At 38.2% G+C, this 139,379-nt stretch overlaps 1 protein-coding gene across 1 annotated transcript; it reads left to right on the plus strand.

The window, feature by feature from the left end:
• The first annotated feature begins 17,835 nt into the window (after window positions 1–17,835).
• Window positions 17,836–97,506, plus strand: PKP1 (plakophilin 1). The gene is made up of 14 exons (XM_031937120.1): window positions 17,836–18,397; window positions 36,704–36,807; window positions 66,350–66,744; window positions 69,137–69,281; window positions 72,336–72,543; window positions 74,634–74,811; window positions 79,028–79,142; window positions 80,505–80,660; window positions 81,640–81,816; window positions 85,978–86,131; window positions 86,812–86,998; window positions 89,607–89,688; window positions 91,534–91,640; window positions 93,605–97,506. Exons 1-13 carry the CDS (start codon window positions 18,190–18,192, stop codon window positions 91,606–91,608), a joined length of 2,184 nt encoding a protein of 727 aa, XP_031792980.1. The 5' UTR covers window positions 17,836–18,189; the 3' UTR covers window positions 91,609–91,640; window positions 93,605–97,506.
• The last annotated feature ends 41,873 nt before the right edge of the window (window positions 97,507–139,379 follow it).

Below are 139,379 nucleotides of genomic sequence, written 5' to 3' on the forward strand. Positions count from 1 at the left end.
AGAATAATAGCTAACTTTGATATAGTACTTTAAGGTTAGCGAAGTGCATTATACATAATATCTCATCTTATCTTCATAACAAACCTGAGAGATACAATTATTATAAGTAATGGGATGCATAAGACTCCAACAAAGATCAGGTCCTTTGTAGCCAGATGGGTCATAGGGAGGGGCATTAACAGGAGAGGGTTTTTGTTGAATTTAAGTGGAATTTACATAGGCCTTTGTTGCCAATAGCCCTTTTTGAATGAATTTCAAATTTCTTCCATTGACAAAATTATAACTATAGAATACAATATAATAATTATATTGTATATAATACAAAATAATAATATACAATAACAACATATAACTATACAATATTTATTGTATCCAGTCAAAAGGCCAAGTTATAGATAATTCCCTTCTGGGAGGGAAGGGGACTCAGGGATGGAATGTTCTCCCAATGTGAGAAGGCCAAATGGTAGAGTATGTTCCAAGATTGAAGAAGCTTCAGAGTCAGAATGAGTTTGCAGGCTGAGAAGGCTGCTATGGGCCAGTAGAGAAAGGTCCAAAGTTAGGAGTTAGAGAATTTAAAAATATCATTCTGAGAAGAGTTTCAGCAGAGTGCCAAAGGTGTCCATAGCACAAAAAAGTTAAGAATCTCTGATTATTATTCTATTATTAAATGCCTCTTATTCTTAGTCTATTATTCATTTTGCCAATGAAGAAACTGAGACTGAAAGGAATAAAATGACTCTCCCTTGATCACACAAGTGATAGAGCTGGCATCTGAAATAGTTTCTCCTATAAAAGCATCTACTTCTTTACTAATTCCTTTTTGGGAACTTAGCCTGCCAGTCAATGGAATAATACCATGCTAACTTCTTTAGGAAATTAGCCCATTTACTAATCTTCCCAATGTCTAGTTCCTTAGAAATTTAGCCTGCCTTATGGCATCTTCCTCCTTGTGGCATCTTCCCCTTTGTTAATTTTAAGTCATGCTAAAGAAGTCAGATTTCTTCTTTCCTCTTGTTAATTGCTAAACTTTTAGAACTTAGCCCACTGCTAATGGGAGGAACCATCATGAAAATAACTAAGTACTTAATAAAATATATACAGAGGAGATGGAAGATAATCTAAGAAGGGAAAACCCTAGTAACTAGGGATACTGGGAAAGGCTATTGTACAAGATAGTATTTGGGGAAACAAAACTAGCAAAGGAGCAAGGAATAAAAACCTGTGTCCCTCAGCCACAAGTTATAGATAATGAGCAAAAGGAACTACAGCAGTCTGATCTTGATGGAAAGAGGCAACTTTGACATTAAGGATAGCATTCGAATAAGTATACCTTATTTAAAAAAACTGGATAGGTAGAAGGGGAAGGGAAAAGTGATAGGGATAGAATTGTACTGTGTCTTAATAAGATGTTTCCCATGTGAAGAAATCTAAGACCTAGACTAGAAGTAACATTGTGGAGAGTAGTTGTGTGAATATCAGGTAGAATCAGAACTAATTTTGTTAAGTGATGAAAGGCTACTGTATTCTTCCCTCTTACATTTCAATATCCTTGGCCAGCTCTGGCTGAGTGCCATCTCATATAGAATACTAGATAGGACTTATAAAATTATATTTAGAGTATCAATAGTCAAAATTAATGCTTATAAACAGTCTTAAAACTACATGACGCTTATTACCCTTTATCCACTTTTTTTTTTTTTTTTTTTTTTTGCCACTGCTAGCATTACTGTGGAGAGAAGCCCAGGGAAATGAGGCTATGTATATGTGTGCATATATATGTGCATGTATGTAGGTATATATATGTGTGTGTGTATATATATATTATATATATTATATACATGCATAGTGTATATATTTAGATATGCATACACATATATATGTATGTATATGTGCATATTTGTTTCATGAATGGCCATAGCCAAAGAATTCATCACCAAGTGTTAGTAGTCATAAATTTTTTGTACTTAGCTTTATTGGCCTTTAGAAATCAAATATTGTATTTTCTAGTAACAAACTCAAAGCCTTTTTAGAATGGTCAAAACTACCAAATATTTTTGACACAGTCAAGTCAAGGAATATTTATTAAATATATATTATGTACTAGGCACTACTAAACTCTGGATATACAAAAAATGCAGAAAGACTATCTTTTCCCTCAAGAACCTTACTTTCCAAAGAGACAAGACAACACATGTATGGGGATAGGAAAATATGAGTTGGAATAAGGTAGAAAAAAACCAGGGGAGGATAAAAATATATTTGACTTGGATATTTCCTTCAAAATGCAGGTTCTGGGAAAAACTAGTCAATCAGACAAAAAAGCCCAAGAGAAAGAGAATACTCCCAGTGTGAGAAGGATGAACTTCTAGGATGAAGCATCCTGATAAAAAAAAGGCTGGAGAGTCAAGAGTGGAGACTTCAGAAACCCAGATTGATCTCTACACCATGGTGAGAAATTTGTGATTTAGCTATTCTAATCAAAATAATGATCCAAGACAATTCTGAAAGACTCATGATGAAAAATGGTATCCATATCCAGAAAGATAATAGATGAATTCTGAGTACAGATTGACATATGATATTTTTACTTTCATTATTTTTCTTGCTTCCCCCTCCTCACCCAAAATAGCTAACATGAAAACCTGGGAGTGAAAAGAAGATTACTAGTCTGATTAATGATTTACACTGTATTATGTAGTATGCAATTTGAGATTTCTGTATCAAGTATTGAAGTGCTTTTGTTCTTCAAATAATTGACTGAACATGTGTTATAACAGACACTTGAAAGGAAAGAATCATTACTGAAAAGAAATAAGAACAATCTTTGGTCTCAAAGAAAGAATCTGCCTTTACTCTATCATCTTGTTTCTGCTGCCAGGGGAGAAACTTTAGAAGAAACATCCTACTCCCTCCAACTGATTTCTAAAGTGGGTGAGATAGTGTTGGAATCAGGGTTTAGGTGTTAATTAAAAAGCTTTCTGGTATCTTCATTGAAATAGAGATTATGAACAGGAAATCTGTGTTCAAAGCACATTCTCTTCCTCCTCAAGGTATCTTGTATTTATTTATCTGCTTACATGTTGAATCCTCACAGTAGACTATAAGCTTCTTGAAGGCAGGAAATAACTTTAAGTAAATCACTACAAGGATTGGAAGATTTTCCAGGGTCTCAATTTCCTCACCTGTAAAATGGAGAGTTTGGACCAAATGGTCTTTGAAGTTCCTTCCAGCTGACTGACTTTTTTGATTTTTGTTTTTGTATCTCCATTTAGTAACAGTAACTTACATATATTCGGTGCTTAATAAAAATTGTTTGTTGAATTGAATAGAAGAGCTACTCATTCTTAGGAAGGGAATATTGTTCAATGATGGCTGTGTGGAGAATGTGGAGATAGTACATGAAATCTGAGGTACAGAGAACAGCAGTTTGACCAGAATGTGGAATATATGAGGAAAGATAATATAACAATAAGTCTGAAAGACAGGCTGGAGCTGGGTAATGGTAAAATACAAATGGAGAGATTTGTATTTTATTCAAGAGCCATGAGGAAGTCACGGGAGCTTTTGGAACAGAGAAATTATCTGGTTAGATTTGTGTTTGGGAATATCACTTTGTTAGCTGCCTGAAGGATGGCTAGGAGTGGGAAGAGCTTTGAAATAGGGAGGCCAATTATGAGTATCCTTCAATAGTCCGGGGGGGGGGGGGAAGTGATGTGGAACTGAACTAGGGTGGAAGTTTTATGATTGGAGAGAAAGTAATAGATATTAGTTAAACTGTTAAAGTAGCATTTGGACGTGAGTGGTAAAGGAGTGGTAAGAATGCAGGATGATTCCAAGATTGCAAAACTTAGTACCTGCAAGGATGATGTTGCCTTCAACAGAAATTTTTAAAAAGATGAATTTGAGAAGAAATAAGATATGTTCAAGTTTGGACATGATGAATTTGAGATACCTATGAAATGACCAATTAGAGATGTCCAATAAGCAATTGATTTAGGATTGAAGTTTGAGAGAGAAATTAGAATCAAAATATGATAAGGCCAAAGGTTTCTAAATTACTCTGAAGTCATAGGCCACTCTCATTGATGTTTTCTTTCAGGAGAGTCAGAAGGCATTACCTGATGAATACCTATCATCAGAAAATACGGAAATTGATTGCATCTTAGGACATAAGAAATAACAATATGGATGTTTGCTGACAAGAATTTAGTGAGCTTATGGGCAAGCATCATATGTTGACAGGTTCTAAAGATCAGAGTGAAACCAGTATATTTGGATCCTATCATCTCATGACCAATATATCAAGAGAGGAAGTAATGATGATATTTTAGAAGATGAAGTTACAAAGAGTAGCTGGATCTGACTAAGTACACAAATAGCACATCTATATTGAAAGGGTAAAGGAAAAATATGTAGAGCACAAGTGTTGCATTAGTATATCCTCAAGACATTAAAAAAATAAGAGGAAGGTCTCCAATGACTTAGGTAAATCCTTTATGTAACATTTACATAAAAACAAAGGCAAATATTAGAGAGGATAAGAAATTGTGGATGGAATTTGACCTGTTCCAGGAGAGGAAATACCCATCTGCAAGAGATCACAGATTCATTAAAGTTTATTTCTTTGCATGGTCTTAGGAAATAAAATAAATATATAGACAAGCTCCAATGGATAGATTGTCAAACCATGGCAACTGATAGTTCTCAAAAAAATTGCAAACTATTAACAATCATATGAAGTTTTTTTTCAAAGTACAAATAATAAATGTAAACTAAAACCACTCCAAGGTTTCATCTTAGGCTTAGCAAATTTTCAAAGATGATTTTTAAAAATCCAGAAATAGTCAATGTTGGAATAGTTGCAGAAAAATAGACATACTCCCTTGGTGAAGCTGTAAATTGGTTCAACCATTCTGAAAAACAATTTGGAATTATATTCAGAAAATGTCTAAAATGTCCATGATCCAGAGATCCTTCTACTTGGCATATAACTCAAGTAAATCAAAGAAAGAAGGATCCCATAGACACTAAAATATTTATAGAAGTACTTTTGATGTGAACTGATTCTTTTCCCCTATCTGGAAGAAGAAACCCATCTGACTATTATCAGATATAATCAATTCCTAGACTATCCTGTTTGCATAAGTGATTATGAGAATGGAACTCTTTATCAACCTGCATTGTCTATTCTCCAACCTCTTTGATTATTGATTAGCATATCTTTAAACAGATCTGGGACCTGTTCTGCCAGGTGCATTCCATCTGGCTTCTTGATTCCTCTCTCTGAGCTCTTGCCTTTACTTCTCCCATTTCCCTGAGAAATCTCCAAGCATCTATTTTCCCTACAAAGGAAATGTTCATGATGAAGATCTTTGCTAAGATCTTTCCAGAACTAACCCACTATCTATCTCCTTTTTCATAGTGCCTTTCCTTTAATAGTGCTTTTTTTTCTTACTATAGCCAACTCTGGTTAGTCTGCTAAACTTCTCTATGGACCTGCCAGTCAAAGACTTACTCTCACTTCATGGAGTATTTCTTCTCTCCTGGTAAATTGTGAGTTCTCCTGGGGAACATATCTTTTTTTTTGCTAACTATGTCCTCTCCCAAGTCTATTTCATATTCATCACTCATGATACCTTTTTTTGCTTCTTATTTTGCCTGTATCCTCTTCTCCTAAATAAACCTACATTTTGTCAAAGAGAATGACCATTGTGAATTTGTCACGTTTATTTCAAACCGGAAATTGCTGCCCTGACCTCATCAGTAGTAAATATTTGGAAACAAAGCAGATGTCTATTGTTTAATAAATTGTGGTACATAAATGTAATGGAATCTTACAATTTTATAAGAAATGATGAATATGGAAAATACAGGCAGGCACGAGAAGACTTATATGATCTGATATAAGGTGAAGTAAACAGAACCCAGGAAAATAATGCACACAATGACTACAACAATATAGACAGAAAAACTGTGGGGAAAAATGGAAAGAAATCAAATGCTAAGTAATCATAATAACCAACCTAGTTTTCAGAGAAGCTATTTTAAAATATATATCTCTATATCCATATCTATGATGTATAATCTATATATCTATATATACCTGTGTATATCTCTCTATATAGTTATATATCATAGATATATGTAAATATGTATATTTCTTTCCTTTCTTTGCAGAGATGGGAGGTTAGGAATGCAAAACTCTGCATATAATGACAGATTTACTTGTTTGATATATTGCTTCTTTTTCTCTGCCTACTTTCTTTTCTCATTTTTACTTCTTTGTTGTAAGGCATGGCTTTTGATATGGGGGAGAGGAAGAGCAAATTGAGAAATTAAGGTGATATAAAAATATGAATAAAACTTAAAAAAAAAAGATTTCTGTTCAATGGTCACTTCCTTCAGGATTCTTGTGTAGACTATATTTTTAACTCACTTCTACCCTTCCCCCTATAAACTCCAATCATTCTATTTACTTTATCATCCTTAGATCCTAAACGGAAAAGTCTGCAGAGATTCTTATCCTAGGTATGTCCATTTAGCATCTGCTTTTTATTTCTTTTTTTTTTTTTACTTTTAACATTTTTATTAAAACTTTTTATTTTCAAAATACATGCATAGACAATTTTTCAATATTGATCCCTGCAAAACCTTGTATTCCAAATTTCCTCCCCATTCTCCCTACCATCTCCCCTAGATGGCAAGCAATCCAATATATGTTAACCATGTAAAAATATATGTTAAATCCAATATATGGTTACATTTTTATACAATTTTCTTGCTGCACAAGAAAAATCAGATCAAAAGGAAAAAAAATGAGAAAGAAAACAAAATGTAAGCAAACAACAAAAAAGTGAAAATGCTATGTTGTGATTCATCCTCAGTTCCCACAGTTCTCTCTCTGGTTTTAGATGGCTCTCTTCATCACAAGTTCATTGGAATTGGACGGAATTATCTCATTGTTCAAAAGAGCCACTTTCATCAGAATTAATCATCATATAATCTTGTGTTCCCATGTACAAGGATCTCCTGGTTCAGCTTATTTCACTTAGCATCAGTTCATGTAAATCTCTCCAGGCCTCTCTGAAATCATCCTGCTGATCATTTCTTATAGAACAATAATATTCCATAGCATTCATATACCATAACTTATTCAACCATTCTCTAACTGATGGGCATCCACTCAGTTTCCAGTTTCTCGCTACTACAAAAAGGGCTGCCACAAACATTTTGGCACATAAAGGTCCCTTTCTCTTTAAGATGTCTGGGATATAAGCCCAGTAGAGACACTGCTGGATCAAAGGGTAAGCACAGTTTGATAGCCCTTTGGGCATAGTTACAAACTGTTCTCCAGAATGACCCAAGAAGTTCAGTACTACACTAACAATGCATGTGTCCCAATTTTCCCACAGCCCCTCCAACATTCATCATTATCCTTTCCTATTATTTTAGCCCATCTGAGATGTGTGTAGTGGTACCTCAGAATTGTCTTAATTTGCATTTCTCTGATCAATAGTGATTTAGAGCACCTTTTCATATGACTGGAAATGATTTCAATTTCTTCATCTGAAAATTGTTCATATCCTTTGACCCTTAATCAATTGGAGAATGGCTTGAATTCTTATAAATTTGAGTCAATTCTCTATATATTTTAGAAATGAGGTCTTTATCAGAACCTTTGAATGTAGAAATGTTTTTCCAGTTTATTGCTTCCCTTCTAATCTTGTCTAGCCTCTGCTTTTTCACAGACAGACCCCAGTAGGCAGTAACTTAGGAGGGAAAAAGGAGGGAAGATGGACAAAGAGGTGGTTAATTGATGTTGAAAGGCCCAGAGGCTTATATCTGCTTTGGAATGTGATTCTTTCCCCTACCCTTCCCCCAACCCTTTTCCAAGCCTAACCTCACTCACCCTTGGACACTTCTTTTATGATTTATTTTCCTCTTCTAGGCTTCCTTGGCTGCTTCCACTGTGTAGGAGTTGGGATAGGCATAAGGAAGGGATGAACCAGAACACCTGATTGAAGAAATGTTTGCTATCTCACCCTGTTCTCCAACTAAAATCCTCAACTTCGAAGGAAGCATTCTATCTGCCTCCAGAGGAAGAACTGATGGTTTAAATATAGACTGAAGCAGAGACTTACACGAACTGATGCTGAGTGAAATGAGCAGGACCAGGAGATCATTATATACTTCAACAACAATACTATATGATGACCAGTTCTGAAGGACCTGGCCATCCTCAGCCATGAGATCAACCAAATCATTTCCAATGGAGCAGTAGTGAACTGAACCAGCTACGCCCAGAGAAAGAACTCTGGGAGATGACTAAAAACCATTACATTGAATTCCCAATCCCTATATTTATGCCCACCTGCATTTTTGATTTCCTTCACAAGCTAATTGTACAATATTTCAAAGTCTGATTCTTTTTGTACAGCAAAATAATGTTTTGGTCATGTATACTTATTGTGTATCTAATTTATATTTTAATGTATTTAACATCTACTGGTCATCCTGCCATCTGGGGGAGGGGATGGGGGGGTAAGAGGTGAAAAATTGGAACAAGAGGTTTGGCAATTGTTAATGCTGTAAAGTTACCCATGCATATAACCTGTAAATAAAAGGCTATTAAATAAAAAAAATAAAATAAAAAAATATAGACTGAAGCATGCAATTTTTCACAATTTTTTTCTTTCGAGTTTTTGTACACAAAATTACTAATATGGAAATATTTACCATTCTTGCACATATATAGCCTATATCTGATTGCTTACCACTTCAGGGAAGGGAAAGGGGAATGAGTGACTGAGGTTGGGATAGAATTTGGACTCTAAGGTTTTTTTTTTTTAAAAAAACCAAACATTTAAAAATTATTTTAACATGCAATTGAGAGAAAAAATTAAATACACAATATGAGTATATATATATACACACATATATATGAAAATAATATGTTCTGTTTCATTCATTGTATTTCTTGTTGCCTTAGTGACTGGCACATAGTAAGAACTTAATAAATACTTGTTGATTTAAGGATTGATTCCTTCAAAGATGCTATTATTGTCCCAATCAGCATAGCTTGAAATAGTGGAGTTAAAGTTGTCTCCTTTTTCTTCCTCACATCTCAAATCCAATTCGTGTTTAAATCCTGACAATTCTACCTCCATAGTAGCATTCACAACTAGCTCTTTCTTTCCATCCAACTAGACTATCCCCTTAGCTTCAGGCCTTTCATCTTCTTTTCTTTGCTATTATAAATAACTGTCTTATTGACTTGTCTGCCTTCACTGTCTATTCCTTCTTCAATCTGTCCTCCATACACACGAGGCCATCTTCCTGAGACATTGAATTGACTATGTTACTCACCTATTTTAAAACCTTCAAAGATTCCTTATTGTCTCTGGAAAAAATATAAATTTCTTACCTTGCCATTCAAAGCTCTCTAAAAATTATTCTCCCATCTTTATTTTATATTGCTCCCTTTTTTGAATTCTTCATTCTAGCTAAACTGAATAATTAGTTGATATTATATTTCCTGCAAACCTTGATATTCCCTGAACTTACCATTCCATTGTCCTCTGCATATTTACATCAAGTTGTTAATGCAACCTTGCTTCATTATCTTGTCATATCTTTATTTCTTCCAGGTTTTGCTCATGAATTCCCTTGATGATGATGGGTAAAATCATGAATATGTTAGATATAAAGGTTTCAAATCTTGATTCTCCAACTCCCACTATCTTGAACAGATCTTTCAACCTTCTAAGTCTGAAAAAGGAGATAATTGGACTAGACAATCTCTGAGTTCCCTTACAGGAGATGTCCAAGACTATAGAGCTGGCAGATTTAATTTCTCATGTGGGGAAGAGAAATCTGGCCAGTTTAATTGTAATATGGAGTACATGGAGGCACATAATATACAGTATCACAATATGAGAAGGAATGGGTGAGTCGTAGACAATATCTACAATGAAATTACTGATGCATGAATATAACAGGTAGCATGACTGCAAGAGTGCCAGTTGACAGCTTGATGAGAGAAATAATAGCAGAGAAACATACTCCTAAACAACAGTGATATATGTTTATAATGATTAACCTGACTCATCAAGAAAAGCTTTTAATGCTTAGTAAATAATGTCTATTGAATAAAGACAACAAATTGTAGTAGAGAAAATGCTGTACTAAGAACAAAGAGACCTAGGTTTGCCCTTTTTTTTCTTGAGTAGGTCTTCTAAATTCTTGATTTTCTCACCTGATAAATGAGGAGGATCTCTATCTAGCTCCAAGGCCTATGATCAATCCCATGGACCTCTATGAGCCTCTATTTTCTCATCTGTAAAAAAGGAATATTAACATTTGTCATACTTTCCTTATATGGTACTTATAAAGCCAAATGAAATATACTTGTGAAAGTAATTTATTTAAATTCCATTGATTACTATTAAGAAATGTTTTTCAAATTGAATCACTTTGTAAGTTCTAAAGTGCTATACAATTAGAAAGAACAATTTTTAGCAAAATTACTTAAATTAAAAAAAAAAAAAACTGTTTTGATGCCTTAAGGGACAAGCTAAATCTGTCAAGAAAATTGACTACTAATGCAGAATAGCTAATTTCTAGAGGATGTAAAATGTAAAAGATGTTAGCTTGTGTCAATCAACTAACCCACAAGCGTTTACTGAGTGAGTACCTATTATATGCCAGGTACTGTACCAGATATAGGGAAAGAAAGACAGAAGCAAAAATCTTTCTCCTCTAAGAACTTACATTCTTTTGGGTGAGATAACATATACACATATATAAGCATGCAAAAGAAATATATACTCCTGTAAACGCTGAGGATCCTTATACCATTTTCTACTCATGGATGAACTGGGTTCTCAGAGCTACTTGCTATATTTCCCTCTCAGAGTTCTAGAGGTACTCAGGAAGTACCTTTTTAGCAGTGATTCTCTAATGCCATTGTTTCAAGCCCCAACCAGTGTGCTTCTAGCTTCTGATTAATCAAGAATCCTTTAGTTAGCTTAACCTTAAGAAACTTTTAGAAAAGGGTTGGTTCCTTCCACTCCCTCCAGCTCATGCAGCAATAATAGTTGCTATATAACACTCTTCTCTTCTTTTTCCCTCAAAGTTTATACCTCCTTCTTAAACATTCATAGTCCAGGAGAAAATGGGATTAAACTCAACTGAGATGGACTTGTCTCTTTTCAACAATGTGGTGATTCAAGGCAATTCCAATAGACTTGAGAAGAGAAAGAACTATGAATATTAAATATGAATGTTTTTCTTTTTTTTTTCTCCTTTGGGCCTGATTTTTCTTGCACAAGATGTAAAATATGGAAATATGTTTAAAAGAAATGTACATATTTAACCTATATCAGATTAAATGTTGTTTTGGCGGGGTAAGGGAAAGAGAGAGAAAAATATGAAGTACAAAGTCTTACAAAAGTGAATGTTGAAAACTATCTTTACATATATTTGGGAAAAGACTATTGAAAATTTAAAAAAAAAAGAATTCTACATTTCCAAAAAACAAATAATAGAAAAGAAAAAAGGTATTAATAAAATTACTTAAATGTTATCAAAAAAAGAGAGAAAGAAAATGACCTTATGCTTAGAGAACATATGAAACAAGGGGTAACTAATAGGTCCTGATTGCTTAGAAGCCCTTTTTTTTCTATTTGTGGAGTGTTCGAGACATTACCTTAGGCATACTATAATACTTTGTTTGGTTCCTTAGAAATTCATGAGTCAAGTCTGTCCTCAACTCTTAATGAAGCAGACTTTGCTGCCAACTAGTTCAGGGAAGCCATATAAGACACTGATGACATGATGGGAAAGTCCAATATCCTTTGGACTCTTCAAAGCTGTCAAAGTCTTTTTCTGATAAAAGAAGGATAGGGCAGAGAACTGTCAAGGTTAAGGCCAAGGCCAAGTATTTCTTTCCCTTCAGAACATTCCTTTTCAGGGACATGCTAGAAAACCACACGCTCCAATTTCTAGAATACAAATATAAAATATATTATTAATTAATATATCAAATAATGTTTAAAAATACTATTGTTCTATTAATATATTATTAATTAATATATAATATAAATATATTTCTATTTATGTGTTTTACATTTTAACATATAGTATATTATTTGTGTGTATGTATGTATGTATATATATATATATGTATATGTAAAACTGATATCATACTACTTACCTTTGCAATGAAGTGTGGGAGGGAGCAGGAAAGGGGGAGAAAATTTAAAATTCAAAATTATGACAAAATTAAATGTCAAAAATAAATTAAGAAAAATAATTTTAAAACCATAAAACTTCCCATTCTGATTAACTTGATACATTTATATGGGACCTAAATGGTATAATAAAGTCCTATAATCAATTAGAACAAACTTCTTCTCTTTTAACTTTATTAAATAGGTTTCAAAGATTTTTTTAAAAACTTAGTCTAAGATCTTTTGGTTGATTAACTGAGGTATGTTCTTAGTTGGTTAACATATCAGACTAAAATGGTAGGGTAGTTTCAATCTGACCCTTACAAATACAAGGTAATCTGGAAGGAGTGGGGAGACATTAATAATTGGAGTATCAAAAATGCCTCATATAGGAGTTGGTGTTTGAGTTGAACTTTGAAGGAATTTATTCAACTTAGGACTTTAAAGTGCACTAAAACTTTGGGGACATGGTCTACACATGAAAATATTTATAGAAGCTCTTTTCATGGCAACCTAAAATTGGAAACCGAGGTGTCTTCCCATTGGGGAATGACCAAACAAACTGTACAATATGGATGTAATGATGTATTATTGCTTCACAAGAATTTATGGAAAGGACAATTTTAAAGGAAACTGAGAAGACTCATATGAACTGAGGAAGGACAAGTGAGCAGAACCGGGAGGACAGTTTGTAGAATGATAACAGTGTCAGAGAGAAAAAACAACTTTGAAAGCTTTTAGAATTCTTATCAATGCAATGTTAAACCAAAAGTCAGAAAGAAAATAGAGATGGCGTCCCGTCAAAGAAATGATAAACATAAAATGCAGGAAAAGACATATGGTTTCAAACATGACTAACCTGGGAATTTGAATTGATGGTCTAAACAGCTATACCTTCAGACCTTATTTTTCAGCTTGTTTTTTGAGTAGTAGGAAGGAGAATTAATAAAAATGCATGTTCATTGAAAAAATAAAAGTAAACTTTAAGAAAAAAAAAGAAAAAAATGCAAGGTAATTTTTTTTGGGTGGAAGGTTGATATGGTAAGTGTTGGAAGGGATAAGTCAAAAATTAGCCTCAGACATTTACTAGTCATGTGACCCTAGGTAAGTCCCTTAACCTCAACTTCATACAAAAAAGAAACAAAAAAGGACATGTTTATCCCATGTCTTTAAAACATTTAGCAATTATATTTAGTAATCCATGGGTGCCAAAAAATAGAACAAAACAAAACCCAACTATATTAAAAACCTTTTCTTGGAAGGCTTTACACTTTTCATAGAAACTAAAATAACCTGTTATACAATTAGTCACAAATATAGTTTTGGGTTTAGTTTTTTGTTTTTTGCCCATATACAAAAGGTATTGTTTAAAACGTGTCTTCTTATGGCAAGTAGGTTCTGCCACTAATGTGTTTGGCTGAGTTCACAAATCTGTTGTAACCTGTTACTTCCCTGTCACTTCTCTGACTCTTCTTTCCTCCTAAACCTTGTTTCCTAATAGTAATTAAAGTTTTCTGCCATTGCCAGAACTACTGCACTGGAACCACCATTGCCACCTGAGCTTCACGGTTTGGCAAAATATTTATTCTTACCATAAAGACCACAGCTCCTGATGCTGAACCTTCCTCCTTTGGTGAACCAAATTAGGAAGACTCAGTTCTGTGGTTCCAAAGTCTTTATAGCTTCTGTCATCTACAAAATCGCTTGCACTATGAAAATTGCCTCTGTCTCCTCCAATGTTTTAGTTGACATTTCTTTGCTAGCCACTGTTTAGTATTTCTGTAGCCTCTGCTTCCTCCCTAGGAATGAGGAGCACCTCCTCCAGAGCTACCATCATTGTCAAATCTTTTGACAAAACCATCATGACCACTGAACTTTGTACCAAGGTTGGAGTTATTTCTATGGAAGCCACTATTGTGGCTGCCACCAAAGTTTCCAGGATCACTTTGACCTCTTTGACTAGATGAAATGTTAACCATTACCTGCTCAGGAAAATCTTTATTTCAGTTGTAGCCATTTGCAGTAGAGTGTCTTTGAATGAGAGACATGGTCACTGAAAGTCACAAAAGCAAAATCCCTCTTTCTTGCCACTGATTTGGTTGGTTGTGATTTCCATCACTTCAATCTTTCCATATTGTTCAAAATCATTTTTCAAATGGCATTCCTCATAATGCTACCCACAAAGATCTTTTCCCAGTTAAATGAGCACCTGATCTTTGAGAATTCTTTCTGCTAGTAGTGCTCTTTGTTTGGTTCAACAACTTTGCTATCCATATTGTGAAGTTTTCTACATGTGTCTAGCAAGAGATAATAGAACCAAAGCCCCCAGAATCTTGATGTTTGGATTCTTCATTTTTATACAATCGATGAGTGTGTCCCATTGTGCAAAATGGTTCCTTAGATTCCATCTATCACTTTTATAAAGCTCAAAATTCCAATGAAGTATTTTCATGTTTATTTGGGTTTCTTGGGGAACTCTGCCTTCACCAAGGTTAAAGTGATGATAGTTGTTCCTTAATGGTTTATGCTGTGTCTTCTTTGAACTTGCAAGCACTAACCATCAACTAGAAGCTGTACTAATTTCTAGTATCTCACTATGTCCTCTTTGTGCCCAATTAGCGGGGAAATCTCTATGAACTTGTAATGGAATCTTAGAAATAGAAAATAATCTCTGATCTATTAATCATCCTTGTCTTGTGTCTTACAGCAGAGCTTCTTAAACCATTTCTACTTGAGATCCCTTTTCAGCTGAGAAATTTTTACATAACCCCAGGTATATAAGTATATAAAATAAGTATGCCAATCAAACATCTACTGATAACAACTCATAGTTTTACAACCTCCACATGACCCATAATTTTAAATGTTTTGTTTTAGAAAAAAATTTCAGCCCATTCAAAGTGCCATCACATGCTATATGTGCTTTGGGCTAAAAGAACTCATTCTGTTTAGACCTAAAGAAGAGGTTTCCTGTCCACTCTGCTATTCTTACTACACTTATATTCATCTCTTGCTTACCAATTTTCATTGCTGATGTTAAAAAATGATTTGGTCTTAGAAGGGCCAGATGTGCCCTCCATCATGACATCCCTGCTCTCTGTCCCTCTCTTGCTAACTAGAGGGACAGTATACAGGGCAAGATAGAGTAGACTTAAGCAGCAGCTAGTCTCTTCAAATACAAATCTATGGGCCCCACTGAGGGGATGCTATCATAGAAGAGAAGGTGAATGTATACAGTTATTTCTACATATAGTATGAATCTTATTAAATGCTATTTGTCCTGTGGAACAGTCCTAAAAATGAGGTGATTTCAGTACAATGATATTAATAACTGTATTATGCTAGACTTTGGATGTAATTCAAACCTGCCTACACCAGATTTTCAGATGTTCCCCTGTCCATGCAAGCATTTTTCACTCCAAATTCCATACAATCATGTATATACCATTTCTAATAGTTTATGTTCAAATGTAGAAACAGATAGTCTTGTGGAATGGATAGTAGCCTGGAATTGGTTTTAAACTGCTTCTGATACTAGGTAAGTTTTCTTTTCTCCTGCTTTCTTTCATGTTGACTTCACATATGGCCAGATCCTTTAAAAAAGAATATCTTCAAGTAAACTTATCATCTCCTCAAGCCATCATCTTTTACCTCTTCTCTTCTTTATCTGGGAACTTCCTGTCTTTCCTTGGTAGAATGTGAGCTCTTCCAGGACAGGGGTCTATCTTGCTGATATTTATATCTTCAGTTCCCAGAATTCTGCCTGGCACATAATAGCTACCGATGTCGGTTGGTCTAATGACTTTTCTGAGAGCCTCAAGCAACTCTCCAAGACTATAAATAGGTTGCAATCTGCATACCCCATAAAGTATCTCTCATCAGCCTGGAAGCTTCCTTTTACAGTTGCAATTTATTGAAGATTAGTAAAGAGAGATTCAACCTAGACCTTCTCAGTCCTAACCCAGGTACTTTATTTTATGCCTCTCTAATGCACTGATCATGTAATACTAATAATAATTACCTTTTTGTCTTATCCTTTCACTGCATTGTAAACCCCATAGATCCAGAATCTTGTTCTCATTAATTCAGTAAACATTTATTAAGACCCTCCCCACCCCCACCCCCAAAAAGCAATTCCTGCCCTCAGGGACCTTACATTTTACTTTGAGAGAAAGATAGAAAATTAAATATGGGATGTATGATAAAGAAAATTTTTAAGGGAAGGAAGCAATGGGGTGTGTGATTAATAGGTTTTCTGTAAAAAGTGATCATTGATCAGAGCTTCAAAGTTAGGGATTCTTTGAGGCAGAGTAAAAGGAAACTCATTCTAGGAAGAGGGCTAGCCTGTGCAAAGACAAGAAATGAAGTGCTGCTACATAGTATTTTAACTCTTTTTGTTGTTGTTTCCTTGAATTTTGTTTTCTTTCTCATTTTTTCCCTTTTTGATCTGATTTTTCTTGTGCAGGATAATATTTGTGGAAATACATATATAGAAGAATTGCGCATATTTAACATATATTGGGTTACTTGTCTAGGGGAGAGCATGGAGAGAAGAGAGGGAAAAAATTTGGAACACAAGGTTTTGCAAGGGTGAATGTTGAAAATTATCCATGCATATGTTTTGAAAATAAAAAGCTTTAAAAAAATAAAACAAAACAAAAATTCCATAATAAGTGTGGAAAAATAGGTGAGAGTCAGATTTAAAAAGTCAAGCAGAAGAATTGTATTTATCCTAATTTTGAGTCTCTGTTCCAACCTATCCCAGGGTTGGTAAATATTGAATAAATGTTTACTTCCTTAAATTTAATTATGCTCCTCTCCTTCCTATCAGATAGACTGATTGATAGCTAGCTCTCAAAGAATAGGGATTGATTCTTCTTCCTCAAATTGAGCGTTCTGAAAGCAGGCTTTTTATAGTCAGTCAACTAGCATTTATTAATTATTTGCTATGGGTCAAAGAGTTGCAATCTCTTCCTAGCTCTACTGTTGAGAATCATTCTCTTTCTCGGGACTCAGCGCAACAGCCACTTGCCTTGTAAACCTTGCCTTTATCATCCCTGAGGAAAGTAACTTGGAACTCTTAGTCCTCATACGCACTACCTAGTACTTTTCCTATCATTCCGCGTAGACGATAACTTCCTGTGTCTTTTTCATTTTTCAGTTTCCAGATCTATTAGTGTCTTGTCCAAAGAAAGCACTTAAATGGTGGCTGAATGAATGTGTCCCACAACACATGGGGTTAGGAGCCCCTCAATCTATTTTCCCCAGGGGAATGGACTTTATTTTATCCATTTGTGATTCTCAGACCATCTTGGAGAGAGAAGCTGGATTTTGCTCAGTGATCACTCAGTTTGGGGGGTTATTGCCTGTAAATCCTTAGATAGCAAAGCCAGGGGAGAGGAAACAGAAGGCTTGCGATTGTCTTGAGCACATATTTAAGCGCATATTTTCCTGGTGAGCCGGCGGGGGCATGGCCCCGGGGGCGGTTCCCCTTGATCCCTTTTACCTTTTCGGGTGAACACGCATAGTCCCCCAGTCATTTTCTCCACCTTCTTTGCCGGAGTTAAATTCCCCGCAAGTTGGGAGAAGGAAGAAGGCGTGGAAGAGAAAGAGTTAAAACTAAATCATAAGCAGGACAGCTAGCCCTGCCCCCGGGAGGGTTCCCCAAGCCGGCGCTGCCCTGCAGCACCTGTGCATAGAGAGCCGAGAGAGACTGTGGAGGAGAGTGGGTGGTGCAGGCAGACGGCGGTATATCCAGTCTGACAGAGGGCGGGTCTCCTCAGAGGCAGGCGAGTGAGGAGGCAGCTAGCAGCAGCTGCCCGAAGCAGGTACGTCGTCGGGATCCTCTATGGGCATAGGGAGCCGCTGACAGCGAGACCAAGCACCAGCCACTTCACCTCCAGCCCAGAATCTTCTTGCCGGTCTCTCCCCACGCCCAGACCCCGCGCCTTCAGCCACCATGACCCTGAACCACTCTCCGCTCAAGACCGCCCTGGCCTATGAGTGCTTCCAGGACCAGGACAACTCCACGCTGGCTTTGCCGTCGGATCAGAAGATGAAGACCGGCACGTCGGGAAACCAGCGGGTGCAGGAGCAGGTGATGATGACTGTCAAGCGGCAGAAGCCCAAGTCTTCTCAGTCGTCCACCTTGACCCATTCCAACCGAGGTAAGGAGCCAGCACCTCTGCCCTGGAGGCTAAAGGTGAACCCTTCCGGCCCCAGCCCTCGAGCTGCAGGTGTGCAGCTGGACGGCAGCGGGGCTTCGTCGTAGCGTGGGTGCGCCTGACCACGCTGGGACTCGATGGAGTCCCTCCCTTCGGCTTGGGAAGTGACCGGCTGGGATCCGAAAAGGAGGCATAGACCGGGGGCTTTTTTTTGGGGGGGGGGCAGGGGAAGTGGAGGTCAGGGGCTCCAGTTTTGAGTTGGGGTTTGGACAGGGTAGTCCGGAAGAAGTCGGTCAGGGCTGCACGGAAGCCGGCAGTTATGGGTCGATATCCCTTAGAGATGAGTCTCCTAACAAAGAGCAGGACTAGGGAGTCATATTCGAGTTCGAATCTTGATTCTGAGCCCGGTGAGCTTGTGCTAAATGAGAGCGTTGAACTAAGTGGTCTGAAGGACTAAGCAAAGATCCTTCTCCCTTTGAATTCTGGAAAATACAGCCGCTGTGTCTGGAGCTCGACTTTGTGTGAAAGCGGAGAAAAGCAGCGTCGCTTCCGGGGGGCTTGGTGACTTAGAGAAGTAGTCTTTCCAAATGTTAGTAATTGAGGGGCACTCTATAATGCAATCCCAAGGGAAGTTCTTCCCCATCTCCCGCCCTTAGATTGGAGCACTGAAAGAGACCTTTTTAATTCCGCTTTTTACCGGCTTGCTTCTCGGGTTTGGGGACAAATAGGGAGCCTCCGGTACACTCTGTTTTTCGCCTCCCATTTGTCTTTGAAAAGGGGAAAGAAAAAACAGTTTTATGCAGCTCCTTGACGGCATTTTCCTCACAAACAGCCCTGTAAGGTAGATGGTGGAAATATTATTTTCATTTTACAGATGAGGAAACTGAGGCTTTGAGACTAAGGATCTTGTCATCCATCACACTAGGTTTTAAGACAGAATCCCCCTTGCTGTCTTAACAAGTTCCTCGAAGATTTGGGTTTGTCTTTAGCCGAACAGTGTTAGCCATTGGGCTTCGTTAAAGACTGTAAGGTTGGGGTTTAGAAGGTTAGTAATGGTTGTTGAGTTATGTCCGAGGTGGAACTGTAATCATAGAAGCACTTTTTTAGTGGGGAGGCCAGGAAGGGAAGTTGTGGGCTTTGAATATGTTTCTTGGAGCCTCTGCTTTCCTGAAGAAGGGAAGGCTAGTGAGGGAGATCAGATCGATGATTTTTCTTCCTCTTACTAACCCCTCTGTTCCCTTCCTTTTGTTGGGTTCTCCGGTGACTCGCACTCAGCACTACTATCCAGCCTTTAAGCTTTAAAGAAGCTCTACTGAGCAGAGCTTGGGAGGGGCAGGAACTTCAGATCTAGCACTACTCTGGAAGCCATTGAGACAACTCATTTTCCTAGGCTAGCTAAGGAGCCCTTTATCTAGATGGGGTGTAACCACTATAGTGTCTCCATGATTAAGGGAGAGGTAAAGGAAGGGACTAGATTGTCAATTTTCAGGAGTTTGACTGGATTTTCTATTGATTTTTGACATTAAATACACAGAAATAGCAATATCTTGTATTTAAAATGCAAGTAAATTAATACCAAAAAAAAAAAAAAAAAAAAAAAACAACACTAAAATTGTATTGTTGAATTTAAATCCAGTGAAGGTTTAATTAGGGTGTTTGATAGAACGGTCTAGAAATTCACATCAGTCAACCAACAATGGAATCCAAGGATCAATCAATATACCATGGGTTAAACTTCTATCCAACCTGTGCTGAAATAAAAGGCAGTCCTTGGTCTAAGAGAGATTATGCTTTCATGCTTCTTCTCAGGTTCCTTTAAAGGGAAAGTCCAAGCATTCAGGGTGAGAAGGGAAGAAAGAAAAGAAAAATAGGAAAAGAACTTACAGATATCTGTTCTTTAGGATTTCCCCTTCTAGTTTCAAACCTCTCCCTCAGTGAAGCTTGCCCCTAAAATAGTGCTAAACCATTTGAAACCAGAATGGGACCCTCCGGAGGTTACAGCCTCAGTGATTATTCTACCTCTTTATAATTCTGCCAGAAATTTCAAAGGCTGGTGTTACCTTCTTAATCTCAAACTGAAACTTTCCTCTATAGCATGGAGATTTTGCAACATTCACTTATCTTACTTTTACCTTATTCTCTCCTCAGTTCAGGTTTTGGTTTTTTTTTTTTTTTTGTTTGTCTGTTTGATTTGATTTTTTTCCCCACAGCCTATTCTTATTGGATGTGGTGCTTCTCTTCCCTTTTCCTTTTTAAAAAGCAGTCAAGGCTATATAAACCCCACTTCTTGGAAAGTTTTGCTCACTCTGCCAAACCCTTGTGCTTGTAGAGGGCTTTCTTATAGGGGACTTTCCCCACACCAACTTGGCTTACTCCACTGAGACCTATCTTACCCCAATCCTCCCACCACTCCAAATAGATTCCAGTTATAGATGTTGGTTGTTATATGCCTGAAACTACTTGTTGCTTGCTTCTGTGCAGGCTGTACTGCTGGTGCTTATATTTAAAGGTGAATACATGTTAATGTATATTTTGCCACTTCCATCAGGCTGGAAGATTCCTAAACAGAGAGGTTAGGTCTCTTCCTTTCTCTGGTTCTACCAGCTGCCTCACGGGAGGAGGCTCTGGTGAGTTCAATGCATAATGTTTACAGACTACTAGTACTGATTTCCTCTCTTGAAAGTCTTCTTCCCAAGATCTGTGGCTTTCTACTCCTGAGAAAAATTTCCCAAATGAAAGACCAGTTTCCCCAGTGGTATCTGGGTTGGAAAAGGTGGTTGGGTTAATTGGATCCGGTGTTTCCGGTTTATCTGGCTCCTCTCAACTGATTTTTTGAACTACTCTTGTCAAAATGCAACTCCAAAGGGTCCCAACCTTGTAAGTATCAGAGATCTAGAGTTGAAAGAAACTCAAGAATTCCTCTAGTCCAACCATCTCATTTTTTAAATTAGACTGAGACCAGAGAAATTTAATGACTTACCCAAACTTACACTGGTAGCAAGTAGCAGTTAGAATTTGATCTCAGGTCTCATGACACCAAGTGAAATGCTTTTCCCATGGAATCAACTCTCTTGGTTCCATATTCTATTTTATTTATTTATTTATTTATTTTGGCTGAGGTAGTTGGGATTAAGTGACTTGCCCAGGATCACGTAGCTAGGAAATATTACCTCTGAGGCTAGATTTGAATGCAGGTCCTCCTGACTTCAGGGCTGATCTCATATGCTATTCTTTAGAATACCTTGTTCCTCTGGATTTTCCTAGGGCCTTGTATCCAATATCTGTCTTTGGAACTATCCTTTTGTTCCTAGAAAGGAAGGGAGGAAGCATGCCTTGGTTCTACTCCCTTGACTCTTCAGAGAGAATAAAAGGATTCCATTTCTTCTTTAGAGAGACATTAGCCACCTCCAAGAAGTATCTGAGTCATTTGCTTCCAGGAATTAGATGAATCTGGGTAGTATTTGGAGAGAACATAGTTGGTATGCAGAGAATGTATTTCAAGCTTTACTCATTTTACTCATGTCATTAGTCATTAGTTGTTTTATTTTTCCCCATTGGATAGGGTGAACTAATTAGTTGATATAATTCTTTTGTAGACCCCAAAACAGCAGCGTTTTTTTTTCTTTTTGAAAGGCAATAGGGTGCTTCCATCTGCCAGGGAAACTGGGCACTCCCAGGCTGCCAAGCCAGTGAACCTTTCTCCCTGTACACCAGGAAAAAAGGCAAATAGTGAAAGGCCCTGTAAAAATAGTCCATTGGCTGCCTTGATATGTTTTTATCAAAGAGTTCTCTAACTTCTTATTGCCTGACTCTTTAAACTCTATACCAGGGTATCTTTATGTTATTGAAGTTAAATTTGGGAGGCTAGAGAAAGAGCAGGGAAAAGAGGGCTCTGTGAAAGGGTCTCAGCACTAAATGTTTCTCTTAGGTACTGGCTAGTGCCAGGCACCTTAATTCTCCCTCCCTCTCTGTCCTTTGGCCCTGACCCTGTTTCACTCTCATTGATGCAGACAAGGGGTTTATAATTCAGGTCTGTTTAGGCTGAGACTGCCTCCCTGAAGGCTTAGAGGACTGAGTCAAACTCACTTCAAAGAACTTGCTTGCTTTTTCCCTCTAGGAGCTCAGGATCCTGAGTGGGGAGTGGCTATGGGGAGCTAATCATTTGGGTGAATGAACCATAAATGGCAGCTGAAATTATATTAGCCAATAAGAACACTCACCAATGGTCAATGGTGAATGGATTCTGTAACCAGGAGATCCAGGAGGATCCCCTTACTTCTATTCCTCTAATCTACATTTCACTTCCTTTCCTTGGCTCTGTGTGTATATCTATCTGCCTATCCATCTATAAATTGATATAGCGATATATCTATGATCTATCTTATGTATCTAAATTTCTCTGTCTGTCTGTATGTCTTGCTCATCAGTCTATTTGGACTAGAACTCCTGACGATGCAATTCTCTACAGTACAGATTAGTAGGGACTCTACATTTACGTATTAGGAAATTTCCCAGTAAGAGGTAAGTGATTTTCTCAGGATCACACACTCAGTGTATGTCAAAAAGTATTGGACATTGTTTTCTTTGGAGGTTTAATTCAAATACCTTTATATTTCTCTTTACTGTACCAATACCATCCCCTGCCAATTTTCAAACATAGTAGAATTTGTAAGGTTTTAGAATTTAGAACTAGAAACCATCTAATCTAACTTTCTTCATTTTTTAGATGAGGAAACAGAGCCACAGAGGTTAGATGATTTATTCAAAATCCCACAGCTAAAGTTGGGATCCAAATTTTGGTAGCTTGACCTCAAGTCTGATGCTCTTTATCAGTAGACTATCCTATAGTCCAACCTAAATCACATTTGCTACAAATGAAGATATCCCACAGGGACTGCTAGGAAGCTTAATTGGATGAACTTTCATTTTGTATTTCATTATCCTGGCTTTATTAAATGAGTTGGTTAAAGTAAACCTTTTGGGCTGATAGACTGGGCCTTTCTTAGTCCTTCCTTTTTAGAAACATTATTTCTCAAGGAATAAACTGCTTCATTTCATTGACTTGACTCCAGAGTTTGAATCTCCAAACATGAGTGTTTCAATTTACTTCTTTCTATGGATTAGGGTTGGACTTTCTACTTCTTTGGATGCTTTTTACCTAATCAGTGTGCCTGCTTACAAATACCTGTGTCATGTCTCAGTCTATACTCTCCTGAGTGTAGACTCATCAGCACCTTGGGTATTTTCAAAAGTTGCCTTTTTTTTTTTTTTTTTTTTTGAAACTCAAATGCAATCCATCTGATAGTAAATTTAAAACCAACTCTTTGCTTCTCTCCTTTGGGGAAGGTATTTTAGAGAGACCATATCTGATATGAGAAATAGCAAAAGGGATAGTCCTTGGGTCTCTTCCTCTAGAATTTTTATTTTAGTAATCGAACTTGTTGATATTACTTCAAATGAATTCAATTTTCTTTAGAAAGAAACTTGTCTTAAATTTACGATTTCAGCCAAAATTTTCCCTGACCTGTTACAACACATGCAAAAATGCAGGGCATTCAAGGGTGTTTCACAGTAGATGATTTTTCTGTGTATCCTGTCTCCTGCTAAGTCAGCTTGGCAGTGACTAAAGTACCAGTTTGCCTCACCAATTATGAAAATCAATGGGGCAATTGTTCAGCACTTAAAGTAATTTTATGATGCCATTCTGGGGTAAAGTGTGACCATATAGGCTCCGTAAATTGATAGGAGAAAGTGGAAGACATTTTAAATTCAAAATGTAGAGCCCTTTACACACTATTCATAAAAATAACTGGCATTCATGGAGTGCTTTGTAGACATTATCACATCTGACTCTCACAACTACCCTAAGAAATATGTATTGTAGATATTATTAGCTTCTTTTTACAGATGAAACTAAGATCAAGAGAAATTAATCAGCACTTTTTTATGATTCAGTGATCCTAGATGAGAGGTGAGTTCTGTCCGACTTCTTAGGCATGGAAAAGACCTCTCCACTATCCTCAGCCCCTCAGGCCCACCATGGAAGAATGGGTGAACAGGAAAGACAAACAAGGCAACAGCAGCTATGGAAAACACAAGTCGTAGCAGAGTTCAATAGAATCACATGACATAAATGAAAGAATGCAGGCTGCAATGGGCCAATTTGTTTCCATCGTTCCATTTCATATATATGCCCCCAAAAAGAGAGAGGGAAAAAAGTAGAGGAAAAACTAATTGCTCAACTCCTTGATCCCATCTAGAGCTCCCAGAAGCTTACTAAATGGGGGAGGTCATTTAAATTGACATTCTCTATACTCCTGGGCTTGAAGGGAATGTGTGAGGTTGTCTGATTCATTGCCCTCTAAGTGTCTAAATTATCCCCCAAAGGGATCTGCTTGTCCAGTTCCAAAACTCCAGATGGAGAGTTTTTATTTGCCTTTAGAGTTGTATTATTATCAGGTTTCTTAAGTTCTTTGTGATATCTGACCTGAATCTTTCTCTCTGCAACACTGTTCACATTCCCTCTGAATGACATCATCATTGATATCATCAGGGAAAGGATCTGACATTTTCAGAGTTGAGAAATGCTCCTCTGAGTGAGAGAAGTCCTAATATCTTAATATTAGCTCTAGGAATTTAAAAATATTTTGATAACTGTGTTTCCGCATAATTGACTTCATTTGTAATCCTGCATTTCATTTTTTTTCCACTTAGAAATATCATTATGAGAAATTGTGCAAAGACTTCACCGGATTGCCAAAGGGGGCCATAGAACATAAAAGATTAAGAACTCTTGTCTTGGAGAAAACAGACAAATCCTAATTCCATAAAATAGAATTTCAAAGCAAATAGAAGAGCTGGGTTTAGCTAAAGTTTAAAAAAATCTGGACGAGTCAGGCCTTCTTAGGAGTTAAGATATACATTTATGAAATCTTTTTCAAACTTAAGCTGTTTCTTTGAAAAACTACACAGGGATCCTGAACACCAGGTTTTTCTTTGTCAGTTATACCTCTGTCCTAAGTTCTTTCAGTATGTACAGTGCAGTCCTGCTGGATCCAGAGAGATCTAATATTTGCCTTTGTAGAATTTCCAGCCTAATAATAGAGATTAAGAAAAAGTATCTAACAATTAGAATGGTTTAAGAGTCGAATGGAGCAGGTAATACTTGAAGTCAGTAGGTAATCCTCACTTGGAGACTTTGGACAAAGTGTGAGTAAATGTTTATTGGGAACATTTGGACAGTTCCTGTTTGGGCCAGTTAATTTTGAGGCCCCTTTCAGCTTTGACATATGTGGTTCTGTGATTTTGTGATCTTTACCTATAAGGGATTACTAATCTGGGGAATTAAAAGGTTACAAAATTGGCTGAGATATTCAATGTAATCCTAAACTAAAATTCAGAGGCAAAGTCCAAGGTCACACAGCTAGTTAGTAGCAGAACCAAGAATTTCTTGACTCCAAGGCCAATGTTCTTTTTACTACACCATATTGAAAAACTTTATCTCTGACAATCAATCAATAGCCAATAAGCTTTTTTAAAAAGTGCATGTCCAGCATTGTGCTATGTACTGGCAACCTAAAGACAAAAATTAAAGAGTTCCCATCTTTTAAGAACAAATGTTCTATTGAGGGAGATAACATATTACACACATGTGTATGTATGTATATGTATAGTGTATGTGTGTATACACACACACACACATATATATATATATATATATATATATATAAGTATACTCACATATCTATCTATATCTCTTTCTATTGAAGAGAAAGACAGATAGAGACAGAAATTCTGTCTTTAGGGAGCTTTCAATCAATAGGAAACAGTAGGTCTCTATCCTCAGGGAGCTTCTCCTCAAATAAGAAGCAAGTCTATACTTGTAACTATATGCTTACACACCAAAAAATACATACAACACAGCAAGAAATGTATAAACAAATATATGTTGCAGCATCTGGACTAAGCTCTAGTGTTTACTGGAAGAATGATTATGATTTGAGATGGATAGGGTTTGTATGGATGATTTTCTGAGGAGGCATTTAAAGATGAAAGTGATGAGCTTTTTAGTTGTGAGAAAAAGAACGAATACTTGAGAAATGCTTGAATGCTTGAATGCATGAGAAATGACATTTTTTAAGGTTGGAAAGGATGAGTCATAAGATGATTAATGCACATATGCCCCAGTTTCTCCATCATTCCATAGACAATTACATCTATCTTCATATGAAAAAAAAAAACCCACCATTTTCATGGGAGCTGAGAAAATGCAGCCTATATACAGAATACAGGATAATCTCCCTTTGTTGAATGTGCCACGGGGATGTAGTTTATGGGTAAACAATGTTTTGTAGTGTGATTATATAATAATCCAACTGGTTTGTGGGTCTCTGAGTCAGTTTCACTATTTGTGTAATTTAAAGTTCTGAAAAATTAGTAGATTAAATGAAGTTATCTTGAAGAATAAAAATGTCCCTAGGGCTTTATGGAGAAGTTTATAGAAGAGCAGCAGGGTGGAAAATTAAGAAATAGTTGCCTGGGTAGTTTCATAAAGTGGAGATTTTGGGAGGAGCTCTCTACCACCATTCAGAGAGAGAAAAGTCCCAGGGGCAAAGGATATCGTGAGATGTGAGTTCCAGGGCTGAAACCATCTTGCAGGATGAGGAGGTTCTTGATGGACAAGTCCAGAGGAATGGGTGGACTCTGCACTAGTAGAGAGGTCCAGAAGAAAGAAGAAAATAGTTCTTATTCTCAGAGAACTCTCCACTGAATGAGAGATGTATGTATAATACATAGGCAAAAGATGGAGGTACAAGGCACATGTCTAGTTGTTATTTAGTAATTTTCAATCATGTCCAATTGTTACTGACTCCTTTTGGGGTTTCTTGGCAACGATAGTGGCTTGCCATTCCCTTCTCCAGCTCATTTTACAGATGAGAAAACTGAGGCAAACATGGTTATGTGACTTTTCCAAGATTACACAGCTAGTGATTATCTGAGGATAGATTAGAATTAGTCTAGTACAAACTAGGAATGTGAGTGCTAGAGAAAGGTGGAATCACGCTATGATTTCTAGTGAAATTAATCAGAAGTTGCTTTGTGGAGGAGATAAGTTTTAAAAGAAAAAGGTAGCTGTTTAAGGAATTCACCAAAAAGTAGATTTAGGACTAGAAGAGATTTTAGAATCCAAACTCCCTCGTTTTACAAATGAGTAAACTGAGTCCCTGAGAAGTTAAATGACTTGTCCATTGTCAGATCTGAAATTTGAATCTATGTCTTCTGACTCCAACTCCATTCTTCATTCCACCATATCAATTTCAATTAAATATTATTCTCAGACATGACACCCAAGGACTTAATATTTTTTAAAATTATTACTTTATTTTATTTTGCTAATTTTGGTTTTAACCAACAGAAAATTCCTAGCCAATATTTAAACAGCTCTCCTTGCCCGTGAGAAAAAGGTTCTTTTCTGAAGACATTGAAGCAAAACAGAATGATTGAAGCCAATAATACATACTCATGCATTTATCTTCTAATCATTTTAAGGGGATATACCAACTTTTGTTTTAGAAGTAGACTAGATCACTAGAGAAATTTGGTTCTGCATTCAGCACCAAGCCCTCCTCCCCCAGATTATCTTTTGTACTCATAGATGGGACTGATGTTCAACTCACAACCAATAGTATACTTTCCCTCCTTTTCATCTCCATGAAAATTGAGATTCTAAGTGAATTATAATTGCAATTCACATCCATCATGGCTCTCAATACCTAAAAGCCAATTATTTTAGATTTTACTATTTTATTCCTTTATTTTTGGGGAGGAGAAATGTATTAGTTTCATAGTTCAGTCAGGTTCCCAAGTCTGAAACTCCCCAGGGGGTTAGACTCAAGCTTCCTGGCTTCTCAGTTTCCATGTTGGATTGTTTGGTTATACCACGCTGCCTGAAGTTCAGGCTCCAAAATCTCTATGGCTCAAATTCCCAGTCTCATGGGGAATCACTTCTAGCACCTGAAGTTGAGGATAAATGACACAAAAGAAAAACACTCCCAATTCCATTTTCTGAGTCAGGGTAAAAGAGAGGAACAAGGGAAGGTCACTAAGATCACTAGGTCAGCTCATAGCATTCTCACTGTGGATGAACTGGGATTTTCATCTTCTGGATGCAACAGATAAGAATGACAGAAAAAACATAATTCATGTGTTAGGAGACACGGTAAGAACTCCATATTAGGCAAACTGGGCTTACTTGAAAGGCTTCCAAAGAGCATCTCCCAAACTGGGTATTCCCAGAGAAGCCTGTGTTACATAGTAATAATTGATTTTTCACAATCCACTGGCTTTATCCCAGGGGAGAACCCAGAAAAATACCAGCCACAGATGAGGTTCCAACACTAATAGATTTAGGGATGAAAAGGATATTGTAAGCCCAATGCCATTTTATAAATGAGAAATCTGAAGTTCAGACTTTCTAAGGTCAAACAGTAAACTACTGATCTTCTGACTCAAAGGTAGGGTCTCCAAGGTTTATTTTCCCACTCTATATTACAGGTTACTAGGGCATGAACTAAGTGTGTTCTTAGCTTAAGAGTATGGAAGGTAAGCCTGGGTTTCTTTGATGGTATAGGAGCCTTCTTATAGGCAATACAGAGTAGGATAAATGGAAAACTAGAAGGAATTTCATCTCCTAATTTTCCAGATGAAGAACTTGAGAAAAGGAGAAATGAAGTGAGCTGTTGAAGGTCACACAGCTAGTAAACAGCTGAAAGAGGATTCAAATCCATGTTCCCTGACTCTAAATCCAATGGGTTTTATTTCCCTCTCTAATATTATAGCTAGATGTTTGCTGGAAGACTATTTTAGAACAAATAATCTTTCTGGTTTGAAATAAGACTGAGTTCTCCAAATTTTCCCTCTGACTTCAGGTGTCCAATGACTGATAGAATCAGTTAGAATCTATATTATTGTTGTTCATCCTTTGTTCTCAAGGCAGTTCAATGACATCACAAGAGTGATGTCTTGACTTGCAAATGAATTGGATATAAGTGGGACAGAGATCTGAAAAATCATCAGCCTCACTCTCTCCTCTAGTCATTCAAAATCCAGTAGCAAGACTGGTGATAGCCCAGGATACAGTGACTGGCTTTGGCCTTTACAAATTAAGATCTTTTCTGTTCAATGCCCATGATCCATTCAATGACTCCATATGAATTAAGGCAGCCTTCTGAGATAAATGATATTAAATAAGGAGCACAGTGGTAACCAGGGAGTTGGATAGAGGGGAAAAAATCTAAATGTCTGAAATTAATTTGAAGATGTGGTATATTCTCTTGTCAATATTTGCCATTTTATTAGTAATGCTCTGAACATTCTTTAAAAGTCCTCTAAAGCATTGTTTCTTTTTTAAAATTATGTATTTGTCTTCTGTTTTCTTTACATTTATTTAGTCAATACTGCAGATCACTTACTAAAAATGAATTCATTTACTTCCCAAATAGAGCTCATATTTTGCCCATTATTTTATCTGAGTTTTTTTTGTTTGTTTGTTTGTCAAAGTCAACAAAATTCATTCTAGTTCCTGTTGTTTTACTTTAGAGATATTGAAGGATTAGATTAGAATGCAGTTTAGTACACCATTATGATCTGCATTTTTGAAATATAATTTTTAATTAACAAGCATTTATTTTCTTTGCCTCCCTTTCCCCTTTTCAAGTGAAAAAGAAAACAAGAAAAATAGTCAAGCAAAGTATGTTACCACATTCCAAACTATTTATCTCATTCTGCTTCTTAGTTCCCATTTTAGAAACAAGGACACTAAGGCAAGGATTCCCCCAAGGTCACATAGCTAATAGAGAATTGTACAATAAGCCTGAACCTGGGTCTCCCAAATCTAAGTTTAGTGTTCTTTCTACTTCATACAGTATCAGCATGTCTGTGCTCCATCTGGAGCTTTCTCTTGAGAAAGAAGATGGATAAATAATGTGGCTGAGACTTCTTAAGGACAAGTGTCTGAGAAGAAAGTTTGTTCTGTGCCAAAAAGACCAACTTGTTTCTTAGCCAACCATCTAGTGGTTGATCAGGAAACATCCTAAGGGCCACCCCACATCTGGGAGCCTGCCAGCCAGCAGGCCATGACACTGCCAAGTGAAAGTAGAGCCAAATGTTGTGAGGCTGAAGGGGAAAGTTGGGGGGGATAGAGATATAACCAGCAGAGTGGCTCAAAGCTCAGACTCAGGCAGCCTCCTTCCTTCCCCTTCCCTCAGCTGCCAAAGACCTGTCATGGGTTTTAAAAAAGCTCTGGGCTCTTAAATGGGAGGAAGAAATCAGTCTGGATATCCTGCCCAGTGACTTGTCTCTGGGTCCTCATGGGATGACTCAAGCCCAAAATAAAAAGAGGTTTCCCCACATAATCTTGCTATACAACCTGTGTGCATTCAGTAGGTGCATAATAATTGTTTATTGAATGACTGACTTGCATCAAGTATCACTGGTGCACCAAGATTACCTCAATTATACTTAGACCTTGGAAAAGTACATTCAGTCACTTCCTTGATTATCCTAGAGAAGTTGTGGAGGGTTGTGCTTAAAGAGAAAGGCCAATGGTAGAAGTTCTTCCTGAAAATAGGGACCTAAAACTTAAAACCTAGTCAGGTCATAAACACTGATTTAAAGTTGAGAGGGGTCTTAATCTAATTTCCTAACTTTATAGATAAGGAAACTGAGGTTCAGGAAGATGCAACATCTTATTCAGGATTAAGTATTAGAAAAAGGGTTTGGATCCTTGCTTTCTGACTTTAGTTCCTGCACACTTTCTACCATACACACTGGTATGGAGGTTACACTGGCTCTGTTAAATGACAATCAGTGTGGTATAGTGGAAAGGGCATCAAGCTGGGAACCAGTAGATACGGTTCTTCATCCCTTTTCTGCCACCAGTTAACCTTATGATCCTGAGCAAATAGCTTTATCTCTTGAGAACTCAATTTCCTCATTTGTAAAATGGGATACTAATATTATCAACCTCACAAGATAGTCATCAATTCTATTCACCAAACATTTGCCAAATGTCAATTGGGTGCTGGGCACTTGGCTTATCAAGTCAAAAGTAAAGCCTTTATGGAGGTTAGATTCTACTTTAGGGGAGTAACAAGTATACAGATAAGCAAATACAAAGTATATATGAGCTGTGCTAACAATTGCAGAAATCAGGAAGGCCTCTTGGAGGAAGAGGTGATTTTTGAAAGAAGAGTGGAAGGAAGCTATAGTTTCCAAAAGGCAAGGGTGAGAAGGAGTAACATAATAGTCATGAAGTCTGTGGAAAAGATGGAAGCAGGAGTAATATCTGTGTTAGTTTTAGCTAAAGTCTCGATCCTTTCTCAGTTATATGTGTGTTAAGGGAGGGCAGGTATTAAATCACAGGTGTTAATGGTGGGGAGGGAAGTGGTCCTTTGTGAAGGACTTCTAAGGCAGGAATTTCAACACCAACTTCTAATGACAGATTCCTTTCTGAGAGGGAAAACTTCAATGGGAAATCATCCCTCCCCACAAGTCTCAGACTATTGGCTTCTCTTGGTTCGAAGAGAGCACCTGTGGGATGCAGTGAAGATGTATATCTAGTGACACTCAAATTTTTCCATCCAAAGAGTGGCTGGCTGACCCACCCCTGCCCCTTGGCAGAGAACTGACTACACAGTGGATGAGCCAAGCCAAATGCTTAGCCTGCCAAGAATTGGTGGGTATTATGGAAGCTGCCAGAAGGACAAAGAGGAAGCAGCTAAAAGAAGGAGGCTTGATCAGAATCTAATAGGAGCCACTCCTGGGCTTCATTTACTCTTATTTTTTTTCCCCAGGGGATGCTCCAATGGGAGACAGGGAAACCTAGGAACCATAGGGCCTGGATTCAAGTCCAGCTCTCAATAGTTGGGTAGACCAAGCAAATCTCATGGTGTCCACCAGTTGGGCACACTTCTCCACAGCAGCAGAGTTTATTAGAGTTAAGGGGTTCACAAGAATGGGGATTTCCAGGGGTTGGTGACAAGTTTTGTGAAGCATAGGTAAAAGAAGTCAGAAACAGAGGTTCTACAGGTCTCCATCTTTTTCTTATTCCCTTGTCACCTCAAGTACCACATACTAGCCTAAAGTGGGATCTAGGAGGAACTAAAGATCATCTAATCAATCCCCTCATTTTGCAGAGGAAGCGGATGCTCATTTGGGGATGCTACTCATCCAAGGTCATGTGACTAATTAATGTGACAATAGAAAGAGCAGAGAACTGGAAGGGAAGAGAGCCGAGTGACCTTAGGCAAGTCACTTTTCCAAATAAGAATTTATATAGTGGGGGGCAGCTAAGTGGTGCAGTGTATTGAGCATCAGCCCTGAAATCAGGAGGACCTGAGTTCAAATGTGATCTCAGACAGTTAACACTTCCTGGCTGTATGATCCTGGGCAAGTCACTTAACCCCAATTGCCTCAGCAAAAAATACTACTACTAATAATAATTTATACTGTGGTAAAATGAGAGGGCTGGGCTACATAATCTCTAAGGTCCCTTCTAGCTCATTAAGTCTATTAAAAATAATAATAATAACTAACATTTATAGAGTACCTATTATACATATGTGTGTATTTATATATATATATATACACACACATATATATGCATCAATACTCACACACACACACATATGGCATTATCTAAGAGTTTTACAATGACGTCATTTGATTTTCACAATAACCCTGGGAGCTAAGTACTATTTTATAGATAAGGAAATTGAAGTAAACAGAGGTTAAATGACTACCCTCAGGATACCCTGCTAGGGTCTGAGATCAGATTTGAACTCAGATCTTTCTGGCTCCATGTGCTGCCCTCTATCCACTGCACCACCTGGTTGTCCAGCATGCTTTCTAAATTGCATAACTGGCACTAGAAACTATTGTCCAGTGATCAATGACTGATCATTGATCCAGGCTCTGTGCTCTAGGTGTAGGGCATACAAAGACAAAGATGTAATCATTCCCCACACACAATAAGTAACCACAATCAATAACAGGAGCTGATTTATGTATCTTTAAATATATGCAAACTAAATACTAGGTAATTTTGGAGAGAAGACGCTAATTGCTAGGGGATTGGGACAGGTGTCAAGTAAAGGTTCAGCCTTAAGTTGAACTTGGAAGACTATTAGAGATCTTAAAAGGGAGAGAGGTAAGGAGGGCATCCATTCCAAGTATGGGGAAGGGAGGGAAAGAGGAGCTAGTATATTAATGTTTGAGGAATAGCAAGTCCAATGGTTGGACCATAGAATGAGAAAAGGTTAAGTCATGAATATGAGGATAGTTCCTAATGCCTGTAAAGCTGACTGAGCTGAAGGCTAACTCTTTCTCTTCTAAGTGATTTGACCATCTCCTTTAATTGAATAGGTGAGGGGTATGAATTCCTGGCTTGATTTCCAGATATGCATCTCTCTTTTTCCAATCTAATACTTTTATTCTTATATTTGCATGGACATTGTACTACAAAGACCAAGAAAGAAATAGTGCCTTCAATGGGCTTACATTTAAGAGGGAGAACTAACACGTACATTTATTTTTTTAAATAGTATTTTATTTTTCCAATTATATAGAAAAAGTTTTCAACATTCATTTTTGCAAGATTTTAAGTTCCAAATATTTCCCCCTCCCTCTCTTATCTTTCGACTTTCCAAGAAAGCAAGCAAATTGATATAGGTTATACATGTACAATCCTTTTAAACTTATTTTTATATTTGTCCTAACATGCACATTTATAAATATGTGCAAAATAAATCCTAGGCAATTTTGGAATGGTTAGACACTAATAGTTGAAAGATTATTCCTAATCTTTCAGGAGTCCTAAAGTCAGGAAATGTCTGATCCTTGAGCCAGAAGAATGATCTGGGATTACATGGTTCCTCCAGGCCATCTCTATGAACATCTCTATTAACTTAGATGAGTCATCTAAGTTTTGTTATTTCTTTGGAATGTTGAAATTTTTCTGTGTTTAAGACCTTTTTTGGCTCTCCTGAAAGAAGCTAGGAGGGCCAGGGATATAGATAAGCTGATTTTGCTGAATGGAAATAGGATCTTCCGTCATTGCTAGATGGGAGAGGGAGGAGTTTCAGATCCCAGAGATTTCTTTACAGAGAAAGGGGATATGCATCTCCTTATAGGTACATGTTGGCTCATTGAGAGTAGGGAGCAATTACTTTTTTGTCATTGTCACCCCAACACTAGAGCACAATGTCTGGCACAGTAGGTAGCTATTTCTCTCCTCAGTACAAATTTCAATCGACAAATCAGATATTTATTGACCATCTACTATGTACTAAAACCTCGTGAGGGATATAAGGAATTATAAGCTATGATCCTGGCCTTCAATGAAGTTACAATTTAATCGAATGAAGGGCCATAAGGGAAGTAATATTGTCCACTGGAAAAGTAGTGGATGTGGAAATAAAGAATTTGGTTTCAGATCCTGCCATTGATATTGTCAGTGTGGCTGTGGTCAAATCATTTCACCTCTAGAAAAATGAGGGCTTTGGACTAGGTGCTCTCTATGGGGAAATCTACATCTATAAAGTATATGGATGCCAATTTAACCATACAAAATAGTAGATAATATTCACCTACTACAGACAATGTAGAAGAAGAAGAGATACTTTGGGTAGTCATGGTCCCAGGTAGGGAGGAGATGAGTGAGCTGATGTCAATTTGGCAGGTTTTAGTTCTGCTTTCTATGATTCAAAGCTGCCCCAGAAATAACCCTAATGAGACTCTAGCCCTTTAAAAAGTCATTCATTTGTAGATCTCCAAGCACCCTGAAAACAATAATTAATCTTCAGTAGAGCCCTTTGAGGTAGACATTGTATTTAATTCACCAAGTAGAGGACCAGAGAGATGAAAGCATCGGGCAGCTCCCCCAGTGACTTAAGGGGGAGTGGCTCTGAGATTAGAAATTAGGAGTCCAGCCTTCCAGTCCTTGATTCTAAAGAAACAAAAATGCTTGTGTAGATCTGATATCGGAGAACTTCCTTTAAAGGCAGCAGGACAATTTTATTTTTTATCTTCTGTATTAATGCCATTGCTTTGTATGATCTCCACTTCTTGGTCTCCAGATTTGGGTTCAGTCTCTCTTTCAGAGCTTGTGAGCAATATTTCTGGCCAACAGAAGAATTGAAAAAGATATTATCTATGTCACCAGGAAAGTCAGGAATAACATGGGGAATCAGACTCAGGAGTTCTGGCTCTAGCTAATGGCTACCCATTCCAACTCCCCTGCCACACCCTACTTCCAGTATCAAGTCAGGTTCTGATTCAAGCAAACTCATGGAATATCAGAGGAAAGACCTTTGGAGAAACAGCTCAGATATGAAATTCTTGTCTAATAGCACAACAATGGGAGTCCTAGCCCTGTGAATTTTTTTTCTTAACCTTGCTGGGACTAGTGGGAGTGTTCACTCAGTTTGTGAGTGAATATTCCATCATGCTCAGAAAGTATTTAGAAAGGGGGAGGAGAGATCCTGTTGGCTCCATATGGAAGACTCAGTCTTGCAAAGTGATATCTGTTCCTCAGGCTAGAAGGAGTTTCTGGTGTCATACACTTCCTTAAGACCAATTCCTTTATGGGATATTTTTTTTAAAGTTTCTACTACTTCTATGGAGCATTGAAACAATCTTTCTGGTCAAAAATTTTCTTCTTGTCTCACTTGCATTTCTGTACCATTATTTGCCATTCTCTATCAGAATTCTCTTTTTTAGTGCCATGTACATAGTGAATGCTTGGGGAATACTTACTGAAGATGATACTAGAGGAACAATGGATAGATCACTGGACTTGGATGAGGGAAAATTTAAGATTAAATGTGGCCCCTCTCTTTCTAGCTATGTGATTCTGCACAATTTACTTAGCCACTGTTTGCCTCAGTTTACTTATTTATAAAATAGAGATAAGAATAACATTTAACCTCTCAGGGTTGTCAGGAGGATAAAATGAGAAATTTATAAAACTCTTGGCTTAGTCCTGGCACATAGTAAAGAGTTAATAAATGCTTGTGAAGTCTAAAAAGCAAAAGAATAACAGAGCTATTAATTGATAATTTGTTTCTCAACCCCCTCCTTGAGGATGCTAAACATATCACTTCTATTGTTTCTTTAGAGTTTTGTGACACGCAAAGTTAAGATAACTTAGAGAAGATTATCTCTGTGTTCATAAGGAGTTAACTGATTTTAGTAGTCTTCAACAACAAATGAGGGAATTGTTCTTTCTAATTTTGTACCTCTGTTTTCCAGGTTCCATGTATGATGGTTTAACTGATAATTACAACTATGGGACCACCAGCCGGAGTTCCTATTACTCCAAATTCCAGGCAGGCAATGGATCTTGGGGATATCCGGTAAGGCGCTCACTTTGCTTTTGAAAAATCTAGAGTTTTTAAAGTGCTCAGCATACATATGTGGAGAGTTGATACTGGACAGGATTGTGGTTGTCACAATTGTTCAGGTGAGGCTTAATGATCATATCAAGTCTAATAGTACTCAGATGGTAATAGCCATTCACTAGAAATCTGCTAATAATTTCATAACTCTTCTCATTGGGGCCTCCTGTTTCTGTGTTAGTTTGATATATCTGAATGTCTTAGATGATGGTTAGGAAAAAATCTCCCATTAATCTCTTACCTATATGTCCATTTTCATATCTAGTTTAGTGGAATTTGGAAACTATTCTCTTCTGGTCAATTAATGGAACAATTTTAGATAGAGACATAATCAGAGATCACTGGTGAGTCAGGGGACCTCACAGATATTTAGTCCAAATTTTTCATTTCACAGAAGAAAATGAGATATAGAGAGGGGAGTGACAGCTCATAGTCACTCTGGAAAAAACCCTAGAAGAATCAATAATGCAGAAATTCCTGGATCTGGTCTTGCTTCAATATTATTCTGTTTTAGTCTCAGCAATTGCATAGGAGTTAGAGCAAAAAGGAGCCTTAGAAATTGGGTATCATACATCCTTATTTTCTAGATGAGGGAGCTGAGTGACTTAGACTTAGCTCCAGAGAGCTAAAGTGACTTGTTCCAAACCAGACTGAAATAAAAAGTAGCTGAGCCATCATTCAAATTTGGAGACTCTCAGATCTCAGCTCCAGTAGTGTTCTTTCCATTTACCCTGGGGATCTTACCCTGCTCAGAAATGATTCTTTCCAAAGCTCTTAAGTGCTTACATACTCATAGTTCTAGAGCATGTCATTCACTCCACTACATTTTGTTTCTGTTGCTCATCCAACAGAGTTTTCTTCACCTTTGACTTCTATAGAACTGAAGTCTTACCCATATGTGATGTTTCTAAATAAAGACGGAGAGCAGGGGTGTGGTTATATCCAAGTCTGTATGTATTTGGTTTGATTCCTTCCTTCCCAAATTCCTGCTGGGGATGATTGCGGAGAATGTCTTATTTTTGGTGACAGGATGACAGGGGCTGAGGAATGACAATGAAGCATTCTTCATGGCTGAGATCTGGCCCAGGTTGACCCTGACAAGAGTGTCCAATTGTGATTCATCTTCACTGAGTATAAAATAGGATAGAATGGGTTGATGGTGCACCATGAAGGAAATAACCTCACATAAAGAAGCACATCTTACTATGTAGATTGTTAAGGAATAGGTGACAGAGGGAGGCTGTAAAATTTTTCTTAAGAAGTTTTAAAAAAAAGAAACAACTCCATTATGGTGGGCTACTTATAATTCTGGAGGCAAGGAGACAAGCTAAATATATATTTTAATTTGGAAAGGATTCTGTGGTTTAAAGCTTGTATTTTTCAGAGTATTATAAGGATTCAGGATGAAAAAGGAGGAATAACTATTATTGATAAAGGTTTGCTATATAGTAGATCTCTTAGAATCCACTGATCCTAAATATTAGTGCTCATCCAGATCTTTCATGCTACCTGGGGTTCCAAGTCTTTCTGGGGGCCTAGGATTTTCCATTACCAAACTTTAGTCTAACTGCAGTCCCAACAAGGCTATACCTAAAGAGAATGGATGTTTAATGAATTGCAGAGATATTGAGGGTTGTGACAAAAGCTCTTTAAAATTGGTTTTAACTATCTCTGGGTCTCTCACTCGGATGATTGGTTAGGTTCCAGAACTTATTTTACTCAGAGAGCCTTGTAGTCACAGATTTCTATGGGAACATCCATTGCTAATTTTGCAAATAGACCTCCAAGATTTGTCACTTGGAGTAGACAGGAGATGACTATACTAGGATTTTTGTAGGAAAAAACACTGGGAACACTGTCTTATCTTTATACCTTATCTTCAAATATATCCCCTGCCAGTCTTTCTCTCCCTTTGTGACAACCAGTCAAAATCTCTGCCCCACCCACTGACATCCCAAAGCCCATCCCGTCTTTTTTTCTTCTTAGCTGGCGGGACTTCAGACATTACTCACCCAGGACTGCTGCTGGGGCATGTCCCATTTCTGCTCTGCTCAGGAAAGGCTATGGGAATAAGGAGGAGCTGGGTACATATACAATACTAGTTAGAGGGTGAGGGGAGATAGGGAAGAATTAGAGAAGAGGAAATGGAATAATTGATAGTGGAGACAGACATATAATCGGCAGGGGCTGGGAGAAACAAAACAAAACAAAATCCAGGCTTCGAGAGAAGGTGAACTGGAAAAGAGGTAACAGATTTGTGGTGATGAGCTAATCATGTTCTTGTGGGATTTTCGCATGGTTGGGTTACCTGGCAGAGAAGAAGAATTTTCCTTCCAATCTCCCAGTCACTGACTGCAACAAAATGGCAGTGCTGAGCAGAGAACAGGAGGAAGTACTTGGTACTTAATAAATGTATTTTGATTAACTGGCTTACTGATTCAAAAATTATTCACCAGAGCAGCCCTTGCTATGTCCATTGTTTTCCCTTCCTATAACCTTCCAGTGACCAGAAAGAAACTCTCCAGTCATCAAAGTGGGTCAAAGTGAAGTTTATTTCTCACTCAAGCCTGTTGGTCAAAGGACACCCACTGCTGTTTCTGACTGAAACCACTTCTGGGAATGAAGGCTGACACTTTTAAAGCCCCATCTTTCCTCAGGACTTCCAGGGCAAGGCTTTGGATAATGGGAGTGAGAATTTAATATATTTAAAATGATTATACATGTATAACATATATCAGATTACTTGATGTCTTGGGGAAGGGGGAGGTCAGGGAGAGAGAAAACAAAACTTGGAATTCCAAGTCTTGCAAAAATGAATGTTGCAAGCTATCTTTAGATGTAATTGGAAAAAAATCTGAGAACTTAAGAAGTTGGCATCTTAAATCACTTAAACACTAGACTTTTTCCAAAGTCAAATATCCCCTTTCCCCAGATGGAACATAGTAGTATTAAATCTTCAGAAGAAGGTAGACTAGACACAAATATCAATCTATTTTGTTGTCTATCCAACCACAGAGTTTATATTTGCTTGCTAAATCAAGAGGCAAATTAGATACCTATGAACCTTCAGATCTTTGGTGGAGGCTGAGGAAGATGGAGTATTTTCAAAGAACACATTCAGACCTGATGGATTTAGGGAGTCAGATCTGCAATGGAGGTATAGGGAATAGGAGGTTGGGACCAGATGGGTGGTTTATTGATATGTGAGGAAATTCCCTCTAACAGTGTAAGTCAGTACTTTCACTGCAATTTACAGCATGGAGCTGTTAAATGATTTGCCAAGGGTCACATGGTCAGGATGTCAGACTGGATTTGAACCCAACTCTTCTTGGCTTTGAGGTCAGCTCTCTATCTATTATAATATACTGCCTTTTACAGTAGATAAGCCATGTCGAAATCTGAAAGTGTTTCATGCTACAGTTGCTGCCTAATCTATAGGTGGTAACTTTGTTTCCTGAGTGCATACAACCACCTAAGGATTAACAGGTGAGAGAATCCAAGAATAGCCAGTGAGAATTCTACCTTTTCTCTGGGTTAATTAAATCATCCAACTCTATAGTTCTTCCATTTTGACCCAGGGCTGGCACATCCCTCTCTCCAACTCACTCTTGTCTTCTTTCTCTAACTTGGTATTGTAGAAAGTCCACCATGACATTGTTTAGTAGATAGTCTTTCCTCTGGGGAAAGCTACTATGTTTCTTCCCAGTTCATCTTCCCCTATCTATCTCTATCTGAAAGCCTCTTCTTTTACAGAGGAAAAAGCTGAGGCTGCATTACAGGGCACTCAGAGAAACTGAACATAATTGGGAATTTTCCCAATAGTCATAGGGGTCATGGAACTAATGGTTTCTAGAGCTAGTCACAACAGTCTACTCATGTTCCCCTCCCTCTTCCCACCATTTAACATTCAATAGCACTGACTATCTACTATATACGGATTCCTGTAATAGATCTACCCAAGGGACATAAAAGAAACAAGGGGCATCCATATTCCCTGCCATAGACCTTATGGTATAGTTGGGAGACAGAACACATAGGTAAAAAAGAAACACTTTAGAACTCAATTCAACAATTACATATTGAAGGCTTGCTGTGCAAAGGATTTTGTGCTAATTTTCCATGGAGAACAAAAGACATAGTGTTTGCCCTCAAAGGGCTTGTGATCTGGTAGGAAGAAGACCGAGGCAAAAAGGTGTCCAATGCTATCAATAATCTGAAATGAGAAGTTGAGAGAATGATGTACAACAAACTAGCATAGCATTGAGTTCATGAAGTCATATTGATATATGGGATCTAGAGAAATACAGAGGATAGACCATAGTTTAGAGTCAAAAGGAACTTGTAGGACATCAAATCCAACCCCCCTCCTTTTACAGTTGAAGAAATTGAGGTCACAGAAAACTACCCTAGTAAGGCAGGATTCAAATGCAGATCTTCAAGATACGTTCTTTCCACTACACCATGCTAACTCCATGATAAGGATGGAGTTGTGAAGTTAATCAAGTGAAATGAAAAACCCAGGCAGAGTGTCCTAGTGCCTGAAAATATAGAACTAGTCTCATGTTATTATGGATGTAAAAATAATATGGCTGTTATTTTTATTACTAAAAATTACTAAAATTTCATTTTAGGAAATTGGAATGCCAAGGAAGAATTAAGTGTTTTGGAAGTAGAGTGAACATGGTATGAGTAGATAGGTGATATATTGGATAGAAAGCAGGACCTGGAGTCAGAAAGAACTGAATTCAAATCCAATCTCAGATACTAGCTATGTGAACCTGTGGGCAAGTCTTGGGCAAGTCTTATTTGCCTCAGTTTCCTTATCTATAAAATGAGTTGGAGAAGGACATAGCAAACCACTCCAGTATCTCTGCTAAGAAAACCCAGATGGGTCACAAAGAGTCAGATATAACTGAAATAACTGAACAAAAACAAAGACTGGAATGGTCAACTGAGATTTTTTTTTTAAAAGAGAGGAATGATCTCATTCCCTCTGCCAGACTACAAATGGTTTTGGTGTAATCTAGCAGGGAGATGGATGAACTGATTAACCAAGCAAGCAGCTACTTGGGCATTCTAAGTCATCCATATGTGTTCTCCTTGGAGTTGTTATGTTGGTGGAGTTTTCAATTACATTAATAGATCATTGAAAAAATAGTAGATTAGAATTAAGCTGGATTCTAGTGATCCTACAGTGTGATTTTAGACAAGGCATTTGAATGATTTCTAGAATCTTTTTCTTTATTCATCTTGAAAATATGGGAAGCAGTGAATTTGATCCCAAAGGAACCTTACAGCTCTAACATCGTGGAACTCTATTTGGTTTAAACATTGTTTTTAAACATTTCCACAGTAAGGAGTGTAATGTTGATATCCTGGAGCTGGTCTTGGCGTCAGTCCTGGAGCATCATGGAATTAAGTTGGCCTGGACTGAGGCCTCTGCTCCAGTCCCTCAGATCAGATAATAACCTTCCACACTGTCCTCACTACTTTCATCTGAGGATCTCCAGGCACTTGGCAAATAGGAGATAATTAGCTCTTGCAACACCACGGGGAAGTGCCTTAGCCTCATTACTCCTCCCCATTTTACATATGGGGAGACAGAGGCACAGCACAAGGACCTGAGTGATGGGTAGCCTCCATTTAAGGCTTTTTCCTGAAATTCTGAAAGTCAATACCTCTTCCCTAAATTTGTGCAGCCTCAGAAAACTCAGTACTTTCTTAAAAGGCCCAGGTGTGGAGAAGATAGAAGGAGTGGCTACCTCTCTAAAGTAGGAGTTTGGCTCTAGCTGGGAGGAGTGATTGATGTTCTTGCCAAAATGGTGTCCCTGCTGCCAGCCAATGACTCATTCCCCACCCAACCCTTCGAGATAGGAGCTTTCTGTGAGGAACTCTTTAGGGGGAGCCAGGTCCTGAGGCTTTTACACAACAAGAAAAGGCAAGGAGAAGATTTGTTTAGGATCAGTGAGTGAGGTACGAGAAGGAATGGGGGAAGAATGAATGGTCTGGGGACATGCTGTAGACATGGGGACATCCCTTCCTTTCTGGGGCTGTCTAAACTAGTGGGCCATGTTTTCTCATGTCAAAGGCCCCATTTACCTACAGGACACTTCTCAGCTTTAAGGCACTGGATAAAAGAATGTGGCAAACCACACCATTTTTTTTTTTTTTTTCATTTCAGAGGGGTGGGGTAAAGGAGGAAGGATTCTATTTGCAACTGCTTTCTACTTTGTCTTCTCAAGGAGAAATTTTGATAGTTTTTCAAGTCAGGGCAAGATTTGAGAAGCTATATTCCTATGTCATTTTTCCCCCTTCCTTTTTCTTGCAAATCTAATTGAGGCCTCATAGAATTACTTAGCTCTGCAGCCTAACCAATAAGATAAGGAAGGGGCTCCTCAGAGAAATCTCTCAGAAATATAATCACTGTACCTTGATCAAGCAATCAGTTGACAGATATTTATTAAGTATCTACTATATGCCAAAGTGGCAGCCAAGTGGCTCAGTAAATAGAGCATTAGGCCTGGAATCAGGAAAACCTGAATTCAAATGCAGACTCAGACACTTACTACCTGTGTGACCCTGGGCAAGTCACTTAACCCTGTTTGCTTCAGTTTCCTCAAATATAAAATGAGCTAGAGAAGGAAATGGGAAGCTACTCCAGTATCTTTGCGAAGTAAACCCCAAATGAGATCACAGATTTGGACAGCAACAACATTATATGCCAGGGATTGTGGATGCAAAGGTAAAGACTGAAACAATTATTGCTTAGAAGAAACTTACATCTTAGGGTTGCACAGATCATGAAGAGGCAGGTGAGAGGAGGAAGGGGAGGAGGACTAAACCCTGAAACATTGTGATGAGGGAGACACTGTCTTAGATCTTGGGGAATTGTCATTTTCAACATCAACAAACATTTATTAAGGACCTGGTAGGTACAGATCACACAGCAAGACTCCAGTCTTCCTAGATTAATGAAGGATATGGGACCTGGAGTATCTGAAGCCAGGTGGAGTTAATCAGGGATGGCCTCCAAGTGAAGGTGAGTTTGGGGCTAGCTTTGAAAGGAGGGGAGGAGAAAGCCAGGGCTCAGCAAAGGAAAGAGATGTCCTCAAAAGAGGGAATAGTCTGTTTGAAATGTCAACAGTGGGAGCTGTCTGGGTGCAACCATTATTTTGGGAGTGCAGGGTGGGAGATGTCAAAGGTGTCAAGAGTATATGATGTGCTTCCTGAGATGATCTTTCTACACATATGCCTGTATCCACCTATTCCTCTCCATGCCCACTTCCTTTGCCCTAGTAAGGCCCTCATTATCACCTGCCTAGCTTCTTATAATAGCTTCCAAATAGTATTCCTGATTCAACTTTCTCTCCCAAATAGCACATCCTTCAAAGGCTGCTAGATTAAACCTTTTAACTCCTTTGCTCAAAGCTGCAGAACTGAAGCATTTCTCCCTTGCTTTTTCTTCCACTTACTAGCCGTGTGATCTTGGGTGAATTACTTCAGCTATTCAGCCTCAGTTTCCTCATCTGAAAAATGAATATAACTTGGATTGGGTGGTCTCTAAGTTCTCTTCAGCTGTAAAATGATGATCCTGTGACCCAATGAGCTGTTTGCCCATCATTCAAGGCTCTGCAGTCTGATAATTATCTTATAATCAAAGCTTTATCTCTTATAGTTTCCACTTCTGCTTGTTCATGCTCCAGTCTAATCTTTATCCTCTACACAGGTTCCATATTTCCTTTCTATCTTTCTTCATATTGTTTATTTCCCAAGCCTGGAAATTCCTACCACCATCATCCCCTCTTATGCAACTTTTAAAGTCCCACTAAAATGCCACCTCCTCTGTGAGGAGCATAGTTACTTTCTCTGTAAAATGGAGATGCCGAAGTTTCAGAGCTGGAAAAAACTTAGAGACCCTAGTCTAAGTCCCCTGGCAAAAAGTGAAAACCAGTTAACTTTGAGTATGATGTGACTAAAATCACAGAGATAATAAGTATCAGAGCCAGGATGTAAAGTCAGATCCACTGACCTCAAATCAATGTGCTAGAAACTCAAGGGGCCAGTCATAGGAGACCTCAGACATCATCTAGGGCAAGCACTTCAGTCTATAGATTTGGAAATTGGACCCTAGAAAGAGGAAGTGATTTCTTACAGGGACAGGGGGTCAAAGGAAATAATGAAAACAGGAAAACAGTTTGAGAAAGTTAAAATAACTTTACCATTATATAAAACTATCATCATCATAATATTAATGATAAAAATCATAATAACTAACATTTACATAGTGCTTTTAAGATTTTCAAAGTGCTTTCTCATTTTCATCATCCCTCTTTATTCTCATAATAATCTTGGAAGGTAGGTACTGGTATTTTACCCATTGTATAGATGAAAAAACTAAGACCTAGAGATTGCTAAGAGATGTCTGAGACAGTATTTGAACTTGAAATTGATTCCAAGAGCACTATAATCACATCACTGTAAAACTAGGATCTGCCTGAACTCCCATACTGCCTTATTCCTGTCAGTTTGTAATGATCTCATCGTCCTCGAGCTTATATTGTATCAAAAGTGCAGCTGTTTTGTGCATGAAATAGGTATCGTAGTTAATGTGTATGCCTAATGTATAATCTTTGGAACATTGATTTAGAATTACAAAAGATCCTATAAGCCACCAAATTCATTTTACAGATGAAGAAACTGAGTTCTAGAGAGGCTATGATTTGCCTGAGGTTACACAGATAACAAATGGTAAAGAAAGACTTCAGTTCAACTCTAGGTTCTAACACTTACTAGATATATGACCTTGGACAAGTAGCTGATCTCTCTGTCTCAGTTTCTTTATCTGGAAAATGGGGATGATGATAGCATCCACCTTCAAAGGTTATTGTGAGAATCAAATGAGATAGCATTTCTAAAGTCCTTTGCAAACCTTAAAGCACTATATAAATATTAGTTCTTCCCCTTTCCCCCTCCTTTTCTTCCTTTTCCTCCTCCTCCTCTTCCTCCTCCTTCTCCTTCTCCTCCTCTTCCTTTTTCTCCTCCTCCTCTCTCTTCTTTCCCTTCTCCTCTTCCTTCTGTTCCTTCTTCCCTAGAATTTTACCCCCAAATCCTTTGAGTCCAATTCTAATGCCCTTTTCTACTTTACCCTTCAGCATCAAAGAATTGAGTTAAATTTTTAGGCCTTCCTAGTTCCTTCTAAGTTTTCTAGTCAGCTTTCTTCTAAAAGGGATCTAAAAGGGATCAGTGACTTGGTTCATACTTTGAGATGACAAAGTAGAAATTCTCATTCCTTACTTTTCTCAGCCAGGCTAATAGTAATTTGACATTTTGGTTTAGTTTTATTTCCTTCATCTACAAATAGCTTTAAGATGGGGAGACTTGACTCTAACTCTATGTTGTAATAGCTCCTTAAAAATGGCAAAACACCATTTTTTTACCCTTTTCATTGTCTCTCTTTGACACTAGCTGTGACCCTGGGGAAGTCACTTAACCCTGTCTGCCTCAGTTTCCTCAACTGTGAAATGAGCTAGTGATAGAAATAGCAAATCACTCCAGAATTTGCCAAGAAAATCCCAAATGGGATCACAAAGAGACAGATGTACCTAAAATGACTGAACAGCAACAGCTTTTCTGGAAGGGGTCATATTGGTCTATAAAGTTCTTTCCAGCTATGAAACTTACACATTGCCATTTTACAGATGAGGGAGCAGGCTGATTAAGGAACAGGGACTTGTCCAAAGTCACAAAGAAAATCAATGGCAGAACTATGACTAGATCTCAAGTTTCCTGATACCTAGCCTTGCACTTTTTTTTGCCCAGTAAATTTCTCTTACTTTCTATCTCTTTTTTGCCATCTCCTCAACTTTGTCCCCCCAAAAAACTTTTGTGTAAGACAGCTGAGGAGAAGACAAGTTCCTAAGAATGTTTGGGGCACTCAGTCAGGTATTTGTAGTCTCTAGAAGTGGCAAAGTCAAGGCTATCAGGAAAATGTATCAAGAGTTAAAGAGAAAGAAGGAAAAATGAAGGAGAGAAAAGAGTTGAGGAGAGGGAGAGATTCCTTGTTTGGTTTTCCTGTATTTTTTCTGCTTGTTTGCAAGTTTTCTTTTTGTCACTGGGCTTGGTGGAGAGAAAAGTAGTACCATTTCATAAGCCTATTGTAGGGTGCTCCCCACCCCTCAGCCAGGGCGGGAACTGGGGCACCTTCCCTGGGGGCCTGGGAGAGGCCTTGCTCTGGCTTGTCTGTACAGTCTCCCTGCCCAGAGTCGGTCAAATTTGAGACAAAGTGATGAGATCAGGTAGAAAGCATATATGTACTAGGAGGCTTTTTTGCTCCCCATCTCCATCCCCTATACCATTCATGGACACCTAGGAGGGGTCAGGAAGAGAGTAGAGCTTCCAACTCCCCTTCAGAAATACTTTAGATAGCTTGGGATCAAGGAATCAAAAGATCTTAGAATCTTGAGATTCAGTCCAAACCTCTCCTTTTACAGATGTGGAAATTAGGACTCCAGAATGTAAAATTATTTGCTTCAAGACACATAGTTAATAGATAGGCAACCCAGAATTCAAACCCAGCCCTGCCAGTTCCAAAGCCAAAGTTAGTTTCTACTTGACATCCCCAGTGAAGGCTATGGTATTTGGATATAGGAAGAATTGGTTTAGATGGGATGACTTCCCTGAAGGAGGCTGGGAAAATCCCCTGAAACTTTCCTCCTTAACTACAAGTTCAGATTTCCAGCCTTCAAACCCTAGACTGTCAAGTATCTATTTGGTCAGTTTGACTAAATAATTATTTATTGTTGGCTGAATATCATTGTGCTATCCCTTCCCTCCCTCATCCCAGGTTTTGGAGCTAATTCATGTTGATGTTACAGGGTAGGATTTTCCAGTAATTGGGGGCTTGAATATATTGACAGTAATATATTCCCATTGATCTGAAAGAACAGAGTGCTCTTTAGATAATGCAGGATCAGAGAAATTTTGGAACAAAATGGAGGCGATTAGATCTGTCATCATACTGAAAGGCGATCACATATAGAAAACATTTTGGACAATACAAATTTCTTATTTAATACATTAGAGTGGAAGATTATTTGCTAGTTTTTTTCAGGGAATCACTACTAACATGACCAAAAATACAGGAAACTTGCCTCCAATGCATCTTCCCTTCCTTTCTGGCCTCAATCTTAAAAATTTTTCTGCATTCTGAGAGGGTTCTCAGATCCCACTATTCTGCCCACTCTAAATTGAGACATAAAACCTAGAAACCCTTTCTCTATTAGATAAGCTCCACGGGGACAGGGATCATATATATATATATATATATATATATATATTTTTTTTTTTTTTAATTGAATCCCTCCTAGTGCCCAGCACAGTGTTCTGCCTCCAAGAAGGGATTAATCATTGCTGATAATTGAATTCCTCCACAGAGAGTTCTGCCAGGGTGTTTTCCTTCTCCTCTCACTGCTGGAAAGTCTCGGTGTGGGGTCGATGGGTGTGCGCCCAGTGCAGAGCTCAGCAAGACTTGACTGATGCCAAGTGAGTCATACCTCTCAGCCTCAATTACCATTCTAAGGTGTGACTCCTTAGTTTTCTCTGTCTGGTCTGGTCTGCTCAAATGTGGATGGGTGGGGGAGAGGTGAGGGGTTGGGAAAGACCAGCAGCCAGTCTTAGGCTTTTCTCTGCCCTTTTCTCTATGGCCTGACCCCATCTAACTCAAGGGCTCCCTGGGTCAGATGAGCTTCTTCAGAGGTCACTATCTCTTCACAGGTTTGAAGTGAAATCATACCTGATGGTTGAGTTTCATGTTATTCTAAAGATCAGCATGGAAAGGTATTCTACAGTCCTTCAATAGTAGCCAGGAAGGGAAGGATCAAGTAACTGTTGGTGCTTCCTCCCCTTTCACCAGAGGCAGCTTAATATGAGAGTGTGATAAAGTGAAAAAAAAATTAGCCATGGCTTTGGAATCAGGAGTACTGATTCAAATTTACTTCTACCAGTTGGTTCTCAGTTTCCTTATCTGTAAAATGAAGGGTCTCTGAGGAGCCTAGCAGCAGTCCTATAATCTTATAATCATAGTAGTAACCTTGGAGTCAAGAAGGTCCAAGTTCATACTCTGTCTCAGATATCCACTATGTTGCCAGGGTAAGTCACTTCAGTCTCTGAGACTCAGTTTTTTCATTTGTCAAATTGGGATAATAACAGTACTCACCTTTGTTGTAAGCTTCAAATGGGAAAATGTATCTGAAGTACTTTGTAGACTATGAAATGTGAGGTATTATTATATACAATCCCTCAGGGTTTTTCTAGGAGCCAGAAGGAAGTTTGGTGTTTTAGACCTGACATTTTCACTGTAGCAACATTTAGTTTTGGTGCAAAGAAACCAATGGAGAGCCCTCCAGGGCAGCCCAGACCCAAAATGTCTCCTCTATAAAGACAGTTTGAAGGTGAATTTATTAAGTGACTGGGAAAGCTTTTAAAGGTCAATACTTACTTGGCCTGCTTCGGGCTAAATACTTATAATACTACCGTATATATGTACATGTACATGCATGTAAATGTGTATGTCCATAGGTATGTGTTGGGATATGTCTGTGTGTATAGAAGTGCTCCATTACATAAGCTATGGAGGACCCATCCAACAGCTCCTCCCTTCATGTTGAAACACTCAGTTGTCTAGTCATTGGGAGCGATTTCTTTCCTCAGGGGTCTCCCCTGGGAGAACCCTTTGGGCTGAATGAGACTTTGGCTTCCTGTTCTGAATAGTCACTGTGTACCCCTCAGCTGAGACCCAGAGCCCTCTCTTCAAATGTTGGCAAATGTTCTGAAAGGAGGAAGTTTTCTTAACTGGACTTTCGGAACAAAATTATTGTCCCAGATGTGGGATTGAGCCAGATAGGAACATGGATAGTGGAGGAGGGGCAGTAGTCAGTTCTCAGGTTTGTAAAGTACTTTATACACTTTGTCTCTTGTATTTATCGTATAAGGATAATTTGCCCAGGAACACACAGCTACTAAGTATCTAAGGTAAGATTTGAATATTTTCTTCTTGAATATTGGTCCAGTTTATCATAATGCTTCCCAGAATGAAGTAACCTCTGTTTGGGGAAATTGAACTAACTAGAATCCAGTCCTTAGGGAGCAGAATGAACAGGAAATTCCTGGAGAGCTGTATGTATCTTGGAAAAGTCACAGGATTGCTGAATCTCAGAAGTCCAAGATTCCTTCTTTCTCTCCTTTCTCCAAATAGGAGAACTCATAAACAGGACTTGGGAATGGTCTTCAGGAAATGCAATTCTATAGCTTCCTTCAATCAAATATCTTCTCTGACATCACCTAACCATAGATTTGGGAACTTTTTTTGTCCCAATGAGTCCACGTGTCTCATTTATGCCCCTGTCATAGTCTCTTCGTGGTCCTAAGAAATTTAGAAGAAGTTAGGAAGGTGACTTGAGTTAGAGACAAGTATTTGCAAGTAACCAGTGAAAATTATGGTAGTATTAAAAGATGTAGATGAGAACAAATTTGTCTTTTTTTTTTTTTTAGGTTTCTAAAAGAGGGAGGGCTGGATTCTGCCTCTTTTTTTTTTTCATTCAGATCATGAAGTTTACTTGCTTGAAGTGGCCCATTTTGGGTAGGATTGTTCTTTCCAAAATCAAACAAGAGAACTTGGGTGGTCATGCTGTTTATCCTTAGCCCTTCAGTTTTTTATAGCCCTCAGAATTTTTTCTAGTGGGTAAAGACCTCTAAGAGCCACACAAACTACACTTCCCAGATTGGGGGGTAAGAGATGAAGCGAGGAGATTCTCTTAGGAGAGACAATCTCTGCACTCTGTCATGGTTTGGGACACTGTCTAGAAGAAAGCCTAAAATTAGTTGCCAGGGCTAACCCAATTATTCAGGAATATAATCTTTATATGATAGTCCTATTGGCCAGACTTGAGTGCAGAATCCCAGAGGACAAAGGGCTGTCTTTTCTAAGGTAAAGGTTAACATGACTGGAGTCATGATCTTCCAGGTGAACACAATAGTTCTTCACAAGACTTAACAATTACAAAGAATTTAATTGGTGAGCCTACACGTTGGTTTCAGTAATTGAGTGTTTCAGGCCATATGACTTTTTTATTCAATTATTTACCTAAACTTTCTAGTGAAAACGGTCCCATTTCCAATCTCCATGTATTTCATGGAAGTAGCTATGATAAATATTATTAGGCTGTGGCTTCTTTTTGAGAGATTTTTTTTTTAATTTTTTAAATTTAATTTTTTTATTTTTTATTTAATTTTTTCTTATTAAAGATTTTTTTAAGTCTTAAATCTTTTTTAAAAAGGCTTTTGTTTTTATTTTTTAAAGGAACCTTGGCTAAAAATAGCCAGTACCAGGGTAAATCTCAACATTTCAAACAATTTTAGATTTATAATTAGAAGGAAACTTAGAAGCCATGGAGTTCTACCTCCTCATTTTAGAGATGAGGAAACTGAGACACAAAGACTTGCAATACAACTAAGGATGTCTTAAGTGGAATTTGAACCCAGCTTCTTCTGATCTCAAGCCTAATACCCTATTTATTATACCTTGCTTGAGCTCAGTATTATGACTTGTCTGATTTATCCCGTACCACCTCAATGCAGACTTCTTTCTAAGCAGTCCATATGCACTTATGGGTGTTTTTTGAGGGGAAATGATTGCAGTACTAAGTACTTTAGTGATGCTGGGAGGAGATGCAAAGGATATAGAAAATGTTGTCCCAAGATATACTTGAAGAGAGCAGTCTAGTGTTAAGTAGGAGTGAGACAGCACGTACCCATGCACACATATGCACTCATGTGCACACAGATAAGCTTCCTTTGAAGTCTGGCTCTTTGACCATCGTCTGTAGACAGACCCAGACCAATAACACACCTCCATTTGGCAGAAACTCTCATGGAAGTCCTACCCAGCACATGGATTGTGGAAGCACAGGACTTGCGTTCAAATCCCAACTTTGTTCCTTATTGCCTATGTTACTTTAGATGAGGTGCTATATCTCTCTGGGTCTCATTTTCCTCATCTGAAAAATAAGGGGGTTGGACTAGATGTCCTCTGAGATTCCTTCTATGTCTAGATCTTTGATCCTGTGAGCTCTGATTCTAGGAGGTGGCATTTAGAGTGGGAATCAGAGGTATAATTACCTCCTTGGGGGCTCGTGGAGGAGATGAGCATCTCCCTCTGGAGGCTGACTGTCCCTCAGCTATGGTGTTGCTTCGGCTGTGACTCAGGGCATTAAATTAGCCCCAACTCTATCAGGGTGCTGAGTCAGTGACGGATGGCTCCCTTGTGATACTGACTTTCTTTCCTGGCAGCTGCTGCCCTTTCTTGGACCTCTCCTTTATACTCTTTCAGCAAGAGTTCAGGTATCATTTGTAGAGTTAGCTTGACACATGACACACGTGGTAAACCTTAAAACAGCATTTATGTTGGTTATTATTATTAATGACAATAATACTTAAATAATGACAGTTGGTAAAAGACCTTAAGGTTTCCAATTTTTCATATATTAATTTTCTTTAATCTTCAAAACCACCCTCTAAGGTAGGTTGCCCAGAAATGATTAGCCCCATTTTACATAAGATACAGAGAAATTACGTGACTTGCTCATATCACACAGATAATATATGTCAAGGTCAGGATTTGAACTCAGGTCTCTTCTGACCACACATTCAGAGCTCTTTCTATTATACTGTGGGGCCTCTCCAAGACTTCCCAAATACCCAAATTTATTTGCATATTATTTTCATAGAAACTCACATATACATAGCCTTTTATATTTTACAAAACTCCTTCCTCACAATTGCCCCAGTATTTGTCTTGTAAATATTATCCCCAATTTATAAAAAAAAAAAAAAAAAAAAGAAAACAATTTCAGAAAGGTTAAGTGATTTATTCCAATTTACTTTCATAGTAAGTAGTTGAGCCAGATATACTTAATTTTAATTTAATGCCCTGCCCACTATTGTCCTTCCATAATCTTCTATGTACTTTTAATGAATGACAAAATATATGGGTATTCTTTTACCCCAGTCTTGTGTCTTCCCTTTTGCTTAGCCATTCTAAGTCAATTTGAGCTGAATCAGCACATGGAAAGAGCTGGCTAGACACTTATCTACTTGGCCCTCCTTCCCCCACCTCCTCCACCTGAGGTCCCAATAAGGAGGAGTAGGAGGAAATGTTGGGCTTAGGGAGCGATCAGCAAACACTTTATTGAGTATCTACTGTGCGCAGAGCCTTGTAAAGTTATACTCCACCTCGTGCCCTTAACTGTACTGAGAAAATGTTAGCCAAATCACCGCAAGAGGTAGTAATCACCATAGGAGCATTCTTAGACTGATAGACATTTGGTGAACAGAGTTATGGTAAGATTTCACAACTTTAAAATGAGTTGTTAATAATGTTATTGGGAAACAGTTGGTTCTATTAACCTCTTTTTTTTTTTTTTTAATCTGAAAAAGCTATGAGAGTTTTAGTGGACTTTGGATCAACACAAGTCATCATTTTTTGGCAGCTTGGGTTGGACAAAAATGACAAAAAATTCACACTCTGCCTTGATGAAACCTCACCAAAAATGATGTATTCAGTTTTTTAATGCCACCTTTTAGAAACAGTGTAAATAAGCTAGAGAGTGTCAGAGGACAATCATGATGAAAGACCTTGTAATCATGTACAAAGATCAGTTGAAATAACTGGGGATGTTAAGCCTAGAGGAGAAACTTTGTCCTAAGTGGTACAGAGAATGGAGCATGGGACCTGCAATCAAGAACACCTGAGTTGTGTGACCCTCGCTGTCACTTCATTTCTATATGCTTCAGTTTCCTCATTTGCAAAACGAGAAATTTGCATCTCCCAGGGTTGCTGTATGAGGATTAATGAAAGAATATGTGTAAAATGTTTTATAGATCTCCAAGCTACTATATAAATGTCAAGTATGATTGTTGGATTTGGTTTATTTGGCCATGATGGAGAGAATCAGGATTGCCTGTCTGGCAGTTGAGACAATAGAGAAGTTAGGATAATCATTTACTTATGTGTTGTTGAATGCAATAAGCCATTGATTAAGGTACTTCCTATGTATCAGGTACTGGGTGTACAGAGACATAAATAAAACAGTCCCTGCCCTGAAGAAGCTTATATTAGAGCATAAACACTTTGAGGGCAGGCACTTTTTTTCCTCCTGTTATGTCCACAAAACTTGTGTTCAGTACACATTAAATGTTTAATAAACACTTATTGATTGGTTATAGGTAGAGATGAGTTGAGCTTAAAAATAAACAAACTTTAGACCAACTAAACTCAAGACAAGGGTTAGATTGGATTGTCTCTGAGATTGCTCTTAAATATGATTTTATGAGCCTTAGACCGAAAAGTAGTCTTAGAGACCATCCAATCTTAGACAATTAAATCAACTAGGTGGTGCAGTAGATAGAGCATTAGACTTAGAATCAGGAAGACCATGAGTTCAAGACTTCATGAGTTCAAATGCAGTCTCAGACACTAATTGTATGGCCCTGGGTAAGTCAATTATTCCATTTTGCCTCGGTTTCCTCATCTATAATATGAGCTGGGGAAAGAAACGTCAAACCACTCCAGTCTTTGCTAAAAAAAAAAAATAATAATAAAAAATCCCAACTGGTCAGAGATGACTGAACTTAATAGAACTGAACCTCATATTGTATATATTCCTGTGCTAGAAACCTTGCAAGGAAGATTTAGGAGGTGGAGTCATCCGAATGAGGTAGAAAACATGCCTTAATCTTCATGACACAATTAATTATGTCTTTTTTCTTTCATCTGTGGGAAAAAGGAGAGTGATGAGAGAGTCTCATGAGAGAGGCTTTTGAATCGCACACTTAACCTGTGTGGAACAGACAGGATGTGTGTAAGCCTGCATTTTGGAAGACTTATGTTCCTGAAAATGTCCGTTGTTGAGTGCTTTGCTGGGGTGTGTGACTCTATCAGGAAGAGCAGGGTGTGTCTTGCTGCTAGCCTGTTTAGCAGGCCACACCTTGCTGGCAAAAGCTTATTTTCAAATGGGCTAATCACTGGGCTGCACACACACACAGAGTCTTTTCACCTGGGTCTGCCACAATAGGCATTTGGGCTGCTGGTTAGATAACCAGAGACCTGGGGTGGATATGGCCAGAAATGTTGGCCATGTTTTACCCAAACCATTTCAATTGGATAGGTCAAAAAGCAAAGGAGAGGGGAGTAGCTGATTCATTGCAGAGGGAAGGAAAGAATTTGATCTATTTCAAGAGCCAATTGATAATATCCTTATAAACTTGTCAACAGGATTACCCTTATTTCCATCATTGTGAAGCTGGGAGACTCCAAGTCCTGCCTGCAGTCCATATAACCCTCTGCCCATGGCACACAAATTCTCAAGATGAGTCAACAAGTAATATGGAACATCAGCACTGTATTAGGCACTATAAGAGATGTGGGGGAAATGTCTTTGCCCATGGGGAGTTCAGAATCTAGTTGGGGAAATGAGGTATACCTGCACAAAATAGACAACAATACAAGGCTTTCTATCACTGAGTGCTCATTTTTGCAATATAGACTCTCTTTATAGGGAGTCTGAGAAGGCAATGATCATTAGGGTTCTTAGAGTTAGCCACAAGAAGCTTTCTGGGGGAAAGGATGGACCATGGGATTGAATGAGCAGAGAGGAGTGAGAAGATAGTTATCCAGATTGATGAACAGTATGAGCAGTGACAGAGTTAGGAACAGGAATGGCTAGTGAATGGTGAGAGAAAAGACTGGGAATCCCATTGTGTAAGGAGAATCAGGAAGGTGCAGATTCTGTCTCTGGGCTCCCATTCTCAGTTCATTTTCCTTATTGGTAAAAATTGGACTGAAATAATACTATTTTGAGGAGAGTGCTTTATAAAGCAAAATGCAAAATGAGCCATTCTGGTTCATCTTTCCATTCCTAGAAGAAACAAAAGAATGGGAAAAAAAGAAGGGATATTTATAGGAATAGAATGAGTTGCCCATGAAGAACTAGGTAAACAGATAAGTAGAAGGCTAGAATTAAGGGGAGAGCTGAGGGAAAACTCTGTGTTAAAGAGTAACTCAGAGAGGGACCAGCATCCACAGTGCCAGGCTCCATGCCTCCTTGAAGATTGTCCTGACACTTGTGGGCTGAAGAAACACATGTATGTGAACATAGTGCTGAGCTCCCTATGGGTCCTCCAAGCCTTCACCCTCCGGCTAGAACTGTACCTGTCGGAGTGTGCCAGCTTTATTTCCAAACAAGCTGGAATTCTCAGGCTGAGCTCGTGAGCCATCCAGCCATGTCACTATAGGTCATCCAGATCCTGGGCTTTTCTGGAGGCTGCTGTTTCCCATTAGCATATATGAGAACCAGACGGGTGTGTGTGTTTCGTTGTCCTTTGTATTCAAAAGTGACGCTACAGAGAACGATCGATATCTGTGTGGGAGTGGGACTGGAAAACTGAGGCTCAGCCAACAGGTCTTTCACCTAGATGAATATTGAACACTGGCACAGACTGGCTTTTGATTTCCAGCTTGAGCCGGGTTTGATGAGCCTCCTTCTGTCCAGGATTCTGGGAGATCTTCACTCACAAAAGTCCGTCTATTGCTGGATGCCAAAGGCTGTTCAGAGCTCTTAGCTTTCATGACTGTGCAGAATGATCCACAATGGAAAAGAACAATAGGGGGTGGAGTATTGGACTTTGGACATAAAAAGGCCTCTGTTTAAATCTTGAACCTGATAAGTGCTAGCTAAGTGATTTTGGACAAGTCAACATTTTCTTTGAGCCCCATTTTGTTCTTCAGTTAAATGGGAATAACAAAAACAATAGGATATGCCTCAGAAACAGCATGGGAGAGAGGGTAGAAGTTCATCTGGGTTTGGAGTCAAGAAATCTGTTTTCTGCCTCTGACATAGCCTAGTTGTATGATCTTGGCAAAGCAAAAGACTAAGATTTTTTGATATCTTCAGAAATTGTGGACCTAAGTTAAAAAGGATTTGTGGCTGGATCCTTTGAGACAATAGTCTCATTCAGCCCTGGGACCAAACATGGATCCATTTGGTCCCAGTAAATCTCTCCATTATATAAATTATTAAATTGTCCTAAAAAAAAAAAAAAAAGGATTTGCATCAGTGGAAGGAGTTTCTACATTACTAGTTTCTTTTTGTTTTTAGGTCATTCTGTCACATCTAACTCTTCATGATCCCATGAACCATACTGTCCATAGAATTTTCTTGGCAAAGATACTGTAGAAGTTTGCCATTTTCTTCTTCAATAAATTAAGGCAAACTCAATTAATTAATTAAATGACTTGTCCAGGTTCACACAGCCAGTGTTTGAGACTACGTTTGAACTGAGGTCTCTCCCATTCCAAGACTGGTAATCTAACCACTGAGAAATCTCACTGTCCTACTAGTTTCTTAGGCTGATAAAATCACTGATCCAGACACATCCCTCTCCCCAGAAGAGTAATTTATAGGACAATGTTTATAAAATGCAGACCCTAAAGCATTGCATAAATGTCTACCATTATTTCATTTTTCTCATCTTTATATTTGATAGAACCTAGGTGGAAATGGTCCAGGGACAAATTGATATGCTTCTACTGTCTTTTGTATTTGTTGAACCCATTGAATATCATTTTGGTGGTGCTACTTCGATTGCTACTTCTGTCTTTTCTTCACTCCTCTAAATAATCTATCTCATTTCTATTCCTGTGGGGAATCTGCCTGAGAATCCTGTTCTTCTTTGTCATTCACTGTAGATATTCTTGCCTAAAGAAGTTCTGTGACAATGTGCAGAAGACCTGATTAGGTGAGGGCCAGAAGGACCTCAGGATTGGGGATCTCATCCAGTTAATAAGGGTTATTGGTGGCATTATTGATGAAGCTATCTGAGGAGACATTAGATGTCAAAACAAACTACCATTTAAAAAACTCCCATAAAGAATGGAATATATGTGCATGAAGGGAAAGGAAAAGCTGAGCTCAGAAGAGTTAAACCCAGGCCATTCAACTGTAAGCTGAAAGCAATTTTCCTTTTCCCATGACTCCCATCTCTGGATGTTTAGATGGAGTTATTCTGAGGACCATTCCAATCATCATCTTTCAGTCAAACTAGTCAGCCCAGTTCATGGACTGGGGGCTGCACTTATAAAAGCTGACACTGCTTTGTCTTTACTGCTATATCTGATATACCCTACCTCTTTCAGGGAAGTGGAGATAGCTGGGACTGTTATACATTTACATACTTGATATAGCCCCCAACATGACATGACATCACATCTTGCCTGCCAGTCTCACAAAGGAAGGAAGAAGGGAAACAACCATTTATGAAGTGCTTACTATGTGTCAGGTTTTATAAATATTATCTAATTTGATCCTCATAACAACCCTGAGAAATAGGTGCTATTATCATCCTCATCTTACAGCTGAGGAAACTGAGGCAGACGGGACTTTAGTGACTTGTTTAGGATTACACAGCTAGTTATGTGTCTGAGGTGAGATCTAAATTCAGATCTGATTTCAGGCCTAGTACTTTCTATGCACCATATCTCCTATCAGCCTCTATCAAAAGATATCATACTATTACCTATCTCTTAGGATACTGCTGATATGATCTCAAACTTATAGTCAATAAATATTTATTAAGTACCTACTATATGTTAATCACAATACTAAATTCTGGGAATAAAAATAAGGGGGAAAAAAGCTAATTTCTATCCTTAAGGAGCTTTCAATCTAATACACAGGGAAGCTGGCAAGCTATCTAGAGAGTCTCATTGATACGAGATTAAGACAACGTCAGAAGATGCTGTCTTTACCCCTACCTACATGGGCTTTTTCTCCAAATATTGAGCTCTGAGGAAATGGAAATCCTTAGATTTCCAAGACGCCATCGTCATTATAGCCTTCAAGAAGAAAGCTGGGAAAGTTGAATGTGGCAATTATTACAGATTTCAGATGGATTAGATAGTTGTCTGGGGTAGGAAAGGCCTGGTTAGTAGAAACCTCTCAGCCTTGTTGGAACCTAAGATTCATCATGTCTCTGTATGAGCACTGGGCCTGTCTGAACAGATATCCTGAGTCCCTCCATACTTGAGTGTTGAGAGATTTGAGGTTAAAGAAAAGGAGAATTTTTCTTTTTAAATTTATGATTTTTTAATCCCAATATATGGCTTGGGTGAGCTAAGCAAAACTGGTGAACTCCTGCTCTCAGAGATGGATGATCAGTTCCCATAAGTCAATATACTTCAATGAATGTGTAAGGCACTATATAATATTCTAGGGAGACAAAAAAACCAAAATGGTCCCTACCCTCAAAAAGCTTACATTGTACTGGATGACCAGTGTCCATGATGTCTAAATAGCTCAGTTTATCTTCTTGGGGACTGGTGACATCTTCAGTAATTCACTGGAAATCATGCTACATTAGGTGGAAATAAAATATCACAGCTGGTTTTCTACCTTTCCATTCCCAATCACCCATGTCCTCTGTCCTACAGGCCACCAGAATGGTGCCCAATCAACAAGTATTTGTTAAGGAGAAGATCCCTAATCTCAAGGAGTTTATATTCTACCTGTCCAAATTCCTTGTATGTAATCCACACGTGCTGTGACCTAGAAGTGCGTTTAGCTATTTCTCTTACCATTCAGAAGAGCATAATTGTAATGAGAGGCTTGTTCAGAGATAATGAGAACATGGAGTTCTCAGTGAGTTGTCAGAGATGATACTCCCCAGGTGCCATTGACTGAAAACAATGGGATTCCCTGTTGCAGTTCTATTAAAGACTTTTAACATGCAGTTCGGGAGCTGTTGGCTTTCCTTCCAGCCACCTGCTCCCAGGAAAGGAATGGAGAAGGTTGGGTGTGACTGCTGGCTGGTATGACTCTCACAGACCTGGAGGAGGAGGAGGATTAATTGCATATTTTTTTAAAACATTTGCAGAGGAGTTACTTAGAGTCCTAGAATGCTAGTCCAACAGTCTCATTTTATAAATGAGGGAACTGAAGCCGAGAAGTGAATTGATCTACAAAGAGTTACATTTCATGGTAGAGCTTGGACTAGAAGCTACAGTTTCTATTTGCTATTACCCTGGGTTCTTTCCAGATTAGATTACACTTCTACTCACTGTTCAAAATTCAGGAAATTCAGAAGCTTTATCTTTACTTCTGTGGCCGTTGTTTCTCCTCCTTTATTATCTCCAGTTGGGGTGACTGGTTGGTGAAGAAGAAGAAAACTGGGGATTGCTTGAATATATTCAACCTGGGTACCAGCCTTGTGTCTGAGAGATTTAGAGCTGGAAAGGACATTGGCCATCCACTAGTGCAACCATCTCATTTTCCAGATGAGGAAACTGAGGGCTAGGGAAGTTAAGTGCTTGCCTAAGTTCAGACAGGTAATACATCTCAGAGGAAGGATTTGAATGCAGACCCTTTGATTCCAGAGTGAGCATGCATTGTATTATACGAGAGAGAGAGAGAGATGGATGGGAGGGTGGGAAGGAAAGACCATACATAAATCACAAGGTTAAGGGTTTGTGGCTTCTGAATTTTGGACTCAGTATCTGGTTTTGGAACCCATCCTCCAATCCTCCAGGCTGCTGATATCTGTGAGTTGAAGCCACAGCTTTGGTCTTCTGTTTCTCTAAGCAGATAGTCAGAGATAAGACTCTCCCACAGGAGATCAAAGAAAAGAATGAATGAGGGAGCCACAGATGACTTGGTCTGGAAGGGGGAATTACCTGGTGATTGCCTAACTCCAGCACATGCTGGATGGAAGGGCGAGTTCTGGGCTGCTGGACTTGGCCCCAGCTCATCTTCAGAAAGGTGAATCCTAAGTCACCACCTGCGTGGAGAAGTTTTCTCAGGCAGGATGTTGATCCTTCAGTCTGAGAGCAAGTCAGAGCAGATCTGATCTAGAGAAGTCTTAAAAGCTCATGGGAAAAAAAGTGGTGGACAGTTCCGTTCCCAAAGCCTCCAGCTTTGTAGGGCTCCTCCTCGTGGAACTTGGCTCCTGGGTGTTAAAATGGAATATGTTCTGTGTCTCATTGTCCTTTGTTCTCTGAGATAAGTAGATTATTTCTCATAGCAAGCTTCCCACAACTGTCATCTGTGTCATTAAGAGTAAGGAATGCTTGAATTGCCTCATTCATACCCCCTACAAGCCCACCTCATTGCAACCAGGATGCCCAAACAAGGAAAGGCTATGGTTGCCTTCTGTCAGTGAGTGTCCTTCACAGTGGGTAGTCCAATGACTAAGCTGTAGATTATCTGTCTTCCTCTGCCTTGCATTTTTTCATGCTCTTTAAATAAAGATATATGTCATTTAAATAGGAAGGAGTAGAATATCAGAGCCCTAACCACACTATACTATTCCCATTCTTTTTTTTTTTTTTTTTTATCCATTTTCAGTGGTATGAGAGGCTCCTCCTCTTTTGGCAGGAAGACATTTCACTATTACCTCTTTTTCTCAACTATTCACCTTAACTTTCTTAGCAGAATCATTATAAATCTTACCAAGTCTCTGAAAATAAGCCCCTTTGTTCCTTCCAGATGCCAGGGTTGGGGTGGGTTATAGTGATGGGAATAATATCAATTCAATGGGTCTGATTACTAGGGGCTTCACCAAGGGAAGGGGGCTTGAGAGAATTATTTTCTGATAAATCTTTGTTAGACTTTGGGAATCAGTATAAGTGGGATTCACTGAAATTATTTTGGATGGGTTGATTCTGCCATGATGAACCAAACATAGGCTCACTTTTGTTCAAATTAATCCATCAACAAACACTAATTAAGTGCCATAGTAGGTGTTAGGGATACAATGACAAATAGTCTCTGTCCTCATAAAGCTAACTAGGGAATGCAACATATAAATAGAAAAATCAAGGTAATATAATTCTAAGGGAGAGAGAGCACTGATGACTAGTAGGATCAGGAAAGATTTCCCACGAAAGTGACATTTGGGCTAACCTTGAAGGATGCTGAGGGATTGAGAGTGTGAGTGTATTTCAGGAATGGGAAGCAGCAAAGACAGAAATGGCAGACGGGACCCTTAGCTTGAAGAATAGAAGTAGATCAGTTTGATCAGAACACAGAGTATAGAAAGGAAGGAAAATGTGAAATAGATCTAGAAAGATGGCCTGGTACCAGACCATCTTTTTAAAAATGTATTTTGTTTTAAATATTAGATTCAATAGGGAGCCATTGAAAATTTTTGAGAGGTCAAACCTATAAAAATGATTCTATAAGCCCTATTTTGGAGATGAGAGGATACTGGAATCAGGTAGTGATTAAGAGATATTTCAATTTTTTATTGGCCAGAGAAGATCTTGAAGACATGAACTGAGCAGGGCAGGTGCATAAATGAAGAAGAGAGGAGCTATTGGGGAGATGGGATCAATTAATCTTGGCAGTGTAGGGGTAGTAGTGGCAGTGATTTATTGGGTACTGGTTTTTTGCTTCATTGAGAAATTCTTGACCTCAGGACCCACCTTCCAGATTGTTTATTCCATTTGGTTTATCCAGACACGTCCATAAACTTGAGATTCCATACATTAGCTTTTCTCTTTGTCTCTATTCTCATTTTGAAATCAATCAAGACACATTTATTGAATGCCTACTGTATATAAGGCATTCTGCTAGGCTTCAGGAATACACAAAAGGCAAGCTACTTACATTTTAATATCTCAGAAGGAAAATAATTTGGTAGAGAGAATTGAGGAGAACCTTGTCTCTCTAAATGGGAGCCCCTAAAAGAATAAATCCTGGATTGACCAATCAGGAATTAAGTCTTTGGGTTTAAGAAAGAGAAGAGAAGATGAAGGGAAGAACACAACCAAAAGGTATTTATGTACAGTAGCTCCATTAATTAATATTAATGACTATGTTTTGACTCGGCTTGACCAGAATTCAGTCCAGGTTGTTTTAGTCTGTCTACTAAGGTCAAGATGGAAGGATGCTGATGTAACCTGGGATTTTACCACAATGAAGAAGGAACCTTGAGCATGTCCATTGTCTAGCCATATAACAGAGGACAATTAATATTGGTGGAATTGAACAATGAGCTAAGGCCAGTACTGGGGATCAGAATCCATTGTGTAAGAGGACATCTTTCTCTTCAAGAACTTTACCTCTCCCCACCAAAGAAACACTGAAGAACAACTTTTGATAAGAGGAACAGGGAAAAAATTTTAAATGTTTATTTTTAAATATTCAAAACATGGAGCAACTAAGTAGCACAATGAGTAAAGGACTGTTGCTAGAGTCAGGAGGACCTGAGTTCAAGTCCAGCTTCAAACTCTTTACTAGCTGTGTGACCTTGAGCAAATCACTACCTCTCCTCCCAATGATCTACTGGAAGCCTAAATGCCTGGTCTTCTCTGGAGCAGTTTGATCATAGTAGTATTGAGGTTCTTATTTTCCTTATAGAAGAGCTAAAATAAGGAGAATACAGGTCCTTAGGGATCCTTGTCAAGAAGACTGGGTAGGGCTGTGACTAGTTCCTCTCTATTCCTGGACCTTGATTACTGGTTCTTCCTAAATCCTGGGGGATACCATTTTTCATTGGTATCTGTCTCCCCCAATGAATGTAAAAATTCCTCTGTTTCCTATTTGATCGGATTGTTGTGAGGGGAAAGCTGTGTAAACCCCGTGGTAAACTTTATAAAGTATAATATCAGTGAGCTTTCTCCAGAGGCTCTACAAGCAGCCTCAGTGTAATTCTAGTAGTGGGCAGGACTTCAGGAATATGAACTCATCAGTGTTGCTAATGGCCTAAAAGGATTAAAATAATTTGCAAAAAAATGTTTAATTTGTTCCCAGCTTACATAATATAGGTAATGTTAGAAGATTAATGAAAAAAAAAAGAACATTAATGTCATCCCTTCCATTTTCACCTTTCAACTCTTACCACATAGAACCAATTCTGAAAGCTAACCTCATTTATGAACAAGGGTCGCTCCACTGGGGTTTACCATGTACCTCATTTTATTTCCATAAGATTTCAGCATTCACTAGGGACAGGAATCACAGACTAAACTTGTGATTTATTTTGTAGAGGCAAGACCAATTTAGTAGAGGGAACTCTGGTGAGGAAACTTCATTTCATAAGACATGCCAGAACTCTCTCTAACATTAAAGAGTTATCCCAACTAGGTGTTAAACATACAACCAACAGACTATTTGTGGCCCGTAGCACCCCCAATTATGGCCTGAATCAGATTGAAATGTTATCTCTTGCTAATTTCATGGTTGATGTATTAATTCAAATAGAAAGATAGATAGATGATAGACGATGGATAGATAGATAGATAGATAGATGGATGGGTAGAGAGATAGATAATGCTATTTGACCATAACTTCACTGAGAGTTCAAGGGAATGGTTCAGCATCATTCAGTATGCAAAACTCCTTTCCTCCTGGCTTCAAGGACAGATAGCTCCCTCCATTATACCATAATGCCCCACCAGAGCTCTGGATTTTTGAAAGCTTCTCATTTCATGAAGGTTGGAGCATAGAAATATTCACTTATGGCAGCATCTATTATGATGCTGCTTTAAATTTTTTTATGTTAAATTTGGGTAATTGTGGATAACAGCTTTGTCAATGATAATGCTTTCGGTCTTACAAGTTTCTTTGCTAAGTTCTCAAGAATATTTTGAGGTCTCTATAGTAGGATTAGTTTATGGTGGGTGGTGAGCTATCAATGTATAATTCTAGCCACCATTGTTATGAATTGCTAAGGTTGTTGTTATAGTTGCTATTGGTATTATATACCATTACTACAAGGTAGGAACCCTATGTTTATGACACTGGAGCACAAATTCTATGAGGTCTTACCCAAAAGAGAATAGAAAGGTTTCTACTCTGGACCTGGCAGTGATCAGCCTAGCAAAGCTCAGAAAGGCCCAGCAGTAGAAAGTTGGTCACGAAAGAATAGATATTTATGGCAGGGAGAGAGGTGGAGGAATTGGGGATGGGGAGTATCACAACTCATGAAGGCCATGCCCTAAGACATTGAGAATTTTCCATCAATATTAATAGAAAGAAGATCCATATTAACAAGAAATACTCATATTAATGATGAGGTACCTATACTGATGAGGATGTATTCACACTTTTCCTCGAGGTATTGACATATTATCATTATTATGGGTGAGATGCCCTAGGTTTAGGATGGGGTTAAATTTTAGCTAGTAGACTGGAAAGTCCCTTCTGATGCCTTATCTTGGAATCAGAGATATTCTTTTAAGTTATTGGGTGATCAGTGGCACCAAATGCTCTTGTCCCTACCTATCTAATCTCTACAATCAGGAAGCAAGGTAAATGCCTTTTCAACAACAGGAAGTTGGATAGATCTCTTTTTGGCCCAGAAAAAGGACCAATCCTTTCTTTTCCCCTAGCTATTTGCTATAGGAAAGTCACTTTCCCTGTGTCTTCCCTCGGAAATGGGGATATCAATAATTTGTACTATTTACCTCACAGTTGTTAAGACGATCAAATGAGAAGTAAAGCACTTTGCCAACTTTTAAACTCTATAGCATTATCATCTATGATAACCTTAATTGTCAGTTCTAATGATGGGGATGCAGATAAATAGATAATCCCCAAATCTTTTTTATTCTTCCTTGTCATATATCATAGAATCAACTTATAACAATTTTATTTTCCTAATTCTATTTGACATGGATGGCATAAAGTAAGCTTCCATTCCTAAAGCCAGAAATAATAGGAGACCCAGGTTTGAATCTCATCTCCAACCCAGCAATAGCTCTGTGATTCTGAGCAAATCCCAGATTACTTCCCCAGGCTCTAGATACCTTACTGGTCAAGTTGATAATGATAACATGATATGATATTATAAATGAATGATAATACTGAATTACAGGTTTGCTACAGTAAAAGGGCTTTGTAAACCCTAAAGTGCTCCCGAAATTGAAACGGATTATTCTAAGGAGAGGTAGTCTAAATACTTGGCAGATATTAAGGGAAAATATATTGGGATTAGCCATGAGAATTCTAAGATTTGGAAGTTCCTTAGAGATCATCTAGGTCTCTTTTTGACATGTAAAGAAACTGAGATCCAAGGGGGCTAAATGGTACAAGGAAGAGGCACTAGATTTTAAATTGGAGATTCTGGGTTCATCCTGGTTTTGCCATTAATTAGCTTTGTGACTCTCTGGATTTCAGTTTCCTCAAATTTCTTCCAGCTCTCAATCCATGATCCTACACGACTCTTTTCTTTGTCCCAGTGACCTATTCTTATTATCCCAGCACTTAATACAGTGCCTGGCACAGAGTCAGTTCTTAATAAATGTTTATTGACTGATAGACTCATTCTGGTAAATAATCAATCAGATCATGGGGTATCTGATGAAGAACTGATTATACTTTATAATTTCATTCTGGGTGTTTTGGGGCAATGGAAATTGAACCTGCTGGTTTTTCTCTCTTTCCCTGATCAGATCTACAATGGGACCCTCAAGAGAGACACAGATAATAGACGTTTCAGCTCTTACAGCCAGATGGAGAGCTGGAACCGTCAGTACAACCGAGGCAACTGCAACACCATTGGTCCTGGCAGTGACATATGCTTCCTGCAGAACATCAAGGCCAGTCGGAGTGAACCAGACCTGTACTGTGACCCCCGGGGTACTCTGCGCAAGGGCTATACAGGCAACAAGAGCCACAAGACCACCCAGAATCGCTACAGCTTTTACAGTACCTGCAGTGGTCAGAAGCCTGTCAAGAAGTGCCCAGTGCGCCCTCCTTCCTGCACATCCAAACAAGATCCTGTCTACATTCCACCTATCTCCTGCAATAAGGACCTCTCCTTTGGCCACTCAAGGGCTAGTTCCAAGTAAGTGCTAGTGAGTTAGACTCAGGTGTCCTGAACTTTTCAATATGCAACATTTTATACTGGGCATGATAGGGATAGTTAAAGGAGCAGAAGACATCCTGTTCTTGGAAGCTCCCCCTCTGTATCCCAGAGGGATACCGTTCTTGTCCTTAGGAAACATTTAATCCGATGGGGCAGATATCGGCCTTCAGAAAGATCCCAGTCTCTTGGAGTACATATTCCAAGCACCTTATGAATTCTTAATTTAATGTGAACAAGTCTCAGATCTTAGGAACTCTCGGTCTGAAAATCTGAATGAAGGGGAGAGAGACAGACAGAGACAGAGACAGAGAGAGTCAGAGACAGAGACAAAGATGGAGAGGACAGAGAGGACAGAGACACAGAGAGACGGGATGGAGGGAGAGAGGTAGAGAGGGATGTTTGAAGGGAGAAAGGGAGGGAGAGAGGGGGAAGAAGGGAAAAAGAAAGGGAGAGGGGCAGAGAGGGAGGAAAAGAGAGGGAAGGAGGGATACAGAGAAACAAAGAGATGCACACAGAAAGGAGACTGTGACAGACAGGCAGATAGGCAGACACAGATAGACACACAAAGAGACAGAGTCAAAAACAGAGAGGGAGAGGGAAAGGGGGAGGAAGGAAGGAAGAGAGAAAGAGAGGGAGGGAGGGGGAGAGAGGGAGATAGAGAGAAAGGGAGACAAAGAGACAGACATATAGACAGACAGACACAGAGAGACTCACAGAGAGGGAGACAGAGAGAGACAGAGAGTCAGGAACAGAGAGCAAGAGTGAGCACATTCACCTAGAACTCTGACATAGGATATAGGCATAGGAAAAAAAAAAAAAAGAACAGGAACCAACAAGTAAAAAGTAAAACTGTAAATTGCTATTAATTAGAGAAGTTGCTGATGACTGATAGATTTCCCTGGGTTTTTAATGTTTTGCACTGGTGGATAGATCGCAGATCTGCTGAAGTTTTAAAGAGAATATGTTTTTGTGGAGACTATTGCGCAAAATGATTCATATTGGAGGAATGTGTTTCTTAGGGATCCACAGCAATGGATGAAGATAATACAAAGGGCAGTGAGGCAGGCAAATGTGCACAAATCCTGAGGAGGCAGAGAGTGATGCAGAAACTGGAACCAGACAGAATTTTTCTAGAATGACCCAACAATGGAGGAATGCACCTCTCTAGCCCTGAGATAGGATCTCTCTGAACTTTTTTTGAATAGGAATTGTTTCATTCATAGTATAGGTATCCCCAGTGCCTAAAACAAGGCTTGGGGCTTAATAAATACTTGCTGATTATTATTATTATTTTTTTGGTCCAGATTCCTCTAAGCTCAACTACTGTTCTCACAATCAGAATATCACTTTATAATTAAGTTGGCACTTTCAACATCCAAAAAGTCAATCACTCAACCAGCAAATATTTATTATGGACTTAACTAGTTCCAATGATAATAATATCTAGCATTTAGATAGATATACTAATTAGATACAACTGAACAAGCATTTATACAGCTCTTTAAGATACAGGAGTAGAATTCGCTGAGGGGAGGGGAGAATACATAGGCAGTATTTGGGAAACACGAGGACAACAGTTTATCTCGCGGGAGGATTGGTGTAGTGGAATAGTTGGGGACAAGGAGAGAGAGAGAGCTACATCAGAGTCAGATTGTGGAGGGCTATGAGTGTGGAAAGCAACAAGGCTCCATGAAGTCATGCTTCTCTTTGTGTCCTCAGCCAAACACATGGTCTTGAATGTAGGAGGTGCTTAATAAATGTTTATTAAATTAAATGGAATCTAGCTTGTGCTTATAGAGAACAAAGCCAAGACCTGAGTCTCATTATAACCATTATCTAAATTAACGTCATCTTTTCCTAGAAGAGGGTAGATCAGCCATGTCTTCTTGGGTGGGGACATTCCAGTCAATGGGTGCATTCCCATCAAAGACAGCTTCATATTAGAGGAACTGTTTCCACAAGGGAGGGACACCTATATGGTGAAGTGAATAAAAGACAGGGCCTGGGATCAGGACAATTCATCTTTTTAAGTGCAAATCTTGCCTTAAACACTTAGAAGCTGTGTGATCCTGGGGACAAGTCACTTAACCCTCAGTTGCCTCATCTAAAAAATAAGCTGGAAGAGGAAATGGCAAATCACTCCAATATCTTTGCCAAGAAAACCCCAAATGAATTCATGAGGAATCAGACATGACCAACCAATAAAGGGGGTGTAAATGCGGGCTCAACAGCTCTGGCTGCCTCCATCTTGACTCTCCATGGTACTGATGGGATTCTGGAAGCTATGTCAGAGCTGTCCTTTAGGGCCTGGAGGCCCTGATGTCCTGTGCCAGCCCAGTGTAACCCATGTCTTACTCCTTCTCTTGCTCAGGATCTGCAGTGAAGACATAGAGTGCAGTGGCTTGACTATTCCCAAGGCTGTGCAGTTCCTGAGCTCTCAGGATGAGAAGTATCAGGCTATTGGGGCCTATTACATCCAGCATACCTGCTTCCAGGATGAATCTGCCAAGCAACAGGTAACCAATTACCTACTTTCTCCTTGAATCTGCAAGAGCAAGTCCTAGATGTGGGTCAGGTTCTATGTTTAAAGTTGAGTGGAGGCTTTCTTTCTGCTGGTTCTTTCTCATCCTGCACAGCCCCCTGGAGTAGGCTGGAGTACTTGCTGTGACCCATAAATAGGTCTAGGCTGTGTGATCATCAACATTTCCTTTTTTTTTCTGCCTTCTTCCCCCCCATCCCTATCATTCACCAACTCCCTATAATTCCAAATATTCTTACTTAACTTTCCTGCTTTTGTTTTCCTGGTTGTCCCTAATAATCCCAATCAAATGAGATACCATATATAAAGCCTTTATAAACCTTCAAACACTATCTAAATGATAGTTATTATTATTACCTATTATTATAATTTAGTACTATGAAATTTAGTGACATCTAGTGATAGGAAGTATGGTATGCAGGATATGGAGGCTTTAAAGATTGGGGTTCAAACCTCAACTCTGCTATTTACTAATTATGTTTTTTAGGCAAGCCTTTAACTTGTCTCTAGGATTTATTTTTTTTATAGGAGAATGAGGGAATTAGATGAGATGATCTCTTTTGTCCTTTTGAGACCAGATGTTTTGTAATTCCATTAGTGACTGATCCAAGGTGACACACAGGTAGTGACAGAACTGTCCACTGCACGCTCCATTCAACGCTCTTCCCACTTCATCATGGTGTTTCAGTCAAGTACACAGTAATCCAGATGGTTCCTAATACATTAAAAGCAATTCTTGTTGATTTAGAAATCAGGAGAATTCTCTTCCAAGAAATCTGAATCCAAATTCTATATTCAATTGTCTTAGAAGAAGGAGGGCAGGGTTCTTAGGAGCTGGTGCTGACTGTTTCTCTAAGGTGGGAAGGAAGCCCTAGAAGCCTCAATACCTGTCCCTGTCTGATTTTAACTCCTTGTTCAAAACTTCTGAAATTAATAGATACTTGCTTGAAATTAACACAACAGTTGGGGTTGATGGTAAATCTAGAATTGTAAGGGTCCAAAGATGCCATCAAATCTAGCTCCTTTATTTTTATGGATGGGGAAATGAGGCAGGGAACTATTAAATGACTTATCCAAATATATACTGATAGTCAGAGATGGTATTTGACCTATGTTGTCTGATCTCAGAAGTACTTTTTTTTTTCCAAGTTTACTTCATTGCTTCTTTTGGACTGATTTTCATTTGAAATCATCTTCAAACTTTTTTTTTTTTTACTAACTAGACATATATGTGTATATATACATATATATAATGTATATTATATATTCATACATGTCTTATATATGTATGTTTTATTGATTCATTTTGAACATTCATTACTGCCATCCCTTCCCTTCCATATTCTATTCTTCCTTAAAATGAGGACAACTGTAAAATAAGACCAACTGAAACCATATCTTATAATTTATGCAACATCCTAAGCTCCCCAAATTTCCCACACCTCGATGAAGAGGAAGGAAATATTTAATTGTTTAACATGAACAATTAGTCTTCTTTCTAAATTGATCCTACTTAGACAGCTGAAGAATCGTCCTTACTTTGCATTAGGAATCATACGATCAAAGGCTATAGAATTTAAAACTTAAAGGGACTTTAAATGTAGGTCATCCAGTCAAATTTACACACATATATACACACACAATTTACAGATGAGAACATTTAGGCCCAGAGAGGTAAATCATGCCCAAGATCACATAGGTGGGTGGTAAAATAAAAAGGTAGAATTTGAACCCATTCTATATGCTTTCTACTTCATCATACTTCTAGAGTTTGTTTTAAAATGACAAATATATCTTTAAAAATTGTATTCTTTTACTTTGATGATTTGGGGTCTTTTATATCAGAAACCTGGGCATATTTAGGGATCTGTTACATTTGGAAATTGATCTGAGATGATACAAATGTCACTAGTCCTCTGTTGCATATTTATACTTTCTTGGACCAATTTAGGTAATAAAATAAATCCCTCTAAACTGTATGATAAAATAAAGGGTGTTTCATTTCTGATTTTAATTTACTTCAAATGAAAGCTGGAAATTGTGTTTCTCACATTTGGGGAAACTTAGACATGAGCTATGCCGAAATTATATTGAAAGCTTTTTTTTGAGTAATTCCATCTCTCTACCTGGAAAAAAACTGATCCTTTTGGGGACAGTCCCATAGAATTGGACCAAAGTCACAGGAAGCCCATAGTCTGAGGGGTCCAAGACTTTAGGTTATATTTTTAAAATGTCTTTTATTTATTTTTCTGTCCACACACTTTTTTCTATAATAGAATATTAATTTCTTGGAGAGGTACTGTTTCATATTTATTCTTGTATCCCTAACACTTAACACAATGCCCATTGTGCTTGTTAAATGAATGAAATAGATTCTAGGACTTTTCCAATTTAGATGGTTTTGTTGGTGTCCACAGCTAAAACAAAAATTCGACCTTTTTATATGGATCTAGATTATGCTCTAGTAACCAGTGTAGATGCAGTCATGGAAGAGGTCTTTTGGTACTGGCTATGAATCTAGGAAATCTCTTAGGCAAGTCTATACTTCCTCTTGACCCTGTGCTCTTCCCTTCCACCCCACTCCATGCCCTTTCTAATCTCTATACTCTGGACTCTATAAGCCACCTAAAAAAAGCAGGGTAGATGCCATTTCTCCTGGTAGTAATGAGAAGCAAGAGCTCCTCGCCTCTGACCTTGGAATCACTGAATTAGGATGATCCTAGGGAGACCTTGTCAGGGACTGCTCTATAAAGGCCATGCATGGTTAGCTTTGAGAATTATGCATATAATTAGCTTAAAGAATTTAGTACCAAGTGGATACTTTGGTCTGAAAAAAAATCTACTTTGAATCTTGTCAACTAGATGAGGTGAAAGGTGAGAGGAAAGTTTTCCCAACTGTAAAAAGGACAGGATATTCTAATAGTATTTATGCAATCTGGTTCAGCACTCTACCTAACTCCCTAGGTGTGTCAAATCTAACCTTGAGATGAATCTGTGACTCTCTGTATTGGTGGTTTCCCTGCTACTCTAGGTATACCAGTTGGGAGGAATTTGCAAACTGGTGTCTCTTCTCCGGAGCCCCAATCAAAATGTCCAGCAAGCTGCAGCTGGAGCCCTCCGCAACCTGGTCTTCAGAAGCTCCACTAACAAGCTTGAAACCAGGAGACAGAATGGGATCCCGGAGGCCGTGAACCTCCTGAGGAGGACTGGGAGCACTGAGATACAGAAGCAGCTCACTGGTGAGTTCTTTTCCCTTCCGCGACCTCTCTCTCTCTTCCTCCTCCCTACCTCCAAGAGGGAAAGCTAAGGGAATAAAAATGTAGGGACTGTAAACTTCTTGGGCAACCAGGGATTAGTTTGTAGGGTCATGCAAACTAGTTTGGATGGAGTTTACAGTTTCTATATCTTGGGGGACCCTGTGTCATTAGTTTGGCTACTGTGATGCAGCAAGAGAACAAAGTAATGGATTTGGGGGCTCAGAAATATGAGAATCATAGAATTCCAGAGCTAAAGGGATCTTATAGATCATTTAGTCCAATGTTCTCAGAGAAAAGATCTGAAACAAGAAAGGACAACGGATTTACAAAGTTGCCCAGGAATTGACTGCTATTTCTTTTCTACACATGATCCAAGCCTGGGAATCAAATATGATTAAAGATATCAAAAACTTGTAGGTATTTCAGAAGAAGGGGAAATATTTACTGGGTGCCATATCTGACAGTCATCTTAGCAAAGTGGACTTCCCTTTTATAGAGGTGGTATAAACATTTAGGAATTATTCTTTGAATTCCCTCAAAAGTAGAGAGGAGCTTACTGTTGAGTATGACAAAGAGGAATGGACCCCTTCCATCAACAAATGGTGTTCAAAAGGCTTTAATATGGTAAAGAACATCCATTTGGGGAAGGGCATGCTTGATGGTGAAGGATCTCAAAACTATGCAGTGTAAAGATATTTGAAGGCACTGAGGATGTTTTTAAGGAAAAAAAAAAACTTAAGGGGGACATGAATTAAGAGAATGTGATATGGAAAAGAGATTAGTGTTGGCCTAAGAGGCAAACTGAGGAGCAATGAATAGAAATTAAAAAAAAAAAACAGATTTAGTCTCAATATGAGCTTTCCTTTGTGTTTGGATTAGTGGTTGATGGACTACACTCAGCTTAGGTCCTAAGGAAAAGTTTGACTTGTGTCTCCAAGATGTAAAGTTATAGATAGGATTATAGAAGCAGGAGGCTTTTTTAGGTGTATGAAAGCCACCTAAGCAAAAGATTGAACAGGGTTAGCAGACAGATGGTGAAAAAGTATGTCTGATAGGAGAAATTCAATTCAATAATTATTAGTAGAATTCTGTTACATTCACAGAACTTGTGGAAGCCATAAGTCTTGGTTTCCTCATTTGTAAAATTAGGATAATAATATTTGTTTTATTGGGGAGGCAGGTAAAAATTGACCTCTCAGGCTTGCTGTAAGAACAGCACTTTTCAAACATTACAAGTGTAAACAAACAATAAGATCCATTATTATGTTATTAATCATATTATTTTATTTCTCTATTAATGTTGCTTAATGACAACAGCAGTAAAAGAAGTGTCTTTGCCTCTGAGGCACTTAGAATCCACCTGGACACCAGCTTTAATTAAAGAACAATGTCAGATTGGATATAATAAAGTGCCAAAATATGTGGACGAAATAATCACTCAGCCTATCTTTTGAGCTCCTACTATGTGTTCAGACTTGACCTAATACTAACTTATATTTATATTAAAACTTTCAGAGTGCTTCCCTCATACCAGTTCTGAAAGGAAATTTTAATGGCCATTTTACAGGTGAGGAAAAGGAAGTTATGAGAGGTTGTGACTTAGTCATGGTCACATAGCTAATACAGGGCTGAGTTTGAACTCAGACTTCCTGACTCAAAGCCCCAAACTATCCACAGTGCAACACCGCTTCCCATGCTGTTCAAGACAAGGAAGCCTAAAACAAAGCAGTATCCTCCAAGAAATTGTAGTCTAGTTAAGAAGAGAAGCTATACATCCAAGGACCAATGAAATAATAAGTTCCTTGGCAAGAGAGCTGTTTATTTGTTGGGAATTGCTGAGAGTGAATGTGTTTAGATGAGAACTTTGCTTATAGTTAAAATGATCTGAAAGTGAAATGGGGATACTTTGTGAAGTAGTGAGCTCCTCATCACTGCAAGTATCAAAGATTAGATGACTACTTTTCAGGAATTTATAGAGAGTATATTATAGAACAGGCAGGAAGACAAATTGCTGAACTTCTTGAAGCTTGGCAGCAAGGGGCTGTGGCTAAAAGGAGATCCTTTTTCTTTAGGGCTGCTCTGGAATCTGTCTTCCACTGATGAGCTGAAGCAAGAACTCATTAATGAAGCCCTCCCTGTTCTGACCGATCGGGTTATAATCCCCTTCTCTGGATGGTGTGATGGCAATAGCAACATGTCCAGAGAAACAGTGGACCCAGAAGTTTTCTTCAATGCCACCGGCTGTTTGAGGTGAATTGTTTCTTTGTCTACCTGTACTTGGCACAAAACAGGACAACTCAGCTTTGACTCCTCAGTCGATGGGGTCCTTCTAGTCCCATATCCATCTGGTTCAGAGAAATTTTTATGTTTATTTTTATTGATACTATTTATTTTTATATCATCTAAATATAACCAAATTTAAGAAAAAAAGAAAAGCAGTTTAAACACCAACCTACACATAATATTTGCCTGGGAATATACAGAATACACACATCTGCAGAGGAGGGAGGGGCTGCAGTGTCTCATCTCTTCTTTGGGACCATCTTTGATCACTACAAGTAACCTATAAGATGCTACAGGTAGTGGCTGATTTCATTTCCTTCCATTTATAATGTTGTAATCATTATGTATATAATCCTCCATGAATATGAATATATATTCATACACACACACAAAGAGAGAGAGAGTTTGTGTGTGTACGTGTATATTCTGATAATTTCCCTCGGCATCAATTCATGGAATCTTCTGACATTTTTTTAATACCAAATTCTTTATTCTCATTCTAACATGTATAATATGTTCATTTATACTAGTTTCTTACATGTATTATATATTCATTTATTTTTATTATTTCTACACATATTGCATGTTCATTTATTTTCATCATTTTGTACATTTATTATGTGTTCATCCCATTCCACATTCATCCTTTCTTACATGTTCATTTATACTCGTTTCTTACTTATGTAGCATGTCCATTTAAATTTATTCATTCTTACATCTTCACTTATATTCTTTGTTTAGTATCTACATTACATGTGCAGCATGTGTATACACATATGTATTTCCATGCACAACAGCCAATACTTAGTCAGTAACCAAATGTATGTATCTTTATTGATTTAACTAATTTAATTTTTGTTTTTCTTTTGTTTTTCCTCCTTTATTCGCCCAAATTCTCTCCTTGTGCTGTGTGAATCTCCCTACACAAAGACTTCTGCTAATGAGTCACGTTCAGCCTTAGGCCACTGTGTCATATAGATTGGCACTAAGACTTCATCTATGCCCAAAGTGTTCTAAGTTCCAAAACAGGGTGTGGCTATGGTAGAACGCAGTTTCAGCAAGAGCTGTTGGGTACTGGAATCTGGGCGTGATCATTATGTAACAGCAAATCCTGTGCCACTCAATGGTATTCAGAAAAGGCAGGATCCCCTTTAACACTTATACCTTGCTTCAGTGGTTTAAATCTTTTCCATTAGAAAAAAAAATTTATTATTAAAGAAAAAAAAGATTTATGGTTACACTTTATTTTTTCCATAGTTACTCTGCAGAAGTCTGTTATTCCACAGAATCTTCCCTCTAAAATAAATCAAAACGTAACTGTTTTGCAAAATTAACCAATGCAGAGACTTTACCAAGCACTGTATGCAACATTCTGCACCCTTAGTACTTCTCCTCTCTATTGGGATTTCTCTATTGAAAGGAGGGAGATGTATCTCATCATCTGTTCTCTGAAACCAAGACTGATCATTGCATTTCATAAGCATTCTGATGCCTTTTAGAGATTTTTAAAAATATTATTATATTCATTATATATGTGGATCCATTCATTTCACTACTTTTATTCAGTATCAATTTGTACAAGTCTTTCCATATCATTCTGAATTCTTCATATTCATTACTTCTTATGACACAATAAGATTCCTTCACATGTATATACTACATTTTTTTACCCATTTTCCAATCCACAGACACCCATTCTACTTCCAGTATGTTATTTGGTTTTGGGTTTTTTGCTACTACAAAAAGTACTGCTATGAATATTTTTATATATTCAGGGATTTTCTGCTTTTTATCTCTCCCTCTATATTTGCTGAATAATAAGGATCAATGAAGTCAAAGGAGATGAATACTTTTAGTTGCTGTTTGTTCAGGCATTTCAATTCATATGTGACTCTTTGTGGCTCAGGGTTTTCTTGGCAAAGGTGCTGAAATGGTTTGCCATTTATTTCTCCACCTCATTTTCCAGATGAGGAAACTGAGGTAAATGGTGTCAAGTGACTTGCCCAGCATCACACAGCTAATAAATGTCTAAGACTGGACTTGAACTTAGGTCTTCTGCCTATAGGTCCGGCACTCTATACAATGAGCCACCTAGTTCTACTAGCATCACATAATTGTAAATAATTTCCACTGAGGGAACTTGCAAGTTTCTTGGGAAGTCCAGAGAGAGAGTTTCTTGGGATGCGATTCTTTGTCTCAACTTGTTGCTACTTCTTATAATCTTTCCAATAGACCACCTGCCCCATAGCCTGCTGAGGCACAGTGAGGTTTGGAGATGAAAAAGCCATGTAATTAAGGCTTTTATGGAGCTGCTGGAGGGGGAGAAGAGCAGCTCCACCCACCTTAGGCAGATGGGCCCAGATTGCTTGGGAACCTGCCTGATATGGCAGCTGGGAAAACATATTTGCCAGCTTGATTGGGTGGGGAGATGGATCAGGTCCCTGGCCAACAGCCACTTCATCTGTGTCCTTCTGCACCAGAGGGGTGTTCCCCCAATAGGAGAAACATTGAGAGGGGACATCTAGACCTCTATGAAGTGAGTACCTACTTGGGGGACAAATGTATTGCCAGGGGTTTGTGTGGAGTACCAACCATAGTAATAGTGGTAGTAAGGTTGTAAAATGATGGGCATGAAGAGTGAGTGGGCAGAAAGTAGGTCAGAGAAGATGGCATCTAAACAGAGTTCAAATGGGGCCATATCTCAGCCTCTTTCATGATAGGATGGCATTTAGCCATCTTGTTTGTTCTTTTCTTTCTTTTTTTTTTACCCTTTTTTTCTTCTCCTTCTATCTTTCCCTATTCTCTTTCCTCTAGTCCACTCTTTCCCTCATTCTTCATCCTACTTTCATTCTCTTTTTTCCTTCTGTTTATTCCCTCTCCTTTGGTCTCCACTGACTTCCTACCTACTCACCCTCTCCCATTTTCCATTTACACAATCACTACCCTAAGTTCTCCCTGGACTATGGCAACAATCCCCCAATTGGTGACCCTGTTTCCAGTCCTCCCTTCTCCAATTAGCTGCCAAACTAATATTCCTAAAGCAGGTCTGACCATGCCAGTCTCCTGATCAACAGACATTTAGGACTTTGTATTTACATTTGTGTGTACCTGTTATTGTTTTCTCAAGAGAATCTAAACTCTGTGAGGGCAGGGACTTTTGGTGTCTTTATATTCCAAGCACCTGGCACACAGTAGACAATAATTGCTTTTTAAATGAATAAATGAAAGAATAAATCAATAACTCTCTACTGCCTTCAGGATAAATAAATACAAACTCCTCTGTTGATTTTTAAAACTTTTAATAGCCTGGTTCCAGTTGCTTTCCTGCCCTGTTTCATATTACTCCACTTTATTCTCTCTGTAGTGCAGCCACTCAGGCTATTTTCTATTCCTTGTCCACAGGGACATGCTAGAAATGTTTAACAATTAATTCTCCAAAAACAAAAGTATATATAACAACTTTTAAGTTTAATCTGCATTATTAACATTTTATCCATCACTTTCTTAAGTCTTAATGATCAACAAAATAATCAATCAATCTGTGATTTGTAGCATTTGCTGCTTCCAAGATATAAATGCTTATGTGAAAATTTCATAATTGGCTCTTGAAAGTTGGCACAAAAGGGCAGCTAGGTGGCGCAGTGGATAGAACACCAGCCCTGAAGTTAGGAGGACCCGAGTTCAAATCTGGTCTCAGATCCTTACCACTTCCTAGCTGTGTGACCCTGGGCAAGTCACTTAACCCCAATTTCCTCAAGGGGAAAAAAAAGAAAAGAAAATTGGCACAAGCCAGTTGCAGCACACCTCTGCCTGTACATAACATTCCATCTCCTGTATCTAAGATTAAAATATGAGGCTGTCCCTGCCAAAATTTCTTTATTTCTTAGAATTCTTGCTCTTTTCAAGGCTTAGCTAAGGTATCCTTTTCTATGGGGCCTTTCCTGATCCCTGTAGTTATGGGGCTTTCTCAATTAAAATCAATTCTTATTTATTTTGAATGTATTGTAGATATACTTAACAATGTGTACATTGTATTCCCTCCATAGAATGTAAGTACTTTACATATAATTGGAACTTAATAATTCTTGTAAATATACTTCTGAATGAATTCTTTCTTTTCTCGATTTCGGTCCACATTCTCTCCTCTTTTATTCCTCTCCTTAATGCTCCTCCTTTCTTTCAGGAACCTGAGCTCAGCTGATGCTGGACGCCAGACTATGCGTAACTACCCAGGGCTGATTGATTCCCTTATATCCTATGTCCAGAACTGTGTGGCAGCCAGTCGCTGTGATGACAAGGTAAGAGGTCCTTTAGACTCTAGTCTTTAACCCCTCTCCTTCCCAGAGATTGTCCTTTTCCTTCTCCACAAACTTAGCCTCAGAATCAAGCCAGAGAATCCAAGAATGGGAGAGTCAGTTCTGTTGCCTCTATTTGAACAGTTCCCATCTCTAAATCCAAGCGAAACTATAAAGCTTGTTCAGGACCTTTTAAGAATGTGAACTGGGCTAATTAAGATACTTTGATAAGACTGTGTGGTTCTGAAGACTAGTAAAGAGTGATGGCCCAGAGAGTGTGTAAACTTGTAGAAAGTGATGTCCAAGTCTGGGCCAATAGAGTCTGTTGGTTCTTTCCATCTCAATGGCATTTTGGCACACAGAAATAAAACCTACAGGAGTTTGCCTTTGGGAATCACTTAGATGATATAAGAAATATTGTACACTGGTAAGGTGAAGAACTGAACTTTGGGGATTTCTGAACATCAGTGACTACACGGAGAACAAGTTCTGCCATCAAAGTAGGCTGTCAAAGTAGACAATAAAGACCCAGCTTTAGGAGGAAAGACATTCTTGTAGTTATTTACAACCATCTCTCAATTTTCCACATTGTTTCTCCTCTTTGAGACATATTCACTTAAAATATAAAATCCCAAGCTCAACAGTATCTAACATTATCTAACAGTTCTAACATTAGCCTGGACTAGGCTCGATTTAGATAAATTTCCTGCCATTATCCCTCCACTTTCCCCCTACCCTCAATAAAGTAAATATAATTGACTGTGGAAAGAGCATTGGGTTCTTGAAAATGTAGTTTCAAATTCTACCTTTGATACCTACTCTCTTTGTGGTTTTAAGCAAGTGACAGTCTCTCTGGGACTCAGTTTCCTTATCTGCAAAACAAGAGCATTGGATTAAGTGACCTCCATGGTCCCTTACAACTCTAAAGTTATAAACCTGTGTTATTATAAGCATATAATTTGCAGTTTTCCAACCCTGTGACAAAGGGCAACTTTCTTCACTTTTCTGAATTTTGGTTTGCTCATCCATAGATGGAGAAAATAGTGTTCACATGTGCTATTTGACTCTCAAGGTTTTTGAGGAGATATTGTAAAAACTATAAAGTATTACACAAATGTAAGCTGTTATGCATTCCAAAACCGAAGAGCTGGCCTTTGTTTTTTTGGAGTTTGGAGATTATTGGTATTACCCAGAGCTGGTGGGAGGGATAGAGAATGGTTATGATGGCCCACCAATCCTGCCTGGGGCATCCATTCTTTATTCTGATCCTCTCCTGAGCTGGATGATCAGTGCTTTGGGTGAAAGCATGAGGTCTGCTCAGGCTGGGCAGGGAAATCAGGCTTCTGTGCTCTTGTTTACTTTCAGTCTGTGGAAAACTGCATGTGTATCCTGCATAATCTGTCTTACCGTCTGGATGCTGAGGTGCCTACCCGTTATAGCCAGCTGGAGTATAATGCCCGCAATACCTTTACTGACAAGTCCTCCACAGGCTGTTTCAGCAACAGGAATGAAAAGATGATGGTAAGGAACTTTTCTACCTGCCCCTGGCAGCCCAGCAGAGCCAGGTGGAATAAAGCCTCAGGGATGTACTCAGATAATAGGAAAAGTGGGAGATCAAGTGCCAGTACTTGTCTGGGACACACTGTCATGGAGCTGAAATGGCACTCAATGATAATATAAAATAATATAATATAATACAGTGAATACTTTGGGATTGTTACTTCACTATCCTACTACTGATTCCCAGTTTTCCCCTTAATCATCAATTTTTTTTTTTGGTATCATGAACCATCTGGTGAAACCTACAGAACCTTTCCCAGAGTTTTTTTAATACATAAAATAAAATACATAGAATTATAGAGAAAACTTGTGAGGATTAAGTATGGCAATCACCTATTTCTGGCTCTGGACCCTAAGCCAGTTCGGATGCCCTGCCACTCAAGGGAGACCTGAGTTTAATATGACCTACTTGGGAAGTAGAATAATCCTCAGAAGCAGGGGCTAGAGAACAGCCTATGCCTTCATTCCTTGGATTGAAGACTTGCGCCAAATGTGACAAATTATGCTTTTCAAAACACATTAATTGATCTCAGTGCCTGTTATCAGAGTATACATGAATGTGTTTAATTTTATGAGGGTTTGAAAGAATCCATTTTTCCCTAATGTTGTCAGGATCATTGAGTCAAATTCTACCTTTTTTCAAGTTGGATTTGCTCCACTTGAACAGAATTTGAAAAATCCTAGGGACATATCAGAGTCCCCCAGACTTGAGGAAGTAGCCAGTGGGACTATTTCTGTTTGCAAGGTCAACTTCCATTCTCATTCTCTCTCTCTCTCTCTCTCTCTCTCTCTCTCTCTCTCTCTCTCTCTCTCTCTCTCCTATACCATGATAACCAGGGGCAGGGATAAGTGGTTGGAAAATATATTCAGATCACTTGTTTAGATCCAGCTTAAGGCTCCTTAGTTGAGTTTTCCTAATGATCTGCCATTTGTCTTTTAGAATAACAACTATGACCTACCTTTGCCTGAGGAGGAAACCAAACCAAAGGGAAGTAACTGGCTCTATCACTCTGATGCCATTCGTACTTACCTGAACCTCATGGGCAAGAGCAAGAAAGATGCCACCCTGGAAGCTTGTGCTGGTGCCCTGCAGAACCTCACTGCTAGCAAAGGACTGGTGAGAATACCTATTTCCAACTTCCCTGTCTCCATCACCATCTCCTCTACTCATCTCTTTCTCTATTTCTTTTCCCCCTCTCTCTCTCTTTCTTCTTCCCCCCTTTCTTTCTGTTTCCTTTTCTCTCTCCCTCTCCTTCTACCTTCCCCCTCTATCATTCTCTGCCTCTGTCTCTCTCACTCTATTTCTCACTTCTTTCTCCCTCTCTCCCTCTCCTTTTTCTCCCCTGTCTCCCTCTCCTCTTTTCCCCCTCTCTCTGTCTCTGTTTCTCCGTCTCTGTCTCTCTGTGTGTTTCTCTTTCCACTGCTTCCCTCTGCTCTTTTTTTCTGTCTCTCTCCTATTACTCTATCAGTTTCTTCTCTCACTCTTCTTTATCTAAGCTCTTTTTCTCTTCTCTGTCTCTCTCTCTATCCCTTCCCCTTCTCTATCATCTGTTTTCTTTCCCCCTTCTCTCTTCCAACTCTTGTTTTCCTCTACTTTCTTCCTCATCCATTCCCTTCTAAAATGTAAAATTTTCTGTTTCCTTAGGTTAGTGTATATACTTCTGAGATTGATTTAGGGGGCAATTTTGTTATTCAAGGGGGCCCAAATCAAAGCAGTTTCCCTACTGGAAGATTAAAGTTCCCTTTCTGAGACTTGAGTATATTTGATTTTATGAAGGTTTGAAAGAATCCACTCTTCCCTACTGTATTTTACCGGCTGTCCACCCATTTACCAGTAGTGTTATGAGTATCAAGAATTGCTTTGATACTTCTCCAGGATATCCTCTCCAGGATAAACATTCTGGGTTCTAAAAATGTGTTCAATGTGGCTTAAACTGCTTCAACCCAATAAATACTCACCTGAGTATTTGCTGTGTTTAATTTCCTTTTAGATGTTTTGATATGACAGTAATCTTTTATTCTGGGACATATGTTCATTCATTTCAAAATTATTTCTTCTCTAAATTATAATTATCAGCATTGTATCTCTGGTAAAAATTCAAATTGATTATAACATAATTTTTTAGATACATTGTTTTAATCTTGTTGCTAGGATGTTGTTCCAAATATTGGATTACTGATGTTCTCTAATTCTCTTTCCTTACCTTTTCCTTCCCTGGTTTGTGTATTAGGACTATGTTGCTCTCTTAAAAGAAGTTTAACAGAGTATGTTCTTTCTAATTTTTTGAAGAATAATTTGTATAGTCTAGGCATTAATTACTCTTTAAAAGTTTCTTAGAATTCTCCTGGAATTGCTTCTTGGGCTTCTATATAATATCTCATTTAGGTCTCACAGAAAATCAGAGAGGTGAGATATTTGAGTTTTACATATAAGGATTCTGAGACAGCGAGAGACTGGAAAATGTCCAAAGGAGGACAATCAGGATAGGAAGAGCCTCAAGTTTATGCTATAAGAGGAATGGTCATCTACAGTGCAGACATTTAGCCTAGAGAAAAGAAGATGTAGGTGAGGGGTAAGGATGTTTTTGAGTATTTGAATGGCTGTTATATGAAGGAGAGATGAGAGTTGATCTACTTAGCCCTAGGAGGAGGAAGTGGGGAACATGAGTGGAAGTTATCCAGATACGTTTTAGATATAAGAAAAAACTTCCTAACATTTTAGATATAAGAAAAAACTTCCTAACAATTATAGTTATACAAAACTAGAATGAATAGTCTTGGAGGTAGACCACCCTCGTTAGTGGTCTTTGAATAAGAGGCTGAGACTTTAGAGAAAAGTTGGAAGACTACTCTTCTGGTATATTGTAAATAGAATTCTTGTTCTGGTATGGTTTGATAAAATGGCTTCCAGGATCCCTTCCTACCCTTAGAGTTTTCAGTTCTGGGCAAGTGTCTTATGCAAGGTTCCACAACTCTTCAGTGGCAGAGATGGGACTAGAACCTGGGTCTCTTGACAATCAGATTAGTATTCTTTCCCATTAAATAAAATGTGTAGGACTTGCAGGTGGATCTGACTGTGATTTGAAACCATGTGGATTCAGGATGTCTGTGTGATTACAGCTCCTTTGTGGTTGGTCCAACATGTGAGGACAAATAGTCAATAATCAATCAATTATTAGCATCTGCTATGTACAAGGCATTGTGCTAAGTGCTAGGGCTACAATCCCTGCCCTTAAGAAACTTTTAATCTAATGGATTTGACCTGGAATGCCTCATTATGGTTTGAAGGTGATAACTGGGTTCTTTTTTTAAATAGTATTTTATTTTTTCAAATGCATGTAGATAGTTTTCAACATTCATTTTTATAAAACTTTGTGTTCCAAATTTTTCTCTTTCCCTCAATTACCTTTCCCCTCCACAAGACACCAAGCAATCTGAAATAGATTAGATATGTGCAATTCTTTTAAACATTTGTCATGGTGTACAAGAAAAATCAGATCAAAAGAAAAAAAAACACAAGAAAAAAACAAGCAAACAAACAACAACAAAAGGTGGAAATACTATGTTTCAATCCACATTCAGTCCCCACAGTTCTCTCTCTGGATGCAGATGGCATTTTCTATCCCATGATTGCCTTGAATCACCACATTGTTAAAAAAAAGAGAGGTTCTTTTTTTTTAATTTCTCAATTTTTTTATTATAGCTTTTTATTTACAAGCTACATGCATGGTAGTTTTTCAGCATTGACAGTTACAAAACCTTTTGTTTCAATTTTTCCTCTCCTTCCCCCCCACTCCCTTAGATGACAGGTTGACCAATACATGTAAAATATGCTAAAGTATAAGTTAAATACAATATCAGTATACATGTCCATACAGTTATTTTGCTGTACAAAAAGAATTGGACATTGAAATAGTGTACAATTAACCTGTGAAGGAAATAAAAATGCAGGCAGACAAAAATAGAGGGATTGGGAATTTTATGTAATGGTTCATAGTCATCTCCCAGAGTTCTTTCGCTGGGTGTAGCTGGTTCAATTCATTACTGCTCTATTGGAACTGATTTGGTTCATCTCATTGCTGAAAATGGCCATGTCCATCAGAATTGATCATCATATAGTATTGTTGTTGAAATATATAATGATCTCCTGGCCCTGCTCGTTTCACTCAGCATCAGTTCGTGTAAGTCTCTCCAGGCCTTTCTGAAATCATCCTGTTGGTCATTTCTTACCGAACAATAATATCCCATAACATTCATATACCACAATTTATTCAGCCATTCTCCAACTGATGGGCATTCACTCAGTTTCCAGTTTCTGGCTACTACAAAGAGGGCTGCCACAAACATTCTTACACATACAGGTCCCTTTCCCTTCTTTAAGATCTCTTTGGGATATAAGCCCAGTAGTAACACTGCTGGATCAAAGGGTATGCACAGTTTGATAGTTTTTTTTTTCCTTTCCTGCAAGATATTATTTATTATTTTTTTAAAATAACTTTTTATTGACAGAACCCATGTGGGCTTAGGTTCTTAAAAGCTATACTATTAAAGCAAAAGATCAAGGTGGATAAGTTGTGAATTTGAGTCTAATGATAGATGATGTATCTGTTGCTTGAGAACCAATCTAGCTAAGGTCAAAGAATCCAAAAAGTTGACCACCAGATGCTGAAAGCTTTCAGTTATAGGAAATCATGAAGATAATTTGAGACATTGAGGGATTATGATCTATTTGTGGTTGGACAATGAGATGATTCAAACCAGTTTCAATTGTTCAGTAAAGAAGAGAATCAGCTACACCCAGAGAGAGAACTATGGGAAATGAGTGTGGACCACAACACAGCAGTTCCACTCTTTCTGTTATTGTTTGCTTGCATTTTTGTTTTCCTTCTCAGGTTTTTTTCTTTCTTTCTAGATTCAATTTTTCTTGTGCAGCAAGATAAATATATAAATATGTATACATATATTGGATTTAACATATACTTTAACATATTTAACATGTATTGGACTATCTGTTATCTAGGGGAGGGAGTGGGGGGGGAAGGAGGGGAAAAGTTGGAACAGAAGGTTTTCAGGGGTTAATATTGAAAAATTACCCATGCATACATTTTGTAAATAAAAAGCTATAATAATAAAATTTTAAAATATATTTGTGATCAGAGAAAACACTCACTCATGATTCCTTAAACTGATTTAGTACTTGGTAACACAGATAATTAAGAGCAGTGTTATCTTTCCTGTAATCCACAAGACCAGTGATGGGTTTACATTTCTTTCCTAGATGTCCAGTGGCATGAGCCAGTTGATTGGGCTGAAGGAAAAAGGGTTGCCTCAAATTGCCCGCCTTCTTCAATCAAGCAACTCTGATGTGGTCAGGTCTGGAGCCTCCCTCCTGAGTAACATGTCTCGACATCCTGTGCTGCACAGAGCAATGGGTAAGAGGTGTTCACCATGTATTTCCCTCCTAAATAATCTCCCTAATCTCTTTTAGCGAAGGATTCTCCCCAAATTCTGCTAATAAGTAAAGATATCCAGGGACCGGAATCTCAGGAATCTACATTGGCTTAGGCAAATGCTTGGGGATAGAAATTCATGTTAGCAATCATTTATTAAATACTGTCTATGTGCGTGGATTGTGAAATGAAATGATAAAAGGAATGAGACTAAGGGGAAAGTCCTCAGAATATGGTGATAAGGAAAAAATTGGACAGAGCAGTGAGTCCAAGCTGGGAAGTTAGTATAGAAGAGCTGAGGATTCTGGCTGGAGTGGAACAGGGCTTTAATGATAGATATAGGGTTTGATGGATTCCAATGGAGTCCCATGGGAGTTGGAAGGAATCTCAAAGGCTTTAAGTCCAATCTTCTCATTCTATAAATGAGAATACTAAGCTCATATGGGTTGAAAAACTTACGCAAAGTCACACAAGTTCTAAGTAGCACAACTGGGATTCAAATACAGGTCTTTCAGTACCAAATTAACATCTTCCACTGGAAGCTCAATGCTTCCTGATAGCCAAATGGTGGAAAACCATGATGTTAAAGTTAAAGACCTCATTGTATCATTTACTGATTTTCTGGTATCCTGAACCTGTCCTCGCACCTCTTTCTCTTACAGGGAACCAAATATTCCCAGAGATGACTCGTCTCCTCTCTAGCCAAACGGGCAACACCAGCAACTCAGGGGACATCATGTCATCTGCTTGCTACACCATGAGAAACCTGATGACCTCCTTGCCCCAGATGGCAAAGCAGCACTTCACCAGCAGCATGCTGAATAATGTGGTCAACATGTGCCGGAGTGGGTAAGAAGGGAATGGGCAGAAAGAGGGGTGAGTCAGTCCAAGAATGGGAAGCAGAGCACCCTACATGTGAGATCTCATGCCTTTCACCAAAAGAGAGTAGATAGACTCACCAACCAGGGATAGGAGAGAAGACACTGGGGTTCCACTCCTCTCTTCCCATGGCATCTTACCACCAAAGAGAAATAATTCTGAGTCAGGTTTCATAAAGCGATTCAAGAATGAGCATAGACAAGAAGAAGACAGCTCTGTAGTGGAGTGGCTAGAGAACTGGGCCTGGAAGAACTGAGTTGAAATCTTACCTCAGACACTGGGCAAGTCAGGATGCTCATCTGCAAAATGAGGATAACAGCAGCATCTCTCTCCCAGGGTGGTTGTGAGGACCAAATAAGATAGTATTTGTAAAACATTTTGCAAACCTTGGAGTTCTCTATAAGTATTAGCTAGTTTTAGAAAACATTTTTCATAAGGAGGTTGGGATGGGAAAAAAGTAAAGACTGATCTTTCTTTTCATGGATAAAAGATAGCCTGTGTTTGGCTGTTCTGCTTCTACATTCTAGAGGCCACCCCCACAGGAGTGGCGGACACATAGGGCTAACGCCCAAATCAAGGTTCAAAAAAGTGAAGTCAGCAAGTTCCTACTATCTGTCAGGTGCTGTGCTAAGCACTGGGGATATAAAAAAAAGTAAGATGGTCCCTGCCCTTAAGAAGCTTGCAGGCTAATAGGAGAACACAACACAACAAGCAAATAACTCTGTAGAAACAAATAAAGGTAATCCCAGAGGGAAGACATAGGGCTCTCCCAAGGTCCTGCTAATAATGATAGATATCCATCAGTTCCCAGGGCCCCAAACCTCAGGAGTCTGCAATGACTTAGGCAGACATATAAGGATAGAAATTTATTTCAGCATTTATACAGTGTTGACTATGTGCCAGGCGCTGTGCTAAGTGTTTTTGTAAATATTCTCTCATTCTATCACTAACATGAAACAGGATGGGGAAGGGCCTCTTGCAGAAGGAAGGATTTGAATTGTGACCTCAGGGAAGCCATAAGGGAGAGATTAGGAGGAGAGCATCTCAGGCATGAGGGGTAGCCTGTGAAAATGCCCAGGATAAGGGGATAGCACTTCAGGCTACTGTCACTGGATCTCAGCATACTCAGAGGGAAGTAAAGGGGAAGATTGGAAAGGTAGAAAGGACCCAGATTGTGAGGACCTTGAAAACCAAGCAGAGGATTCTAGGTTTGATCTTGGAGGTCATAGAGTTTGTGGAGGAGAGGAGCGACTATGTGAGAATTTTGCTTTAGGAGGATGGCTTTAGTGACTGGAGTGGAGAAAGCCTTGAGGCAGGGAGACCCACCAGAAACAATGGCAGGAGCTCAGGAGTGAGGTGATGAGGGGCTCCATTCAGGGGGTATCTGTGTCTGAGGAAGGATAGGGACATATATGAGATGTTGTGAAGATAGATTAGTATCAGCCTAGACACAGTGTGTGCATGAGAGACAGAGACAGAGACAGAGAAAGAGACAACAGAGAGAGAGAGACAGAGAGAGAGACAGAGACAGAGAGAGACAGAGAGAGGACAGAGACAGAGACAAAGATAGGTGAGATGGAAAAAAGAGAAATACACAGAGATAGGAACATATACAGAGAAAAACAGAGACAGACAGAGAGAGAAAGAAGGCAAAGAAAGAGACAAAGAGACACAGAGAGAAACAGAGATAGGGAGAAGAAGAGGCAGAGAGAGAAACAAAGAGAGAAGTCTAGAATGACAAATCGGTTGTAAACCTGAATGACTGAGAGGAGGATGTTGTTCACTATAATAACAGGGAAGTTAGAAAGGAGGGAGAGTTTAGAGTGAAATGGAAGATAATAAGTTTAGTTTGGGATATGTTGAGCTAAGATATCAATGGGGCATGCAGGTCAGGATGTCCAGTAGGCCATTGGAGGTTAGCAGAGAAGTTAGGACTGGATAAATAGAAATGAAAATCATCCATGTCGAAGAGATTATTGAATCTATGGCAAATGATGAGATCACCAAGAAAATTAGTATAGAGGAGAAAAAAAAAGCAAAAGAGGGACAAGAACAGATCCTTGAGAGATTCCCACAGTTAATTGGAGTGACTTAGATAAATATCCAGCAAAAGAGACTGGGAAGGATCAATCATACAAGTAGGATAAAAACCAGGAAGAAAAACTTCCATGAAAGTCATGAATTACCTCCTAAGGGCTAGAGAAAGAGAATGGAGGAAATGTTTGGTTCTTTGGAGCTCTCAGGCTCAGGAAATGGAAAGGGGTCTGCTGAGGTAACATGGAACACTAGTGTCAGGAGTGAAGAAAATGTTTCCACCACCTGAGAGTAGATCCAAATGACTGGATTAAATTTACTGACTCTCATTAGAGAAGCAGATATTACCCCGGTGCCTCTTGTTGCTAAGGCGTATTCTTCCTATAGACCTAAGAAACTCGCCAGGTTTCTCAAACCCAGGAACTTGGCTATTTATGTTTATTGGGACTATTTGAGGAAAAAGAAGGGAGGAAGAATGAATGCTGCATCCCATGACTCAATGCTTATCTCCTCATGATTTACCTTTTTTTCCTCTGCCCAATAGTTCACCAAAAGCCGCAGAAGCTGCCCGACTCCTTCTCTCTGATATGTGGTCAAACAAGGAGCTCCAGGGTGTCCTCAGACAGGTAAGGGCAAGGTCATTAATTCCCTCTGTGCTAATCACCTTCCATGGAATACCCCACTGGTATTGGCTATAGCCATAGCCTATCAAGATCTCAGCAAGCTATTTAACAGTCTCTACTTTGGTGAAAAAGATGGAGGATAGACAAATTAAAGGTATATACAAACTTATTCATGATGCCCTGGGTAGTCAAGGAGAAGATTAATGAATCCATGGATTAATAGGGCTTAAGTTATATACTGCATAGATCTGTTCTTGACACTTTAAGTTCATGTGGAGCCAACAGCTCCAATAAAGACAATTGTCATTGAACAGATAGCTGATATTGTGGATGAAATAACTCAGAAGGATTACAATAGACAAAAATTATGGGAAGAAATTAACCAAAATAAATGCAAAGTAATAAGTACTTGGGATCAAGAAATCATCTGTACATTTCCAATCTTGTCTTTCCCCCTTTCACCCAGATTGCTTTGGTATACAGTCCCTCCCACAACTACCATCATAAGTTTATCTCTGAAAGGAAGGAATAGGCTAAGTGTTTTCAGAAGATATCCCAGTAAATTTACTGAAGAAAGAAAAAGTGTAATACATTAAAAAATGAAATTGGATTTTTTTTAAAAAACCATACAATTGTATTGATTTTTTATGCAATCACCTCCCTTACATTATGTGGATAATTGAAAGTGAATATTATATATGATACATGCTAGATAAAAGTCAACTGAAAGCATGAAAAGAAAATAATACAAGTGAAATTTATACAGAACATTAAAATTTGCAAGACACCTTACTTTTATTTTCTCAGTCACTCCTTGTTACATTTCCCTGTAATACACACACACGCACACATATATTATTATTCTCATTATATAGAAGAGGAAGTTGAGGTTCAGAGAGGTTAAAAGTGACTTGGAAGGCAATGCTATAAAATGAAAGAGCACTAGATTCAGGGTCTGTATTCCAGTCCTGCCTCTGTTGCCAATCTGGACTTCAATACTTCATCTATAAATTGAGGGAGTCTGGATGAAATGCTTTCTAAGATCCCTCTCAGCTTTAAATCTATTTGCCATGATATCCTACCCAGTAAATGTCAGAAGTAGTATTGAAATACAGTTTCTGACTCCAAGTTTCTCAAAGAGAGCCCAAATTCAGGAGAAATATGAGTTTGCTTTTGCCTCTGAATCCCTGGTGCTTTGGAGACTTAGAGCACACAGGCCATTTACTTTTATTGTAAAAGTTTACATAATTATTTGCTAGCCTAAGGCCCTAGACTTGTCTTGGTGCTATGTTTTAGTATGCACATGTGAATGCAAACCTATCTGTGGAAATAAAACATATCTTCATTTACATATATGTAAAAAAGTACATTTATGTATGTGTGTCATCACTGGTACATATATGCATGCAAAAACCCTAATTAATGCTCTCTATCTCTTTCCCTCTCTTCTTCTCCTCCCTCTTTCTCCTCCTCTTCCTCCTCCCCTTCTTCTTCTCCTCCTCTTCCTTCCCCTTCTTCTCCTCCTTCTCTTTCCTCCTCCTCCTCCTCCTTCTTCCTCTTCCTCCACCTCCTCCTTCTTCTTCCCCCTTCCTCTCCTTTTCTGTATATGTATATATATATATATATACATAACTTCTTTCTGTGTATATATAGCATATATATATAATTATACACATATATACATAATATTATCCATCCACCTATGTATATATGTATATGCATATATACACTGAAACTGGGCTCCCCAAGAAAAGTGAGACCTCTAGCTTATTATGCTAGCAGAAAGTCACTGATCATCCACTCTTTGTTTCATCATGTTTTACGTTATTGATGTTTCTCTCCCTGCAGCAAGGGTTCGATAGGAACATGCTGGGATCCTTAACTGGGACCAATGTCCTAAGGAACTTCAGCTCCCGATTCTAAGGAAAGGACATCATCATATGTTCAACTTGCAGGTGAGAATTCTCTAATATTAGGGTAAGAGAGACCTTACCCTAGATTATTATAGATATGACCCTTGTTTCTTTAGGACACTACAGTGTAGAAAGGATGCTATATCCATATCAAGGTCCCACAATTTCCCCTTTGACTGTTATATAGCACAACACAGCTCTAAGAGAACCTAGTTGCATCATCCAGTGGGACATTGAATTGTCTGTCTTCAGATTAAAGAATAAGAAGAGACAGTCATTCCTGGCAGTGCCAAATGCCATAAGCTGGCATTTCCAACTTATTCTCTTCTCCATAATTATCCACTTTCTGGTATATGACATGTCTTTAATGGCACCAAGGTTGTGGGATTCTTGGAGTGGATTTCTTTAGGGTCCAGAGTATATGCTGGGAAACTCAGATCAGGCTCAAATTAACTGGGCTTATTCCATCTAATACATCTGGACAGATGTGGGGCTTCAAGGATATCCTGCACTGAGATGGCCTGACAGTCAATCTACAAGTTGAATTGAGCATTATGTGGGGATTAGGAGCTTGTGAATAGAAAGTGGAGAAAGGAATAAAGACATAAGAAATAAAACAGAGCCTACATTTTAAAAACTGTATAGTCTAGGAAGGCACATAAAACATATAGGGAAAAGTGCATAATAGCACTTAGAAAATGAGACTTTACTCAGTAAAGGGCATTGAGTGTTTGGAAATTAAAAGCTGGAGGCTGAGAATATTCAGCTCATCATACACAGAGCCAAGGAGCCCACAACAAGTTGAGGCTGATCAGGGAAGGCTGTCCAGATGAGGTGACTGTCAAGCTGAGACTGGAAAATGAGGAAACATGTGAACTGTCAGACAGAGGGGTGTGTGTGACTGTATTCAAGCACTACTTGTGTCCAAATTGATCTTGCTCTGGATTCAATGAGATTTCAGATACTCCTTGCTCTTAGTTTAGTTTCAACACAGAAGTGGAGGAGAGGGATTGAGAATATGATTAAATTCAGATCAACATGTTTGAGTGTTCACAACATGCCCAGAATTGTCCTACAGAATAGAGAAGATGCCAAGGAGATATGTGACACATGCCCTGTCCTCAAGGAGCTTACTTTCTTTCTTGCTGAAGAGGCAAAGAAACACACTTGGGACAGTGAGTGTGTGCAGACAGAAAAAGAGACAGAGACAGACAGAGAGAAAAGGGAGGATGGGAAAGGAAGGAAAGACAGAGAAAGAGAAAAGGAGACAGAGACAGATAGAGAAAGGCAAAGAGAGAGAGAGACAGAGAGGGAGTAAAAAAGGAAGGAAGGGGAGAGAGAGAAAAAGAGAGGGAGAAGGGAGAAAAGGAGAGAGAGATTGTGTGTGTGTGTGTGAGAGTCAATAAGTCAAAAAGCATTTAAGTGTCTACTATGTGCCAGGCATAGTAAGAATAGAAGGAAGGTCAAAAAACAGTTTGCTCTTAAGAGTTCACAACATAATGAGGAGGCAACAAGTACACTATCATGAAAAACAAGGTATATAGAGGATAAAGTGGAGCTAATCACAGAGGAAAAGCATTAGCATTAATGGGATCAGGAAAAATTTCCTGTAGATGATAAAACTTTAATTAGATCTTGAAGAAGCCAGGAGGCAGAGATGAGTGGGAAGAGAGTTCCAGGCAGGTTGGGAGTTCTTCCAGATTGGGAGACACAGCTGGTGAAAATGACTAGAGTTGGCAAGTATAATATTTTGTATAAGGAATATAAAATGTTACTGGATCACAGAGTATGTGGAGAACAGCAAAGTATTAGACAAGAACAACCATGTGTGTATATGAACAAGTAAACATGTATGTTAAAATAAAAAAAAAAGTAAGGAATCCAAAGTATGGTACTATTACGATGTAATATGGTGATCAGGAAGGAAAAAGATCAGGTTTGGAAGGAAGGAGGAAGGAGTTCTCACTTTATAAAAGCTTATTTGTGGACTTTTCTTTATCTTTCAGAAATGCAGTGACCCAACCAAGAAGACTATAAGTCTTGCCAGATGGGTTGGTCTGTCCACCCTTTGCAGTATTTGGAAAAGTTAAAACTCTTTGAGAACAAAATCTGAAAACCGTGGACAATGGAGATATTTTTAAACAACTTTTTTTTTCCCACCCTGGGGTTATAGTCAAGGGATTTGGGGGGTGGGATGGGGTAGAAGTGGGAGGGAGCTTTCCTGAGTTAAAGGGACTTTTATCTGATGTCAATAATTCCTTCTAAAAAAAATGGTATATATATAAATATAAATATATATGTAATGTATGATTGTATGTGTGTGTGCATGCATGTTTATGTATATGTATGTATGTGTGCCTGAAAGTGTGAGCAGAAAGAGAAGATAGGTACCCATTTTTTACAACTGTGTGTAAAAGATGGTGAAAAAGATACTTCTCTGTCTCACTTACAGACAGATATGAAATATAATACTTTTGTGTTAGCTTCTAAAATGCATTAATATTGGACAGAAAATTGGTTCCACTTTCCCTGCCTCCATCATAATCAGCTCTACAGGCCTCTAAAGTGAGCCATGGAGGAGGAGGCCCAAATCAGAGCTCCATATCTGGCCAGACAGTCCATCACTTGACTTGGTCCCAGATGACTGAGGGAAGCCGCTCAACTCACCACCTTGAGAGGATGCATTGAATGGAAGGAGTTTGACTTCAACCTTTATCATGGAAAGATCAGACAATGAACTATTTCCTGAAATTATCTATAACTGACACCTCCATGCCTTCTGTATTATTCTGTTTTATTCTTTTCTGTTTTACAAGGGCCAGGTTTCTGCAGGCTGCGGGACTCTCAACAAGCATTAGGGGAAATTTTTTGGTTCATGTTGTCTGATATCAGCGCAGGGGGTAACGGGAGCTGAAGAGATAGCTATCACCATCATCATATGGGTAGGGCTGGGGCTAGGTTGAGTGTCGTACAGAGAGCAAGGCCAGTGGATATGGTTTCTGCCTTTGGGAAGTTTTCAATCTATGTGTTGCAAGATGTAGATGGGGAAAATACTGCTCAAAAGTCACACAAGATGCTAATCAGGTGACAGCGGTTTCAGCCTGGATTTGAGGGTCTTGTTGGGATGCATCTTTCCAAATAGAATGGATAGGAAAAGGTGGGGGTATCTCTCAACAAAAGCTGCAGCCATCCAGACAAGTCGAGCCATGGGAACGTTTGGGATGATGGTTTCAAATGAATGAATTCACTCCCAGATTCAGGGACCCCTGAGATGGGATTCCAGAAAGGAGAAAAAGATCTTGGTTACATTAGGAGAAGGGAACAACACAACCAGGGCAATAAGAATCACAGCCCCATTTGGAGGTCATTTCATTGACCCCCTTTCTTCCAGTTAGCAATGAGCTTTCATACAGACTGGCATCTCAGTCTGAAAGCTGGCTCACCCTCTTCGCCTGCCAAGGATGGATATCTGTCTCTATTACCTTTTCCAAACACTTCTCTGTGTCCTGTCCAAAAGTGGAAAAGGACTGCCTTGGCAAGTAGTGACTTCTTCATCACTGGTGGTCTTCAAGCAGAAGCATCCCACTTCAAAAGGGCAGATGTGAACTCAAACTCTGAGTCCATTCCATATTCTATATTTCTCTGTCATAGCCTTGCAAGATGGATCAATGGCTTTGGTTGGATTGTAAAAGGCAGAGTAGTATAGTAAGAAGAGCATTGGATTTAGAGTCAGGAGCTAAGCTGAAATCCTAGCTTTTTCACTCCCTACACCTATGACCTTGGTCAAATTATCTCACTTATCTGGGTCTTAGTTTCCTCATCTGTAAAATGAAAGGGTTGATTTTAGATGATCTCTCATATCTCTTTCAACTCCAAATCTATGATCTTATAATCCACATTTAGTGGAATGAGTTATGACTCATTCTGTCATATGATGCAAGTGGAAAAGGGAGGCTCATTCATTACTCTCAAAGAATCAAGTGGAATTTCAGCAGCTCCCTTTAGCCACAGTATATTCCATTCTGACCTAGAGGACTATGGTTCTGATTCGGTGTGCCCAACAGGTACAGAAAAAAAGGGCAAGAGAAAAGGACTAAGCATTTACACGGCACCTGCTATGTGCCAGGCACTGTGTTAGTATCTCATTTGATCAACAGCCAAGTCACAAAACTCACACATATTTCAGATATCATGTAGTTTAGTGACCCATTGAGAGCCTCAAGTAGAAAACATCCTATGTATGTATATACTGTAAGATAGAGGCAATGACAGGATTCAAAAAACTCTCCTTAGCTCTTGTTTCCACTTCCCTGATATTTGTTGAATGCTACAGTATTCTTGGTATTAGATATTAAAACTCCAATCTTTTGTGAAAAGAGGTTAAAATGTCCCTCTACTTTCTTCTTCTCTGAGACCTTCTATATAGCTTTAGTTGTCCCTATTCCTCCCCAAGCAACCAGGACCAGACACTGGTCCCTGTGTCTCCAGTATTCGGGATGATCCCAAAGTTTATTTTAAACTGGGTGGGGAGGATAAAATCAGAGACTTTTCTAATATAATTTGACCTTGAATTTTCACAGTGGGTTGGTAGCCTCTAGTAATCATCTACTAACCTGCAGGTTAGTTCTGCCTATTGCAAGAAAGGTCTATTTTGAACACTTCCATCCTGCCCCCTTACTTCCAACTCTTGGTGATGATCTTGAAAATCTGGTACTATTGGACTGGATTTAACATAGATTTCAAAATGCACTCAAGACCAAATGGAAAACTTTGTGCTGGACAGTGGTAGGAAGATCTAGAGGAAAGCAAAGACATTGTTCCTGCCCTCTGGAAGCTCCCACTCTGATGGGATAAAATATATATACACACATACACATCCGAAAAACATAGACACAGATATTTAGCAATATAGGAACAATTTTAAATTCCCTGGCTGTATTCTTGGAATTCCCATTTTCTCATTGTCCTGAAAAAGATAGTTACCACAAAAAGTCTTCTAGCTTTTCCTGAACAGAGGAAATAGTCTGTTTTCCTGGCTGCTTCCCCCTTTGTTCTGTTTAATAGTGCCTAGTGTAATACAGAAAAGAGACAGCTTTTCCTGTGGTACATTGTTTACAATGGACAATGGGTCAAGGTCAAAATGGTTTTCCTGAGTTATTTGTCCTCTAAGGAGCTGGGGGTAGCAGAAAAAGTGCCAACCAGAGAAGGTCTGTCTGTGTGATGGCTGCTGCTTTGGTTGAGGACATACGTGGGAAGGGTTCATAGTAGACTGGTCACTTTCCTTCCATGGAATTGACTTTCCTCTTCTTTAAAATGGAATGCAACGGGGAAGCAAATGGCAGGAATGGCCCAGTTCTAAATTATGTGAGTCCAGAAATTCCCAAAAAATTACTTTCTGGGAAGGAAGGTATGTAGCCCTTCCATTTTGGGTCTTTATTTGCTATTTTGCAGCAAAATTATTATTTTCAATAGAGACCTTGGCTAACCTTTCCTTCCCCAAATCTCTACCTTCTGCCTGACTTTCATCCTGACAGCCCTTGGAAATTTAAATTGTAGCCTTTTTGGAGGACTGATTCCAAGCTTGGGGAAGCGGAGATATTGTATACACTTCCATTTTCCCCTTAAAGACTTGATAAACCAGCAACATACTTCCTACTTTTGTTGTGTGTTGTGAGATGAAGAAGGGACATAGGTGACCTGAGGTGTCTGTATATTCGATGGAAAATTTTGAGGCAGCTTTTGTTCTCCTGCTCCTGAACACAGCTGACTGTGGCAGTATCCTGTTCCCAAACTAAACCATGTGAATTTCTTGTGTGAGGATCTTGTGGTTTCCCTGTATGGCGCTCTGTGTATTTGCTTTTTTAAAAAAAAAATTAGGAAATCAATAAACTGCTGGAGTTTCTTTGAACTTTTTTTTGAGATGTGGATTATTTGAAGGGGAATGAATTTGTGTGACTTCAACAAAGGAACTATGGTATCATTCTGCTCAAGGTTATCTCTTTCTAGCTTCTAGTAGGTAGGTAGGCAGGCACTGGTAGATAGGGCAAATCCTGCCCAAGGGAAGGAAAGGCTTTACATTTGGGTGGGAGGTGGGATATCAGCAAATAGGTACTGGAAACAAAATTCATCCTCAGGGTTTTACTACTGTTGATCCTTCAGCCAATCTGGCATTGGAAATATCTTGAAGCATATAAATGCTTGAAAAAAATCCATGAAATCTGCAATAGCTTTACCCATTCTAACTCTATAGAATCTGTTTTAGATTTATGGGACTATTTCCAAGAGCTGTAGAGGCCATTAGACTTTCCAGCCCATTCTCTTGGATCCCTTTTCTCTTGCTCTTCAAGTTACCTAAGAATACATAAATTTGCAGAAAATACTAAATCTTCACTCCCCTGTTCTAAGACAGCGATTCCCATAAGAATTTCAAGGCAGATGGGAAAGAATGGCAGAGTGGAGGGTGGAGGAGAATGCTAGGTAATATGACTTTCTCAGGGCCACACAAGTAGCAAGTGTCAAATGTCTGAGATCAGATTTTAATTCAGGTTCTGACTCTAGGACCAGTACTCTAACCACTGTGCCATCTAGTTGCCCAAGGAATGGCAGAATTTAATATACATGTTTGATCCCCCTGATCAATTTATTTTGTGAATTCAACCAACATTTCTTGAAGGAAGGCACTGGTGGATACAAAAAAAGCATAAATTATCTGTGACCTCAGGAAGCTTTCAGGCTAGTTGAGACAAGGCACACAGGCTGCATATGCTAAGTGACGAACACTGTGAAGTCAAGCACACATATCTTCAGGGAAACCATATTAGCTTAACATAGGAATATGGCTACTTTTGGTCAATTTTATGGCAGAAAACTTTTAACTGAAGGGAACTCAGGTTTATTTATGGCAGAGTATGGGAAGGGATTTTTAAATAGCTTTTAATTTACAAGATATATTCATGGGTAATTTTTCAGCATTGATAATTGCCAAACCTTTTGTTCCAACTTTTCCCCTCCTTCCCCCCATTCCCTCCTGCAGATGGCAGGTTGACCAATAAATGTTAAATATATTAAAGTATAAATTAAATACAATATATGTATACATGTCCATACAGTTATTTTGCTGTACAAAGAGTTGGACTTTGAAATAGTGTACAATTAGCCTGTGAAGGAAATCAAAAATGCAGGCGGACAAAAATAGAGGGATTGGGAATTCTATGTAATGGTTCATGGTCGTCTCCCAGAGTTCTTTTGCTGGGTGTAGCTGCTTCAGTTCATTACTGTTCTATTGGAATGGATTTGGTTCATCTCATTGTTGAAGAGGGCCATGTCCATCAGAATTGATCATCATATAGTGTTGTTGAAGTATATAATGATCTCCTGGTCCTGCTCATTTCAGTCAGCATCAGCTCTTGTCTCTCCAGGCCTTTCTAAAATTATCCTGCTGGTCATTTCTTGCAGAACAATAATATTCCATAACATTCATACACCACAATTTATTCAGCCATTCTCCAATTGATGGGCATCCACTCAGTTTCCAGTTTCTGGCCACTACAAACAGGGCTTCCACAAACACTCTTGCACATATAGATCCCTTTCCCTTCTTTAAAATCTCTTTGGGATACAAGCCCAGTAGTAACACTGCTGGATCAAAGGGTATGCACAGTTTGATAGCTTTTTGAGCATAGTTCCAAATCGCTCTCCAGAATGGCTGGATGTATTCACAATTTGTGGGAAGGGTTTGAACACCATTGGTACACTTCATGGATCCAAGAGGAGAGAAGGGGGAAATGTTGTACTTTCTAACTGATAATGAAGGAAAGAGTGAGGTTTGAGGGAGTCATGTCCTGGAAGTAAAACTCTCCACAGGAATAAGCCTTTCCAGCTCCAGGACCCTGAACCAGTCTTTAATTCCTTCCTCTCCCACTTCATTAAGTCATCAGACTCTGACTACAATTCCTTCCCATAAGGAACACAAAGAGACATCATTGAGGAGTAGAAAAAGCAGGATCTAGGTTCTACACCCAGTCTGTCTCTAGCTGGTAGATCTGGGAAAATCTCTGTAACCACTCTAAACTTGGTTTCCTCATTTATACAATGATTGATGGACTGGGTTGAAGAATTCTAAGATTCCATAAGTCAGCCATGTAGTCCAAGCCATGTAGTCCAAGACTTTTATATTACAGATGTGACAGTCAAAAAACCCAAATTTAAACTAATAGGACTAATTAATAGGAGCATAATATCTAGAGAGAGAGAGAGAGAGAGCTGTCTTATTATCCTTCTGCCTGGTAGCCCACAAATGGAACATTTTGTTCAATTCTGGAAAAACAGTTACAAGCTGGAATAAAAAATCCAAGGAACAGATAACAGGTTGGGGAGGGAACTGAAAACCCTAATGTTGTTGAGAAATGAATCAAAAGAATTGACAGTGCAGAGTGGTGGTGTCAAGCTTCAGTAGAAACATGTTCCTGTCTGCTGTGTATTAACTTGGAAAACTACAACTTAATATTATCTATGTTGGGGGGGGGAAGGGAAGCTACTTGGAGAGTCCAAATTTTGAGGGATCTCAGAGTTCCATTTTATATTACAAATTGCAATGTTAATCAGGGCAATGAAAAGCAAAACATTCTGTAGATAGTTCTTTATATGTATTAATTAGTAAAAATAGTTTAAAAATAAAAATTCAGTATTGATGAGATTGTGAAGAAATAGGTTCAGTATGACACTTGATAGTTTGTGAATCTGTGTAAACTTTTTGGAGAGTTTACCCAAAACAAAAACAACTGGGTATCTGAACATTTGTTTTTGTTGATAATTATATTTTTTTAAAAAAAAGAAATTTCATATCTAGTTGATAAATTATAGACCAGAGAACTTGACTTAGATTATTAGAAAAATTCTACAAAATAATTTAAAGGATGTTTGGTGAATGTCTAGAAAATGAAGTAGTGATCCCAATAAAACCAGCATGTCTTCATCAACATCAACAATGGGTCTTGCCAATCCTACCTTATTTCATTTTTTTTTCTGATAAGATTACCAGACTAATAGATGACAGTAATGATGCTATGATCAAGGATATGAAGTGATAATCAAAGATGCTAGTTAAATTAGGGTCCAGAACCATAGTCTCAATGTACTCTTCCTTAGTCAAATCACACCTTAGTATTGTATTCAGTTCAGTTTTGATAAACAAAGAATATCCTGAGAAGAGTGACCAGAATGGTAAAGATTGGAAATCAGGCTGTATAAAAACATTGGCTGTAAGCACTAAAGAGAAAACTTAAAGGATACAAAGAATTAATTAAAAAGAATTCAGAATTAAGAAGAATTAATAGCTCTGTTGAAGTACCAAAAGAGTTGTCCTACAGAAGATGAATCAGAAGGATTCTGGGAAGGTGGTGGAGTACGTTGGTAAAGTTCAAACTCTCCTGATTTCTCCTGCAAATAAATTGCACCTCAAAGTGAATGTAGACTGATGAAAAATCAAGAAGACAGGAATAAATGAGGTGCTCCTGATACACCCAGAAAAGATCTGATGGGAGATAAATGAACTTGGGTTGATTGGGAATAAATGCCAGGACCAGCTGTGCAGCTGAGATGAGGCCCTGGGTGAAAAGGAGCCAGCATCCAGTGAGTACAGAGGCAATGGGACAGGGATGCTGCTGGCTGCAGGCACTTGCAGAAGGGTGGAGCTCTTGATATGGAGTTCCTGGTCAGGTGGAGATCTGAAGAGAAGCTTGAAGCATCATCCTCTCTTCCCATGATTAGAGGTACTTACACTAATACTTGTTATTTTTTAAAAAATGAACTGGCAAAGAAAAAGAACCCCACTATTAAAACATAATATGAGAACAGGGAAGAACAGGATTCATCTTCAGAGGAGGACATTTTAGTAAAAAAAAAAAAAAAAAAAAAAAAAAAAAAAGCTTCTACACCAGAGTACAGTGAAACGGTTTCCTGCTCAGAGAGAATTTATTGAAGAGCTCAAAAAAGAATTTTAAAATTAAATGAGAAACATTGGGGAAAAACTAAAATAAATAAATAAAAACCATCCAAGAAAAACAAAAAGCTTATAAAAAATTTAATCAATCTGAAAAGGAGGTACAGAGAATCAAAGATGAGAATAATTCTTTGAAAATTAGAATTGGGCAAGGGGATGCCAGTAAAGCTATGAGAGACCAAGAAAAAATAAAACTGATTATAAAGAATGAAAAAATAAAACAGGATGTAAAATATAAGAAAAATGATAGATCTGAACAGATCAAGAAGAGAAAATATAAGGATAATGGGACTACCAGAAAGTTGCAACCAAAAAGAGATCCTTGAAACAATAATGCAGGAAATAATCCAGGAAAATTATCCTGGAGTGATAGAACATAAGGAGAAAGTAGAAATAGAAAAAATCCACTGATCACCACCTTTGTGGTGAGATCCTTTGTGGAAAATACATGGGAATATTATTGCCAAATTTTGAAACCTTCAGATCAAAAAGAAATCTTGCAAGAAACAGGAAAAAAGCAATTTGAATACACTGGAGCTACAATTAGAATTGTATAAGATTTATCAGCAGCAGAACCACAGGCCTTGGAATCATATCTATAGACAATTGAAAGAACTAAGTCTGCAGCCAAAAATATAATATCTAGCAAAATTATTTATAATTTTGCATAAGGAAAAAATGGACCTTCAACAGACTTGCAGATTTTTAGGATTTTCTATCAACCAAACCTGAACTTAACAGAAAAATCTAAGATATAAGAGCCAATATGTTAACAATTTTAAGGAGCTTAACATGAACAAACTGGTTTGTTTTTTACATGGGAAAATGTATACTATATGTTTAAGATTCACATCAACAATAGGGAGCTCAAAAGAAAGATTGGCAGAATTAAGGAAAAAATAGTAATTATGCTAAACAAATGAGGTACAGAAAAAGAATAGATCCAGAGGCATTTCGGGGAGGAGGGGGGAGAAGAGCTCATAGTTCTGAAAACCTACTCACATCAAGAATGGGTTGAATAGGCAACATCACATTTATACCAAGAAGGGTGTAACATCCTCCAAAATCTATAAAGAAATAAGTGGAGAAGCAAAGGAGAAGCAAAGGATGAAGGAATAAGACAAGGGAGTGATCCTTAGTTGGGGGGGATGTTAAATAATTATAAGGCAAGTTATGGAGCAGAATTTAATTAAAGGGTGAACAAGTATAGGAAAGACATGTTTGTATGTGGAGTGTGTGGGTGAGAAAGTATATGAATGTATATATCTACATCTACCTATGAATACATAAATACATCTTCTCTTAACTGTAGCTTGCTTGGGAGTGGGAGATGAAAAGGGGGGGAAGAATAAAATAAATAAGATGTCCAATAGGGAACAAAAGAACAATTTTACAAGGAAGTAAAGAAAAAGTGAACATTCATGAATATAATTTCTTCTACTAATATATACGCTTTCTTGATCTGGTATTTTGTTGTTATATATTTTGAATCCTCCCTGATGTTCTGCTGGATAAATGACAATGTTCTTTTTTGTTTCATTTTGCTTTGTATTACTTTTCTGTTTTCTTTATTTTTTTACTGTTTTTTCAAATAAAATACATTTTTGTAAAAAGAAGATGAATCAGACTAGTGCTCCTTGGATACTGAGAGAACAAAGAAGGTGAAAAGAGGCAGAGTTTGGTGTGATATAAAGACACACTACTTAAGACTTAGAGCTCTACAGTAGTCAAAGAAGTTGCCTCATGAGTCACTAGATTTTCAAACAAAAGCTAGAAAGTCACTTGTTAGGCTTTCTATTTGTATATAAGGGAAGGGAAAGATTCTTATTCTGGTCTGGGTTGGATTATGTTGACTCCTTCCAACACTGAGGTTCTGGGATGGAAATGGTAATATATTATAGGAAGGGAACTGCATTGCTCCCAGCTTTTCACCCTTCTCAAAACTGCATTTTCAAGGTATGTTTATCTATAAATTACACTGTGTGTCTTTTCCTTCTCCATATTTTTTTCAAATAAAATATGGTTAAAATTCAATTTAGCAATCATTTATTAATCATCTACTATGTGATAGCATAGTGAATAGAATGTTGGACCTGGACTCAGGAAGATTCATTTTCCTGAGTTCAAATCTGATCTTAGATACTTACCAACTATAAAACCCTGTCAGTTTCTTCATATGTAAAGTAGGCTTGGAGGAGGAAATGACAAACATTCCTCGATCTTTGCAGAGGAAATCCCAAATGAAATCATGAAGAATGGGACATGACAAGTGATTGAACAACGGTATGTGATAGACCATGTGGTTTGGACCATGAATACAAAAACAAAGGTGAAACAATCCATGCCCTCAAGGATTTATATTCTGATGGGGAAGACAACACGTACACATATACATAAATTCAAGATCTGTACAAATAATTTCTGAAAGAAGGATACAAGTCTAATGGGAAAGATACTTTATTTATAGCTGAATGAGGAATTATTGTTAGCAAAATGGAAGGACAGGGAAAAAATGAGATAGGGACCACTACAGGGATGTAACTAATATGGGTGTGTATGAGCAATGAATAGGAGTGATGAAAGCAGACCTAGACAGTTTAGAGCTCCAAATCAGGGGGAGCCATGGAGCAACAAGTTGGTATGCCCTCCACAATAGTAAAATTAATGTTGATTTGCTTATCGATAGATAACAAAGGTAAGCTTAGAAGGGAAAAGCAAAAGAGGCTAGATGATAAATAGTCATAAATAGCCATGGAAAGGTGGAATTTGAGAGGCATTTTTGCCAATGAGCTTCTCTCCAGATGTCTCACATAATTTATATGAATGTCTCCTTTGTACACATTTCTCATTTGTATTTTATAGATAGTAAGTGCTTAATAAATATATTTTGATGGATAAATGAACCAGAATCTAAAGCCTGTGATATGGAAGTAGTATTTCCAAGTAGGATGAATGAATCCAACTTCCCTATCACTCCACATCTTCTTCAAACCCTACTAGCTGGTTCTATCTGTTTTTTCCTGCTGACCTCAGGAAATATTTAACACTGTGTTGTGCCAAGATATAGAGACAAGTTGAGAAATATTAATTTTTAATTGGAGAATTTATTAAAGTCAACTTTGGTCACATGGGATTCACAAAGAGCATGGCCCTGAACAAAAGGACATAGGGTCTCTTAATAGAGTCTAAAGAAACCAGCAAACAGGTTAGCCTGCTTCCTTATCTGACATATTTGCAACTGTTTCTTAAGGGGATATATCAAAAACAGGGACAGGGAGACAGTAGTCTTGCATGAGATTTCTGCTTCTAATGTTATGCGGGAGGGAAGGAGACAAGGATCTTTTAAGGTATGCAAAAGGGGCTTTGTGATTTCTGGGTCCCTTTAAGTTCTCAAACCTAGTTTCCCTGGGGGGTTGGGGCTTTGGTTCTAACAACTGGGCAACATGGACTCAAAATGGAACTAAGTCCTACTCAATGATTCAAAAGAATTCCTTCTGTTTTCTGAAAGTTTTTTTTTTCCTTCTTGGGTTCATACACTAATAATTACCATTATTCAATATAACATGCAGAGTATCCCTAAATTCTGAGTCCAGTTTTAAACTGTTATTGTTAACATATTCGGTTGTATCTAACTCTTTGGTATTTGGTATTTTGTTTTGTTTTTTGGGGGAGAGGGGGCTTTTTTTGGTAAAGGTGCTGGAGTGCTTTGTTATTTACTTCTTCAGTTCATTTTATGGAAGAGAAACAGATGCAAACAAAGTTAATTACTTGCCCACCTCTAATAAGTGTCTGAGGCTAGATTTGAACTCATGAAGATGAGTCCAAATCTGGTGTTCGCTTGTGCTACCTAGCTGCCTATGTTTAAGCTACTAAAGCTTAAAATCTATTTATTGAATGCTTCTTATAGTTGCTACTATGAGCATTGGGTTAGTGGCTATTGTAACAGCCTTTGTGAGAAGAGGAATATAGGGGATTTATATAGAAATAAAAGAAGGCAGAGTAAGGAAGTGTTGGAGGATAATGGATGAAAGATAGGTATAGTTGCATTAAAAATGAGCTTTGTAATTGACTATACTAGGAAGTATGGGATTTGACCCATCTTTCCATCCTTGGTATGATGAGCACATATCTCTTGGCATTATTGAATGACCTCACAAGGGACCCTGGTACTTGTTTTGGAGACTGATGCTCTAAAGCAAGAGTTCTTAATATGGGATCCGTGAATTTGATTTTATGTTTTAAATAAGTTATATTTTGATGACTTTGTTTTCAATATATTTCCTTTCGTTTCTAGTCTTATGTTGTTGTTTTTTTTTTATTTTCTGTATTCAAAAAGCATTATTTTGAGATGCTTCATTACACTGCCCAAATGATCCATGGCTTAAGAAACATCAGCTCTTACTACATAGTATCATCATTATTTATCATTAGTATCATCTGTAACATCCTTCACTATCACCACCACCATTATCATGATATTCTGCATCACTATCAACCCTATCACCTGTCATAATTATCAATTCTACAGCATCTATTTTAGGGTCATGGAGCTGTTTCCAAGAATGTAGAGGGGACAGGGCTCATTGCCCAATATTTAGCAGTAAGCAAAAACTAAATTAACAACAGATGGTAAATCTTGCCAGTGATACATTAATAACTGAAAGCAAAATCTAACACACAGTTCACATATAGTTAGTAGAGTTTATTAATGAATATGAACTTTTTCAGGAGAGTTCAGATGAATAGCTTTCAAGCTGCTGAAGTCCTCTGCTTGAGGACTTATCTTCTCAGCAGGTATCTCCAAATCAAGGGGCCCAATTCTCGAGAAAGGAAGAATTTTAGTAACTCCATGAACATTTTCCGTGTATAATGCCCAGAATTCTAAGAAGATGAATCTTCAATGCATTTAATTTTCTGGCTTGCTCTTGTTTATATAAACCAGAAAAGCTCTACTTATCATTAAAGTACTCATTCTTGAAGTTTCAAGAGTGCTAATTGCCCAGGCTATATGTGCCTAACTTATAGACAGTCTTTTCCACAATAATGATTTCTCTTTGACCTTAGTGAACTCAGATGTTGTCTTGAGGTGGGAGGAATGGGGAGCAGAGGAAGTAGATTCTCCTAAATAACTCCAGGATAATAAACAGCCAGTGACATTGAGGGATGTCGATTATCTCAGAATGGCAATCTGCTCAATTCAGATACTAGTAAATAACCTGAGAATGATCTTGAGAGAACCTGTTATATTATGATCTTTGTCAAGGACAGTGGAAGAACATTTTGTAAAAGTTAGAAGTAAAGAAAAAACCTACTGAATTTTTAACAAGCAAATTTACAAGGCTACAAGAGACTATGCTTCAAACAAGTTAACATGCAAGTGAAAAGGATTATAATAAATTATATTTAATACAAAATGTTTCTTCTGTTTATGAGAGAAATGTTCCCCTATTGCGTACTGTACTTACAGTCTCATATAATAAATAATAATAACAACAATAGTATTACTGACTCGATTCATCATTTAGCCTTCCTTCCACGGGTAGAAATTAATACATCATTAATACCTGGGATTGTGAGATAGCTCACAGTACTCAAAATGAGGTCCTGGTTGATGAAATTGATCTTCCAAGACAGTAGCAACCTTAGACCCATTTTAATACCACTATTACCCATTATCATTGTCATCCATTACCATAGTTACCAATCACCATCATTACCATGATCGTCAGTATCATCTGTTATTATCATCACAAACACCACTAACAATATTGTTATCCTTGATATCACCATCAACATAAGTATAATTTACCATCATCTTCACCATCAGCTCTGTAGAATTATCATCCTTATCACCATGGCCATCATCATCATCACCATCACTATCCCCATTATCAAATCATCATCACAAGAACATTATCAAGAAGACCTGATTAAATATTAAATGGCAAAAAAAATTCACATGGCTTAATAAGTCTTGACTAGGTGAATGAACATGAATAACGAAGTGTTGAGTTCTATTCAGAGATAGTTCATAAAGCTATCTCTCTTTCATCTATTCCAGGCCTTCTGGTTAGAGTCTGACACGAACACACAGTTTTCCACCCTAGTCTCCTGGTGTCCTCCAGATAGAAATCTGATTCTGGATTTTATCCTTCACTTATTAAAGCTCTGAGATGAGATCAGCCACCTGAATCTTTGATCATTTCAGCTTATAAGGATTTTCTTGTCAGTAATGAGGGAGGAAAGTTGGGCAATTGACTGGGGAAGAGAGGGAAGGGAAAGCAAAGGCTTTTGGTATTTTAGGACAACATGTAGAAACTGAGGAAGGAAAATTGATATAGTAAGTACAGAGATTCTAAGAGACCGTCCTACTTTATTCTATCTTACTTAAAAAACTTTATATCCAGGTGTAAAGGCAGCAGACTAGCTTAACATGGACCACTATGACATAGGACCTTTCTCCAAAATGACCTGATTAATGTGTAATCTGAGGAGGCACATTAAATGAAAATTTCCTGGGGAAATTTTTTTTTTAGAGATTTCTTAATCTTAAGAGGGACCAATCTCTACAATTCCAGGTTGTAGAGAAGATTAACAATCTGCACTAACAGAAAGAATTTTCTTGTCTAGAAGTTTTCTTATACCAGTGAAATCATAGATCCAATCCCTATCTGCAAGAAAGACCAAGGTAATAGTAATATAAAGAAGTTTTCCATTGTTCCTCCTTCCCCATGACCTTTTGTCATCCCTAAGACTTGGGTTCTCCTAGAAAGGGATTCTTCCCTCTTCCATCATTCCAGGAACTGTCTATCATGTTATAATTGACAAGAATAAGATTAATGTCATCATAAATCTAGAGCTACTAGGAACTGGAAAGCCATATGTTATAACCTTGTCATATTGCAGATGAGGAAATTGATGAAGTGATATAATTCAACAGAGGACGAAGAGCTAGGTATTCTTTCAGAATCCCATTGTTTTCAAAGGTCACAAATATAGTTAAGTTACAGAGCTACTGGGTATGATTTTATTCTACTTTGATAGTTTAAAGAGAAGAAAGAAAAGGGAAGAAGGACAAAAGAATAAGAGCGAAGACATTATTTTGTAAAATTGGAGTTTACATGAGGAAGAGTATGAAATATAGAAGAAACATTTAATAAATGAACACACAGATTTGATGGGAAAATAGAGTAAACAACAAGGAAATAGAGAGTAACAGGATTTAGGAAGCATGGAATTTAAGAAGAGCATAGTTAGAGGGGGAATGGTCATGAGCAAAATAAATAATTTTGGAGGGCCAATCACCAAGGGGGAAATTTTAAAAAGAAAAAAAAAAGAATAAGATCCAGAAAACAGGGTCTAGTCTTAGGGAATAAAATAAGTGCAGAAGGATAGAGTGAAGATCACTCAAATACTATTTTGGTAGTTTTTATCAGATTCCTTCTATTTTTTCCCCATCCCCTTTCTTTTTTCAAAGAGAGTGACATGAGGAAAAAAGAAGTATGAAAGTATTATGTAGGAAATATACAATTTACCACTACAGTTGAGAACATGAATGGGAAGAGCTCACCTATAAAATGGTTGGTGAGTAGCATAATAGATTAGAAAGTAGAGCCAATAATATACTGATTAGAAGAATTACCCATGAAACAAAGATTTGCATGGAGTCAAACTGATGGGTTAAAGAATGCTTTATTTTGCCTCAGGTAACTTGTAAAAAGCATGGCTAGCAATCATGATCTCAGACAAAGTAGCAGTAAAATGGGCATGGTTAAAAAAGAGAAGCAGGGAACTATGTTATAAATCACGAAATAATTTCAGTACTTCATTTGCATAGCATGTCATAACTAAGCATTTAAAGTAAAAAATTCATCGACTTCAAAGGAGAAAAAGGAAAACCATCATAGATGAAGCTCTCATTTACAGTAATAAAGACAGATTTAGTAATATAAAAATATTAATTTCTCATGGTTGGTCTATGCCAATATAATAAAATTGGCTGTTAGGAAGTCTATTATGAAGATAGTCCAAAAAGCAGGTAAAGGGCATATGTGGACAAAAATAATCATAGCAATACTTTTAAATTTAGCAAATAACTGGAAATAAAATAAGTGCTTATTCACTGATGAGTGATTGAATAAATTATGGTATAAGAATGTAATAGAATATTAGGGACAAATTAACTAAATCTTAATAATTTAGGTGAACTGATTGCAGAGGGACGTGAACAGAATCAGAACAATTTTTATGACTTCCACATTGTAAAGGTAAGCAACTATAAAAGATGTAAGAATTATAATCATTCCATTAAGATTGGTCATAAAGCTTGTTTCCCACCTCTAGGAAGAAACGTGATGGATGAGAGGTGTACAGTGAGGCATACATTTTAAGACATGGGCAATCTGTACATTTGTTTTGCTTGACTGTACTTACTCTCTACAAAGGAAAAAAATAAGTTAATTGAAATAACTAAAATCATAGAGAAAAAATTGAGAGGAGAGAGAAATTACTTGATAAATTGTGTGATGATAAGTGTTTTAAATCCTCAATAATAGAAATTTAAAAAATAAATTAATATGATTGAAATAAATCATAAAAAAATGCAATAAGGAACAAATTAATAAATAAAATTTAGGTGAAGAGCGAGGCATGAACAAAGTAGGAAAATTTTGAACTTCAGCATTGTTAAAGTTCAATATAATAATTTAAATTAAAATATCCATATAATAGAAATTTAAATAAGTTGTTCCACTTCACTGATGAAGTGATGTGAAAGTAAATTATGGTATTTTAAGACATGGTAATAGAATATTAGTTGTGACAAATTAACTAAATCTTACATAAGGATAAAGATAAGCTTATTTTGTGAGGGACGGAACAGAATCTGAACAATTTGTGATGAGTTTATCCAAAATTGTAAAGAAAGCAAATAATAAAGACTGAAGAATTATAACATAAAATCCATTAAGATTAGTCAATAAAAGTAGTTCCAATTCAGAAGAAACGATAGGAATATGAAAGTGTTAAATTCAGTGAGGATACATTTTAAAATCTGGGCAATCTGAATTAACATTCATTTTTGTTTGATGTACTTTATTATCTACAAAGGATTTAAAATATAAAGATAAACTTATTTAATGTAGAGGCTGAAGAAAATTAGGAATACACATTTGGGTGATATATGTGCATAATGCCCAAACTTATGTTTTCAAGAAAAAAAGAAATAAATTAAAGACTGAAATATAAAACACTAAAAAATGCACATAAGAGAACAATAAAAAAAATTCAGAAGAGGACACAGACAAATAGGGAAATATTGAAACTAGCATGTTAAATTTCATATATAATTTTTTAAAAATACTCTGCATATAATAGAAATTCAAAGTGTCACATACTTTTTTTGTTGTGAGTGCTTTATGTATACTAAGCTAATAATGATTTTTTAAAATTCACGTTAAAAAGAGAATGAAAACTTTACTCTTGAATTCAGAGGTCACATTGAAGAATAGATAAAGGCAATATCTACATATGTATATACATGCATGCACACATACAAATGTACACATATATCTTATTGTTTTCCAGGCAAAATATATTGAGCATAAATATATGAAAACAGAAAGCTTTGACTGAATGCATTAAGAATTCTTAATTCAAGGGAAGAACATATTCAAAGAAATTAACACTTTACAAAAAATTATTTTTAATGTACATTTTTTGAATCGGATTATAAGAGATCTGGAAGATAAAATGAATCACAAAATTAATTATTATATATCTGGAAAGTATAATAATGAAAATCCATATAATACAAGTGAAATACTGGCCCCATCCCCCAAAGACAGTTATAGAAAGATAAACACTGCCTTTGAAAAAGATGGGGTGAGATAGGGAAGAAAATTGATATATATTCTTACAGCACATGATAAAAACCTTAAAAGAAATTACTTTGGAATAACAAAATATTACTTCACCAGATAATAGGAAAGGGTGATAACATGTACTTGTCACTATATTCATTTAATATAATCAAAAGTAATTTTCTTCTGGATGGAGACTGTAACAGCTAAGATCCAAAAGTGGAATAGAAAAGGCTTTCCATGGGCAGCACCTGTTTGAACTCAGTCAAAAATGTTTCAATAAAGAAGCATTGAAAAAATAGCTGAGTTATATAGATTTATTCATGGAAACAATAATTCATGACAAGTCATTGCCATCTGAAATTAAGAAGAATTATCCTTAAGAATCCTGGACATAGTGATCAGTGTAAATTATACAAAGAATAATAGAAACTATGTAATATGTAACTGTAGGCCATAAAAATTTAGCACCTATCCTATCAAATACTTAGTAATAAATGACCTGGTAACTTGAATTATATATCAGAAACCTGATGACAAAATCCTATACTATAAATATAGGCCTTAGAATATCCTGGAAAACACACTAATGAAGTATAATAGAATCAAATCATGATGGCTGACTCAAATGTTGTCCACAATCACCTAGACTGAATAGTGACCCCATAAAAACTCATGAACAATATTGCAAATAGATGTCTCCACACCAGATAGTCATAGTTTCCAAATTGCATAGACAAAAAAGTTTTAAAATATAGAGACTCATCTGGGAAGATCTCTTGACCTAGATGCTCATGTAGTTGTACCAAGGATGCTACTATTAAGCTTACAGAGGATGACCTTACATCTTAATACTTTTATTAAACTATTAGAACAAGCAGTAATTTTATTCACTTATATAATATTTCATAGAATATTAACCATAAAAGATTAATAACAGGATAATAACTTGTCCCAGGATCATTATAATCGGAATCCCCTAAAACGGGTGAGGAATATCTGGCCCACGGGCCTTATTTAGCCCGCAAATTCCTTTGCTCAGGCAACATGAGCTGAAAGATAGGTACAACAACCTTCCACTGCTTGAGTTCTATAAGTTGATGATTTGTATGGTCCTCAAATGATGTTATAAATATCCAAATGGCTCTTGACAGAAGAAAGGCACCCCTGCCTTAAAGGAATGAGGACAAAAGAATAAGGAGGCATTACATTTTTAAGTATTTAACTTATGTTAACTTAATTGCTTCTGAAGTAAAAATGGCAAGATATTATTCCCATTTCATCGATTAGGAAACTGAAACAGAGAAATTAAATGACACATTGAAGGTCACAAGAAAAGTTTATAATAGAGTTGGAACTGGAACCCAAGTCTCTCCCTTGCACATGGATCACTAATTTCAGAGAATTATAATTCTTTGAATTCTATATAAATATAAAAGGATGCTAATTTTATCATTTGATAGTTTTGAATTCTGAAGGATGGTGGGGCATCATAATGAGTACCAGTTATTATTTTACATTAAGTATGAAGAAAATACACTTAGAATTCTGATTGATGAGGTGACGGATATAAACAATTTATCATGTCTATATTTGATTACCTTAGGTCATGGTACTAATGAGGTCAAAGTAACCCCCATATGATAGCTTTATGTCCAAAGAAAAACTCTTCTACAACTATGAGCTAAACCCAAGCATAGCCAGACACTTTTCAAATGCATGATTAGTGCAGATGAAAATATGAATGATTCAACTCTGCCCATCACTGCTTCTTGAGAAACAGTTCTAAGCACATCCCCTAATAAATGATGGTGGGTCAGTAGCGTCTTAAGTATACAAAGGATAACATGCTTCCTTACAGTACTCATATGCTTACAAAATTCATTCATCTTTAGTCATCATAAAAAGAGTTTCATGATCAGTAAGTTAATTGAACAAAACCACTTGTTATTTATTGTATGTGTCCAAATGTCTGATTCTCTAGGTAATAAAATTCCAACTCCTAGGTGAGGTTGACATAACACTTAAGTGCTGTTCTTTAGGCTGGTGAGCATGGCTATCTTCTAGCCTTTGTTTATAGCTACATGTCCCAGGAAACCCAGATCTTCACATATATTCTACAAACCAAAAACTTAATGAAGAGAATGAACTAGTAAAGAATAAGTGCATAACTAAGAGATAACTCTAGCTATTTATTGTGTTCCCAGTTCTTCAATTCATTAGTAATAGGTTAAACATGGCTCTTGAGTGCCCATCGTCACATCCTGCTTTTTCCTCTAAGCTGTCTGCCTGGTGGGGCTTTAAGACTGGAATGATTACTCTCTGAATTTCTTCTACCCCACTTTTCAATTAAATTTAATTGATAATTACTACATACTTCTTGTTACAAGTCATTGTACTAGTTACTGGAAGTACAAAGACTAAAAATGAAGCATCCCTGCTCATGTCTTTTAATCCATAAAATAGGAATAATCATATCTTCCCTTCTTACTTCAGAGAATTCTTTCTAAAAATCAATCAAGTTAATACATGTGAAAATACTTTGAAAAGTAGAAAATGAAATAAATCATTATACTTTTGTTCTCAAAGAGCTAACATTATTTCCAGGAGATACAAGATTCATAAATAAATAAAAGGAGAGAGAAATTATTGTCATTGGGAAGACTAAAAGGCTTCCTATGGGAAGTTATGAGTTGGGAAGTGAAAGAAGCTAAGGATTCTTAAAAGTAGAGTAAGAAGAAAAGAGCATTCCTACGTTGAGGACATTCTGTGTAAAGGTACCAAGATGAAAGAACAAATGGAAGGTTAGGAGAGCATCTAAAAGTATCTTATAGATAGAAAGTAGAGGTCATGAAGGAGAGTACCATAAAATATAGATAGGATCTAGATTGTAGAAGATATGAAACACGTCGAAGAGTGTGTATTTTATCACAGGACTAATGGGGAACCACTAAAGACTTTTTGAGCTGGAGAATGGCATGGTCAGACCTATGCTTAAGATAATTACTTTGGCAGCAGTTTGGAAGCTAGATTGATGAAGTGAATAAGTAGAAGTAGGGAAACCAAGTCATTTAGGTGAGATGATATGAGAACCTGAACTGGAGGTGTATATAGAAAGGAGAATGTATAGAGGTAGAATAGAAGTATAAAGGAGAATGATGGGAAAGGAAAGGATGTGAAAGAATGTTGGGAGAAAGGGGAGTTTCTTGACTGTTTATTTGCTCAGGTAGAAGTTGTTTTTTAAAATCTTTTTCTATAAATAAAACCCTGTATATTAATGTCTTGTTAGTCTAAGTACTTTTGATGAGTTAAGGACCCTTTTTGGAGAAGAGAAAATGACTCAGAGACTAATGTTCAGAATTACCGTTAAATACTTGAAATTTTGCCCAGATCCATTATGCCAAGACTCAAGGTCCAAATGATAAATAGGTTACATTTATGTACTTTTCTTATTTCATTCCTACCCTCTTCAGATTGTAAACTCTTTGATAACAGGGTCTTTTTCTTAGGTATCTTTGTATATAAATAAGTGAATTCCCCTAAGGGCAATTCAACAAACATTTGTTGTGTGCCCATATGTGGAGGGCAGTGTTCCAGGTGCTGGGAAGGGGTTATAATGATAGAATGTAGGATGGAAGGTCTGAGTTCCAGTCCTCAGACTCTAAGTAGTTATGTGATACTGGACAAGACACTTAATTTCTCTCAGCCTCAGATTTCCCAGGACTGTTGTGAGGGTCAAATAAGATCACACTGCAAACTCTAAAACACTAAATCAATGCTAGTTTTTATTATTATTACTACATAATTGTGAATCGTGTAGTGCACATATTATTGGGTCCTTAATCCTCAAAAAACTTACAAGCCCCAGACTGAAATGCAGCGATTCTTCATATAGAAGGAGAATTTTCTGGTTCTACTGGTTTCTAGGCAATGGAATAAGTGGCTAGAAAGGACAATGTGACCTGCCTGGAGCCCTGGAAAAAAATGATTGCCCAAACAATATTCAGGATGATAAAAAAAATGCAACTTTCCTATAGATGGAGAATAGGTAACAATGGTCAGAAGTACTTAGAAGTGTTAATTTCTTTTTCTAGAGAGCCTAGAATGGTCACTCCCTTCCCATTATTCCTCACTTGAGTGAGGGTGGTGAGAGAGTGTCTGGGTCCCAGTTCTCAAACTGCCTAGAATAAAGGAACTCAGAAGCCCTGCACAAAGTACCATTCTTAACCTTCATACCCAGTGGGTAGGGAGCATTGGGCAGATCTATCAGTGACACTGACTCAATGGGGAGCTGTGGGTGCTGTTTGTGTCTAGTTATTATGAAGCAGAGTTTATCTAGATGAAGAGATGCAAGAGCTCCCTGGAGAAGGAAGGTAGAAGAAGATAGCTCTGGTCTTGGAAGTGTCTGATTCAGTCTTTCCAAATAGCTGTGCTCACACATCAGCTTGTTTTTTTAACCTCTGGCAGTAGTTAGATTGTACCATTTCTCACCACCCTAGGAGACTTGCTGTCTCTCTCTTAGGAAAGTGACGCCTGGAAAAGGAAGAGACTTGTGTGACATCACCCAGACAATGGGCCCGGGCTGGATGACCCATGTGAAGACATCTCTAGAAGAAATCTCTCAGCCTATTCTCCTATTTCCCAACTTGCCTGCTTTCAGGCCTTCTCTCTTTCACCTTCACTGCACCAGGAAAACAGACTTAATTTAAAAACCAGTCTGAGCCAAACCAAGTTTGCTCACGTATTTATTTTGGCTTTGAGAAAAATGTTTCTGGGTACTGGAGTTCACACTTCAGTTGGCATCATCATGGTGCTAGGCAAGACTTCATCCTTCTGAGATAACATATGTAAAACTCTTTTGAACCATGAGCCACTATGTAAATGCAGGCTAACATTAAGATTATTTTTCCTCTATCATCAGTCCTCGTGTAGAGGCCAACTGAGTTCACAAAGGCTATGGAAATGATTCCTAATAGTACTGCCCAAGATAGCAACACTTGGAGTACAGGCCCAGGAGGGACTGTCAGCCCAGCTAAAATTAGGAAGGTTCATTATTTACAGGTTGATTAGGAAGAGATGATTCTTCTCCTTCTTGTCCTTAGTAATAGATATATAAGAGAGACAAACAGGAAGGAAGGAAGGAAGAAAAGAAAGAAAAAAGAAAGAGAGAAAGAAGGAAGGAAGGAAGGAAGAAAGGAAAGAAGGAAGGAAGGAAGGAAGGAAGGAAGGAAAGAGGAAGGAAGGAGAAGGAAAGAAGGAAGGAAGGAAGAAAGGAAGGAAGGAAGGAAGGAAGGAAAGGAAGGAAGGAAGGAGAAGGAAAGGAGGGAAGGAAGGAGGAAGGAAGGAAGGAAGGAAGGAAGGAGGGAAGGAAGGGAAAGGAAGGAAGGAAGGGAAGAGAAGGAGGGAAGGAAGGAAGGAAGGAAGGAAAGGAAGGAAGGAAGGAAGAGAAGGGAGGAAGGAAGGAAGGAAGGAAGGAAGGAAGGAAGGAGGAAGGGGAAGGAAGGAAGGAAGGAAGGAAGGAAGGAAGGAAGGAAGGAGGGAGGAAGGAAGGAAGGAAGGAAGGGAAGGAAGGAAGGAAGGAAGGAAGGAAGGAAGGGAAGGAAGAAAGGAGGGAGGGAGGGAAGGGAAGGAGAGGAGGAGGAGAAGGAAGGAAGGAAGGAAGGAAGGAAGGAAGGGAAGAAGGGAGGAAGGAAGGAAGGAAGGAAGGAAGGAAGGAAGGAAGGAAGGAAGGAGAGGAAGAAGGAAGGAAGGAAGGAAGGGAGGGAGGGAGGGAGAAAGGAAGGGAGGAAGGGAGGGAAGGAAAGGAGGAAGGGAAGGAGAGAGGGAGTGAAGGAGGGAGGGAGTGAAGGAGGGAGGGAGGAAGCAAGGAAGCTTTTTGAGGGCAGGGCTATCTTTCTTTTGCTGATATTTTCATCCACAGCACTTAGCGTGGTGCTTAGCACATAAAAAGCTCTTCATAAATATTTGTTGACTTGCCTTGCTTTACATGTGTGGATCTCACATGTGTCCACATCCATGTGTCTCCTGAACCTTGCACACCCCAGAGGGTGGCAAGAAGCCTACATTCCAGTATTCCTGCACCACATTCTCACACCCATCCTTGCTAAGCCTCCCCAAACCACACTTAGTTGGTGGGGGTAGGGAGAGAGGTGGGGAGCTAGCTAGAGGGGAGAGAGTGAGTCAGGCTGTCAGAACTAGCCTTGCCGGTTCTATCATCTCTCTAACAAGAGTGTCAGCAAAAGGCTTGGTCAGGGTTTGTGTTGGAAAACATTCCTAATCACCTTCTCTCACACTAGAGGATGAGCTAGGCAAAAACATTTTCCCCTATAAACCAAGACAGATAGGCAGATAGGGAGAAGTTTTCTCTTTGTCTCCTGTGGGGATCCCACCTTCTTTTATAATAGGTTTACTACCTGTCCATATCTGCCCTACCCTTCCTCTGAGGAACTTGGAAGCTACTGGTTCCATGGGAAAGATCCAACCTTTCTCCCGGGAGATTCTGCCAGAACCAAGTTGGCAGATTTGGAGAAACAAATGGACACTTGAAGCTAACAGACCAAATTGATCCATTCTGCAGAAGACAACAAGGTATACATGACCTGTTCCATGTATCCAAGATGGAGTGGTTCTTGTCCTCCAAAATCCCTACTATAGAATCACATCAGTCTGGACATCAAAGTCCTAGGCTTATTATGTTCACTGCCTCACTTTTTTTTGTTGTTCAGTCATTTTAGTCATGTCCAACTCATTTGGGGTTTTCTTGGCAAAGATACTGGAGTTTCTTCCAACCGTCAGATATGTAGAGAAACTATTCTGTTGGCCAATCGGTTCCCAACTTTTGGTTCACATACCAGATTTGTTTCCTTAGAGTGGATGTTGCAAGGAATCTCCAATCAATATATGCACCAAATATTGATGTTTTAATCTTTATTTAACTCTGACAAAATACACATCATGGATAATGGAATTTGTTTCCAGCACATAGAGCCCTAGACTTAGAATCAGGAAGACCTGAATTTGAATTCAGCCTCAGACATTTACTAATTGCTCATTATTAACTTGCTCAGGGTCAGCTGACCTGAGCAAATCATTTAACACATTTCTCATCTATAAAATAAAGGCAATAACGACATCTATTTCCCAAAATTATTGTGAGGATCAAATAAAAAACACAAAATACCTAAAATCTTTAAATTCTATAAATATATAAATTCTAGCTATTGTAGTTGTGGTTTCAATGCTTCATTTCTTCCTAATAAGAAAAAAATTGGTTCTGGATTTTCTCAATAAAATGATGCTTCACACATTCAAGTCTTGTAATTAATAAAAGAGAAAATAATTTTAAAATGATACTGAATTCATAATAGATTCTTATGATATATCAATAATATTTTTTACTGAGTGGAGACTATAGCATAACTATAATCAATAAAGTTGAGAAGCATCTATGGAATTCATTTGACATTAAAAAAAGGTTTTTAGGCTTGAAAAAGACAGCATGGTATAGTTATTAGACAGCTGCCCCTATAACCAAGAGCACCATGGTTCAAATCTCATATGGGATGCATGCTAGCTATGTGACCCTGACCAGGTAACTTAGCCCCTCAGCTCTCTACCCATCTCTCCAAGATTTTAGTTACAGAAAGGCTGCAACAGAAAAGATGTACTACTAACCTACAGATGGAGAAACAACTTCCTCACTTGGAAGTTCCCTATAAGAGTGAAATCTTGTTCCTATCCGATCATGCTAGAAAAGTCTAAGAACCCACAGACCACTTCAAACCTAGTTTCTGATTTCTTGATAAGTGTAATTTCATTTCCATTTCAGGATGATTGGATGATGATAATCTGCAAGTCTTGGTCCTCAGCCCCACCCTTATGAATCTGATATTTCACAAATGGCCTGATAGATCATGATGTTCTACATTTTTAAGAGGTTGTGGGTGAGTGGGTGGTAAAATGATCCAGGCTGGAATGTCCTCATTGATCTGGGTCATCTTTCTGGAAAGGATTGTCTGGAAAGAAGATTTAGCCCAGATAGAGTATGTGAGAAAACAGAGTATGTGAGAAAACCCTCCTTAAAAAGAGGAGAAGATAAAAGGGGCAGAGAGATCATTGGATCATAGTTTTTCTGCTGAAAGGAACTCTAGTTTCTGCCATACTATTTTCCACTGTTTCCAGAAATTTTTGTCAAATAATGAATTCTTATGCCAGAAGTTGCAGTCTTTGAGTTTACAAACAGTTGATTACTATAGTCACTTACTATTTATTGTGCCTCATGTACCTAGTAGAAGGGACTCTGGAAATAATCAAATCTGATCCCTCATTTTACAGATAGGGAAACTGAGTCCCAGAAATGTTAAATTGACCTCCTCAAAATCACACACCAAGTAAATATATTAAGCAGAATTTGAAGCTGGGTCTTTTGGGCTCTGAATCCAGCATTCTATCTACTATGTGTACAAACGAGGGCAGTCGAAGAAGGAGGTAAGAATAATGGAAAGCAGGACAGTTTGAAAGATGTGGGGGCCTAGAAGCCCCCAAGTTTATACTTGGAGGAGGCAGGAAAATGAGGAGGAAGTCTAAAAAAAATCAGAAATCAGGGGACAAGAGGGTGATGGTGAGCAAATGACAAAGGCCACAGCTAACAGTGCTGAAATTACATGAGTTAAAAGTGATGCTGGTAAAGGCCCTAGACCACACCCAAAGGGAGCTCTAATCCATGAAAGGAAGGGGTGTGGACACTTGGGGCTCAGCGTCTGTCTCACTCAAAGGAGATTTCATCCATCCTTCCAGAGCCATTAAGGACTTCCCTGTTCAGTTGGTCTCTGGAGAGAAGAGTGCTAGGAGAGGGAGGGGAAAGGAAGGGCTGGTGAAAGGCTGAGTCAGAGTCCCAGGACCATCTTCCCATGACTGGCTAAGTAAAGGCTCTTTCATGGAGAGAGAGGGAAGGAAAGAAGGAGGAGTCCAAAAGGGCACAGCCCCAATGCCAGGGGCACAGGAGGGAAAGGAGAACTGAAACTTCCAAGAGGAAAAAAATAAAAGCTATTCCTGGCTAGAGAGGGGTATCCTGGGAGAAGGAAGAAGCAGAAAAAGAGAAAGAAAGCGAAAGGAGGAAACATTTGGAGCATCTAGAAAGGCAAAGGAATGTTTCTCCCTTCTCCTTTCCTCCTCCCCTGGCCACTAGTCAGTGATGCCAAACTTTCCTTGAAAAAGAAGATCCCAAGGTCTAAGACTCAGAATTTAATTCTTTTTTTAAAACACTTATTATTTAATATTCTCCCCAGTTACATTTAAGATCATTTTTTTCCTTTAAAATTTTTTTTTGAGTTCTAGATTCTCTCCCTTACCCTAAACCCCATTAAGAAACCACACATGAAGTTTTGCAATACATTTCCATATAAGTCATGAAAGAAAACATAGATCTCCCACCATAATAAGAAGTATCCAAAAAAAAAATAAAATTGAGAGAAAGAGAGAGAGAGAGAGAGAGAGAGCAAGTGGCGGGGGGGAGGGAAGGAGGAGAGAGAAGAAGGGAGAGAGAGGAGGGGAGAGAATGAGAGAGAGAGAGAGAGAGATGGGGGGAGGGGGAATGATTCAATCTGTATTGAGACAATCAGTTTTTTCTCTGGGTATGAATAGGATTTTTCATCACAAGTCCTTCAGAGTAGTCATGTATCACTGCATGGCTGAAAATAGCAAAGTCATTTATAGTTGGTCATCCTAGAACATTGCTATTACTTTGTATGCAGTACATTTCACTTTACTTGAGTTCATGGAAGATTTTCCAGGTTTTTTCCAAGAACATTCTGCTCATCACTTCCCATAGAACAACAATATTCTGTAACAGTCATACATCACAATTTATTCAGCCATTCCCCATTTGATGGGCATCATCTCAATTTCCAATTCTTTGCCCTGAGAAGAGAGCTGCTATAAATATTTTTATACATATTGGTCCTTTTTTGTTCTTCCCTTTTTAAAAAATCTCTTTTGGTATTCATGCCTAATAATGGTATTGTTAGATCAAAGGATATGCAAGAATTTGTAGCCCTTTGGGCACAGATCATATCTTTTGATCATTTATCATTTGCAACATGGCTCAGAATTTAATTCCTTTTTATTGTTTTGTTTTTTCTTGTAAAAATGTACATTCATTTAGAAAATACATTTCTTTATGAATCATGTTGGGAGAGAAAAGTCAGAACAAGAGGGAAAAACCATGACAGGAGAAAAACAGAAGAAAAAGGAAGAAAAAGTGAACATAGCATGTGCTGATTTACATTCATTCTCCACAATTCTCTCTCTGGATGCATTATTGGGATTGCTTTGGATCACTGAACCTCTGAGAAGAACCAAGTCTTTCATAGTTGATCATTGCACAATCTTGCTGTTACTGTATACAATGTATTCTTGGTTATGCTTATTTTGCTCAGCATCAGTTCGTGTAAACCTTTCCAGGTCTTTCTAAAATCAGCTTGTTCATCATTTTTACAGAACAGAAATAATCTATTACTTTCATATACTACAGTCATTCCCCAATTGATGGGCATCTACTCATTTTCCATCAGAATTTAATTCTTATACAATCACATCTATCACTATTATGATTGTCTTCCAAGAGTTGTCTGCTGAAATGAATAGTTTAGGCTACAATGTCCCATCTCCAACTGCAATTTCAAACACCAGAACAGGAAGCCTCTACTTTCAGAATATTCCCCTTGTCACAGAGTCAGAAATGACCTTTAGAATCAAGATGATCTAGTCCAAGGGTTTTTAATCTGGGATCCAAAGACTTCCAATGAATCTCTGGAGAGATTTAAGGAGTAGGTGAATTTGATTGAAAAAAATATATATTTATTTTCATTAGCTTCTAAGTTAAAAATAACCTTTTCTTCAATGTACTTTATTGTTTTTTGTTGAGTTGTTTCAGTCATGTTCAATTCTTCCTAAGCTCATTTGGGGTTTTCTTGGCAAAGATACTGGAATAGTTTGCCATTTCCTCCAGCTTATTTTACAAATGAGGAAACTGAGGCAAATGGGATGAAGTGACTTGCCCCAAGACTGTATGAGTTTTTGAGGCTGGATTTGAATTCAGGTCTTCCTGACTCCAGGCTTGGGGCTCTATATACCTAATGGTCCTCAATTTACTTTTCATGTTTAAAAAAAATGATTCTGAGAAGGGGCACATAAGTTTTGCCAAACTGCCAAAGGGTTAAAGGTCTCTATTTTAGCCTAGTCTCTACCTTTTACAAGTGAAAGGGCAGAAAGGATCAGATTTGTGGTTGACAAGAGTGGAAATTTTCCCAAGGTATCTGATGCCCATATGTTCCATCTATCATGTCTCCTTTTCCTTTCACAACCACCAAAATGTCAGGCCCCAGAATTGCTTGCCTTGAAATAGTTCCTGTTCTTTTCCCCAAGAAATAAAGGATTTACGATGATTTCTTCAAATGTGACTGATTTCTTTCACTGGGCTTGCTGGCTTAAAGTTCCTTCCAGTTTAAAATGTGTCATTCTATGATCTTATCATCCATGCTGATTTTGCATTATCTGCCTCACCAAAGTCAGGCATTGCTCATACAGCTGAAAATAATTGACTACTAGCTTTATTTTGTCTACCTTGCAATACTTCAGGAACTCCGAGTTTCCAAATTTCCATTATCTATACCAGGTCTTCTTAAACTTTTTCACCTGAGAAATTTTTCTATGACCCCAAGTACATAGGTAGATTATAATAGATATATAAACCAAATATGTATTGATGAAAAATCATAATTTCATGATCCTCACATTCAGTTTTGAGATCCCATATGGGGTCATGATCCACAGTCTCAGAAGCTGAGATCTACAGAACAAGAAGAATTTTCTTTTTTTTTTTTTTTTTTACTTTTTTTTATTATTATAGCTTTTTATTTACAAGTTATATGCATGGGTATTTTTCAGCATTAACAATTGCAAAACCTTTTGTTCCAACTTTTCCCCTCCTTTGCCCCCTCCCCCAGATAGCAGGTAGATCAATACATGTTAAATATATTAAAGTATAAATTAAATACAAAATAAGTATACATGCAGTTATTTAGCTGTACAAAAAGAATCGGATTCTGAAATAGTGTACAATTAGCCTGTGAAGGAAATCAAAAATGCAGGTGGACAAAAATAGAGGGATTGGGAATTCGATGTAATGGTTCATAGTCATTTCCCAGAATTCTTTCACTGGGTGAAGCTGGTTCAATTCATTACTGCTCCATTGGAACTGATTTGGTTGATCTCGTTGCTGAGGATGGCCAGGTCCATCAGAATTGATCATCATATAATATTGTTGTTGAAGTATATAATGATCTACAAGGAGAATTTTCTAAGGAGAACATTGTATATAGATTTCTAGAGAAATTTCTGTTTATATTCCTCAGACATAGGTCAAATCAAATCATTATTCAGTAAATTCCAGAGTTATTCTTTTTTTTTTTTTTTTTTTTTTTTTTTTTTTTTTTTTGCTGAGGCAATTGAGGCTGTGCTGTGACTTGCCCAGGGTCACACCGCCAGGAAGTGTTAAGTATCTGAAGCCAAATTTGAACTCAGGCCCTCCTGACTTCAGGGTTGATACTCTATCCACTATACCAACTAGCTGCCCCAAGAGTTATTCCTTTTCATTTTTTTTAAATAGTAGTTTTTTATTTTCAAAATACATTCAAAGATACTTTTCAACACTCACCCTTGCAAAAGCTTGTGTTCCAAATTTTTTCCCCTCCCTTCCACCAGACATCAAGTAATCCAATATATATTAAACATATGCAATTCTTCTATACATATTTCCACATTTATAATGCTGCATAAGAGGGATAGCTAGATGGTGCAGTGGTTAGAGCATCAGCCCTGAAGTCAGGAGGACCCGAGTTCAAATCTGGTCTCAGACACTTAACACTTCCTAGCTGTGTGACGCTAAACAAGTCACTTAACCCCAATTTCCTCAGCAAAAATAATAATAATTATGCTGCTTAAGAAAAATCAGATCAAAAAGGAAAAAATAGCAAACAAAGAACAACAAAAAATTGAAAATGCTATGTTGTGATCCACGTTCAGACCCTATAATCCTCTTTCTAGATGCAGATGAACAGAATTTTTCTTAATATTACTACTAGGACCAAATCCAAAATCCACTATTTGGTTTTAAAACCCAAATATAATCCGAAATCCTTAAACCTTTCCAGTCTTCTTACTTCTTATTCTATATACACTGTGACCCATTGACATTGGCTTCCTTGCTATTTCTCTGGCAAGACAGTCCATCTCTTGATTCTGGGCATTTTCATTGGTTGTCCACCATGTCTGGAATTCTCTGTCTCCTCACCTCCATCTTCTGACTTCCCCGACTTTTTTCAAGTCTCATCTAAAATCCCTCCTTCAACAAGAACACTTTCCCAACCCTCCTTAATACAACCTCCAATTTATCCTGTATGTGTATTGTTTGTGCACATTTTTTAATGCTGTCTTCCCAATGAGAGTGGGAGCCAATAATATCTTTTGTCTTTTTTGTATCCTCAGTGCTTAGCACAATGCTTGACACATATCAGGCACTTAATAAGTACATATTTACTTAATGGCTTTATGTAGAATTACTGAGCTACCAGTGCTCTCTGGAGGTCTGCATTTCTAAATTAAATATCCACAAAGTCACTGAGTATTCTTCCTAACAACTTACACAGAACATAATCTGATGTGATTTGTCTATGTTCTTGCACAGGCCAGAGCCCTAACTGGAACTACCTGAAGCAAAAACAATAGGGGAGAGGGACAGGGAGAGATGGTAGTGCAAAAGACAATCTGAGGATCTTGAAGGTCCAAGTTGCTATGGAATTCAAATGAGCCACCCCTTCTTCTCCATATATCTCTACCCTGGAGCAGAGCTCCAACTTCTCATGTTAATTATAGCTCTGACACAAACCCTAGGAGCTCTTGTAAATGTGAAGTTCCTAACTGGGATGGAATGCTTAGCATCTTGATGATATCGGAAAGAAGATTCTCTTTGTGTTTATCATTCTGGATCGCAGAAGAAGTCCTTTGATCTATCAAGAAACATTTATTAAGCACCTAATATGTACCAGGCACTGAGCTGTTTCCAAAATGAAAGTCAAGAAACTTATATGAGATGATGCTACATCATTGTCAGAGGACAGTCTTGGAGTTACTTCTTCAGCAACAGGAAGGGTTCAGAGTGCTTACCAAGAACTGTCTTCTGATCTTCCTTGGGACCTGATATGAGGGAATCCTGTGTAGTGTGAGTGGATCCATTATGAGAGGATAGATTAAAGCAGAAAGGAATCCACAGTAGTCCTTCTTATGCCCTTCCTCTCTCTGTCCCACATTTACCTGTTCTATCAGACTCTGGAGCTGAATCCACTGGAATGCCCCCTTTCTTACCCCCTACTAAGAAATGATTTCTCCTACTGTCCCCATTTGGATATCCTCTCTATCCAAACAAGGGTAGAAAAATTGCTCTTTACAGTCAAAGCAAGTTCGAAAATTTTCCAAGATGAGTATTAACTAAGAAACTAAGAACAGGAGACAACATTCCCTACCTCCCCAAAATCAGGAATGAATGCACTCAGAATACATACATATACATATATATGTATATGTATGTATTCTGAGTGCATTCATATATATATATATATAATCCTAGTTTTTTTTAATTAAGGCTTTTTATTTTCAAAACACATGCATGGATAATTTTTCAACATTAACCCTTGCAAAACCTTGTGTTCCAATTCCTCCCCCCCTTCCCCTACCCCTTCCTCTAAATGATAAGTAGTCCAATATATGTTAAACATGGTAGAAATATATGTTAAATCCAATATATGCACATATATTTATACAATTATCTTGCTGCACAAGAAAAATCAAATCAAAAAGAAAAAATGAGAACAAAAATAAAATTCAAGCAAACAACAACAACAAAAAAGTGAAAATGCTATGTTATGAACCACACTCATTTCCCATGGTCCTCTCTCCCTGGGTGCAGATGGCTCTCTTCATCACAAGATCATTGGAACTGGTCTGAATGATCTCATTGTCCATCAGAATTGATCATCTCATAATCTTGTTGTTGTCATGTACAAGGGATCTCCTGGTTCTGTTCATTTCACTTCTCATGAGTTCATGTAAGTCCAGTTTTCTCTGAATTCATCCTGTTGGTCATTTCTTACAGAACAATAATATTCCATAACATTCATATACCATAACTTATTCAGCCATTTTCCAGCTGATGGGCATCCACTCAGTTTCCAGTTTCTCACCACTACAAAAAGGGCTGCCACAAACATTTTTGCACATTTGGGTCCCTTTCCCTCCTTTAAAATCTCTTTGGGATATAGATGCAGTAGAAATGCTGCTGGATCAAAGAGTATGCACAGTTTGATAACTCTTTGGGCATAGTTGCAAATTGCTCTCCAGAATGGTTGGATCTGTTCACAACTCCACCAACAATGTATTGATGTCCCAGTTTTCCCACATCCCTCCAACACTGGTCATTATCTTTTCCTGTCTTGATCCTAGTTTTTAATTGACCAACCTAACTAATTAGCCAGTTAACTAATATCTAGTCAAAAACTGGCTTGACTAAAATGAAAGGGGAAAAAAGAGATTTTTTTCCCTTTCAGGGAGAGTGAGGGTCATTGGTTCCTTCCTACTCAAGTCTATGCCTTCATAAGTGGTAGCAGAAGTGAGATTGTTAGATTTACTTTCTCACAAATGATAGGAGCAATGGGATCAGAGCAGCTCTGGATTATGGAGAGTGTGAGTGAAATTGTGTCAAATAAAAGCTGGATACTAAAAGAGGTAAAGAGAAGGGGTCAGCTATGGACATGGTACCATCCCACACTTGGGCTATGCCCTCAAGAGCAGCTTCAGACTGTGAGTAAATGAGATAAAGTAAAAAAAACTCTGGCTGCAGTCATAGGGACATAGAAGATTGGGCCCCTTTAACTCCATTAGCACTACTCTGTACCTAATTAGGTTGACCACAGATAACACAGGAAAGAAAACTACCTCCTCTTGGAGCAATGAAACGTGACATTGCATGAGCTAACCTCATCTTGTTTTCCTATGAATAAAAAAGGACAGTAAACTTAAGTCTCTTGAATATCTTGGCCATTTATAAACCATTATCTAATAAGCAATCAAATCCACCACAAATCTGATCCTGAATTGGAAATAACTAACTTGCTTGGAAGGGTATTTAGGTGATATAGTTAGAGGCTCAGGTCTGACTTAGGTTCATCTTCCTGAGTTCAAATCCAGCCTCAGAAACTACTAGCTGGATGACTTTGGACAAGTCACTTAACTCTGTTAGTCTCAGTTTCTTCATGTAAAATGAGCTAGAGAAAGAAATGGAGAATCATTCTAACATTTCTTCCAAGAAAACACAGACAGATGAATGATGAGTTGAAGACAACTCAGCAACATGTGTAAATGACCAAATCCCCTCATGTGTTGAGCCAATTAGGCAATCATGTCCAAGTCATCTTCCCTAAAGTTGGAACTGTTCCCAAGAGTTATCTCATACTAATTTGCTCAAACATTTGCTCTAGTGGGAAAACTTTTCCCCAAATAAAAAAGATGTAAAACTTGTGACCAAAAAAATACAGCACCCAGATCATCTGATGGTGAAAGTTGAAGAACACACTAGTCCAGCTAAAAGGTGCCAATGATGGTAAGTGATTATGATGGAATATTAATGTTCCTTGGGAAATGATGAGCAGGATGCTCTTAGAAAGACCTGAAAAGCTCTCCATGAACTCAAGCAAAATGAAATATATTGTGTACAAAATATTCCGGGATGATCAGCTATAAATGCCTTTACTATCTTCAGCAATACAGTGATCTGTGACTGATCTGAAGGAGGTATGATGAAAAATACTAGCCATGTCCAGAGAAGGAACTGATTGTGCCTGAATACATATTGATGCATTCTCTCTCTCTTTCTTCCTTTACCACTCTCCCTCCCTTCCACCCTCCTTCCCTCTCCCTTTCTCCCTTTTCTTCTCTCTCCTTCCTCCTCCGGTCTGTCTATGTGTCTGTATGTCTGTATGTCTGTCTCTGTCTCTGTCTCTGTCTGTCTCTGTCTCTCTGTCTCTGTCTCTGTCTTTCTCTGTCTCTCTTTTATTGAGGGATTGTTTTGTGGCGTGAGAGATCTATTTTTTTCACAACATGACTTTTATGGAAATGTTTTATATAACTTTACATGCGGTTTCTTAATGGGGGCTGGAGGTAGAGATAAGTTCCATACAATCTGGAATTCAAAAGTTTTTTTAAAAATATAAAAATTGTTTTAAATGTAACAGGGGAAATATTAAATAAAATAATTAAAATAAGGAAAAATATTGTACAGCAAATAAAATCCTTAAAACTAAAAATAAATAAATGTGCCTTCAGGGTTCATTTAGGTCAGTGGTTTTAAAAGTGTGGAGTCCTGCGAATCTTTCAGGAGATCTGCATGGAGATCATAACAATACCACAATGTCTTAATTTCCAATATGGTAAATCAACTCACGTCAATTGATAAACACATAAACAAAAACTCTTTGAGGAAGTCTTTAATAAATTTTAGAGTATAAAGGGGTCCTGAAAATAAAAAGTTTGAGAACTACTGCTTAAATTGAACCACTACATCTTCCAGATGAGGATAACAAGGCTCCACATTCAGAGGATTCTTATCCTATCCCACAACTAAGTTAGAGGTAGAGTAGGGACCCAAACCTGTATGTCTGGATTCATGTTGCAGTGTTCTTTCTCCCACATTTTGCACAACAAAGACATTATTTGAATATATGCAAAAATTCAGAAGGTATTGCTTTAAACTAAATACCATTACAATATAATTTTTTCCTGTTGCTAACAAAGAGACCAATGTGATTGTAACAGAAATGATCATCACTTATGAAGTCAAATCATTTAAACTTTCTAACCTTCAGTTTATTTATCTCTAAGATGGAGATTATACCCACTACCTGGCTTACTTTATAGGTTTGTTGGGGAGGACCAAGTGAGATGTTTTAAGGGGAAAAAATTAAGTGAATTGTAAAGTATGATAAAAATGGAAAAGATTATTATTGTGTCTAACTTAGTAAGTCAATGTGGAAAATACCACAGTTTTCCTAAGCCCTTGAACCTGAATGCTCTGAATTGTTCTGAATAATTCCTAGTGCCCACAGCCATGTAAGAGTACATGCAAATTGTGCTTTTGACATGTAAGGCTTTCCTACGGTTCTCTTATTATGAGTGACTTGGAAGAGAAAGAGGTGAGCTGAGTCTCTTCCACAAATTAACCAACCATTTATTGAGGACTTACTGTTCATAGCACCAGACACTGGGAGTTTTGATAGGAAGGCAGTCCCTACCCTCAGGGAGCTTACAGTCTCAACAGGTGTTCTGTTGAATCCAGCATTGAACTGGAAATCAGGAAGACCTGAATTCAAATCTAACCTATAACATTAGCTAACTATGTGACCCTGGGCAAATACTTCATCTAGCCTCTGTCTGCCTCAGTTTTCATATCTGTAAAGTAGAGATTATAATAGTACCTACTTTCCAGGGTTGTTGTGAAGATCCAATAAGGTAATATTTGTAAAGTACTTTGCAAACCTTAAAGGGCTCTATATATGCTAGTGGGAGGGAAGGGGAGAGATTTGACAGGTGTACAAATAATTAATACTGAATAATGAATGATGAATAAATAAATAAAGGAATAAAGTGCTCTGTGAGGGTCCAGAGAGAGAAATTTCATTGGTGGGGTCAGGAAAATCTTCCTGGAGGAGCTTGTATTTCAATTCAGCTTTCCAAGACAGATAAAAAGATAAGTAGATATTCTACATATAGAAAAGAAGGAAACTGGAATCTCAAAAAAACAAACAAACAAAAAAAAAGATATAAAAGGAGACAAAGAATCCCATTCAGCTGAAGTATAGACAGTGTGTAATGGAGTAGTATGAGATATATCTGAGACTATTGGGTGGCACCAGGTAGTAGAGGGCCTAACTAAGATATGAGTGTTAGCTGGAGGCAAGGACCTACCATCTGTACCAGAGTGTGAATATACATATTTACCTCCTTTTTTGGTCCTTCACTCCCTCCCCATACTCACTTCAATGGGCCAGTCCTTTTTAACCATCTGCCTTACAGTTTGCTCCTTCTGGGAAACAACAGGGTGTGGGCTGGGTGGGGCTGCTGATCCTGCCTTGTCATTCTGCTCACCAAGCACAAATGCTGCCCAGGGACAGCCAAGAAGAATCTCAGGATCTCCCCAGAGCCCTGCCCTGCTGCTCTCCTAAAATACAGGTCCCAGCCCAGGACCCGCCTTGCCTGACTTAGCTGGTGCTGTTCTGCTTCCTTCTATTTGTAACTTAATGGGGAAAATGCTTTGGGACCAGATTGATGCTAGAGGTGCAGCTTTTGTGGCTAAGCCTGAGTGCAAGGATTTGAGGTGGAGATTACCTCTGGGCTTGAGCACTCTGCAGATGGGTTTGAGGTTTGTTTGGGGGTTTTTGAGTCCTCAAATTGTGGGTAATTTAAATACCCACAATGCTTCATAATTCATAAGCTCAAAGATTTAAAGCTGTAAGGAATCTTAAAGGTAATTTAGTCCAACTCTCTCATTTTACAGATGACAGAACTGAAGCTCTGAAAGGTAAAATAAACCAATTCACGCAGGGGACAAAAACAGAGATGGAATTTTTTCCAATGTGCCACCCCATTCTCACCACTATAGTTCTTTAGTGTCCAAAGAGTTTTCCCCAACATAACCTTGCAAAATCAATTCAATAAAGATTTATTAAGTGCTTACTGTATCCTAGAGATACAAAAAGAATTAAGAAATTCATTGCTCTCTAAGAGCTTTCAATCTAATGTGGGAGAGTATATGCAAAGAAATATGTACAGAACAAGCTATGTGAAGATTTAATAGGAAATAATTAACAGAAGGGAAAACGTTGAATTGGAAGGCTTCCTATAGGAGGTGAAATTTTATTTGGGACTTAAAGGAAGCCAGAGAAGTCAAGAAATGGATACATAGTAATAGAATAGTAATGATAATAACAATAGCTAATGTATGATGCTTTAAGGTTTATTACAGATTTTACACCTTATTTGAGCCTCACAGCAATCCTATGAGTTGATGTAATTATTATCCCTTTTTTATAATTGGGGAAACTGAGGCAAACAGGATTAAATGATTTGCTCATAAACAGGAAATAATTAGCAGAAGGGAAAAACATTGGAATTGGAAGGCTTCCTGTAGGAGATGGAATTTTAGTTAGGACTTAAAGGAAGCCATTGAAGTCAAGAAATGGATAGATAGTAATGGTAATAGTACAGTAATAGAATAATAAGAATAATAATAAGAATAGTTAACATATAATGCTTTAAGATTTATGCTAGCTTTTACATCTTATTTGAGCCTCACAACAACTATGAGTTGATGTAATTATCATGCCCTATTTATATTTTACAAATATATGTAATATATTATCCCCTTAAACTGAGGCAAATAGGATTAAATGACTTGCCCAGAGTCATATAGTTTATTAGTGTCTGGGGCTGAATTTGAATTCAGAAAGATGAATCTTCTTAATTTCAGGCCCAGGACTCTCCACTGTGCCATCTAGCACCTGTACAAGTCGATACATGCCCCCAAATATTACATCTTCTCCTGCTTTTCTGTTATTTATTGTATTCATTGTTTCTTACAGAACAGTAATAGACCATTACATTTATATGCCAGAACTTGTTTTGCCATTCTCCAATATATAGGCATCTACTTTGTTTCCAATTCTTTGTTACTACAAGAAGTGTTATTATAAATATTGTATGATAAATGAGAGCTTTCCATCACTGATCTTATTGGGATATATAACTAACAATAAGATATCAAGGTCAAAGGATATAGTCATTTTTGTGATTTTCTTAAGAAAATTTAAAATTGATTCCCAGAATTTTTGACCCCATCCTAGTTCCTTCAACAAAGCATTAGAGTACCTTCTTTTCCTCAATCTCTCCAACTATGAATATTCCCACTTTTGATCATTTTTCTAATGTTATGTGTATGAGGTAAAAACCTGAGAGTTGTTTTGATTTGCAGTTTTCTTATTATCAGTGCTTTGGATCATTCTTTCATATGACAGTTGATAATTTGTAATTCTTTGTTTTTGAAAACTTTTGTTCACGTATTTTTGATTATCTGTTGATTGAGGAGTATCTTTTCATATTAAATATTTCTTAGTTCTATATGTTTTGAATTTCATACCCTTATTAGAGATATTTACCTTGAGGATTTTTTTCTCAATTGACTGTTTTTCCTCACCTTGTTGGCTAATTTTGTTTGTACAAAAGCTTTTTGACTTCATGCATCCCAAATTATCTATTTTCTATTTTATGATCACCTCTGTCTCAGGTTTGATTAAAAACTTAGCTCCTTGCCTTAACTGAGAAAAGTTCTAATTTTTAAAAAATGATATGATTTTTAACATTCAAGTAACATCTTCATTTATAGCTCATTATGGTATAGGGTAGAGAATATTAGTTTAACTCTAAATTCTGTCACATTGTTTTCCAGTTTCTCAATAAAGGACATTTTTACAGCCCTTTCCATGTATTTTATCTTGTTGTTGTTGTTTTTGCTGAGGCAATTGGGGTTAAGTGACTTGCCCAGGGTCACACAGCCAGGAAGTATTAAGTGTTTGAGGCCAAATTTGAACTCAGGTCCTCCTGACTTCAGGGTGGGTGATTTATCCACTGTGTCATCTAGCTGCCCTTATGTATCTTATCTTATTGGATACTCATTTACCAAGTAATTTAGGGAACACATCTTAGTCTAGTCTGCTGAAAAGTCTGGCACCTCCAGTAATTTGGTCGGCTTGCTTGAGAAGGTATGTATCTTTAGCCCAGGTCCTATCCTTTGGATACCTAGGGACGTTTGAATGATGTTTGTGTGTATGAATATGTGTTAGAAAATAATGGGAACTTGTTTATTTAATCAGCAAACATCTTTTAAGCCCCAGTACTGTAAATTGCATAACAATTCCCATTGGGAAGGGAAAACTGTCTTGCTGAAAGATCTTTATGCTAAGGAAAACATAGGTTCTGGCCCTATATGTGGTGAAGAGGATGCAAAGACAAAAATAAAATCCCTGGCCTCAAAGGGCTTTTACTCAAATGTGAGTGATGCCTCATATACACAAGTAAAAAAAATTAAAATATGGAAAAATGGGCATGTGATGGAAGCTAGCATAAAGGTAGAGAGAAGGCAAAAGCATATTAATAACATGTATAATGAATATGAAAAAGGAAAAAGAGGTTTCTTTTGCCTCCAATGCAACAGTAATTATAATGATGATTACTCTGCAATTAGTTATGGCTTTTTCTTACCATCCATAATAATTCTTCCTCATGACAGGGCTGGCAGGGATCCATAGGGAATAGTTGATTTTCAAGGGGTTGATTAGTAGGCTCAGTAGGGTTGAGTGATTTATACATGGTCGTACCTGGCAGTTAGATACTTACTACCTAGGACAGTGCCCTACACATAGTAGGCATTTAATAAATGTTGATTGATTAATTTGCTAGTCAATCTTAGAGCCAGTCCGAACAGTCTCCTGGCCCCCCAAGTAGCAAACACACCCAACATGCATACCATACACATACACATGCCCTACACGTATACAGACGTGCCTGGTTCTCCCTGAGAGGGCCTCCTTTAGGTGCCTGAAGGTTTTTTCTTATTTTTCATTCCCTAAAACAAAGCTGCAAAAAGAGGGAAGAATGAAGGACTAAAATTTCTGAGTACTTTTGCCCTTGGCAGATCCAATGCAGGAATTGAGAAGAGAAGCTCCTGGAAAAACTAAGTAAAAACAAACAAACAAAGCCCAAACACTAGCTTTTGATAGATTTTTGGACTCAGCCTACTGGAGAGCAGAGATTATGCACAAAGAAACTCATATCTAAATTAAATCTTTCTTCAACCCATTCCTTTCTTGTCTAAACATTCTCTGTCCTCATTATGTTAATGGCCAGATTAGGGAAAGGTCACCATCTCCCATGCAGAGGCCAGAATAGCTTGGCTGGCAGTCCCCCATTACCTGGGATACCCCAACATAGGAGCAGGCAGAAGTGGGAGTGGGCAAGACATTGCCTACTTGGGCCATGGGATAAACAAAAAGGCAGGACTGAGAAAGAATGGGGAAAGTTAAGGGAATGAGGACATGGATGTAGATCAGAGCATAGATTTAGGATTGAAAGGGTTTTTAGAAGTCATCTAACCTAATCCCATCATTTTACAAATAAGGAAACTAATTCATTAGCCCAGGGTCTAATAAGTGTCTTTGACAGATCTTCATGACTCCAAGTTGTGAATTCAATCTACTACAACCCTTTTTCTCCGTATATGTACATCCACATATCACATGCATGTACAAGATAATTTTTATCCTAGTATGTTTTCTAGATACATCTCATTGAGCATGTGCTGAACCTTTGTAACAGAAAATGTACATACCTGAGTCTAATAAATTTGGAGTAGAAAAACTGGAATTCCACTTACAAGTTATGTGATTGTGGGTAAGTCACTTCTTTCTAATCCTTAATTTCTTCCCCATTAAAATGGGAATAATTAGGCAGCTTCTGATGTTAAAAAGAGCACTTAGCTTGTAATCAGGAAAGACTTGGGCTCAAGGCTTTCTTCTAATAGTTATTGACTTTGTGACCATGAGTCAAGTCATCTAATTTCTCCGAAGATCAGTCTCAACATCTGAAAAATGGAGATAAGATAATATGGTATGATAGGAAAAGGCGTTGGCCTTTAAGTAAGGGAAGAATTGATTTCTTTCTGCTTCAAACACTTCTTAACTATATAATCTTGAAGTTACTTAACCTATATAAACTTTAATTCTCTCCTCTATAAAATGGGGATGATAATATGGGGAGAGGGGAGGAGTAATCTTCCTTCCAGGGCCATTGTAAGGACAAGATGAGGTAATGTGTGTAAAGCTATTTGTAAACTTTAAATTCTTTCTGTAGACATCAAACAAGAGACAACTCAATTTTGTGGACAGATGGCAGAAATATTTGGGAACAAGTACTCTCCTGCCACATCTCTTAGCTGTGTGACCCTGGAGAAGTCACTACATCTTTCTCAATGCCTCAAGAAATTGACTAAAACTTGACATTGTAAGGGACTAACTATTCTATATTGGTGTCAGGAGTTTCCACATCAGCAGTTCCCTATGGTAATAAGTTTACACGTCTGCCAAGAAAATAACTTTTAACTACAATTTTTGCTGGAATGGAAAAAGTGTCTGATAAATAGCAAAAGATGTAGAAGATGGTGGTGGTGATGATAATGATAAAGATGATGATGGTGGTGATGGCGATGATGATGATGGTGGTGATGTTCTAGTGAAGACCTGAGTTCATATTCTACCTCTGCTACTTACCACCTTGTGACCTATTTCAAATCAACTCAACCTTCCTGAACCTCATTTTCTCATTTGCAAAAATGGTCTCTCTGACCTCTAACATACTGTCTGGTTCTAGATCTACAATCCCATTACCCTAAATCTCAGCTCTCTGTCTTTTAACAGCTGTGTAACTATGGGCAAGTCATGGAACTTCCCTAAACCTCAGTTTCTTCCTCCATAAAATGGAAATAATTACAAAAGCATTCACTACCTTATTGGATTATGAGGAAAATTCTCTGAAAGCTCAAAACATTATCTAAATTTCAGTCATTATTATTATCATCTAGTTCACCCAGTTATGCTGAGAAAAGCACTTTGTAATGTATAAGGTACTATATTAATGTGAATATTATGAGATAAAGCTCGGTTTGGGTGCATATATGCATGTGTCTGGGAATGTCTGTGTGTGTTTATCCCCAGGTAATGTACAAAGACAGTTATTTATCTTACGCTTACTTATCTTCTTTTCTTTTCCCAGAGATATTTGCAGGGGGGGCATGAGGTTACAACTTGCCAATCCAGGCATCTAGCCAGCCTACCTGCATGCTCCCTTCAGACCTAAACTGGTTTGATTTGCAGTTTCACTGGATCCTGGGGAAGAAAGAGGCAGCTGAGCCTCCCAGCCTCTCTGTGGATGGCTCAGTTGCTTTCCCTGTCCCAGGTCCACCTCCTTTCTCCCCCAACATCCCCACAGGCCTCCTTCCCCTTCCCCAACAAAATTTCACAGTCTCTTTCTCTGCTGCTAGAAGTAAGTGGGATGGGACAGAACCTGCCTCCCCAGACTCAGTTATCTACAAATGTTCCTGCACAGGCAGGTGCCTGAGTAAGCTAGTGGGGAAACACCCAGCTTAACCCTTGATTTTCTTAATAGCTGCATGACCTACTGAGCCAGCACCAGGAATTCCTCCCAAGACCCTGAAGACAAAGCAAGATGGAGTTTTCCTAGATATCATGGCTGGGGAGCTCAAAATATTCCTATGTATGCCTTGACTGGAGGTTGGGCACTAGGGAGGTGATGAAATCCGAAGGTAATAGAATAAGTAAGATCCTACGTATAGAAGTGAAGAGCATAGGAAGAGTTTTGAAACTCTAGAATAAGAAGGATTTTGCAGAATCTCCCTGGAAATTTCTTATTTAAGGTCCCACCCCATTTTAGAGATAGATGTATTAATCTCTGGCGGAGATGGGGAGAGAAGGAAGAGTTTATAGGAACCTAACCTATGCTACCATGGGAAGGTGACTTAAACTTGACTATTTCAGTTTATCAGTCTGAAAACTAAGGCACAAGGATTAAATTGAAGGAGAATTCTTACTTTTACTCTTGTTCTTTCTACTCTTTCTACTAGGCTTCTTGCATTCTGGTTTAGTCAGTGTTAAGGGAAGGCAACACTTCTCAGGGGCTCCAACCAGAGCTGAGAAAGGGATGAAGGGAGGAAGGAAGGATGCCCACCATGGGAAGAAGACATTTTAAGCTGACTCAGCTGTCCCACCCAGGCTAGGGAAGGGCTGGGGAAGGGCCAGGGTGGTGCACAGGAGAGCTGACAGGTGAATGCAGAGACAATGATGGGAGCTACCCGGGGCTGGGCTCTGGAAAATATGCCCAAGGTGGGGGCTGGGGAGAGCATGAAGCTCATGCCCTACACTGAGTCAGGTAGCACCACCTGATGGGGAGAAAGAGTGCCAACCACAGGCATGGCTAATCATCCACTGAGGCTTTCTCACTGCCTTCCTCTTATCAGTCACCCTCAGGATCCTGTTGAGTACATATCTTCTGAACAGAAAGTAGACAAGCATCAGCCCCACCATCACTATGACATCATTGTTTGGAACAAGATGTGGTAGAATCAAGAGGTCTAGATTTTAACCTTGGTCTTATAGTTGCTTGCTTTTGGAAAGATTTTTCTCCTTTGGGCCTCAGTTTCCACATCTGTAAAGTGAGAGACTTGGATAAAATAATTTCTCACACCCTTTCAGCTCCACTACCAAGGTTTGATGGTAAAGGAAACTGTTGGGCAGGTTTTCTCTCCCAAGCAAACCTTCTCTCTCCCGGCTAAGCCACGATCACAATCACCCTTCCACCTCCTTGCCTGATTTCTCCCTCCAACAATCCCCTTTTCCTTAAAAAACTGATCTATTAGTGTCTACCCGACCATAGTGTTTATACTCTTCAGTCCAAAAATTCCAATAGGAAATGGAGGGCCCAGGGAACTCTCTGTAGATGGGAGTCAGAAGGTTGTCTGGTTAACTTAACTCTTCTTCCTCTCCCCTCCCCTCCTAGCTTGCCCTGAGATTCCTGACTTTTGGTGAACAGTACTTGGACAGGAATGAAAACAAAGACTGATACTAAGGAGGCCCTCCATTGTACTTCTCCCATGACTCACTGCTGAGAAAATCCACAGTCCCCAATTTACAACCCTCTTCCAGAGTGTTTGCTGCCCTTAGTGACTCACAAGAGACTAAAATCATAATCCCCTGCAGCTGAATTTATTATTCCTTAGTTTTTCTGCCCTGGGTGGGAAGAATATCAGATTAGATCACCTCTCAGACTGGAGAAAAACATACATCATTTCCCCTGAAGCCCTATATTGGTTTTGTGTATGTTGTATATGGGATGAAGGGTAGTAGAAAAGGAAGGAGGGAGTTGGGGGGAAAAGGAGAAATAAGAAGAGATAAGGATAAAAATGGAAGGGAGGAATAGAAGGGAAGGGAGGGAAGGAAGGGAAGGAGGAAAGGAAGGAAAGGAGGAAGGGAGGAAAGGAGGGAGGAAGGGAGGGAAGGAGGGAAGGGAGGGAAGGAAGGGAGGAAGGAAGGAAGGGAAGGAAGGAAGGAAGGGAGGGAAGGAAGGAAGGAAGGAAGGAAGGAAGGAAGGAAGGAAGGAAGGAAGGAGGGAAGGAGGGAAGGAGGGAAGGAGGGAAGAGAGAAGGAGGGAAGGAAGGAAGGAAGGAAGGAAGGAAGGAAGGAAGGAAGGGAGGGAGGGAAGGAGGGAGGGAGGGAGGGAGAAGAGAAGGAGGGAGGGAGGGGAGATGGGGAAAGAGGGAGGGAGGGAGAGAGGAAGGGAGAGTAGAAGGGAGGAAGGGAGGGAGGGAAGGGAGAAGGAGGGAGGAAGGAAAGAGGGAAGAAAGGAATGTGGGAAGGAAGGAAAAGGGAAAAAAGGGAAAAATAAAAAGAAGAAAGGAAGAAGTAAGGGTGGAAGGGAGGGAAGAAGAGAGGAAGGAAGGGAAGAATGGGAAGAAGGAAAGGAGGGAGGGAGGGAGGAAGGAAAGAGGGAAGAAAGGAAGGAGGAAAGGAAGGAAGAGAAGAATGGGAAGAAGGAAAGGAGAGAGGGAGGGAGGAAGGAAAGAGGGAAGGAAGGAAGGAGGGAAGGAAGGAAGAGGGAAGGAAGGGAAAATAAAAGGAAGGAAGAAGGAAGGGTGGA

The sequence above is a fragment of the Sarcophilus harrisii genome, chromosome 4 (assembly GCF_902635505.1).
Source record: "Sarcophilus harrisii chromosome 4, mSarHar1.11, whole genome shotgun sequence".
Classification (NCBI taxonomy): domain Eukaryota; kingdom Metazoa; phylum Chordata; class Mammalia; order Dasyuromorphia; family Dasyuridae; genus Sarcophilus; species Sarcophilus harrisii.

Excerpts from the sequence above, each read along its gene's own strand:
- PKP1 (XM_031937120.1), top strand. The coding sequence starts at position 18,190 with ATGACCCTGAACCACTCTCCGCTCAAGACCGCCCTGGCCTATGAGTGC. Across the intron at positions 74,812-79,027 it reads AATGCCACCGGCTGTTTGAG|GAACCTGAGCTCAGCTGATG; the intron begins GTGAATTGTTTC and ends CCTTTCTTTCAG. Across the intron at positions 86,999-89,606 it reads GTCAACATGTGCCGGAGTGG|TTCACCAAAAGCCGCAGAAG; the intron begins GTAAGAAGGGAA and ends TCTGCCCAATAG.